The sequence below is a fragment of the Aulostomus chinensis genome, chromosome 3, assembly GCF_037954235.1.
Source record: "Aulostomus chinensis isolate RoL2024-O1b breed Wild chromosome 3, RoL_Achi_v1.0, whole genome shotgun sequence".
Taxonomy (NCBI): domain Eukaryota; kingdom Metazoa; phylum Chordata; class Actinopteri; order Syngnathiformes; family Aulostomidae; genus Aulostomus; species Aulostomus chinensis.
This window is the reverse complement of record NC_141322.1, coordinates 9764591-9885047: the sequence shown is the minus strand read 5'-3', so window position 1 is coordinate 9885047 and position 120457 is coordinate 9764591. Positions and strand designations below refer to the sequence as shown.

Genomic DNA, 120457 nt, shown 5'->3' with positions numbered 1-120457 from the left:
ATTTCTTCCACTGCTGCTACAACCACACCTTAGAATGGAAACTTGCACCACCAAAATTGTTAATATGTGCTGGTGGAAGTTTAGAAATAGTGGGAGTGACTGGTGATTCTGACCGATGAAAACATGTCTCAGCAAATGTCAGCAGTTGTAGTGGTTTACATGAACTGGTTCTAGCAAAGTCAGCCATGCAATGAGACAGAGAGAGCAAAAGAGTAGAAAGGATAGAAGGCAGAGGAAGCATGATATGACTGAAAGTGAGAGGTCTCCCTCACCTCAAACTAAATTGTAATAGGGGTTTTTAATAGGGATCACCCACTAAATCAGTAGCTGGGACCTAATCAATACTTGTCCATGACGCAACGGCTAAGACCTCTTTCTCATATTTTAAAAGGAAATGAAAGGTAGCGGGCTGAGGAAAGTAAAGAATCTAAAGAACAGACAGGAAACGTGTGGAAGAGGAGACATTTTCTAGTCTGCTCAATCATGAAAAAAAATTCTTTTTCTGCACAGGACTCATTTTAGTGCTGAATGCTGACCTTTGACCCATTTTTCAAAAGTAATCCCTGCCTATTTGAAAGCATTCACTTTGTCTGATGTCTGGCTCATTCAGGAAGAAACACCTTAAGTCCTCTTCTGTCCCCTGAGATGAGAAAGAGAGGCAGGAAGTCTGTTTGACCTGCCAATATATCTGCATTTCTGTTTTCTGCCAGAGCCATCAGGCAGTCATACGCCTACAATCAGCTGGGTAGTTACACAGAAGTCTCATTTGTAATTATACTTCAAACAACGGCACAGGAGAAGATGGAAGAGAATGTATGTGGAATATGCAGAGAAGTAGGGGAGGGTGAGTACAAGTGAAAGAGAAGCAGACAGGAACTACTTCAAATGTGAGAGACCGGGAGGGAGAGAGAAAGAGACAGAGAGAGAGTGAAAGAGAGCAAGAGAAAAAGGTCAGTGTGACTGACAGAGGGGAAGTGTAGAGTGTAGACACAAGTAGGAGGAGAAGAGAAAAGATGTCTAGTAGAGGACTGTCTTCCTCAATGTTGTGAACATGGACGCTGCTGCTGGATGAAGACGACAAGTGGATGCAGCATGTAAGTAGTCCCGGCATTCATAAATGTCTGTGATTAAATTCTTTCTCTGCAGTGGCAGTGTAACTCTGACTGCTTGTTTGAGGAAGCGTGATCCAGCCTCTTCATTGATAAAGCCTTGACTCCGGATAAGCAAATAATCAAGTCCTTGGAACAGGTTGTCTTTATTATAATGGAACACACTAAACCTACTTCTATAGCAAAGATTATTGACCTGTAATGTCTTCATCACCTGAATAAGACCTATTAGTATAGGCCTGTGTGAGTAGTTGAACCCTCCCTGTGCATTTGAGTAATTCCCATTTCTACTACTGTAGAGTCATTTAGAAGGAGAAATATTTGTCTATTTTATGATATGATCTTAGAGTGCTGTCTGACACACACACACACACACACACACACACACACACACACACACAACACACGCATGCATACACACACAATCAATATGATTGTTAACAGTGATATTTTTCAATAATAAATATATCAAATATTTCGGGACATTACACTATTCTAACCTTTTCTGCTTCAAATGTAACTTTTTCTTTTTAGATATCTGTGTGAGTTTTCCGCATCCTATATTCATGACTATTTGGAATTCTAATTCCAGATAATTTTCCATCCCATCAGTCCAAGATATCTACATTGGGTTTCATTCATGAAACTTTCTCACACACAAATGTGATTTTTCTCCAGTGGGTTAGAAAGCCTAGAATTGCTGTTAATGGAGTTATTATTGATACATCAAGGGGAAACATCATTAGGTGACATTAAGGTGAAAGGGAAAATGTTCACTCACCTAAAAATGAATTTTATTGTCTGTCTATTATTCTACCACTGTCATTTTAGGTATCGTTCATTCTCTGATCTCAAGTAAATGCAGATGACAAGTTTTTTATTCCTTGTATTCTTCTTTTCAGTCAACACCTGTTAAACTGTCTAGACTCGATTCACTCCACTGTACGGTTGTGGTTGCCTCATGGTGGAATATGTGGCCTTAGTCTTCAGACATCTGGTGACCTCCATTGTTGTGCCTCTCAGCAATTTATTTAACTTCTGTGCTGCCAAAAAAGGCTTTACACAACTTTCCATGTATAAAATTCATATTCCTTGACTATTAAAAGTGTGTCGGTTGTGTCTGCTTTTCAGATCACGACAACTTCCTTCAATGCCTCGGGTTTCATAGATTCTGTGCCCCATGATCATCACACCTCCTCACCTTCTATAGAAAGTTTGAGTGACAGGGAGCATCAACCAATGAGCTTCAAACTGAACCCAAGTCTTGTCCCAAACAGGGATGAAAGCTGCTGGAGCAGCAATGTGATGCAGCAACATTCAAGGTACCCTACCCTCACAAAAGCAGCTGTGAGTACAGGGTAGCGAACACCAGCTCAGTGCAGCCTGTACCAAGACAAACTCCTGCACTATGTCAGATGCACACAAGCAAGTCCAAGCCTCACATCCTCCCTACATTCACGAAGCATCGAGGTTGGACAGAGTGGAGGCCTCTCAGTCCCCTGTATCCTGGATGGGACTTCTCGCTTCACCATCAGCACCACAGCCTCCCCCTGGACCATCCACACCACCCCACCAGATTCATAAGGGACAAGAGTTTGGATGCACAGAAGCAGACAAGTGGTGGGAATAAAGGCTCTTACATGAGAAGAAGAGACAGAAGTGTTGAAAAGACATGTCCTTCATCATTGAACAGATGTCGACCTCACTCTCCACAAGAGGATGTAGCACTTCAACATGATGAGCTGTATGCATCAGCAAAAGTTCTCAAGCATAATGTTTCCGAACGATCTTCACATTCCTTCGACAAGTTCACAACCTCAGCAGAGAATACATCAATACATCTTGTTCTCCCCTCTTCCCAATGACATACCTCTTCCTCCTGTAACCATTTCCCCTGGCTGCTCCCTCACTTCGAGGCTGGCTATCTGATCAAACTCCAAGATGGGCAGCTGAGGATGGTGGAACATTTGCAGACAGAGGACTTCCTCCTCGACTCTCTGGCTCGTCCAGACCTGCGACTGAGCTACTGCATGGTGCAGAGCATCTCTCCTTCGGCCTCCGCCACTGCACACCTCCTCATTCTCCTTAATGACCGTCAGTCCCAGGTGAACTGAGAGAGGGAGAGGGGGAAAGAGAGAGGGAAAGTCCCTTTTTCATCCCTTATCATTAATTGGCATTGTTCTCATCCAATCTACCAAATGCTTCAGTTGTTAAATATTGAACAAGTTTGTCATTTAAGTCATATCAAATTATTAATTACAAATCCAATTCAAAAAGTAAAGATAAGAGACCCATGACATGATAAAAATATTTTGAAAAGACAGCTGAAAAATCCAATTTATTTCCAATATATATATATATATATATATATATATATATATATATATATATATATATATAAGGAGGCAGAGGCACCCTGGAGGAGACATATTTCAGCGTCTAAACATTTGTAGTGAGGACTGTTTTAATGACAGACATTCAGGCAAGTTGCTGTCTTTCTGCCTCATGGAACCTTTTTTTTCCATGCTTCACTGTTTTTTAGATTTGCATAATTTAACATAAGAAAAAAGACAACCTTCACTCACTCGCAACAAAATCAATTGATGCCCATTTAAGTGTCACCCATGATGACGGATGTGACAAGCAACTCTTGTCAAATCAGAAAATCAGACTCCCTCGGGTCTGTCATTGCTGATGTGTCCCTTATCTACACAAAAATAAATGTTTGCGCCCATCAAACATCCCTCTGTTCCAGTAAATCTCTCACATTGACATAATTTATGATTTTACCACCCCCCCCCGACCCTTAAAGGATCATTTTAAAGAGTAACATTTGTTTGCTGTTTCGTCACTATTTTTGATCAGCAAAGAAGATGAGACAAGCAAAACTCACCTGAGATTTACACATATCTGACATGCTGATATCATAATACATTTCTAAATTAAACCAAGATTAACGCTGTCAAGTAATAATGCTCAATGAACCTAGCCTTGTATAAATGGACAGTTTTAACGGGGTCATCTCTCTCACATTCATACCCAGAATTACATGTACGTAATGACCACGGCTCCAGAGCAGCTGAACTCTGGGGCTTTCGTCCAGGTTTGCAATCTAAGTAAATTCTGCGAATGTGGGTGACACCATTCACCTTCTTCATCCTGTGATGTCAGGGACAATGTGTGAGGATGCAGGCCCCCTCACTGTTAAATTCAGGAATCACCAGTTACATTTGTGTCACTATGATGCTATTGGGCATGCCTCATAGAGACACATGTGGGACAGTATTAGAGGGAAGTACGGCATTCTAGCTAGTAAGTACTTTTTTTGCCTCACAAAGTACTCTGGGCTTTCTCCAGGTCAAATTTCCCCTTTGACTGAACGAAAAGATTGGATACCAAAGATCAAGGACACTGTTGTCCCACATATGTGGAATACCGCAGGTGCACCTTATGGAAAATTCTCAAAATTTGCCACTGGGACTCAAGCATGATTTGGTAAAATGTTGGTAGTCAAAGATCCACTTAAGATGACCTTATACCTGTCGTGGCTCCAGTTTTTTGCCGTAACAAAGCAAAGGCTTAAATTGGGGTAGATATTAAAAACACACTAATGTAAGGCAATGAGTCAGTGTTTAAAAGTAACACTCTTTAGTTTTGCTTTACTTCCTCTCTTCTTCCTCCACACAGCCCATTGTACTTTTAACAGTTTTTTCTGTCTGAATGGGGAGCCAAAGATCCCTGACTACCCTTACACTAATCTCACCACCACCTGACATCACATTTGTCTCTGAATTGACATTTACTGTCGGAAGGTGTTCGGAAAGCCACTGTGAGGAAATTTATTGTGGTCAGAACATCACACCTGTTTTTTTTTTTTTTATATCAATTTATTTATCTCCTTAAATATTACAAAATATAAACCAGCCTTGTGGCTCAGTTGCAGCCCGGGTCTGATATCAGCCAGTGATGGTGCAAAACCGGATTTCTGTCATACAGAGAGGAAACCTGACATCTTGTAGACAGTAAATTGCTTGAAGGCCTGCTGACATGATTGCACCATGAAAGAGGGCCCAGCAACTGGGTTTTTTCAATCCCCACACATACACTCTTATTGAGAGAGGCAGCAGCAGCAGCAGCACACGTGCAAGCTGCCCGATGTCCACCTGGTTCCACTGGTCTGCTCAGCAGCAGTGAAGCTATTGCGGTGAACATACTGCTTTTCCTTTTCAGGACATTAGTTGTACCAGTTCATCCTAAAGACAGTGTAGAGTGGTTCAAAAGGAAAATGCATATCTTAAGTTTCATGAGCAATGAAATCCATTCACAAAAAACACATTTTCACCGGGGCAGTATTTCATATCATCATGCATGGCATTCACAACAGAAAAGCAGATACAGTAGGAATAACTTAATACCACTAGCAATGAGGGAATGTGATCAGCAATGATGGCTTTTCACTCAAAAAGTTGGGGACTGAAATCAACTAAATTTGACAGGATGATAGAACTTCATCTGAGGACTAATTGCTTAAACTTTGGAATTTATCTGAAACCAGTCATGACATCATACAGCCTTGGGGGAGGTCCATGCTTTCTGAAGGCTTCTTTCTTCCATACTGTTTGAGCAGCTGAAATAACTTCACCCTCCTCATCTCCCTTTTAGTCTACCTTTTCTGCTCACATTTCTAAAACACACAAGAGAGGATCCTTGTAACATAACCAGTTGTTCCAACTGGTTTGTGGCTGTGGCTAATACTGCATGGTCATGAATTCATTCCGTCAGTTTAGCTTTTTTTGTGACAGGTAGAAAGTTATTTCTTGTCTCTGGGTCCTCTGTGTCCTGCTTTTATAATCATCCATCTGCAGTTGCAGAATTTGTGTGAGGGAGGACAAGTGGTCAGTGACAGCCACAGGCTCTGACCACCATGTTGCGGTACTTCTTGAGGATGACATTGGAGCTGTCATCAAAATAGAGCACTGAGATGCCATGGAGCTGCGTGGGGGCACAGCAGGGCTTGGGCACTGTCTCTGGGTTGATAAAGTGCACCTGCAATGAGAGGAGACGTAAATGAGTCCACATTATTTTGAGAAAAATTTGCAGTAAGAGTATCTGTCATCGGGGAATGATGAGATGTACCAGAGTCTGAACAATGGCATGATTAGTGGCATTCATGTAGGAGTTGAGAGGGAAGGCACATTCTCCCTCACAGTAGTATGCTGCATAGCCCTCTGGTGCAATGATCCAGTCCTGATCAAGATCAAGAGCAGAGTCAGTGTCATCTCACAATTAATGAGGTTAATTGAAATATAATTTATAATTATTAAACAATTAATAACAAAGGTTCTGTATGATACCTGCCATCCCAAGTCTCTGAAACTCACATACAGCTCATGTTTCTTACATCCCTCTGTAGAGACGGCCAAATTATCTGAAATTAAAAAAACACAATCATCATTCAGTAGTCTCAATGGTTCAGCCATAACCATTATGTCTGGTTATGAGATGTGATGGGATGACATACCTGCGGCTACCTCTGCTGCCTTCACTGCATCATGAACACTCTTCTGGGGTTTGGAGCGGTTAGACTGGCGCCCCTTATGGCCATGAGCAGAGCGAATATTACGAAAGCGCACTTCACTGGCTTTGAAGAAGGCTACCATGAAGGGTTGCCTCTCCTGTGTTCCACCATCTGTCAAAAGCCCTGCCAGCTGGGGGTTCCTCCTCTGGCCTATAGCAGAGGGACAGCGATCAACAGCAGGAAAAGGAATCTTCAACCAACCACCAACAATAACAAGGGTGTGTTCATTTTAATATGATTACATCAGCCACATTGATAACATAAGCTCTGTAATCTTCGACTGCATAGATGTCCAATATTATTTTGCAACATTAGACCACTCAGATCCATGTTAACTCAAGTAAGGTTTTGGTTTTGTTAGACTTCTAGCCTCTTTCTACCCTACCGATAAGTCTAATTTACATCCCATACATTTTGTTGTAAGATTTGAGTTGTTTTGGCAGCTTTGCCATATAAAAGTATTTTTGCCAATCTTTAGTAAATTATGATTAATGAATTATAAAAGAAAAAAATCATTGGTAAAGGTACGGAAAAGTTGCACACCAAATGCTTCTTTAAATATGACCAAATTAAATTATATGTGTTATGGTCAGGTCAGCGATTTAGCGTTGAGTTTCATGGGTTTAAATTTTTCATGAACATTCAAATATAAGTAAAAGGAATTCAATTTTGCAGAGCACCCCATGAAAAACCCCAAAGACACCCCGGACCCCACACTGAGAACCACAGGGTTAATATACTGCAGCAACTGACCGTGGCTGTCCTCCAGAACCAGGTGCAGGCCAAAGTTCTGCTCCGTGTTGACTAGCCACAGGTTACTGGTGGCAGTGAGTTCAAAGACCAACCAGCCGTCCTCTGCAGCCCAGATGTCTCTCTGGTCCAGCAGTAACAATTCCACCTCACTGAACGAGGATGACAGGAAGTTACATCAATATTACATCCAAGAGATACAACTTCAAGCCTAAATGCCTACTTCCTCAGCACGAAAGTCTTCAGTACAGTAAATGAAAAATTAAATTGTGTAGAAGACACTTAAATACAATATGCATTTCCAGTACTGATGGAATGTCTTCTGTGCTAGGTTATCTAAGTGCATTTGGAAAAGAATTAGATGACAAAGAAAAATATTTACACCAAGGCCCTTTTGTTTTAAGGTGTTTAAGAATTCCCCCCAATTTTAGAAAAATGGAAAAGGAAAATTACACATCCAGGTCAACAAGAAATGTTATGGCTTAACCATGTAATATTGTAGATGAGCCAAGTCAGATACTGGACCTCAGTCCAACAAAGAAAGTGTTTAATTTGTTGTAAACAGACAGAGAGCAATTTGTGGCTGCAGAATAGGCCCGTAAAGCATCAGCTGGGATAATACAGAGCAATGTTAATACTTCAGACAATAGACACTTTGGATATGACTCCTTTACTGTCCTTCTGACAAGTTCCAATTTCCAATTATTTCCTTTTTCAATACAACAGAAAACCATCCTCCCATCCATCCATTTTCTTTACTGCTTTTCCGTTAAGGGTTGCAGGGGGGCTGGAGCTCATCCCAGCTGACTTTCGGCAAGAGGCGATGTTCACCCTGGATGGGTCGTCAGCCTGTTGCACATATAGAAAAACAAACATTCACACTCACAGCCACACCTACGGTCAATTTAGAGTCACTGATTAACCTAGCTTGCACATCTTTCGACTATAGGAGGAAGCCAGAGAACCCACGCAGGCACAGGGAGAACATTCAAACTCCACTCAGGCAGATCCCATGTTCGAGCTGGAGCTTGAACCTGGAACCTTCTTGCTGTGAGGCGACAGTGCAAACCACTGCACCACCGTGCCGCCTGCAACAGAAACGTGCCTGTCCAATCAAACACAGGGATACATTTTAGTCATTTCTGTATGGGACTGGCGACCTGTCCAGGGTGTACCCTGCCTCTTGCCCGTTGCCGCTGGGATAGGCTCCAGCCCCCCCCCCCCCCCCCCCCGCGACCCTTAGCAGGAGTAAGCAGAAGACAATGGATGGATGGATGGATGGATGGGGGTAAAAAAAATGAAGGAACACAAACATGAAGGTTAACTCTCTAGAGCTAAACAATTGTCACAGACCAAAGCTTTGTTTATAGATTGAGTGTAAGACTCCGAGGCAGACTTCTGTCCTTTGTCCTGACGCCTGCTTGTCTGCACTGAGAGGCGTTTACGTGAATTTGTGAATGACAATGGTGTTGCCCTAAAAGACATTGTCAGCCCTGCCGTCACCGAAGAAGCACTTTCAGTCTGCATGTGACCCCTTCCAATTTACCCATACTCTCCCCAGCAGGCTGAGACAAGTCAGCAACACAGACAACAGCCATCTATCATGTGGCTGGTCCTTTAATTTAAGTTGAAATGTGAAACAAAAAAATAGTATCAAAGCAATAAGACAGAGCCTGTCAGACAGAAACATGGAGGCCAGCCAGAAAAAAAATGTTTAAGAAGGTCAAGGATACAAGAGGATAATAACATTTTGTAGGATTCATGCTTTAAATTAACTTTCAAACAAACTTTGAAACTGTTGCAAATAAGAAAACACATTTCTATCAACTGGTTTGGAGTAAGTGGGCTACACAATGCATATGACAGAGGATGGCATTACGGGTCATTTGACAAATAAGACATATGAGAATGCTATATTACTGATGTTTAGATTATACCCCTCTCCCACTGCACGCAATCATGTACACACAGGTTTTTCAAACCTGCTTCAAACCTGCCATTCTGAGTATATACCTTTCTGTTACTTTTCTGTTGCATCACTGTGACAGTGTTTCTGTGGTTACTATTTAATTTGTTTTAATCAAGTGTTCTTTTTTTATTTTTTTTTAATTTTTTAAACTCAACACTGACTGAATTAAAACATTCCTGCTTCAACATAAAGAGACTGAATTTGTGACTGAGATGACTTCAAGTCACGTCTTCTGGCAAGTGCTGTAGCTCATTGAATCACAAATGAAATCACCTTTATTATATTGGGAAGACTTTTCAAATTTTGATATCCCTAGATTTAATTGAATGAAATATTTCCACAAGTTAAGAAGATAAAAATAAGTGATTTAATGATTTAATGAACAAGCCAGGAAATAAAACAGCAAAAAAAAACAGTCAAACCTGTTTGGCAGCTCCTGCAGCACCTGGTACACACTGACCCTGAAGGTCTCATTCTCGTAGCGCTCCTGAATGAAATCCTTGTAAATCCTGAATTCCGCTGCCGTGATAGCCTCTCCTTCTGGAATACGGGAGAGGTCAAATCTGAAAACCCCTTTGTGTTGCTGGAGATGATCTGGATCCTGATCAACTGCCAGGGAAAAAGAAAGTAATCAGAGGAAGTTTTAGTAAATCAATTAGACATTGTCAGATACTATTACCCCTCCCTAATTCCAATTCTGATAAATGTACTTGCATTTGGAGTACAGGGGACTGATGTGATCAGGCAGTCATTGTATATAATATAAACATTATTTGTTAACAACTGTATATGTTAGTAACCCTGAATGGCTGTGATACGATGTCATCGTTGTTGTAGTACCTGCTCAGGTTTAACGTAAAATGAACAAACACAAAGCCAAACAACCTTTGTTTTATCATCTTCTTTGATGGTCATCCTCCACACTAGAGCTGGGATACTGGACACCAATGTTTTATATAAATGGGCTCTTCTTCACCTGTCAAAAACGTTGTGCTGCCAAGTGTTACACATTCTTATGTGTAAATATTATGCCATAGCAGTAAAGAAGAATTGATTAATTGTCATGTAAGAAAGACATTCATAAGCAAACTGGGAAAGAGCAGGATCCTTTTTCCAGGACTGATAAATGATGTGCCTACTCACACTCATATCAATTCGATACTCCATTTCTACCATGAATGGGAGGCATTTCGAGCAACTTTAGAATCTGGGAGGCTGGGGCTTGAGTTATATTCCACATAATCATGATACCATCAGGATTAAGACATTGATCTAAAAATCACTTACGTAGTCTGCCAGACATGCCAATATGGGGGATAAAAAGCAAACTCAGTTTGTCTCTCTGTTTGAACTGCACACATGCGCTGACCACAAGAAAAGGCCAGTAAAGGCACTGCCTGGAAAACCACAGCAGCGAGTGAGCTTTTGCAAACACACTCACAAGAAGTTTAGAAATCCACACAAACTCATGTGTGACCAAACCACCAGAATGTGTACCACCCACATCTCCCTGATCATTTTGCCATGTATCACTGGGATTTCATTCTGATGGCAGCGCATAGAGAGAGGCAGCAGTAGCTGGTGGCACTGTGGGTTCTCCGCAAAGATCAAGCCCTCCAATTCTCAGACTTTCCAGAACAATGGGAGCCAGAAAGACTCTAAAGCATCCTGAAGCTTTCCAGAGTCATATTTTCACAGCACAATTTCAGGTGTTCATCCTTGGAAAGACCAGTGGAGATCTCTGGTGAAGTTGTGCAGAGCGGTGCAGCGATTAGCCACTTTAAATACATCCTGCCCACTGGCGTACACCATGACAACATACTCACATTACCCTGCCTTCCAACTGAGGGGCCACTTCAGACCCCAACACTAAAAACATTTTTTTCTTGGTATGAAAGAGCTCACATACACTGAGTCAGTCTTCTAAAAACAATTCTAACAACACACACACAATCCACTCGCCCTTAAGAGCAGTGCATTCTGAACCCTGCTAGTCATTTATGCGACCGCAATTAAATGCTGGAAAGGAACAGGGGGTATTTTTATGAACACAATAATTGCTTGTAAGGACTTGGAGTGTTTATGTTAGGGACCATTAGCTGCAGAGATCAGACCTCAGATATGCAACTTCCCTCTGGGAGGCATTTCAACACTTCAGATTGCTCCTGACACTGCAGGGCCACACGGCCATGCAGCTACCATTACCTTACTGCATTTTACAGTTTTTTTTTTATGTACCAGAGTGGGTGGTTTTAAGGTGTGTCACAGTGTTGCACTAGACAAACATTGCAAAAACAGATAAGCAGTGTTGAAAATGTCAGTCAAAATGGGAACTGATTTAAGTAAACTTAGCTAGTTAGCACTTAACTAATGGTTCGTCACATATTCATGGTACTGCCAGACTGAAAGGTTTATAATTCGTTTCTAAGTCAAATTAAATTGTTTTTGAATAAAGAAGACATTAATTATATCAGATGATTCATTGGAAAATTTGTTAACAGAATTCTTGGACAGTTTTGCTGTTGTTTTGTTGCTGTAGCTTTTATTAGCCTTTAGTTGCTATTATCTTAAAGCAAAAAATACATGGCTGGCTCACTCTGCATTCGACAGTCACAAAGTCATGTAGGAAGGAAAAACATCCTTATGAGCACAAGATTGCTGTTTATGAGAAGTTAAAAAATGTACTTTAGGGTCGCTGTAAGTTAAGTAAATTCATTTTACTCCAGTATGACTCCCATCAGCTTGTTTGCTAGCTATCTAAAATTTATGTAGTCTTACATAAATCAGGTCTAAGTGTCCAATTACTCTGAGGGAGCTTGAAAAAACATGCAAATAGTTAAAACGTGGATTTAAAATGAGAAGGTTAATGAGATTTTCTGGTTTGTCAAAAGAAATCCTTGATCTTATGCTACCTACGGATCAGCTTAGCAGCTCAAAACACAATACTCCTTCTGTTCCCAAACAAATCTCTCCGTCTTAAAAGAGCATTTTTCTTCATGAAGCCCAGTTACATTGTTTTTGGTCGTGAAGCCTTTGCTCGTATTGAATGCATGTGTAAAAATCTAAAGCAGCAGTAAACAAGAGACATTTGGCTGGCGCGGCTCTTGCTGCGACGCCTCACTCTCACTTGCCTCCATTGAGTCAACGGACTGCTCAAGTTTAGCGTACATACACAACAAATGTATATGTGCTGTTGTTTAAGTTTCTGAAGTGTACCATTATTACTTTCAATCTGTAATAATTGTGACGGCTTGTAATAGTTGTATCAGGCTTTGAGTTGTGATCTTAATTGCCCCTCGGGGATAAATAAAGTTATCTGAAATCTGAAATCTGAAATCCAGCTACAAGTGCTTCATAAAAAAAGTAGGAGCTGCATTTATTCAACAAATCTACAATAACTGCTGCTCATGTAGTTGTGCACGTTTCCTACGAATGATTCTGATTTATAGGGAGTGGAATGGTTCAACATATCCACAGTTTAATTTCTTTTAATACATTAAAGGAGAAAATAACAGCAAAAATGCAGTAATACTCACACTTAACTGAAATGAATAACATGACAATGTTGCGAGTGCCTTTACTCTTCTTTCTGTTTTCATAGAGAGTGACTCGGTGGTGACGTGGTGACCCGTCCATTTGAGTGTACTGCACGTTTCACATACATACAACCTAACATAAATTTTATTTTACGGTTTAACATATCTATATATCATGTGTGTATGTGTGTGTGTGTGTGCGCGCGCCCACGCGTGAATGAGAGAGTGTGGATTTGCTACAATATTGTCGAGCAAATGAAAAAGAGGGGTTGAATACCTCTCCTGAACTCCCTTTCATTAAGTCCACCATGACAGGCCCCAAGCCCAAGGGGTCATGCACATAGCTGTACATGCATATGTTTTAAAACATATGAAAAATAGCCGATCCTCTTCCCATTCTGAGCAGAGGAAGAGTTGCCTTTTGGTTTTTTTAGGGCCTGAGCCTGAAGGTACTTCAGGCAAAGACCCTATTATGTTTGCTCGGCAGAGCAACACAGTAGCAGCACTAAAAACACTACAAACACACACTAAACAGCGTACCAGCCCCTCAAAAAAAACATGGGGCAGCTCTTTTGTTTTGTTTTTTGCATCACATTCAACATCATGAAAGCGTTACCAAAAAAGCAATGGCATCACCTCTACAGCTTTTATACGCTTGTATTTTTGTTTTTTTTACATCTCTTGCTCCAGTCTGCTCTTCTGCTTTTCAACACCAACTTAATGATGTTAGAGTCACTGATGAAATGCAGACGAGCTAAATTTTTGGTTGTGTACAGATTTTAAATTCATCAAGGCAAATCTTGATTTTTGATTTTGAACTTAATACGTTTGATTAATTGATTGACACAAAATGCTCAATTTCTGACCCAGTCCATATAAAACATCTGTCCTCTCCTCATATGTGGAAACAGAAATCTGCTCTGATTTTCAAAAACAATGTTTCCAGTTCTCATTAATGAAAGACAGTAGCTGACAGTATAAAAAGTTATTATCTGCATTTTCAGTTTTACATGCAAATGTAAATGTTTTGAATTAACTCCAAATTCTATGAGCAGGTTTTCAGAACCCTAATTGGCTCTTTATTTGTTTCGATCTCAGTGGCATACAAACAGAGAGGAAAGTTTCTTGATGAGCAAACTTCATGTTGTCAAAATTAACCTGTGACCCTCCTGTGGACCCTGAGGCGGGAGCAGATGAGTAAGGAGACATGGGTTGCTTTGGGATTCAACCCCACATCAGCATAACAGCCACAGGCACCAGGCCATCTACTCTTTCACCAGAATGATATCAGAGCTGTTGCAGGGTCTCCAAGGGAAAGAAAGGCAGGATTTCACTTTTATAAATTCAATAATGTCTGAGTAAACCTGGACTCCCACCTTTGGCCCCACTGATTTACATACAAGCACACCTGCATTTCAGTGAGAACACATGTTGCTACACAGCTTGCATCTTCCCCTCACTGAGGTTTGCAATTGCCAGTTTGATTTTGCAATCTCTAGCTATGTGAAAAAAGCCAAATCCCCCTCCCAGCCCCCAACACACACAGCTTAGAGGGGATTCTGGGGTAATTGGATACAGGCATTTTGTCATAATATTTACACATAAGAATGTATACCACTTGGTTTCAGTAAAGTGACCAAAAAGCCACAAAATCACACACATTCACACACTTGACTCATGCTGCAGGAATAGTGACCTTGTAAAGGCACTGCTAACATGATGGAGAGCACAGAAAACTGTGCCTAAATCATTAGCACTGCACAATAAATAAAAATCACAATATGACCCGCCATTTTTAAATCATGGGAAGGTGCAATGTTTTTAAAGGCTTATAGTGTGACAGATTGCCATTTTGTTTATATTTGGTGATGCTGCAGAGATGTCTGGCCATATTCTACAGATTTATATCAACACATTTTTACGAACAGAATCCCACAAAATCACACCAGAATCGTTTTAAATATTTTTTTAATGTAAATGGGAATAAGAATATAAAAATGTATATTCCCTTTAATATCATTTTCTTATTTATCTTTTAATTAAATTCAAGTTTTAGTTAGCATTTGCAAAGAAATCTACAGGCAGCCAGGTACCACACAAACACAGTCAGCTATGTGCACTTTATATGAATAATATACTCACATACCGAGATTGACAAAGCTCATCACCGTATCCGCGTCATTTAGGAAGTGGCTGTCCTGCAGGGTCAACATGGAGGTGGTCTGAGTGGGCAAAGGGGGATTGTATCCAGAATACCCAAGTGGCTCCATGTCCGCGGAGATGGCATTGTAGAGGTCCAGCATGAACATCGGGGCAGCGTTGTGTTTAGTGTGGAGGGGCGGGCGCGGGCGGTGCGGCAGCCCCAGGATGGAGAGGATCTCTCGCTGCATCTCCCTACGCTCCTGGCTCCGCAGTCGCCGCTGAATGAAGTTGGAGTGCACCTCGTTGTCTATGGAGATGTTGGCGAAGGCAAAGTCCTGCGTAGCCAGTACGCAATAACTCCACACAAGAAAAGTCGTTATGGACATCAGTAAGGCGCCAGACATAATGTTTACGCAAGTTTTACGCGCGTCTCTGGGGAGCTGGAGGTTAAAACTGTTGATCCGGTTGCTTCATAAAGCGTCCTCCTACATCTGAGGGCGGTAAAACGCTGCTCTCTATCAACTCATCTGCATGCGCGCTCTTCTTAATGCAAACTTTTTGGGGGGTTGTCAGGGGAGGGGTTCAGGACGGGATCTTTCAAGACTGAGGGAGAGGATGCGTCATGACAGAGGAGAGAACGTCAGTGTACCTCACTATCTTGATAATAAGATGGGTGGGGTGTGCTCTTTGATTGACCATGATTGTATGGCAACTTATTTCCCCCTCTACTCTAGTAGTGTCACCCTTTTTTTCCTCTGCTTCTTGTCGGATCACCCGCCTTTCTCTCTGACCCTCCAGTATCAAAGGTCCAAAACTCATCCTCCATCTCTTCTGTTGAACTCATCATATAGGACCCAAGGCAGTGCTCCAAACCTCTAAATGACCAGTCAAGAGATGAAGAGTGGAAATCCCCTTAACCCTCCTTTAACACACACATCTTTGATCTCAGACATTCAACTCAGGTCCACTCTAATTATTGAGGGATTTGAAGGTGATCACCAGCAACAGTTCAGGCACATGAATGGACATGCCAGTATGAAGTACTGAGAAATGTGCGAAGCACTCACCGGGGCAACTGCAATGGAGGGTTAATGGGTGTGGTTGATGAATGACAAAGCAGGAATCCAATATGCAGGTACAGATTAGGCTGGAGAATCAGATCATACAACTCAAAGGAGCCCATTCAGGGTCACAACCTCCTTGCTCGTCCCCTGACCATGTGTTACATTTTCATATATTTGCGTATAAGGACATGGAACAAAGCTCACATCAGCCAAAAATATTCTTCAGAGACTCAGCAGCAGACATTTTAGAAGGCCTTTCCCACCAGAGGTCACTTTACATGACTCATTCCTGCAACCCAAATTAAATACAAGAGTCCTCTCTGTAGCCACCACAGACATCTGTAAACCTAATGACCACTTAATACTCATTCATGCCAGAATGTCTTCATCACATAGTCAAGGCACTTTTATGTTGTTAGGACAGACTATTCAGACAGTGGTGCCTCAAAGGTGGAAAAATCTCAGTAACAGTAGAAGTACTTTGAAAACTGATATTTCAAACTAATCACACGCCTTTCAAATTTCTTTTGAAAGGCTATTCAAATACTGACTTTTTTTTTTTTTTTTCACCAGTACACAAAATTGTATTCGGTTAGTTCAAAGCATGACATCCATCCAATCCATCTTAAGCAATCAGGAAAATCTATTTTAATTAGTAAAGTTCATAGTGTATTACATGAACTGAATATGAAGTCAATATACAGTGAATAACAATTCTCATTCACTTTTTAGGTTTTTGAGCAGTTTTCAGTATTGTAAGACATACATGAATCATTCATACAAGTAGACTACAACACACTATAACTCAAATATGATACAAGTGTATTAACAGGTTAAAATGAGGATTAGCTTGAATGTTTTTTGCAAGTAGCAAGTGTTTAGTGAGCCCTAATAAACTTACTGAAGTTGAAGTTAGGTTTGTTCAATCAATTAACAACTGCTTATTTGCTTAAGAAAAAACTATTAAATCAGGGACTCTAAAAATAATGAAAATTTTGAGAATGTCCAATGGAAAATCCTAGTGTTGTTGTTGTACTTACATCACACCAAAAGGATCATATAAGATCAATGATATGGCTACGATATTAAATTTGTTATTTGATGTTTGTTTAATTTTGAATTCAATATTGATGTTTATAAACTTTGAATACAATAGATGCAAATTTATTCAATCTATCATGTGTTTAAGATATATTGTTGTGGCAGTAATCATGTGATAGGACAGCATGTGCTTGCAGGTAACTGAAATACTAAAAAAGGGTGTCTATTTGTTTAGTCAAGACTTTAAGGGACATTGTATTTTAGATTATATATTTCATGTATCTAATGCTAACATTAGTAGCAGGCAAAATTTGCATGAGGTTTTTGTATTTGGGCTGCACGGTGGTGCAGTGGTCAGCACTATCGCCTTCCAGCAAGAAGGTTCCAGGCTCGAGTCCCGGCTCAGTCATGGGATCTTTCTGTGTGGAGTCTCCATGTTCTCCCCATGCCTGCGTGGGTTCTCTCTGGGTACTCCGGCTTCTTCCCCCCGTCCAAAGACATGCAATTTGGGGACTAGGTTATTTGGATTCTCTAAATTGACCGTAGGTATGACTGTGAGTGTGACTGGTTGTTCGTCTCTGTATGTTGGCCCTGCGATGGACTGGCAACCTGTCCAGGGTGTACCCCGCCTCTCGCCCATTGATGCTGGGATAGGCTCCAGCCCCCCCACGACCCTTACTAGTAAGGAATAAGTCTGCATGTTCTCCCTGTGCCTGCGTGGGTTCTCTCCGGGTACTCTGGCTTCCTCCCACAGTCCAAAGACATCAAGAGGGGACGAGGCTGATTGATACTCTAAACTGACCGTAGGTGTGAGTGTGAATGGTTGTCTGTCTCTATATGTGTTGGCCCTGCAATGGACTGGCAATCTGTCCAGGATGAACCCTGCCTCTTGCCCAAAAGCTGCTGGGATAGGCTCCAGCCCCCCCGCGACCCTTAACAGGAATAAGTGGTAGAAAATGGATGGATGGTTTTTGTGTTTTACAGCACCTTCTCAATTATCTGTTTTTCTTATCATATGAAAATAGTTTTCCCCCTTCCTCAGTTCATGACTGGAATTGGTTGTCGCTATAAGTGAAGACCCTGCAGCCTATGTGTCTTCATAGCTATGAAGATTTCCCACACCTTCCAATTTGACAGTGAGGTTAGTGGGAGCGTAGAGGAGCGTTCTTTCCTACACTGCCTTCTAGAGTTCAGTCTTCGAAGCACATGCCCTTTTGGGCTGAAGATACGTCATCAGACTGCGACATTACTGAAAGTAAGCGCCACATTTCTTACTGCGCTAAACTATTTTGACATTTTCAACGTTTCCAGTTTATAGCTGTGGTAAATTCAGGGTAGGTATACTTGTGCATTAATAAGGTTAATTTCAGCATTGTAACTTTATCGTTTGATTGCTGGGCAGGAAATTAGAACGCTACTGGTCACAGTGATAAACCTACCTAGCTAGGGTTAGCTTGTGGCTCACATGATAACGCTTGTATACTGACTAAACTATACATAATAAATATCAAAAAGGCTGTCCATAAAAATCCCTATGTGAACAAGCTTGCTAGCATCGTTAACGTTAATTGTATTTGGCATGATCGTTCGCAGTGTCGTCTAATAAGTCTTTCAGTTAACAGTAGCGTCGTATCGGTCATCATATGAGCTTACTTGTATTGATGAACGTCAAATATTTTCCATGCAACTATATACACTGATAACCTGCTGGCCTCACTGGAGTCAGGATATTGCTCCTTACCTGTTAACAACATCTGGAAGAAAAACTAAAGATAAGAATGAAATAAAGCTGCTTCTCTGTCTGCAGGCGGAGATCAGGAATATCGGGAATGCACTATGAGTTTGTTTGGTGCAAACTCCGGGTTTGGAGCTGGAGGAACTGGTGTCTTTGGAAGCTCCACGACAGACAGTCACAATCCCATGAAGGTCAACTTCATGACTCATTACAAAGGCCTTGCACTGACTCTCTTAGTAAAGCCCACTGGATTATTACTATATTTTTTATCACCACCTTTATTGTGACATATCAGATCATACATATAAACCTTATTGAAACAACTGTGACAAAAACACAGGACAAAACCCACAAACAAAAACAAAAAAATTCCCGTATGAATGCAATACTTTCCGCACTTACTTCAAGATAAATAATTTTTTACACTCAGTCCCACTGTCATGCAGAAACATTTATTGTAATCTCTTTCCTTCAACTGGACAAGCCAGTCTGAGCTTTGTCAAAATGTTCTACATCTAAACAAAATATCTTAACATAGAAGGACTCATAAAGTAAAAGACATTTTAATGTTCATCATGACAAAAATCACAGTTTTCATCCACACCCTTTTCAGTTTCCTGGTTGACTGGATAGAATAAATGTGTGATTTCAGTAGCAGCTTCTTTAATTTGTTGATGAAGCAATATGTACATTCAAATTCCAGTCCGTTCATTGTTTTCAAATGAGAAATCCTATAATGGTTGGGCAGAGGAGTTGTGGATAGTTGTACAATGAATTATTCTCAGGTGCCCCTGCCGAGTGAAGGTCTTGACTGTCCGTTGTGGTTCTATTAGGATGTTGAAGTGAATTCACCACCTGATGACAGCATCAGCTGTCTGGCTTTCAGCCCCCCAACCATGCCAGGCAACTTCATCATCGGAGGGTCCTGGGCCAATGATGTGAGTTTATGATACACTCATATAAATGATGGCGCTGTGCACTGTTGAGGGCCTGATGGATGACTTTGTCCTGCTTGTCATTCATGAGGGATTATCATGATCATTATCACAATTGCTTTGGTCAACATTAAGATCATATTTAAGATTATTTACTCTGGTAAGATCATGCTTACTTGTTATCAGATTCCTTGAAACTGAAGTATTTCCAAACAAATTGGTTTTATTCTGTTCTTGTTGACTCAGTGCTAATTTTCTGTCATTCTTGTTCAAAACAAGGATCATTACGAAGTGGAATGCAGCAGTCTTTATTTTATCTTAGTTAGCTTTTCTTTGTGATCAATGAAACTTTTTTCCCAGTAATAATTCAAAGTCAAAGTGAACTTTATTGTCAATCTTACCATGGAACAGTCATTACACAGAGGATCGAAACTGAAAGCATTTCCCCAGAAACTCCAATGTGCAGTATTAATGTGACACATAACATGTAACATACACAATTAACGCACAACATTCAAATAGTAGTGCAAACACAACATGCACAGACACACAGAATATTCACAGTGTTTGAGGTATGTTACTGGATGCAATAATAAAAGGTGCAGTATGGTGTCGTGCAAAATGCAGAATAGCAGCATGGAGAGTCTTAAGTATAGAACTTGTATGTTCTTGTACATATACATTTTATAGCCATAGTCTCTGAATTTATTTGAACAGTGTGTTGATCTTTGTGGGTGTAGGGGTTATCATGTTTTACAGAATTTTCTTGACTGATTTGAGTAGTCTGGTGGCCTGTTAATGCAGTTAAACAGTGTTGCATCATGTGACCCTCCTCAGGTGCGATGCTGGGAGGTGCAGGACAATGGACAGACTGTCCCTAAAGCTCAACAGACACACACAGGTCCTGTGTTAGATGTATGCTGGAGCGATGTAAGTCTCACCACCGTAGCAAATCTCTGTGGTAGATGCTGTCTCCTGGTCTATAGAATAACAGCTTATATGCTCTCATTTCAGCAGGATGTGAGTAAAGTGTTCACCGCCTCCTGTGACAAGACAGCTAAGATTTGGGATCTCAACAGTAATCAAGCAATGCAGATTGCACAGGTAGGATGATACCCCTCCTTTCCGGTGTTGTATGTGGTCATAAGAATGTTGCTGTCGTCACACAGCTCTTGTTATTTCTCTCTTCAGCATGATGGCCCGATCAAATCAATCCACTGGATAAAAGCCCCTAACTACAGCTGTGTCATGACAGGAAGCTGGGACAAAACACTGAAGGTACATCAACTTCACCACCATCATGACTCCACATCTGCTCACATTTGAAATACCTATGTCACAATAACTAGAGATTCTGCGGAGCCTTCTTTTTTTTTTTTCTTTTTTTTTTTTTACACAGACTGTAAAAGATGCAGTCATAAAGAAAGAAAAGTTTAACTTTTAAAGGACGAGTAACCCTCAGTTCATGCTAGCTTTAGGAGAACCTGCAATGATTTGTAGATTCATTTGGTCTGATTCCATAAGTGACTACATTCAACTTCAAGTAAGCCTGCAGCTTCTTTTTGTCTACACTCTAATGTGTGTTTGGACCAATTGTAAGATGTTAATGGTGATCGTCTTCTCATGTTTTAATTTTTATTACCTCTTTCATACTCCACACTCAAACTTCCCTCTTTCCGATGGTGTTGAAAATTAGATATCCTCGTCCTATCCAGCGTACTGTCAGTTTAAGTCCACAGTTCAGACTTTCATCTTACGTATTGGTTAGAAACAGAAAAACACCCAGCTTTTCATCATCAGTAGGGTTTAATGTTGCACTGAGGATCTCAATGTCTTTCCCGGTTTTTGCTCCAGTTTTGGGATACTCGCTCCCCCAATCCCATGATGTCTCTGCAGATGCCAGAGAGATGCTACTGTGCAGATGTTGTAAGTTGGCTTTGGATGTCATGTATTTTTCTTATTCTTGACAGGGTGGTTCATTAAGTGAGTTTATTTACCATGTGTGTCTATCTTTGTGACCTGTTGTTCAGGTGTACCCCATGGCAGTGGTTGCCACCGCTGAGAGGGGCCTGATCGTGTACCAGCTGGAGAACCAGCCTTCTGAATTCCGCAGGATAGATTCTCCTCTGAAACATCAGGTCAGTGCAAGCAACTCTCTCCCTCTATTTCATATTTTTCTCTGAATACACTGGGCTACCCTAATTTTATTTTTTTTATCTACAGACATGTCAACTTTCTCTTACAGTATATTTTTGTAGAGTTACTCATGTATTTGTCCCTCATCCTTCAGCACCGCTGTGTCGCCATTTTCAAGGACAAGCAGAACAAGCCAACAGGCTTTGCATTAGGAAGCATCGAGGGACGAGTTGCGATCCACTACATCAACCCCCCAAACCCGTGAGTATCAACACAAGTAATTATTTAAAAGTGAATGAATGTTTTGAGTCTTGCACATCAGTAACTACACTATTACTATTGTGTTTTGCAAAATTATGGAAAACTCCATTTTTAAACACCGGAAGCAAACCATGACATGAATGTGCTTCCTTGACGTCTCTCAGAGCCAAAGACAACTTCACCTTCAAGTGCCACCGGTCTAATGGAACCAACACGACCACACCACAGGACATCTATGCTGTAAGGCTCCTGCATCGCTAAGACTGAGCGGACATCTCACGACTAGAGGCAGTTTGATTGACAGTTGGAGAACAGTTTTACATTTCTGTTGTCCTTATTGCTGCGAATAAAGTTGATCAAATTCACATGTAGAGAACAGATTAATACGAGCAGCAAGGCTCCAGGGCTTGGCTCCAGCTTATGATGGCTTTCAGACTAGTGTTAATTTTGACAGCTTTTTTGTTTATTTAATCTTTGTCCTATTTTAAATGTCCTTGTTAGATTTTTGTCTTCTTTAGTCATCCTCATCAAGTTTTAGTTGACTCAAAATGTGCACATTTTACTCTTAGTAGAATCAAACCTTGGCCTGGTTTATGTTGATGAAAACTGATTGAATTTCATTTGACTTTTTTGATTTAATGTTAGTCTCAATGTAAAATGCCTCTAGATTGTGGTCAAGTGGTCATTTAGATTTTTTTTTTGAAAATATCTCTGGAATTTTTCATTACATTTAATTCAGTTGACAGTTGTATGTTCTGGTGTAGTTTGAGCCAACGAAATCTGAAAAAGAGTAAGCAACTTAAATTTTAGTTTAGATTTTGCTACCAAAACTGCCAGTACTTCTGAAGAAATCACAGAGCAACTTGCACGACTTTAGACTCTGTCTTGTCTTAATATTTCTTGAAAGAGCGTAGTGTTGTTTTGACTTTAAATAATTCACTTGTTTAAATTCAATCATCTCAGGTCAGTAAGCAGTACTGTCCTAATGTCACCAACTCCACTTTCCTCCATCAGGTGAACGCCATATCCTTTCATCCCGTCCACGGCACTTTGGCCACTGTGGGCTCAGATGGGCGCTTCAGCTTCTGGGACAAAGACGCCCGCACCAAGTTGAAGACCTCGGAACAGCTGGACCAGCCTATCACAGCCTGCTGCTTCAACCACAATGGCAACATCTTTGCATATGCTTCCAGTTATGATTGGTCAAAGGTAGTTGTTGTGAAGCCTGCACAGACGTGTATGGGGGTATTTCAAGACTAACTTGGACTCTGAATTTTCCTAGGGCCATGAGTATTACAACCCCCAGAAAAAGAACTACATCTTCCTGAGGAACGCTGCAGAGGAGCTTAAGCCCCGGAACAAGAAATGGTGAGAGAAGGGAAGCCACTGTCCATAAGCCTGGGGAGCGTAGTCACTGGATGGGGCCTCGCTGCCTCAGTGCACTTTTGACTTATACTGGGCCCTGGGGTCTGCAGCATGCATAGATGTGAGCAGGGTAGTAGTCCTCCTCAGTTGGTATGATGCTGTGCTGAGGTCACCTTGAAGGCTTGTGCGGTTCCTGCTGTAGTCGTGTGTACACACTGCCTGTGTACAGTCAGGATAATTTTTAGCCAAGCCTGGTGTTTTTTTTGTAGCATTATCCCTGAAAAAATCCAAACTACTGAACCTTAGCTCCCATTAATTCAGGCCTATTATCAAGTAAATTATGGGGATAAAATGAAAAGTTTTATCTGCTGTTTTCAGTGTTAGAAAAAAATCAAAGCCTCTTTCTTTTGTGACTGACTGCTTCCCCTCCTGTCTTTAGATCCGTCGTGCCAAGTTCCATCTCTTTTGGGGAAATGCTGAAGACCTGCTGCATTAGTGTGGGGGTGTATATGCTCAAGACAAGACCCCTTCCATTTTGGGAAACCCCTGGACCAATGCCCGGTACTGCTTTCTGTGCATGGACCAATCAGAGGGCACTTACTCATCCTGGTGACAGTTGGTCATCATAGAAGGGGCTTTATTTGTCGTTTTTCAAGATCTGAGGGTGTTTAGTTTTGTTTTTTATCTCGTGTCCATTGTCTTGTTTTGTATGGCTTTCCAAAGACTTCATCCTATTTTGATTTGCTGTTTCTCTGTGGTTTAGCTCAATTCATGGATCTTCGATGTAAAATAAATAATGAGGCGCATACTCTTAGATTTGAACATGTTTATTCCGACTTGAGCGAACAGTTAAAACAATCCTATAGTGTTAGTTGGTTGGATGTTTTGGGCATTCTCATAATAATGAACCAATCTCATATTTCAGCTGTAAAACCCGTGGGACCCTGTTATTGAAGTTTTTGAAAGATGTCCAAATGATAATTAGAACATCTGGATCACGAAGGACCCCTATTTCTGTGTACCTTTTTATTTACTCACCAGCAGGGGGAGCATTCAGCCCTCCATGAGTTGAGGTCAGAGAGCTTTGTAAGACAAATGAGATCAAAGTGATTGTCTGAGGTTCTTCATGCAGGTTTCGTCCTTTCAACAGGGACACAGCTGGAAAAGGGGGGGTTATCAAGAGGATATGAACGAGAAAGCACTGTAAGCAACAAAGGCAATGTGTGAAAAGTGAACCAGTTGATAGAACAGAAGGTGTGAATTAAATGCCATTTTATTGAGGTCATTAGAGTATCACCTTACTGTTAGCCTGACCCTTGGTACTTAGCAGTGGAACTCCAAGGCACCCTGGCCGGGAAGATTTTCTGCTGCTTCAATTCTTTGGCTCCCCTCATACTGTTTCTCAACACCACCACCACCACCCCCTCGGTGGTGATTTAAAATTTACTGCCATCCCCCTCTCCAGTGTACTACATTAAACAGCTCCAGTTGAACTCTTCTTCTTCTACATTTTTGTTAACTAAAAATTAATCCAGATTGAATTCCCTCCCTTTTTCCGAATTAGGGGAAATACTTTGACATCCCAAACACTGGGAGAGCGACATTTATTTTGATCGTATAGGTTTCCAAAACTTCAGTAGTGGTATGAAGCTTGAAAAGCACCCAAGATGTTGCCAGGGTTGAAAGTACCTAAGTACGTTAGAATGAAGGCTCTGAACACATTTCACGCTTGGCTCTATTGCAAACCAGGCCAATCATTTGCTTTTTTATGGGGTAGTAAATAGTGGCGGCGTAGGCAAGTCCAGTGAAATTTATCATATTGTACATCAGTCAGCTTATGTCACTGAAGGGGGCGGAGCCATGCAGGCTTGCCTTAGATGCCTGGTGTTACATCTCCAAGTAGACATCACTTCATCTTTCTAATGTCTGGGTCTGTTTAATGTTTATGGGTCTGATTGCTGTGAATATTGCTGTTCTATATGACTTTAAAGTACATCACATCCATGGAAATGGTCTTTACTGACCAAAAACAAAATTAAAACAGTAAAACAAGAGTGGCAATATTTGAGTAAGAAGTAAACAGGTATTCCTCACTCCTCATTAGTTAACTTGTATGTATATATTATCAAGCCCCCCTAAATATATATTTTTTTTAAAAATCCATACCCACTCTGTAAATACCCAAAATTAAACAATTACAGCCAATCCATTCTCATAACCTAGTAAGAATGCTATACATTTGCAGCCCTTAGACAGGCAATAGAATTTAAACCACAAAAAACAAGCAGCAAAAACAGAACCACACAATATACAAATTATACTGATAGATAATGACAAAATACTTTATACACAAATCTGGATATCAGTGGCCACACTTCAGGATTAAATGTAAGTAGTGTTGGGATTAGGGCTCCACATTTTTGAACAAATATCTAATTGTGATTTTTTTCCCTGATATTTTTATTGTGATAGAGGTGCATTATTTTTAACATCATTATTCTTATTTTCATTGAAAAACCTCACTAATTTGATCATGGTGTGATTTTCTTTGTTAATTTAATTTGAAATGGTATTTCACACAATTACTGCACCTTCCTGCTGTTTGTATTTTTGTTGTAGGCTATAATGGGATTTCAATTAATTCTGCCACCCTAATAAAGACTGCTATGAAATCACACCACACAGTCAATTTAACCTGAACTCTCAAACATTTCCCTTGACCGCAACTTGTTTAATTTGATCTATACAGGAATATAAAATAATACAGTACAGCACACATTTCTATCAAAAAGAAACAGCCAACAATTGAACATATCATGAGTATTCCGTTGCTTCTGTATTTTGTATTTCTACTGGGACTAATAACCCGATTAGGGTTACACAGTGACAGTAAACCTGTCGATGGATGACTTCCTCCTGACAGTAAAGCACCATGAGGCTGCTGCCTGGGCTCTTTGTGTCGCCGAGGACAATAGCAGGTGTAGAGATGGGCGGGCAAATAGGAGGAGCCGCTGCCGAAGTGGGCACTCAGGTTCGACGCTGATTGGTCAATAGTTGGTTGTGGGCGGGGCTACATTGACGGTATTAACCCTCCCGGCACATTTCTCACACCGGCACAGAAGCAGGCAGGCAACGAGCAAGTTCCTTCTACACTGCCTAAGGTTGTTTTGACTGTGAAGGGAGGAAGACGGACAAATTTGGTAGTGTGATACCAAGAGTGCTTCACTGATGCCTGGACATTATTAGGCTCTCAGTCCCTTCCTCCTCGCCAGCGTGCCTCTGGTGGTTCCCTTGCCGGCTCTTCAATGCTTCTGCATCAGTTTATGAACGGTGCCCTGGACGTCATGCACTCCACGCCGCTTCAGAAAGACACCACCTTCACCAAGATCTTCGTGGGTGGGCTGCCTTACCACACGAACGATGCCTCCCTGAGGAAGTATTTCGAGGCCTTTGGAGACATTGACGAGGCAGTGGTGATCACCGACAGACAGACGGGAAAGTCCCGGGGATACGGCTTTGTAAGTAGCACAAGTCATGATGATACACTGCACAACTTAAGCAAACCATATTACACTGAGGTAGCGTTCCTTAGTCTTGTAAATGACTCCACTCTGATATGACATCTGGCGAAATCTATACTGGATCCTGTGGAGTTAATCATTGGGATCCATGTCATCCGTGCACGCCCCCCCCCCCCCTCTCTCTCTCTTTTCCACTTGACTGGCTGTTTTTAGGGGTTAATGAGGATAAGGGAATCACACAAGTTGATGGGTAACTAAGAAGATTATATTTCCACATATGGTCCCTTCACCAACACTCAGGCATACACTCACTGAAGTCCCCCCTCATTCACCCCTGACCAGACTGGCTTAGTGTGTGTTTGAGAGAGCTGCTTGGCTGCTGCTTTATATGGTATTCTAGAACAGTGTGGAGGTTGACCTCGCACACCCTGTCCTCCATTGTCATGAGTTACAAGTTACACCAAATGTTCGCTGCTGAGGAACAAAGCAGTCTGTGTTGAACTTCCCTTTTCTTCAATATATTGACAGAAAATACTTCATAAGTAAGAGTCTCCACTCTTAAGTGTACATATAACCAGTCCAAATAGATGAATGAAAACATCCCAGACATCTCCTGGAGTCTCTCAAAGTCCCCACTAATAGGTGACTTATCCCATTCCAGGCAGATAAAGCCTGCAGATCTCCCTTTGACACAAAGAACAGAAGCCACATAAGAAATGCAAATATTTACCAGAACCTTGGAAAGACACATCGCTACTAGTGCACCATCAGGCCAAAGAAGGACTGGAAAACTCTTATTTGTGCTGACTTCTACAGGCACTCTTGTAGGACAATAGCTCAGTGTTTACACATAAGCTCCGCTGCCATGGCTCTGCAAGTCCTGTTGGTTCTAACGGTCGAGTATCGAGTGTTTCAAGTTAAACAGGCTTACAGCAATGTGGGTGCTGCCATGCATACCCGCAGTGAGGTGAAGTGATCAGCACTTTATAGTCGGCCAACTTCCTCTTTTGCATGAGTCAACATAGGCTCCAGCTGGAGGGGGTCACTGGCAGGAGGGTGGGGAGTTGCCCTAAAGCTGAGCTCACCTTTTTATCTAAACATACTTCAGAGCTGGATTAGTAGACCCCTCCACCTTCCCTGTGCACACACGCACACACACACACACACAGAGCAAGTCTCTTCACTGTGTAAACAAAACCTTGGTCCCTCCTGTGTGTTCACAGCACGAGCCCTGCAGTGGGCTTTGTTGCAGATCCTTCCACTATGAAAAGGCAAACTGATTTTTTTTCTATAAAACATCGCCTTAAACAGTGCAAGTTGTGTGGCCTACATTTGCAGCCTGCTCCACACGCCGAGGTGACTGAACCCACTGAGTTGGCAGAATATGGCAACCAAAACAGAATGGCTTGTCTAATGCCAGGAGGGAGAGAGGAGGGGTGGACTAGACAATCTCCTTAATATTTTGTCCCTAATTGGATAAGCCACTTGTTACTTTTCATGATCCATATTTCAGCAGGTCTGCCTCTGCCAATGTGAGTGCCTCTTATAGCCTTATCATTTATAGCCTATGAGGGCACTTTTAGGACAAGGCCTAAAGGCCAAGAAGGTTCTTGTATTTGTTGTATCAGTAGTGAGGGACGCTGTGCTACAGTTAACACACTAGTGTTTTTCCCTCTTGTTAGACCATGGTAGCAAGTGTGACTCTTTCCCTAGGTAACAATGACGGACCGGGGAGCAGCAGAGAGAGCCTGCAAGGATCCCAACCCAATCATAGATGGCAGGAAGGCCAATGTCAACTTGGCCTACTTGGGGGCCAAACCCCGCAGCATTCAGACAGGTGGGGTTATACAAAGTTAAAGATCCCTTGCAAACACATGCTAAGGTGTATATATAAATACTCTTAACACAAATCTATAGAGCCTAAACTTTTTTCCTTGGAGGCCCAAAATGTGTACCCTGGGCAAAATGCAAACCCAATTTTCATTTAAAAGCCTTTTCTGTGTCACACTGTCTCTGCCTCTTAATTTCCTCAGACCAAGTGGACACATTTGATGAAAGTGTCTCGATCAAATGATGAAAATGATCATGGATCAGACCTATCATAGGAGGAATTTTTTATATGGCATAAACCATGTTTTACATAATTTTAAAAGTTTAAGGATTTCAGTATTGGACCTGCAATAATAACAATTACTATTATTACCATTATTTTCTTTTCATATAGCCCAGGAGCCAAATTTGGCCAGTCCTGCAAGTATGTGTGTTTTCCATTGGGGGACAAAAAAAATTGCCACATTAAATTACATAAAACCTCACCCATTCTTATCCCTTCATGAAAAGATGCCTCCTAATTCAAAGTCTGTTCTCAGTGTAGGCTTTGTGAAAAACAGGCTTCCTGTGTGAAACTCTGCAATAATGAAGCTCAAAAATTCAACTCTTTGAATAAGATAAACATAATTTTTAAGCACCAGACATAAAATAAGCAACAGATCTTCTTACAGAAGAGCTTAATCATTCTACCTCACTATCCACTCTCCAATCGACTCAGTCTTGCAGTTGGTCTATCTGGTGATGTAACTGTAACGTGCAGATATGAACAGTAAATGTTTCCCTTTCCCAGTGGCATTTTTTCTCTCTCTATTAGTTGAGGAAACACACTGCAGCGTATTAGGTGTAGACCTCCAGCTTCTATTCATTCCCAATTTATCTTGCAACTTTATTGTTCGGGTTTCTGATCCTTGAGTAGTTAGTTGAGTAGTTTGAGGAGGTTTAGAAAACCCATACCTCAGTAGCCCAGAGGTCACTTGCCCAAGTGCTCCGTTGCTTGTTCCACTTGGGCTTTCACACAGGTGAAGGTTCTAAGTCATCCAGTTCATGGTATCTCTTAAGTGCAGGTTTGTAGTCAACTGAACTGCTTCAGTTGGCTTGAAGACATTTCGCCTGTCATCTAAAAGGCTTCATCAGTTCTCAGAAGCCTTTCAGATGAAAGGCGAAATGTCTTCTGGCAAACTGAAAGCAGTCCAGTTGACTGCGATACAGCACACAAGAGGTGTTTGGTGTTATGTACATCGTTGCATTAAAAGCTGCAAAGGAATTGAGATGTTTGTGGAAGTGTAATAAGTGTAATTTGGCAAAGGCTCACAATTTGGTGGCTAATGGTTAATGAACAAACCAATAAATAAGTTTTCTAGGCCTCTAATTGAAGCTCAGTTTATGTAGATATTTAACAGACATTATGTCTAAACCATGTAAAGTCTCTGAAAATATGAAATTCTGATTAAATAATTAACCTTTTAAATGCAATTCATTTGAGATGCTTGGTTTGGCAAGCTAACATTAGCTTTAGTGGAGTGAAAAATGGTGAAGTCCCTTAAGTGGGGAAAAAACACCTCTACACTACACAACACTATTCCTCTGGAAAAAAAAATGCATGTACAGATGTGGGATCCTCTCTTTTTTTAACAGGCCTGGTACTGTCCTAAGTATAAGTAGGTGGACATTTGGGCAGGAAAGTTTGAAAACCCCTGTCATTAATGACTGTTATCCCATCCTTTTTTAGCAGTTACGAATAGAAGATGTACATCCACATATGAACACTTACTAGCCTTCTGCCAGTAGGTATACGAGTGGTCAACCTCACTCGCTGGTTGGATTTAAACTAGAGATTAATAAACCATTTAGCTATACACTTGGGCAGACATCTTCTAGACTCAATTCTTGCTGAACTGGGGTAACCCTGGAGGGTTAAAAGAGAGAGAATACAAATTAGTTGTGTGTTTACATTCTAAAAGACAGTATCTCCGATGACCATCGTGTTTCTGTTGCACATTGTCAAATGTTTCTCCATTTGCTGGTGGTGAGTTGGAAACAGGCCCTGCTTCTGTCTCTTATTGCCCTCTGTGCATTGTTCTCTGGTCCTCCTCTGTAAATGCAAATGCGTGTTTGACCGCCAGCCTCCTATCTTCCAGGCATATCCATCGGAGTGCAGCCCATTCACCCAGCCTTCATCCAGAGGCAGTATGGGTAAGTGGACAGGAGTGGGCGCTTGTTGTGTTCTCTTGTGTTCTGCTCTGTACGATGCCACTGGGCTACAATTTCTTTGACAAACAGGGCCCCTAGAAAGTACATGTCAGTTTCTGGGTCTGCATGCAACTCCAGCAGGAGTCTATTAGCATATTAGAGTGTTCTAGGCTGGGGAGATTGTTCACATACCCGTGATAATAGAGGAGCATTCCAGAGGTGAATGTGTGACTGACTTGTTAACTCCTGTTAGGAGTCTAGTGACTTGTACACCTGCCCAGAGTGGGCTCTGACTCTGAGAAATGTTCCTTGAGATGTTTTAATCTTGTAAAATCTAGAGGCTAAGGTTTGCTGAGCAGCTAATGAGCATCTCTCTGCAGCCCCCCCCCCCCCCACACACACACACACACACACACACACACTCAAATAGCCTCCCTCAAGCTAAAGATGACATCCACTCATAGATAACAGATGAGACTCCCAGTCTGTCTGGAAGACTGAAATACCTCAAATCCAGTTTGACCAAAGGGACTTTAAGATCATTAGAATGTCCTTTTTATTGTAAAAGATTTAATTTAATGACACTAAAATGCCTAAATGAGCTGTCCTATGTTTATTTTTTATATTTGTGGGTGGGTGTTTGTGGTAATATATATGTTTCCATCAAGTCTGAAAGACTTGGCTAATTTAATTCAAGGCATATTTCCTTTGGTCACCTGTCAGTTGAGTCATATCCTCCAACCTTGTCTCTAAAGCAGATCAATCTACCTGCCTCTATCATGTCAGTCATCGCAGTTCTTGATTTATCCAACAGATAAATAACAAGGTTTTGTCAGGGCAGCAGTCTGCATCACTCAGGGAAGACCTAAAAATCATTTTCCAAAGCATGAATGACCCATTACAAATCATCACTACCTGCCCCTCTACGTACAGTACTTGGGGCCATGGGGGGGGGGGCTTCCCTTACTAATCATACCTCCAAGAAGAGCCTTTGTTCCTTACTCATTTTTTTTCGATTTTAATAACCGGAAAGAAAATGCCAGGGAAGTAAAGTTTAGGCTTGAAACAAAGGTTCTACTTCTAGCCCAGCCATTGGATCGTGAAATTGATGATTTCATTAAACCTTGCAATCTGCTGAAAGCTGTCTAGTCATCTGGTCAGAACCTCTGGAAAAAAAAATGATAGTGATAATCTGTTTCTACAATGTAAAAATATTTTCCCTTTGCCATTTTGTATATACATGGGGCCAGTATCTGTGGCTGAAGATGAACTGAAGTGAATTAACATCTGAATCATAAATATGTTTAAGGCTGTTCCACCGGGACAAAATAAGAAACATGGTTATGGAAGTTGCTTAACACCATACTGACCCACTTTTGAATTCCCTATGATCATGGTGTCCCCTTTAATGTGAGCTTGCTTGGTCAGAATTATAAATCATGCAGTCCATTTTCCTCTGCAGTCTTAGTCCCTCCTATGTCCTGCTACCACAGAGATCACAACTGTATGGAAACCCCCAGGGTCTGAATGCTGGAGCGCAGCGGTGCTTTGAGGCATGCGTCTGACAGGTGCTGGCTCATATTACAAGTCTTTTACACCCCCCTAATCTCCTATGACTATCAGCCCTGGAGAACCAGAGGGGCACACACAGCACCTGTCCACCTTCCTCTCAGTTCTTGGTGTGGTGGCTGACAGACGCAGGCCTCCCGAAGATGTAGAGCATACAAGTGGCTTTTCTTTCAGACCGCCCCCACCCTGCCCCCAACCCCTTGAAAGCATATGGCATTGTGGTGACATGGTCTGAAGTAGGATTTTAAACCAGAGTTGTGTGTGTGTGTGTGTGTGTGTGTGTGTGTGTGTGTGTGTGTGTGTGTGTGGTCAGCAGATGCTTTGGACTGTGAGGGCCGGGGGGGGGGGGGGGGTCACTGTGGCCAGGGACATTGTTTTGATTGGTAGTGGGGGAGCTGTCCATGTGCCTTCTCTTTTCATGGATCAATCCAGTTGCCTCTGTCATGTGTCTTTGTTTATGTGTCCTTTACCTGACTGCCACCAGCAGACAGAGACACAAAAATTGACACCTCATTCAGACTTGGAGGGGTTTCAAAAATGAGTAAGGAAGGGGGGTATTCAGACTATGTGTAATGAGGCGGAGTGCTACCAAGGAAACACACCTCTACAGGTGTCAAATAAACAACCTCTCCCCCTCCTGTCAGCAAAGATTATTCACACAAAATTACAAAGGAGGATGATCAAGTCCGATTTCAACTGTTGTTTAAAATTCAGTCCAAGCTGTTTTCAAACTTGCTGTTGCAGTGACTCATGTTCTTGGGTCATTTGTGTTATAGCGTAAAAATTTATGTTTGTTCTGATATCGCCTGGGCTTCTCACATTACCTCCATTAATTGTATGGGCTTTCTCCTAAGTATTTGTATTGATGATTGTTGTACCTGTCTCAGGGGTCTGAGCCTGCCACTTATAGACCTGGCATTGGGCCTTGTTCATTGCTGGTATTGTTAACATGCTTCCTGAGTGATCCATTGGTGTGAAGCAAATTTATTAGGGCCTGAGCCAGAAGGTACTTCTGGTTTTATTTATTATTTATTTTATTTATTATAAATTTATTCTTTGTTTTTTGTTTTATTTATTATTTGTTCTTTCTCGAGGGTTTATACTCTTGTGTAAAAATACTTCTCACTAGACCCACCTAATATTCTCATTGCCGCTACAGACCTGGTTGGGAGATGGGTTACACAGCTCTGCAGGCATGGGAGTTCTGTTGCGCATTGGGCATTGCCCTTGATCTATGATGCAATAGATCCATTCAAAATGGAGAGAATTCAGCCTTTGACGGAACAAAGGTTCAGAAAATGTTAAAGACTACTGGTCAATCAAGTGACTTTATGGGAAAGAGAAATTTAGATCTGATCAGTGTGAGATCAAAGTCTATGTGTACTGGACCACACTGAAGAGGCCTCATCAAATGATGTCCTCTAACCAAGTGGAAATACTTCTTGATTTGCATGTTTTTGTTTTTGTTTTCGCCTGAATGTCAGTCACCTATAGAGGTATATCACTACATCTCACTGAGGGCAAGCTCTTTCCCATAAGCCACTCTCACACCTGTCCGACCACTTATGATCAGCTCTCTCAGGACATGTTTGTACCAGTTGTGAACAAATCCTTAGTAAGATGTGGGCCACCACAAGCTGTCAGAACAGTTCTTACAAGTCTCTGGTACTCAACTCTTCCAAATATATCCCGTCATTTGATGTATTAATGGTGGTGGTGTAGAGTGTAGTCTAACATGTTTCCCATATGTTTTCAACTGGGTCGGGATCTGCATATGATTCCCATCAAACCATTCCCATAACACCATTAATGGATGAGGGCATTGTCCTGTTTCTGGTCCGATACCGCCTATAGGTTTAAATGGGACAACTTAAACTTTGTACACACTGTTTTTAGACCTGGGTAAGCCCATTAATACAAGCTGATTGATCCTGTTCCCATTGGGAGGAGACAAGGAGTTGCTTTTCTTTTTTTTCCCCCTTGTGCGTCACATTCAGCATCACAAATGCAGTCATTGCACTAGAAAGAAGTGATTGGTGCTGTCAAAATGAGACAGTGTGACTGTAAGCTTATATACAATATCTGGTAGATGTAATAAAAACTGCATGAGGACAGTGACAGAGTTTCTGATGTATGTTTGGATGTGCGCTGTTTCAACATCTGCTGAACGATGTTGGAGCGCTGCTACTCGTACACAAATGGGTTGAATTTGTTGCAAAGATGACAAAGTTACAAGAGGATACTGGCAGAGAAGACAATTTTTAATTCCTTCATCCATCCATCCATCCATCCATTTTCTTCTGCTTATCCTGTTAAGGGTTGTGGGGGGGCTGGAGCCTATCCCAGCAGCCTTGAGGCGAGAGGCGGGGTTAATCTTGGACGGGTCGCCAGTCCATCGCAAGGCCAACACATATAAGCCCCTTTCACACTGCACCAAAAACGCAGGTCAACACAGGGTTTTGGGCACTCTGAAAGGGTCAACTCGGCATTTTGACCCGCGTTGACCAACTCGCCAAGCGACCTGGGTGTTTAGCGGTTCGGCTTGGCTCGCCTGCAGTGTGAAAAAGGCAACCCGAGTCATCTCAGGTTTCATGCGACCTTCCTGACACATCCTGATTTTGTCACCGTGCCGCTTGTTAGGCTTCGCCTGTAGCTTCTTAAGCTCCCTTCCAGACGAGCCAAAAACTCCATCCTCCTTCGCTGCATTAGCACTTGGACATTTTCCAATCTGCGCCGAGGTTTTATGCTTTGCAAAAGAGAGAACATTGCAATGCACGCAATGACAACGCTAACGTTCGACTCAACGACATCCATGTTGTCGTTTGTTTACCTCCCAGTGTTCCGGCGTACGTTTATGTGTAATGATGACGTTGTCAGCGCGACGTACAGAGAGAAAAACACAGGCACGCAGCCCTCACAGCGGGAGTTCAGACCCGGGTCTTCTGGAAGCTTGAATGCGCCCTAATGCAGAACAAACACGGGTCCAAAAACCTGCGTTGACATGCGTTTTTCAGTGTGAAAAGGTTAATAGACAACCATTCGCACTCACAGTCATACCTATGATCAATTTAGAGTATCCAATTAGCCTAGTCCCCATTTGCATGTCTTTGGACTATGGGAGGAAGCCAGAGTACCTGGAGAGAACTCACACAGGCACAGGGAGAACATGCAAACTCCACACAGAAAGATGCTGTGCCCAAGCTGGGGCTCTTTCTTGTTGTGTGGTGACAGTGCTAACCACTGCACCACCTTTCCGCTTCATTCCTGCACATATATTGTTAATGGTGGAGCACCAACTGCTCATCATGTGTGTCTGAGATTGGAAGAGTCTGGCTGGAAATTACTGCATTTACCTGGGAGTTGTATTCCCATCAATGCTGATCAGAGGATATAATTGTTCCCATTGCAAAAAATGAGAGTGATAGCAGTTTTATGTATTTATTTTTTTTGGTCAGGGGGAATGGGGCCGTACATACATTCACCCTCACACTATCAGTGGATTTGAAGTGTAGATTACAGCAATTGCCAGTGGCAAAACTCTGCCAAGAAGACACGCTCATTGTACACGTATGATAGCACGTATGCCCCACAGCAGTAACGAATGGTCATGGTGAATGCCTCTTTGTCTGTAGCTCAATAGCAGTGCAAGGGCAGTGTGTAGGTTGTGGTCCAGGGTGGGGGGTCGCCTTCATTTGCTTACTTATTACTTGCCACCATTGTCTAGTTATGTGTGTAGAGGGCTCTGACAGTGGCCTGTTATCCCCCTTCATTCTTGTAATCATGTCTGTAACTTGTTTCTGCCATTTACTACTGTTTTTTATTTTTTAAATATATATCCCTGTCATGCTGGGGAAAAAAGATCATTTTTGATGCCTTGTATAAGAGGTGAAATTTTCATTGTGTTTTCCCTGAACTAAAAATCTCAGTCATGCTTAATTTTGTCCTATTACATGTATCTGCAAATTGAGGATGGATTTGCTGAAGATATTGATTGGGAATGATATTGGCAATTACTGCTGAATAGGCTCCCTGCTTACACACCAGAGTAACCCCAGCTGAACGGGCTGCTGGGTAGCCCTACGCCAACTTGAATGTCCAAAAATAAATAGTGAGACTTTCCAAATGTTATCCCAATGGACCAAATGAATGAGCTGTTATCAACTGACTCTTTCACAATGTAAGACTATGGGTATAAGTAATCAGACTGTAGCGCATCATTTAAATTATGGGGGAGGGATATAGAAATCAGAGAATGGAGTTTCATTGGGAGCAAATTAGTACACAGTAGCCTATTACAATAATTACTTTATCAGCTTATCAAACAAAAATAGACATGAACTGAGGATGTTTTCTTACCTCAGTACATTCCCCAAAGCATTACAAGCATGTTTGCTTGTATAAGAACATTTGTGGTAAATTTTTATTTAGGTTTTATTCATTTATGGAATTTGGATATTTCACATTTATATTCTTAATGTCTGACTGGAAAATCTATTATTATCATGTTCTCACTGCCATTAATTCTCAATATCTTTTAATAAACAATTTTGGGACTGTCTGTTACTATGACATGCCTAGTACACTCCAAGTGCAGTCATCAAATACTTGAATTTCCCCTTTTGTAAGAAGAGAAAAGACAGGGATTTTGATGTAAAAAATAATACTTGGAATCAGACTTTTCTTTTTTTGGCTAATATCAATAGATAAATGAATTGACACCGGATTAAAAGTGGTAACATGTCATTGACCTTGATGGAAAAAAATGACTCCTCAGTTCAGTTTATGTGCTGATACAATAGGACAAGTTTATGTTCTTCCTGTTAATAACCATAACCATCCTCCTATCCAATGTCCTGCAATGGTTGCTGTCTGCTGCCAGCTAACCAGTGTACCAGCAGAGGATCAGAAGATGCCAACAGTAGAGGCAGAACATATCGTCCCAACCTGCCACTCTCCTCCCGCAGCCAGCCTCTCTGCAAGGTGCCAGTGATGGCTTGAGAGTGCCGTGCGGTGTGCTGTGATGGATTGGAGTGTCTTTTTATCTTTTTTTGTGTGCAAGTGATATGAAGTGAAGAGGTTATGCTGATTGCAGTGTGACTCTTTCCCTATTATGGCATGGTTTGGGGTTTGCAGTGGTAGCTGGTGTGTTGGGTATTTGGGAGCGTGTTGACATCCCCATCCATGCATGCTTCCATCATTTGCTGTGTAAGCTTCATGGCAGCATCTCACTACTGATCCTATTCTTGTTCTTGGACTCAATCTGGAGGAAAAGACAAACTGAAATATATGAAGGGAGTATTTCAGTTCTGAGATGCAGCTGCAAGTCAAATGTTATGATTTATTATCTGTCTGTGGTTGTTTTCTTCCAAACTGTAATGTCTTATTGTTGCATCGCCCTTTATTGTGAGGGATGGAGGGGGATGTTCTCCTTGCTGTTACCACCACCCCTGCCTCTAAAGCACATTCTTAGGAAAGATATTCTGAGTGGAAATAGACCCCCCCACTCACGCCATCGATGGAGTGGCAAGATAGAGAAGGGGAGATAGTACAATCCCCCAACCCCTTAACCCTTTTTAGTTATACCTGAGAGCCCCCTTGTGAGGCCCAGCACAGCGTAGCACCAGGCCTGATGAGCTCCCTTGCCACCACCTCCTCCCTCAGCTAGCATCATCACCTGTGATCGTGTGTTCGTTTACACACCGAGAAAAGTGCAACTTCTGCACTGCCTTCACATACTTCCCATTTCTTTTTGAGTGTGTTCTGTAAGTGAAGAGCAGCAGCTGTTAAAACACTTGCTGATGCCTGAGCTTGAAAACCTGCCAGTAACGGCTGACTGCATCATTCACCCCCCCCGCCCTTCCCCAGCCATCCTCCTCAGGAGACCCTGCCTAACAGGTTTGGTAGGTTTTACTAACTGACACAGACAGAAGGTTGAGTCACTGTGGCGTCCTAACCTCCTCCACCTCTTGTCTGTAACAACAGTATCAATGTGAGAACTTTGTAAGTTATGAATACCTACAAAGAGTTTATGTTTTAAACACTCATTGTCAAGGAGTAATGTAAACAATAGAAGCCAGGCCTCACTGTCGCAGCCCCTCTAACACCCCTTGTTTGGTCTTTGTGCGCAGGTTGGCCCAGCCGTACATCTACCCACAAGCCTTTGTGCAGCCCAGCCTGGTGCTGCCCACTCAGGTGTCTTCCTCTGTCAGCAGTGGCCCTTACCTGGACTACAGTACCGCCTACAGCCAATACGCCCAAGCCGCCTTCGAGCAGCAGTATCCGTACGCAGCCTCCCCAGCTGGCTTCCTTGGTTACAGCTATGCTACCAGCCCCACAGCCACTGCAGGTCCAGCCACTGCAACTACAGCCCCAGCCACTGTCCACCCTACCCTCCCCTCAGCCACAGGTCCCACCCCAGCATTCCTGCACTATGCTCCACAGCAGCACATCCAGCCAGACCGCATGCAGTGAGCTGGGAGGGGAGTAGAGAAGAGGGAGAAGGAATCAGGGACCTTTGGACAGAGGATAGCAAGTTGCCCTACGGGGGTGACCCTGTTTTAACGATCAGGGGATTTCAGGAAAAGGGGTAGGACTATTGCACTATACGATCAGGATGAGCTCTTTGCTCGTTGGTTGAAGGTGTGGCAGGGAGATCATGGACAGTGGAGGTTGGAAGCTAAATCGCATAAAGTATGTGGTCATACCACCATAGGGCTTCCAGAAGCTGACACTTCATTTTATTATTATAATAATTGTTATTGTTGTTGTTATTGTTGTTATTATTATTATTTGTATTGTCCTTTATTATTGTATTAATGTCATTATTATTCATTTGTATGCTATTATTATCAATTATTGTGCTTGTTGGCTCCATCAGTGGAAATTAGTGTGTCCATGGTGCATATTGATATTTTGATAGCTTTCCAGGGACTTATAATGCCCACCTGAGTATTTGGGGTGGGTATGAAGGTGGCTGCAGCTTGAAAACACTGGGAGACACCCAGATTGTGGGGAGTCCCATCATATTTTGCTGCCCTGTGATGAACAAACCTTCAGCAGTCAGCTCCACTCTGGAGGATGACAAGATTTCAACAGAAGTTTCAACGTACTAGACTGTGGGATCTGTTGAAACTGGACTATGATGTCAGGACAATGCCATTTTTATATTGTTTTAATTAAAGAGGCCTTAATAAAAACTCCTTTTTAAATCTCCTGATTTTGCAAGTGCTCCACCATCATAGATGTAAATGCAGAGAGGCTTTTTTAACGAGCCTGACTGTCAATCACCTGACCTCACTGGGTTGTGATAATTTCAAATGGATGTTGATAATCACATGCAGTATGTTGGCATCTGGGACCAAGCGTGCTGTGTGTCTATATTGCAAGGTAGCTTACACTGAGCTCAAATGCCACTTCTTTTGTGACACAAGGATATTCAAGATACTTTTAGTCATCAATTACAATATTTATATGTAGGTATTTATAAGAGGTACTAAGTTAGCTTTTGTACTATAGTTGTAGCACTGATGCTGTTCAACCTGCAGAGATGTACATACAGATGATGTCACCATGTGGGGGGGGTGTGTGAGTGTGAGTGCACAGCAACTTCAGAAGATGCCCATTTGTAGATCTCTTGCTGGGCGCATCAGATTTTTTTTTCCTCCAACAAATGTCTTTTACAGTCCCTGCAAAAAAGCCATACCAAAAAAAAAAATAAAGAATTTGTACTGAGCAATGCCGTCATATTAATTTGTGAGTGTTATTTCTGCGTCACTGCTTTGATCCTGATCCTACTGTAGAAATATTGGAGAAAGCTCCAGAGGGGTGACAGTGTTCAATTACGTGTGTGTGTGTGTGTGTGTGTGTGTGTTATCAAAGTTGTGTGTGTGCTGCTAGATTGGGGGTGGCGTCAGGGGGCCCAGACTTTTATCAAGCCACAACACCACCACCTGCCAGGGGTGCGGGGTGTTCCCTCAGCCTGCACACTTCTGTCACTTACAGTCTTGGTAAGAAGTCAGAATATAAAACCAATTAGCCTGAATGTCAGGGTTTGTTTGTTTTTTTAACTCTACTAAACAAGCTCAGCGAGCTCTTGCTCCCCAGCTGTGTCTGAATGTTCTTGCTTACATCAGCTTCTCTAGAAGATGTGTCACTTCTAAATCTCTCTCAATCCTAGAGAACAGAACACTGGTGAACTGCTGGAGACAAACATCTTTTGTCTTTTATTTTCTGTTTATCTTCCCGGTACTGATTTACAACACAGCCTTGAGTTCAATTATTTTGCTCTGATTGAAACAATTGAAACATTATGAGGCTAAATATTATTGAACTTGGTGTAGCATGGGCAAGGAAGAACCCATAACATTTTGAGGAAGATCCATTTACCATGGTGAAAAATGGCATTTTCTTTTACATTGGATTTGGTTGTTTGCAAAAAAAACAAGCCTGCCCTCTCCACATTAATGCAAACATTGTTTTCATAAAAAATATGCTCAAATGTAGTTAACCATATAACAAGGATGCACATTATTAATATCAGTATTGATGGGAATGTCAATCATTTAGCTGGTATTTGGTCTACAGACTAATGTCCATTTTCTGAACCCAAGCTCCAATAACCCAGATGACATCATCCAGCTATTATTTTCTTTGATTTTGGAAACCACATAGCTGAATGCTGAGGTTGATTGTATTCTTCATGAGGAGTACATTAGCTTTTATGTATACATTAATTGCTCTCCCTTTATCACAGATTTAACGGAGGTGTGGTTTTCAGTGTCTGTGTCCAAGAGCTGTATTTGTGAAGTCTTGGCTTCACAGCAAATTAAAAGTGTGTGTGTGTGTGTGTGTGTGTGTGTGTGTGGTGTGTGTGTGTGTGTGTGTGTGTGTGTGTGTGTGTGGTGGGGGGGGGCTTTGGGTCTGTTTAAAAACTGTCAACAGAAGAATGTTTGCTGGACTCAGTTTATTTCAAGCTCTCTGCATTGGCTCTCATGTATTTACTCAACCTTCCTGTCACCTCTATTTTTCTCTTCTTAACATCTTGCCCACGCTTTTATATTATGTGGTCCCATCTCTACTCTCTTCTCCCACTGGCCTTCCCATTGTCAATCTTTCCCCCATGTTCCTTAGGGGCTAACTCAGAGAGGAGCAGTATCAAAGCTGGGTGTGAGCTGGGGCCCACATCGGCCCAGCAGACCTCATTATGCTAAGTCACCATGAGGCCTCTCTCTTTCACAGGCACGTGCCAAATATGTCCAGTCAAATCTCACTCTCTCCACGCTTCTCACTCCGTCGTGTAACTCTGACGTCAAGGGATTCCTCAGAACTGTCACAAAAACAGACCCACCTTATCAGGTCTCTGCCAAATGTTAATCACAACCATGCAAAGACACCCCATGAGTCGCTTGTTCAATATAATCTCTAGTTGTCTGATAACATCTAGATTATCACTGAGTTGGCCTGAACTAGTATTACATAAATTATGTATTCTGACCTAATTTTGGATCAAATATACATTCCTAATTATCAACCTCACATGATGAATAATTATTAAAGGTCGCCAGTCCATCACAGGGCCAACACATATAGACAGACAACCATTCACACTCACATTCATACCTACGGTCAATTTAGAGAATCCAATCAGCCTAGTCCCCAATTGCATGTCTTTGGACTGTGGGAGGAAGCCAGAGTACCAGAGAGAACCCACGCAGGCACAGGGAGAACATGCAAACTCCACACAGAAAGATGCTGTGCCTGAGCTGTGACTCGAACCTGGAACCTTCTTGCTGTGAGGCGACAGCGCTAACGACTGCACCACCGTGCTGCCCCATTGTAATAATTTCTCTATAAAATATATTTCATGCATTTGAAAAAAACAGATTTACACCACAAACATAATTACATATATTATAAATTTGGTAAGCAAAATTATTTATACCACTTGGAAAACACATGTATGCTTGAGATTTCCTTGCATCTCTGTAAATTTGAGCTCATTATTTTGTATAGCCTTTTGAATGATAGATAGTTTAGCCAGACAGTCCATTCATTTGAATGACCCCTTGTTACATTGGCAAATAAACTCAAGCCAGACATCTTATGCCTGACTGCCCTGTCTCTAAATCCCACTTTGAGTTCAGTCCCCATCTACATCTGTCTGGGCCTGTGGAGTGTCACTTGCCTCTATAGACTGCTATATTTACCCAGGCATGCAGAATAAACCACAGACCCCCAAAACCCATCACATACTCTCTGCAGTGCATCAGTGTGACTGTTTCCAACAGAAATAGCAGGTCAGTATCCTATCAGCAACATGCCACTCTCACCTCTAGGATCTTCTGGCACTTTGACTGGAGTTGGTGATGACGTGGTGAGCTTCATACAGGACAGGGTGGGTGTTTGATAACATAAATGGGTGTGAAGAGGGAGTAGACAAAGCATTGGCTAAAGCAGAGATTTACAAGTGAAGCAATATAATACAGTAGCTGCAATGTGCATCGGTGTAAATGTGGGTCAAAGACTTTGGCTACTTCAGGTTCTACTGTACAAAATTGAAGAAAAAAGATTTTGCCATTGAATTCATAACTACTGACATGTGACTTAATTTTGAATTTGACCAAAATGTCAACAAAAAATTCCTTTTGTGAACTTCAACAATCAGCACTTCCATGACTGAGTTGCTATAGGAGTTACTTCAGACTGATGGATTCTTCTCTGAAGCAGTTAACTTGGAACATCCATCCATCCATTTTCTACCACTTATCCTGTTGAGGGTTGCAGGGAGGGACGGGACTGGAGCCTATCCCAGCTGCCTTCAGGCGAGAGGCGGGGTTCACCCTGGAGGGGTCACCAGTCCATCGCAGGGCCAGCACACATAGACTGACAACCATTTGCTCTCACAGCCACACGTACAGACAATTTAGACAACCTGATCAACCTAGACCCTTCTTGCATGTCTTTGGACTGTGGGAGGAAACCGGAGTACCTGGAGAGAACCCACACAGGCACAGGGAGAACATGCAAACTCCACATAAATCCTATGCTCAAGCCGGGACTCGAAACCCAGAACCTTCTTGCTGTGAGGCTAAAGTGCTAACCACTGCACCACCATGTTGCCTAACTTGGAACACACTTCCAAAAATTATAACTATAGAAATAACAGACTTGAAATATGCAAATCACAACTTTTAACTTAGTGACTAATATAATTGTGAGTATTGCTCATCCCTATTTGAAAGACTTGTAAATCTTACATAAAAGGCATTCAAAAGAAGTAGTAGAAGTATGAGCTGCTTCTCAGTGTTAAGAATTTTTTAACAAACATTGCTCTGATTAACTATTCTGGATTTTTATAAATGTATGATAGGTATTACTAAGTATTACTCTGTAGGGTTTAAAATACAAATTACTCTCGTAAATAAAGCAGTAAAACTTGTGACTTGCTTGAGACTTACCTGTCTTGACTGTGGGCCTGACTCATGCCTTGCTGGCCTAAACAAGGAGCATGATTTGGAACTTGACTTGAGACTGGCCTGTCTTAACCCTAGAACACTCACATTGGGTGATTTTCACCCACACTATTCTTGCCATGTCATTTTAATCGAGTCCCCCATGTTACCTTTTTTCATTTTATGTGACATTGCATATTGAGAAATTAAAGGAGAACTTCAATTTGGCATACAGTGATGTTCTTTAATATATTTTGATAAAGCACATTTTAGCAAGAATATAATATCGGGCAAAATATACCCAACGTTTGTGACGATGTTACTGATTTTAACATTAGTGTTCTAGGGTTAACAAGGGACTCCTGAGTGAAAAAACTTCCTAGGGACTTGCAACCAATGACTTTACAACCTCTGGTGTGAGTTCTAGTCATGTCACAGGTGATCATCTAGGTCTTCAGCTGTGTAGGGTTACCTAAAATGGCCTTGCATAGGTAGGGGAAGAGGTGCACTGTAATCACATGCAAACACCCCCTTCCTCCTCTCCAGGGGAAGACAGAGCTGAAGGGTCACAGACGGTTCCAGCCTCACATTGTCTCCTCTTGTCCCTTTCACATCAGGCTACACCAGTCTGGCAGTGTCAGCATTCACACATACATGTTCTCAAGCCTCCAAACGTCACTGAGAACAGTTACTGTGGTGTGGGTAACACCGCACAAGGGTTGAGACAGAATGTGGGCACCAGAGGACAGATAAGAGGTGAGAAGGTAAGTGGTGATACATCAAACATCAAAAGGTGAAGAAAGGTCAGCGTCCTTTTATATCATAAACATCACAATAATGGCCTTGACCTCCTGCAGTAATGGTTCTAACACTTGTTTGCTGTGTGTGTTCATTGTGTGTGCAGCCTAAGGGAGGTGGGGGGTTGGGGGGTGTTGGCTCACTGCCACATTTCCTTATCTCTGGGCAACATGCTCACACAAACAAGCAGCGCCTCCACGTCAACCTCCAATATGGCCAACCTCTTGTGTGTGTGTGTGTGTGTGTGTGTGTGTGTGTGTGTGTGTGTGTGTGTGTGTGGTGGGGGGGGGCAGAAAGCAGTAGGAAGCGAGTAAAGGAAGGGGGGGACTACAACAGGATTAGCACAGGGACAGGGGTGGTGGTGGGGGAGGAGGAGGGTAGCGCCTGACAACGACTGACAGCTGAGCTTCCTTTCTCATTGGAGTTTTCATGACCACAAACTGACACACACACACACACACACACACACACACACACACACACACACACACACACACACACATTGAATCACTTTAGTAGCTGTACACATAGTGGTCATACATAAATTATGCCCATTTTTGCTCTCATGTAGAGTTTGACATTGACTCTATCAAACCACACTGTGAAGCTGTGGAAGAGAAGCTCTTATGTAACACTGATGCTCACGGAGCACGCCCTTGCTACACGCTCTCTCGCCTCAGAGAGCCACAATTAAACCACTTTGAAGTGTATTGGTGTTCCAACACACACCGCGGGGGACAGCAGGCAACAGGTGTAAAAGAGGATACACACACACACACACACACACACACACACAGGCCGGTTGTTCCCCATTTGACTTCTGAACCTTGCTGTCACTGCTGGCAAAGGACGACAGCTGTGAAAATGACCTTGTGTGTGTGTGTGTGTGTGTGTGTGTGTGTGTGTGTGTGTGTGTGTGTGTGTGTGTGAATATCTGTCCTGTAAATCACATGTTTCTGTGTCTCCTGTTGAGACTCATCTATCTGTGGTCTGTGGTAACCATTACACTGTTTAATGAAAGGTTGGGGGATGGGGGAGCAGCTGCTGATCTCACACACACAATGGTCACACAACATAACAACTGATTGGTGCACATGCAACTGACAGCAACAGTGAGTAGTTCTTGGGCATTAGTCACTCACGTGAATGAAACAGCTGCTAAATGTGTTCATTTGCTGCAATTGACCTGCGTGAAGCCTGATCATTTATAAATCAGGTGTCCTCACTTTTGAGCAGACATGCTTCAACTCTTTGTCAGATACAAATCATGTTTGCAAATGCAGTCACTTTGTTTACATTCACTCTTATACCCCACTACTATTACATGATATTATTCAAAATTTGATAAAAGTCATAGACACAGAATATTCTGGTTGGATCATGGCCTTTAACTAATTTTTTAATTTGCCGATTAAGAGCATTAAGGCATATGTACTGTAACTGTCAGAAGGGTTTTAGGAGCATTCTTTGGTCATGCATACATATACCATATTCAGGATATATATTTTACAATAACTGTTAATAGCCAGATGTGTAAATGTGCTTGCTTAATGCTACCATGACAAGCACTATAACTGTTATTTAAATCCCTGACATGTATTCAATGTCTTCTTCATCATGAAATGTGTCATTACAAACTAACAGCAGGGTAGTGCTTAAAATCACTTTCTTTTCTTTCAGAACGCACATTTGGAGAAATTTTGATGGTAAGTCTCATAGTGTCGAACACTTTTAAAACAGACAGCAAGGAAATAACAGTAGCGAACTTCAGTTTTGCCCTTACTCTTTCAAACAAGCCTGACGAGTCAGAATTTGTGTGGCTGCATGTTAACAAGATTAGTTGTGGAGTAATCATTTTCCTTTCCATGTAAACAGCTTAGCTGGAATATTTTCATTTTTGGAATAAAGTAAAAATGACAAATGATAGTGACATTTGAGCATTTGCATGTGCTGTGACGATCAAAATCGTGTCAATCAAAATCGTCATTGCGCCACCTTGTAACAGTACAAAATTCTTTGTAGGGGTCAACAAAGTCCATCTCAAATTTGATAGCAAACATTTTGAGAATTTGGTGATGGTTTACTTTTAAGATTGTTAGTTTTAATTAAATGGCATCACCATGGTGAGGCTTCCATGTTTAATACTTACAACAAGAACAAGAAACTGTTGTAATTGGCCTCCACATGGTACAGTACATCAACAAGCTGAATGGAAGGGCATTTCCACACCTGTCTTGTTTCTTCCATTTGAATTCAACTGTGGTCCATTTATTCTCTTGTGCAGTTTATTTTTGGGGGGGGGGGGTACAAGAATCAAATGCAGATGCAGATCAAAATAGCTGGACCGCATCTTCTCTAAGGAGGTGGTCTCATTCTGGTTACAAACAGACTCTGGTGTGGTTTGTCTGTGGTATGAACATGATCCAACCTTGATCTGACCCACGTGCAGGACACATCATGTATTCTTGGATCAAACCAGCCACTGTTGCCTGCTGTCTGAGCCGATGATGTGTTAGCTAAACTATTTTAGCTGCTGTCAGCCAGCTGTTGGCTGTGAAACACTCACCCAAGAGTTACCTGGAGCTGCTGGTTAATTTTGAATAATTCGCAATATCCTGGAAGAATAATAGCAGTCCTTTATCCTCCCTCAAAACCAACAGGATTTCTGACGAATGAACCGATGACAACTCTCACATGGCTTCTGTTTTGACTTTGCAATTTAAAGTGACACAGCAATATTAGCAATGTTTTGTTAACACCCCTGTGGGTTTTGCACCCTACTAATGTGTATGGATTTGGAAAAAAAATATTCATTCATCATTGGACAAAGCCAAAGGAGAACCTTCCTTTTCTAGTCCATACAGTGCAAAGCTAACCTCCATGTTGCATTTACAAGCGTGTAGATATGAGAATGACATTGATGTTCTTGACTAACTCAGCAAGAAAGTGTCTCTCAGAAGGGGGCCAGGATAGTGCTTATTTCTGAGTAACATAAAGACCTAAAGTGAGATGAGATTAAACTAGTGAGACAGTATGAGAGCCAAAAAACAGCATCGCTTGACAAAGGATGGTGATTGGGTTGACATAAATTCAAAGTGGCTATATAATCCCTCCTCTGACATATTCTTGGCCAGATATTCATCTGTATCTTAATCTCTTGGATTCTTTGGCCAGGAACCTCCCCCATCATTTACAGCTCCTATCATTTCTTTTGGAAGTTTCCTGTAGTTTCTCCTATTTTAGAAAGTTCCACTGAACACAATTTACTCTCTGTAAAAAACAAAAAAAACAAATTTACCAAGCCCCCCCTGCCTCTCTCTCTCTCTCTCTCTCTCTCTCTCTCTCTCTCTCTCTCTCTCTCTCTCTCTCTCTCTCTCTCATATAAAACAACACTGTGTTTGTGTGTTTCCATGCACCAACAATTACGTTCCCAGTTCTGGCAGGAGTGATCAGCTCTTGAGGAGGATCATCCACCCGGATTCACCAGCAGCTCTTTATAAGGAGAAGGGGAGAAAGGCCCTGCTGTCTATATTTAGATGGGACTTTATTGGGCCTCTTGTCTTCACCCCCACTCCCTCCTCCTTTTTTCTGTGCTGCTGCTGTTAGAAATCTCTCACCAAACCTTGTGGGCGGCCAGCACTCCTCTCCATCGCAGCAAGGGGAGAGTGAGCCTAATAATGATCTGGGTGATAATAACAGAGCAGAGGAAAAAGGAAAGAGAGATGGAAAGAGGACGAGACAGGAGAGGGGGGGATGACAGAGAAGTGGTGGGTGGTGAGAGAAGTGTTTTTCACTGTCTCCTTCACCACTCAATGACTGTTATCCACTGTGATGTCCCCCCTGGCCTGCCACCCTCCAGCTCAGCGGAAGTACCAGGAAAGGGGCATTCAATTCCATGGGGAGGGTGGCCCATCTCTACCCATCCTTCCTGCTGCGATTATTCATTTGAAAAAAATAAAAATATATATGTAAGATAAGGCCATACATATATATGGCCTTATCTCATTGGCAAAGCATTTTACTGCCAATGACATCTAACGCCATGCGTTCTTATCCGCCTACCACTTTCTTATCGCTCTTATTGCTTGGTGATTCTGGCAAACCGAAGTCTAACAGGAGACTCACTTCAGAGGTGAAAAATCTTACCCTTCAGCTGGGAGACAGTCACTGACTTTGCAGGACTTGAGCTGTTACAAACAAGGACTCATAAAATCCTTGAGTAAAAATGGGCAGAAAACTGAGCTTCTGAGTATTAATGACACATTTTAGCTGGTGTTGTCAAACTGGCATATAACCAAACCCTCAGTTGCCTTCAGTTCTTTTTTCGTGATCTCGTCAAATATTAACAGCTTACAATAACCATGATCATGACCACATGTCTCTCCTCATATGAGTCAACAACTTTCCCAACAGCTTTGCGCTAACAGAATGGTGCATTGGGCTAAATGAGGTGACATGTTGGTGATACTTGATGAAAGTCACTGGATCACCAAGGTCAATGGGTTGATACTTGTCTATGACCTGGTTGCTAAGCCAAGGTCTTCGATGTATTAAGAGAAATGAAAACATTTACCCAAAATCTGTTTTTGTTGTACTGATACAATGAAAATAAAGACTTTCTATTTCTATTACAGGTCCCACCTCAAAGCTAGACCTCAGAACATATTAGTGCATCACTTCAGTTTGCTTTTTACCTAATCTTTTGTCTCTTTTTTTATATATATATTTTTTATAGCAGTGAGAATTGTTATGAATAACTCTAATCACATGGTTATGTCATTAGTCCGGTTACCATCTATTTATTTGATGCATATTTTGAACTTTGTATCGTTAAACCTGCTGTAACAACTTTATACTTACCATTTTTATTTCCATTCAGATTTTTTTATGATTGCCACATCTTTGATTGCTAGTCTTGCATGTGTCTGTGTGTTAGCCATCCTAACACCACAAGACTTAATAGAAAACCCACATCCCTAATGCAGATGATTTGTAGTTTTTCTGAGCAGAAGCAATAGGATGCATTCTGACTGAGGCTGGAACTATCAAGTTGAAATGATCCACACACATTTATGGTGGCGATGAGCTCATTTAGCATGGGCTTGAATATAGGGGATGTTCATTTCTATGTAAAAGTGCTGCATTATAACTTTCACTAATATCGCCCCAATAGACAAGTCTTGCCTGAATTTACTGTAGCTTTGTGTGCTTGTGTTTTACAAAACATCCTGAAGGCAGGACATGTGGAAACAGGGACCCAAGAGTCTTTTCCTTCACCTCAACAGTGAGAAGAGCCCAGACAGGTGGTGCTGAGTGACACAAAGTCGAATTTGCATAAGAGCTGCCAAATTCAGTAGTCACACAAGAAAAGCATCAACTGCCATGCAAATGAAATGCAAATAGAATTCAAAGAGAGGTGAGCAAAAAGGTGAGCATGATTTTTTGTTAGTATTGTCTCTCCTTGCCCCTTAAATGTTTTTGTGTGTCAGGCTAAAAGGTTACTCATATTTTACCACTACAACAGCAACAGTAGTGCTCCAGAGAAGCTCAAACTATGACATCAGAATAGTGGAAGAAGCACTGAAGAAGACAACAGTTCTCTGTGAAGGAGAGGAGCCAAGGCGTGGCCTTGCTGGACAGAGGCTCTTCTCACGGACTCGCTGGCCTCAACAGCTGTCTCAACCTCTGTCTGTATCTCTATCTCACTTACACACACACGCACACGTACACACACACACACACAAACACACACACACACACACACACACACACACACACACACACTTTCTATAAATGTTATTAGCTTGAAAGCTGACAAAGCACTAGGACAAATCATCAACAGTGATGTATCAAATCCCTTTCCTCCATGTGTCTCCCATTTGTGTGTGCGTGTGTGTGTGTGTGTGTGTGTGTGTGTGTGTGTGTGTGTGTGTGTGTGTGTGTGTGTGTGTGCCTCTCTCTGTTCATGTTCAGCTCAAGCTCAGGAACGCAGAGATGGAGGTGGAGTGGGAGGAAAGCCCCAGAGAAAGTTACACACAAAACGGCAAAACAAAGCACCAATGGACAGAAAGCCCCCCCCCCCCGCCTATCAGGATCAGGGTATTATAGGGACGTGGTATGAGATGAGTATGTTTGGACACATGTGGACACACATACACAGACACACACACATACACACAAACACACGTTTCCACTATATTTGTCCTCTCAAAAGGAGATTTACAAAAAGATGGACATCTTGAATTAGAATACCTCAAGTTTAGTTATTTACCAAGAGCCCTCTTCTTCAAATACCCATAAAGGTTTACAGGCCGTGACAGAGTCGAGTGAAGATGCTCACCTCTTAGATGAATTTCACATGGAGAGCAGAGAGAGCTGAAGCTGAACCTCAGATCCCACACAGCCTCAGGGAAACACCACCTGTGCTGTGTGTCAAAGGGAGTCTGACGAGCCCTCAATACAGGATGTGCAAACAGCAGACGAGCATCATTGAGCATGTATGTGCAGTGTATCGACACAAAACCCACCTGCCCTTCAGTTGAGGTCTAATGACAACAAACACAACAAAAGCCTTGGGCGCTACACCCAGCCTCGAGGGGCAGCCCCTCATTCAACTGCGAGGACAACTCAATAGGACTGCATGTTATTAAAAGCTTTCATAGACATGGGTTCATGGCATTATGAATTTACGTGAAGGACTAAACTGTGGGGGTGGTTGAATGATGATTGGGCTATTGTTGGATCCTGCAATTTGGCTGTGAGCACAGAGCAGCGTTCAAGGACACTGAACATGAGTTCTGTTTTTATGTTTTCTACCATTGTGTAAGGAAGGTGTGACTGTATTCATGTGGATTTTGTTCATTTACACTTGCTAGTTCTATACAACATAGACAACTGAATGACAAAAACGCTTGATTTTTGTTTGTTTGACGACCTTTAAGTAAAGCCTCTATGTAAACATCTGACTCAAATCTATAGCACCATTACTTTTGATCAGTAAGAAGAGGAACCTTAGATTTTAACCGATGTTTCACTGAGGAAAAAGCTGTGCTGTCTGAGCATGGATTACATGGATTGGGAGAGGGAAAACATTGAGATTTAAAAGGCCAAGAAATAAAGAATGTATGTTTTGAAAGGAAACACAGTACAGGAAGTGTACATTAACAACAGTTAACATCTTTTTGTTAAGGGTTAATTTATGTATCTCATAATTATTTACCAATGGTGTACAGGTTACAGCAAAGTTGGATAGAAAGCCTGGGGGAGGTTGGAGTGGAGTTAGGGGGGGTCAGGGTTTTACTTCAGGGTTCAGGGGTTTCCACTTTACAACAAGGGTAAAACAAAAAACCCATTAATAATTGGCTGTTTAGAAACGTTGCTCAGATGACAAGTGAGGTAGATATTGCAGTCCTGCTCTTAAATAGAAAATGACTGCCACCTAGTGTTGCTTCAGGGAAGTCTTCCCCCTTAGGCAGGAAAACAAAACAGACCATGTTTGAGCTTGTGTCTGGACTGTATGTGTATGTATGTAAGATTGTATTATTTCATTTATAGACAACTTCTCAAGGAGCTGAAACACGCTTTGCATGAAATTGACTGAAATTACTATTAAGAATGATATTACGATAACATTTAATCTATCATTATCATTTAAACATTTAAATGACTAATAAACATACACACACACACATATATATATGAAATAGTAGCTCATATGCCTGATTTCTTTTGAATGCCTTTTATGTAACATTTACAAGTCTTTCAAATAGGGATGAGCAATGCTCATAATTACATTAGTCATTAAGTTAAAAAAAATGAATGTTGTGATTTGCATATTTCAGGTCTGTTATTTTATGTGGAAGTTTTATCTTTTTAGAAATCGTGTTCCAAGTAAGGTGGCACGTGGTGCAGTGGTTAGCACTGTCACCTCACAGCAAGAAGGTTCAGGGTTTGAGCCCCGCCTTGGTCACGGGATCTTTATGTGTGGAGTTTGTATGTTCTCCCTGTGCCTGTGCGGGTTCTCTGTGGCACTCCAGCTTTGAAGGCAGCTGGGATAGGCTCCAGTCCCCCACAACCCTTAACAAGATAAGCCGTAGAAAATCCATACAGCCATCTATTCTCTTCCACTTATCCTGTTAAGGGTCATGAGGGGGGGCAGGGCTGGAGCCTATCCCAGCGGCTTTCGGGCGAGAGGCGGGGTTCACCCTGGATGGGTCACGAGTCCATCACAGGGCCAACACATACAGTGTAGACAGACTCACACTTCACACTCACAGCCACCCCTCCCGTCAATTTAAAGTATCCAGTTAGCCTAGTCCTCATTTGCATGTCTTTGGACTGTGGGAAGAAGCTGGAGTATCCAGAGGGAACCCTCGCATGTACAGGGAGAACATGCAAACTCCTCACAGAAAGATCCCATGCCTGAGCTGGGACTCAAATCCGGAACCTTCTTGCTGTGAGGAGACAATGCTAACCACTGCACCACTGTGCCCCCGCAGTAGAAAATGTTATAATTTTTTTTTCAATAGAATAATTCATATAGAAATGTAAATAAAATTTGAATTTAAAGTAAAATGCTAAAAATATAATTTCAAGGAGCCTCATGGTGGTGGGAAGGAAACTAAAGTAGGTGTTCTCTGGAGACCACATATGTCAAATAGTTGTTGACAGTCTAAACTCACTAGAACAGCTATGAAGCCATTTATCAAGCAAATATTGTAATTTTATTCTTCTACATTACTTGACTGTTTCTGTCACTCTTTAGTTTTAGATTTTACACATTAACCAATTTTGAAATGCATCACTTCATTAAAACCAGTGGTTTCCAACCTATCTAGCAACATTTTAGATTTCTCTGAGTTAAAAGCTTCACCAAATACTGATTTCCATTCCAAAGTCATGATATGGTTTAATTTGACAAATGTTCAAACTATTAAACATTTCACCAAAAATATAAAATCAGGAATGATTCGTAAATCTGAAACCACTGAAAATTTTCATTTTAAGGACCATAAATCATCCCATGGTCACTCAAGACCAATCAGGTGTCCCTGTGCATGAAACTGTAACATTGTCCAAGCTGGATCCACCTTCAGCAGAACTGATAATACATCTTGTACCACTCAAAGGGAGCTAAGCCGATTCTTATATTTTTATAATGTTAATACTCAAGTGTTTAATCATGCAAAATATTTCATGTGAGAAACTTGCCTGTAGATAAATATTTCTACTTATTCAAGGACAAGATGATAATGAAAATGAAATAACAAAATAAATCAATTTGATCTCAAAAGCTTTTGCAGATAAAGCAGATATGTGCTGGACAAGCTTTCCCCTGTGGTCACATGACCAGTTGCTTACTGAGAGAGGTGGGTTTATTGTTTATGTCAAGACACAGCAGACAAGGAGCCGCAGGTTTGTGTATGCTCTCCCATGTGCCTCCCTGATGCTGCCCCCTCATCTCTTGACTTGTACATGGTGGTAGACTTGAATCAATAGCAACTGGGGATGCATGATTTAAATAAATGAAAAATGATTATTATTTTGACAAATATTGTGATTGCAATATAATCTTCAGTATTAGCGGGGATCTTAATTTTTACATTATTCTCACAAGCGGTTATGTTGTATTTTTATGGGACTCTCTAATAATTTGAACTCTTGTCTATAGATGACATGTAGACAGGATGTATAGCATTTCCCTGAAAATTATATTTTGACACGCAATTAACCCTTAAGAAATATTGCACTGTCCTGTGATTTGAAAATTGCAGAGGGTCATATTGTGATTGGTGGATTCATTTTGCAGCCTCAATAGCAAGTTCAGATCCCGTGAACCAGAGAGAAGAATAGACTTCATATCAGTATCATACATCCCATACAACATTGGTACTGATTTATTCAAACATTGATGTGCATTGTTTTCAAAACATTACAACCATAAACAATTTTACATAAAAATAAAAATTCAACTGACAAAATGAGAGAATTTCAGATATAATTACCATGAAAAACATTTTCCATTGTGCATAACATAAAAACAACTTCACAACTGTCACTCTATCTATCCATCCAGAAGCTTGAGGATGCTTTCTCGCTCCTTCAGAGCTTTCCAGGCCTGGTCCTTCTCCTTCTTGGTTGGAGTGCGTTTCTTCTGCCTGGCGGCCATGATTCGCCGGAATCCCTCCATCACCTCATTATCAGACACCCTGACTCTTTGCCTCAGCTCCTGTTTGCGCATCTCTTCCTTTGCCAACCTGAAAGGCAGAAACAAACGAAAAGGTTAACATCAACAAAGCTTATCATGGACGATGAAACCAGTTTACTTCCTGGCACACAACATCTCACCTGAGAAGCTCCTGCTTGCGGGCTCTGTTATGAGCAGTTAGGGCTTTGAGCTCAGCCTGTCTCTTCTGAAGCTCTGCTAGGACTTCATCCTCAGAGTCTCCTCCTGGTCCAGGTCTCTCCTCAGAGTCCAGCAGCCCCTGGGCCACTAACTCCTCTTTGATGCGTGCCTCCAGGGAGCGTGTGTGAGGAACACTGAGGGGGCAGAGAGATCTTCATCCCTTATATGAACATTATTGTGTTGATGTTGCCAACAGAGAAGTGTGGCACTCTGACAAGCTCATCAGATCAGGCTAGTGCTGATGCATTTCAAAGAACTGGCACCTTCAGAGCACCAAAAAGCAAAAATGAACCTAACTCACAAAATGATACTGTGGCCAAGAACAGGGTCAGCATTTGAGTCCAGATCCCCCCTCCACTTCTCTCTTATTATGCGGCATTTTCTAAGAATTTCCTCATACAGCTAAGACCAGATCTTGGCAAAGATACAGGATATTCATAAATTGTTATTGGCCTTTAGAGCCCGTCAGGTGAAGAACTATTAAGCTCAGGGTTTATACTCTCATATGAAACGCTGAAAGTCATGGAATTTGAAACAGCAATGTCAAGGCATAACAATCCTATATTTAAGGCCTGAGCCCGGAGGTACTCCGGGGCGAAGACCCTATTATGTTTAACGTTTTCTACACGTTAACCTGGGGATGAACTGTGCAATTTCCTAAATGTTGCTGTTTCATTAGCTATGAATATTCATCTGTGTCTAAAGAAGACACATTGAACTGGGATGCGTGACATTTTCAAAGCCCGATAAAACTGGCCTCCTTAATTTCAGTCCATGTGTCACTACAGCACATTCCAATAATGTCTGCAACTTGACGCAATGAGACAAAGGCATGGATGTTTATGGAATGGCTCATTGCTCTGCTTCCACTGTGCAAGGTCATGGCGACAGCCGATCAAAATTTCGGAGAAGTCCGAAATTCATTTCAACATCAGATGACCAGTTAGGAGGAGCTTACTGGGACAGGATCAGACCTCCTGCATCCTGTATACTCCTTGGTAAATGCAGCCTGGTGAAACCAAAGATAAGGCAGACTTCAAAGTGAGACGCACGGCTCACAAATCATGTCAGGAATGGGCCAATCGTACAGTGTGTGCCCGACCTTAGGGAGTTTAGTTGTGATGGTAGGGAATGCGTGAATCCTGACAAAAATACAAAAATAAACTTAAGGGAATCTCCTAAATAATTCCTATACTATTATTTTATAGGAGTAAGAGCCAAGGTGAGGGTTCTGCTATGCCTATGCAGCAAGCCCTTGTTCCTGCACACAACAATCCAGGCAGAGAGCAGAGAAGAGCCATGTCTGTGAAGCGGACCCAAAATGTGCACACACACATTTTAACCCCATGACACTTGTACATGTAAAAAATGCATTATTCATACTGGATATTCACACAGGTGCAACCCACCCCTATCATCCTATTTCCGGATGCACTCTACAAATACCTAAAAGCTTTTCCTTGGCTTCGAGGAGACGTCCCAGCGCCATCATTAGTGTCCTTTCCTGAAATATCTGGGATTGGAGAATCCTCCATAGGGGATATAATGTTCTCCTGCACGCAGCACAAAGAAAAGACATCACTTTTCGGCTTTTGAAGTTTTCACAATATTTTAGCATTAACAATTCAGCTGGATTTCATCATTTGAGCTTTATCTCACCTCTACAAGAGCCTGTAGCAGACGCTGAGTGAGAGGACCGAAGGGACAGCCGTCCTCTGGAGACTCATGCTGGGACTCTGATTTTTTCAGCAATGAGTCCACATCTAGAGCAAATGGATACATCATGGTGGTAATGGTGTCCAACAGGGCTAGGCTAGCCCATGATTGATTTCATTATATGATGCTAGCTTTCGTACCTCACAGAGGTGGGAGTAAGTCACAAGTCTCAACCCTCAAGTCTCAAGCAAGTCTCAAGTCATTTTTGTGAGTGTCGAGTCAAGTTGAGTCAAGACATAAGCTTTGGTCAAGTAAGTCACAAGTCAATTCACAAAATTATAATGAGCTGGAAGACAACCGTCTTAAAGTGCAGAACTTTTATTTGTAACAAATATTTCAATATGTTGCAAAAAAACATTGCATTAAACAGTGAACTTGAACAAGAATGACTTCTGTGTCCATTACTCCTTCAAAGCCTCAGAGAGAGAAATAGAAACAGTGGAATTAGGCCTTGTATTTGTGAATGTGTGTGTGAGAGTGTGAGAGAGAGAGTGCTGTGTGTGTGTGAGAGAGATGGGACATTAGATAACATCAGGTTAAAAGAATGAACTAGTGAGATCTCGCATGACTTACTTCTCCTTGTGAAGCCTGAAATGATGAATAAAATTTGGCGTTGTGGTGCAGGTGTCCAAAATTTTGCCCCTGCAGACCCTGCAAACAGCTACTCTTTTTTTGTTTTCAGACGAATATTCTTTGAAGCCAAATTTTATGATTCTGGGAACCACAGAACCAGCTGTACCTTCCATCTTCCAAAACTCCAGTCCGACCACTCTACAACCACTGGGGGGATGCGTGTGTCACTTGGTTAGATTACCGGTTGTCAGGTTAGCCCACATGCAACAGGAAACATCCATTTGAAAAAAATAATATTTTCAATAATTCACATATTGGAGGTACGGTGGTGCAGTGGTTCGAGGTCCGGGTTTGAGCCCTGGCTCCATCACACGATCTTTCTGTGTGGAGTCTCCATGTTCTCCCTGTGCCTGCGTGGGTTCTCTCTGGTACTCCAGCTTCCTCCAACAGTCCAAAGACATGCAATTGGGGACGAGGCTGATTGATACTCTAAATTGACCGTCGGTGTGACTGTGAGTGTGAATGGTTTTCTGTCTATAAGTGTTGGCCCTGCAATGGACTGGTGACCTGTCCAGGGTGAACCCTGCCTCTCACCTGAAGGCAGCTGGGATAGGCTCCAGCCCCCCTGCGACTCTTAACAGAATAAATGGTAGAAAATGGATGGATGGATAATTCACATATTAACCAAAAAAGCGATGGCTTGTCAAGTCATTGCATGCAAGTCTAAAGTCATGAATAGGAAGTCAGAGTCAAGTCGAGTCTTTTATCACTGTTAGTCAAGCAAGTCACAAGTCCTCAATCTGGCAACTTAAGTCTGACTCAAGTCCCTCGACGAGTCCCCCATATTTGGTAGCTAAGTTAGCAAGTCAAGTAACATTAACAACTATTTCATTGACTGAAACCCTAGCACATTAATTAAACAAGCACCTTACCCCATTAGATTCATTTACAACAATGGCTGCCAAACAATGAGGACAAAAACCACCATGATTTAACAAAAAGTATGTTTGTTTTTTTTTAATGCAAACGCTAGTGTCAGAAATAGCACAGCTTGCACAGCCCCATTACCTTTCGCATCCAGTTCAGACAGTGGCCCTCCCATGATACTCTTCTTCTTGTCGTTTGCTCGTGCTCCTTCTCTCTGCTCCTCCAGGAGATCCTCTTGAGCCCACCGCTGAGAGTAGTGTTTCCCCAATGCTGGGATCTACAAGGAGAACAACCACAACCACAAACTCTTCTATCAAAATGAACACATTCTATATCTTACACCTGACTTAAAACAATAAAAGCAGTAGGGTTCTGGACAGAGGGTAGAAAGTCCTACTTTGAAGTACTCTGTTTCATCCTCTGGTGGTTTCAGAAGTTCCTCCAGCAATCGAATCTCTTCATTTGTTATATCTGCACAGTATGGCTCAACTGAAGCCCAGAATCTGAAAAGACACACAAACACAAATATGTTTGGCTGAATAAAAGCATTTTTATTTGACCTGGTTATTTGTTAGTGCAATGAGCCAAATTAAAGAGGTATAAGGAAGTGATTTTGCTGCTGACCTGTTGGGAGCATCATTTTTAGGGGTGCGGGGAATGTCTTGTGGATCGTCCGTAAATTCATACTCTTGGACTTTAGGTTGCAGGTTTTTGGATTTTGGTCTGCCAGGACCAGTGCCTGGCCCATGGCCACCCTTGCCATCTATTTTTTGCTTCTTTGGTTTGTGACGAGATGACGCAGCAGGGTCTGGGTCCTTGCCCAACTTCAGAAAACGCTTGTCTCCCTTCTTGTCTTGCCAGTCTGTGAGAATCTGGGTATAGTAGAGACAACAAGACACCAACAAGAGAGGAGAGCATGTCAGCCATGGCATTATTGAAACATCATGGTCTCAAAGTGGCGAGAGAGCATTCCTACACCTTCAACTTGGAAGCAATACAACAGCTAAGGCAAAGATAGGGCTGAGAAATAAAACCAATACTGAAATTTATAGCAATTTATTTCACTGCATCAATGATAGTGTATCATCATTCCAACCCAAGCATTGACATCATATTGCAGTATATCATTATAAAATGTATCCCATACACATACAATATATGGCAGATAAATTTCAAGGATTGTGTGCACTTCATTTTTCAATACAATATCATTGCAGCTACATTTGGTGTGTTCAATGTGTCAAGATTTGCAAATATCTTTCTCATAAATTAGAACAATTTTTATATGACATATTTTTGACTGAGTTATGAATGTCATTTGGTGTGTATATTATGGGACAACAGCTGTATCCCCGCCTGTATTTTGAAATTTTCAGTAAACTATGTAGAGCATCATAATATCAGTATCATAAAAAATAAAGGTCATATTGTGATCCATGTATCATGAACCCAACCCTACACAAAAACAGAATCGGATAAAACCTTTTGACAATTCACTCGGGTTCGACAAACATGGACAAGCAGACTGAGGGAGGTTCCACCGACCTGTCTCTGCTCCTCCAGGGCTCGGAGGCGGCGGCTGGCTGAGGATAAAAGCGTCTCCAGCTCCAGTTGAAGGGTGTCCAGCTCTTCAATGCCGATCCCATCATCCTCTGAGCGGCCCAGCACAGCAGTGTAGCGGGGGCACACCTTGACATGCTCTACAGGCTTAAAGTCGTAGTACTTTAGAGGGGGGCAATCCTTTAGCTCGCTCATGATGCCGGGTAGCAGGGACCTGACTGTACCTGAGGCAACTGATAAAGAAAAACAAAACAAAACACAGTGTCACATTTTATTTAAAACAAAACACTTTCCCGGAGTGTGTAACCTTCCTTATGTCGTATTGTACATCACATATAACACACACACACACACACACACACACACACACACACACAGAGGCAGGCAGGGCTGTTTCATACATCGGTAGCTCGCGGGGCCCTACCAGTGAAAATTGAGAGAGAAAAAAATCGCTGATTGACGGTTTAATTTCAGGCTTGCACTAACAAACATCTCACTAGCCTAGTGGGATAATAATATTGACAAAAGGCTAAGAATTACAACGTTAAGGTTTCGGAGGAGCGATATTTACCGTCAGCGAAGAGAGTCCATGATGGGACAAACCATTACCATTAGATGGGGCACAAGTTTGAGTCCCATTAACTTGTACCCACCTTTAATATTATTATTAGTTTCGAAAATCATGGCTGTATAGTACTACAATTGAACAGTTGATGATGGTATAATAAAGAACATGGTTTATGGTAACGAGCAAGAAAGGCTTTAAATAAGTGACTATAATTACTGTGGTATGGTCGGAACAAACCACCTTGGTATCATGCTTCGGAAAAATATATATGTACTACTGCTTAACTTGCAGTTCTAGAGCTGAAAAGGACCATAAAAATATGTGAATATCACTGCACACGAGCAATAAGAAATTGATTGCAAATGATACAATGAATGATGTGAGATTGGGTAATGTATGACACATGTCCCGCTCACACATGGAATGGACGCGTCGTAGGGTATGCTCGATTCATTAAAAATATACTCACACTGGGCGGAGTGCTCATTGCAAATAGATGCTTATACGTTTCGTGGGACAGTTTTTTACAAAAACGAGCACACTTTAGCTCCACTAGAGTATGTTGGATTTACGGAAGCAGAGTCTCAGGCGTGGCTGAGGAACTTCCGTCTTTTACGCCAGGAAAATGGTAAGTCTGCTGCTAAAAATGTACATTTAACTAATTGATGTAGTCTTCTACCTCATCTAGCTTTGACTACACATTAAATCATGCTAGCTGGCTTATTGCGTATTTCTACGAAACGGGGCTTCCGATCGGTTACAGTGAAATGAGTACGGGGGCATCCTCGATAAGTCACAGGCATTGACGTGACCGAGCTACCCTGCTCTTATTTCTTTTCAGCGTTACTGTGACCGGTATTTCTCCAACACCCTTATTTGACAGTGATAAAGTTATTAATACAAATAGTGTAGACAGAGTGATTTAAGTAGATGCTAAAATACCTGCGATCACCTGTAGGCTTCACACCCAGTAACGCCAATGCATGCAAATCATTGAACGTGCAGCAGAATGGTGTTTACTCATGTTTTGTTTATAATGATATTAATATTTATATGACTTTAAACTGAAATAACTTGAATATTAGTTGTATTAGTTGCCACAATATTCCGTGTAGTTTCCTGTTCAAAATGGACCCCTCAGGCTGACACTGACACATCTAAAAATCTTAGCCTCCATATTTGTCTTGAGAGCAGTATATCTTCCGTGTTCCTTGATTCCACCATCACACCCAAGCATATTTTATTGAGTTTGAAGGCTTATTGTTCGTCTGTTCTCCAGACAGCGACTCTTCGCCCCTATCTAAACGCTGTGAGGGCCACCCTGCAGGCGGCTCTCTGTCTGGAGAACTTCTCCTCTCAGGTGGTGGAGCGTCACAACAAGCCGGAGGTGGAGGTCAGGTATGTCCCACCACCATGCCTCCCTCTCTTCTTGCCGTGCTGTTTTTTGTAGAACAGTTTGAACATGTGACAACTTGCATAAGCAAGTCTATGAAAGGGGGGGGGGGGGGGTAGCACAAGCATGGGCAAGGCAATTATGTTGGCCAGCCGGGATGTGCTGCAGCCTGTTTGTCAGTGAGTGGAGCAGAGATTTTCCATAAGTTATGATAACTTCAGGGAGTTGCATCCTAAACACCTTTGTGTGTTGGTACAGCAATGATGGATTTTTTTGTGGTTACAGGAGCAGTAAAGAGCTGCTACTTCAGCCTGTGGTGATTAGCCGTAATGACAAGGAGAAGGTTCTGATTGAAGGATCCATCAACTCAGTCAGAGTCAGCATTGCTGTCAAACAGGTTATTAAAAAGTTTTAATCACATTTATGATATTCTCTCATCTGTGTGTAAGTAACATGTGTGCCCTGATTAACGGCAGGCTGATGAGATTGAAAAGATCCTCTGCCACAAGTTCATGCGCTTCATGATGATGAGAGCAGAGAACTTCTTCATTCTGAGGAGGAAACCTGTAGAGGTAAGCATCAGAGTAGAGAAAGGGTGACTGGGGTTAACTTAAAAAAGTGACATTAATTCAACACTGTTCAGTTTGATGGGACGACCAAAAATTGAAAAAAATGAGGAACTCCGACCTTTGTCATGGCCTGTTTTTTTTGTCTGGTTAATTCCTTTCTCACTAGGGGTGGGGTCAAATATTAATAGTTCAGTGTATCATGGTCAAACCTGGAACAAATATCAGTTTATATTTTTTGTCAAAACAGCTGGTATTATCAACAGATTTTCCCATTGCCAGTTTTATGTGAAATTTTGTCAAGTAATTATTGTGTTTGTGTGTGTGTGTATTAAAGAGACTATAAGCTGAGACTGTGTACTTTTTTGTATATTGCTTAATCCTGATACTATCACATTCATGGGCTAAATTTCATGATGCTATTGTTTATATGGACCAAATATTGCGATAATGCGGCTATCGTGGGCTAAATGTTTTGATACTGTCATTATTGTAGGCTGAATTATGATTAACTGTCATTATGGTTGGCTAAATATTAAGATGGTGTCCTTGTGGGATAAATATCAAGGCTGGGGTGTATCATGATTTACTCTGTGATTCTTCTTCCTCTTTCTCACTTTGTGATGCAGGGATATGATATTAGCTTCTTGATCACCAACTTCCACACGGAGCAGATGTACAAACACAAGCTGGTGGACTTTGTCATCCATTTCATGGAGGAGATCGACAAGGAGATCAGTGAGATGAAACTGTCTGTTAATGCAAGGGCCCGTATTGTTGCAGAGGAATTCCTAAAAAATGTGAGGAGACTTATGGATGGGTCATATCAGTTTTGATGTTCAAAGCTGATTCATTTGTGTAATTTTTGGTTTTGTTTTAATGAGTGTGGTAAAAGGCAGAAATTCTAACAGACCACATTTTGATGCTCTCTCCTCAGTTCTGATGTCATCCCATGCTCCATCCCAACCATGGTGGGTGAAGCTTCAAAGCTGTACGAGTAAACAGCCAATCAGAGAGATGACAACAGCAACATGACCAACCTGGAGGTGTCACCCTGTCTCTAGTATCTCCCTGTGCTCATGAGTATCAATGCCTGTATATAATGAAATATTTACCAGTTTCATCTTTCTGCCACTGAGAACAAATGCCCAAACAAAGGCGGGTCCTTGAAGTATTAATCCAGTTGATATCCATGAATACAGGGGCACAGAGACAAACTTGCAAATAAAATAGCTAGGCATTTGTATTCAGTGTATGTGAGTCTGTGATTTCATATTTGTTCCTGTTCTGGAGGCAAATTTGAGGAAATAAGTGTGCATTAAGAACTGTCTGCAATGTAGCCACCAAAACCATGTATAAATAAAAGTCCTTTGTTTATATATTTGCTTGTTATTATTACCTCAATCTGTGAATGATGTCTTCTCTTGTCAAGTCAGTTTTATCTGTATGGTGCCAAATCACAACAAAAGTTATCTCATGACACTTTACAAGTAGAGCAGGTCGAGTACCACACTCCTTCAATGAATCTACACCCAACAATTCTCCATGAGCAATCACATCCTGCAACAGCGTTGATGAAAACCTTCCTTTTAACAGGCAGGAACGTCGAGCAGACCCAGGCTCAATGGGGACGGCCTTCTGCTTTGACCGGTTGGGGGGAAAGAGAGCAGGAGAGTGGGGCTGAGACAGGTATAGATAATAGAGGAAGACAGATATGCAGAAGGGAAGAGACTGATGGACAGACGGGGACGTGAGCAGGTGGAGCTACGGGTGGCAGCTTGAGCCTCTTCAGGTCTGCAGCCTCCTTTAGCAGCACCTGGGATCTGGGATGAGGGGAGCCCGAAGGCTCCGGAGAAGAAGAGTTAGTAATATGTATGAGTATGATTTATGTATGACATATAGGAGGACAGAGAGGAGTAGAGAGAAGCCCAGTGCACCATGGGAGATCCCCCGGCAGTCTAACCCTATAGCAGCATATCTAAGGGCCAGCCTAAGCAGCTTTAACTATGAGCCTGATCAAAAAGGAAGGTCTTTAGTCTGCTCTTAAAGGTCGAGACCGTGTCTGCATCCTGGACCGAAACTGAGAGACAGTTCCACAGGAGGGGAGCCTGATAGCTGAAGGCTCTGGCTCCCATTCTACTTATAGATCTCTAGGAACCACAAGTAACCCTGCATCCTGGGAGCGAAGGGTTCTAGCTGGATAATAGGGGACTATGAGCTCTGTCAAATATGAAGGGGCCTGACTGTTGAGGACTTTGTGTGTTAGAAGGAGAATTTTGAATTCTGTTCTAAATTTGACAGGGAGCCAATGCAGAGAAGCACCTCAGCTGCTTTATGTTTATGTTTAAGGAGGCAGTGTGGCACTCACGTGGTCATCAGAAGGTTATTGGTTTCATGTCCTTGAGTAAGTCATACCTTGCACAACAGCTAACACTTGCACCACTGCTGTGTTACTTCCTGTTACCGTAATTTACAGACAATTTGGCCTGCTTATGAAATATAGCATTGCTTCATATTTACTGCTTAATGCGGATTTACTATCTACAGGCTTAAAACAGCACTTTGAGGAATGGTTTGATGCTGTTTAATCTTACTTACTTGCTCTGGATTGATACATGTAATTCCTCACTTGAATTACTGCAAGAGAAAATAAAAAGTAAACAATAATTTATTTAACTCAAGCATCAGGACTAATGAGCTGGAAGGGGGATTAATAAATAATAATGCATATGAATAAATAAATGTGTAAATGTCTGACAGAGGCAGAAAGGATTCTGAAAATCTGATCCCTAGATGTGGAGGAAGGAAGTCGCAGGCCTCTCCATCTCTTAAGGGTTTTCCAAGTCATGAAATATTGTTGAACTACAATATATCCAAGCGTTTTTAATGAAGGTAAAATACATCACATTAATCGGTCCTGCCAGCTAATTCATCACTCAAGTTTAATTTCCAAGGCATGATCATGGAAAGCTACTTTCATATGCAAAAAACAGTTAGGTCAGTGTTTAATCTCAGCAGCAGATGATGAACTGTGAAATTAAGAGTTGTGCTATATAATTAGGTATGTTATACATATTTTTAAACCATAAATTGGAGAAAGTCTAGCATTTCTCATGTTTTTCTCTGAATATCTGTTTGGGACAGTTGGTCAGACAGCAGAAATGTGACTGAACAAGGGCATCATTCAGTTATCTCATTATTTAGATTCGAGGGCAATCAGAGAGTGCTGACCTCTTCTAGGGCAACCTCAGCCAAACCCCCTTTAAAAATAAAAAGCTATATTTATTGGTAAGCCCCAAAATTTAAAAAAATAAAATCTTCCTTGGTACTCCTCTTCACCAAATTTAGTGAAAATCAGCTTCAAAATCATACATAATCCACTAAAAGACAAACACTATTGATTAATCAAGGAGTCCTGATGAAAAAGTTATCAAATGCAGCATCTCAACCATGATATATACAGAGAAAATGTAAGGTTTAAATGATGACAGGTTGGGGTATAAAAATAACACATTTTTATTATGTTTCAGTTAATTGGTGACATAAATTTTGAAATCAACTGCTTCAAGTTGAAATTGCAAATTCCTTAATTTCAACTGCCACATCTATGCAGATATGTTCTTCACAAAAGTAATACTTCAATTTCATCAAAGTGTAGAATCAGCGTTTGAATTCAATGGTGTTTGTTTAAAGTAAGATAATGTATATCTCACATAATGCATAATACAGAAGCATTACAGGTTTGAATAACCAAATATTGATCCAGTTAATCACCAGTGAGTCAAGACAAATAGGTTCATAGTAGTTTTCCGTTTAGGTTATAACCTTCACATTGCACAAATTACTGAAAACACGTTCCCTTAACAATGATTGCACCAAACAGCGACGTACCAAACATGTAGCAGAAAGTCACAGGATTATTGGTTTAAAACCACATGGATGATAATTAAAAATATATTAAAGTATCTTTTAGTGTCACTTTTACTGCTGGACAACATAAACACATTGGAAGTATACAAGAGGAATCTACTGTGTGTTACACCCAAATGTGTAAAATCTGTGCAAGATTGAAAGTGATCTGAACCAGCTATGTGAGAACCACAATGTGCAACTTTCACGTGAGAACACTGAAGACTGACCACAGATCAGGTGTTGAGGTTGATCTCCTTCAAATCAGACCCAAGACTTACAGAGCAAGGTGTGTGTGAGTGTGTGTGTGTGTGCATGGCAGAGGAGGAGGCACTTGACCCTGACAGTCACCAGCATGGACAGGTTTTGCAGATTGCAAAAGGGGAAACAAGGAGAGAGTCCATCATGAGAGAGAAGGAAGTCAGACTCCAGCCAGGCTGGGGGACAGTGGTCTGTCAGAGGTGGGGGGGGACGGTCTGCAGGGCATCTTGAGTTGTACGGTGGATGGTCACATTCTGGAAAGAGGAATCAAACATGTTTGGATGCACATTATCATATTGTGATGTCATAACAGAGAAATGGTTGGTATGCCACATTACTCAGCCCCTGCACACGGAATGTGTCATTTTAAGTTTGAATAATGAAGTTACGTTTTGTTTTGACGTACTTCAGATTATGGTTCTTTGAAACCACAGAGCATAATTATAAAATAATCTACCTGTTCAACAGTGTTACTTTGACATATCCCCCAGTGTAATAATAGTGAGGTTTATCTGCTGATGTTAATAAATAAAAGCAGAGGACTTCCATAAATATAGCAAATAGCAAAGCAAATTTAATTCCAAGTTTTTAAAACAAAGTACCAGTTTTAATGGCTGAAACATCGCAGCTTTGCATCACTCTGATTCTTGGCAGAAAGTAACATGTGACACACTGAGCGTCTTGTTCAGACTGATGAATAGAGACGCCCTGATGGAGCCTCTGCATATGAATGAATGAAAGAATGTGTAAATGTCTGAGTAAAGCAGGCTCTGAACGTCTGATCTGTAGACGAGGAGGAAGGAAGTAGCAGGCCTCTCTTGTATCTCCTACTGGATGCACAAGTCATTGAAATATCATTCACATCCCAATATAGCCAAAAAGTGTTATCAATTGCAGGACTGCAGTTTTTTTGAAGGTAAACTACATCACATTAGGAAGTCATGCCTGCTTGTCATATTCTCTATACTGGTATGTAAGGAATAGGGAAAGAGCAGGGTTGGAACAAGAGTTTTATATTTAATTTTATATTTAATTATATATATATATTTTTTTTATTATTTTTTATTTTATTTATTTACTAGTTGAGGGGAGTTCTGGGCTTGTCCTAGGCATCAGCTCAAATTGATTTTCTGAAAGAACCACATTCAAAAAACCCCAAAGATGCGTATTACTTGAAACCCAATTACTGAAAATAAGTCCAATTACTGAATACATTTTAATATATCATGAACCTCCACAATATTATTTTTTCAGCTTGTGATAAAAATGAGTCAAAATGGAATAAAATAAAATCCCTATCTGGCAGTGCTATATTGGGGGTTAGGGTTGAAATACTCCATGTAAAAGAAAACAAAAAGTCAATAGCAAAATCAAACTTTGTGGGGCACCTGGAGTGGCCAAATGGATATCTATTCTACTTAATTTTCAGTAAAATTCTTCTTTAAATAATAAGTTACAGTGCAAGTAAAGTGGTACATCACTGCCATCTATTGGTCTGTAAAAGCAACTGATTTTATAATTCTAGTAGCATACATTAACATGGTTCATTGTAAATATATAATTATGTAACCCCCCCCACCCCCCCCCACACACACACGTCCTTTCCCTTTTCTCTGTGGATTGTATTCCTAGGGGAACCGTCAATGTCCAACCAAGGACCAGAGATCCTTAAAGTGACAGTAGGGTGAGAATACACGAGAAGCAGCAGCACTTGATGAGTGGAGTTTATTTATAAGCAGTGAAAACACAAATATCTTTATTTTAATCTGTGATATAAATATAACCTTCACACTGAAAAAAGTGTTCTTTCTTGACTTCTATGTGATTTGTTCTTAGTGTAATAAAATGTGTGGCAGACATCCTACAACCAGAAACAAGCTGTGCTTTGATAGGTCTTGTATTATTTTTGTGTGTCAGTTTAAGTGTTTAAATGTATGTATTCAGTGTACTAAATGCACAACTTGTGCAATACAGCAAAACTTAGACTTTCATCATCCCTGCAAACAAACACTGGAACAGTTCCGATACTATGGGTTGGAAAACAAACTTCACATAAAAACTTGAACAAACAAGGTGCTGAAGTTTCCTTCATTCACATTTGGGAGTACAGCATCAGTTCAGAAAACCTTAAAGGCTTTTCCTTCTCCAAAAATGGGAAGTTCATAATGAAAAATCAACTGGATTCCAGTTAACTACCAAAATCATCTGATCTTAAATGTGAGCGGAAGAAGAGGAGAAGACAGTGAGAAGTTATTCAGTCAGAAAGGTCAGGCGGTGCCGAGTTTGGTGGGGGGAGGGGGGCAGTATAGGGTGATGGTGTGAGGGGTACTGCCTCATTGGTGAGCTGGCACTGTGAGCAAAGCCTCCTCTGACATCCGCGACACCTCTACGTTCTGTTCAATTAAAAAAAACAAAAAAACACACACACAAAGGGGAAGGAATCAAAACAGGTGGGAAATCTAGTGATGCTACCAGAACCTGATATAAAAAGGGGAGAAATTCAGAAGTCTAGAGTAATGACGCTCATCTGTTTTCTGAGTTCTTGACCCAAAAGACAAGGCATGTCAATGCCCCCCTTTGTTTTCACATTGTTAAGTCAATAAAACTTCAACATGTTTGAAAAATGCTCCTTGAAATTGCTTGAAACTACGACTGCCTTGTTTGAATTGCTTCTTTTGTCAATCCAACAGTCAAAAATGCTGAGAGACTTAATTTTTGGTTATAAAAAACAAAAAGCAGCAATTCTGTTCTGAAAGCAGTGAATCTTTCACGTTTATGTTTGGGGAAAAAAGAACAAAAAGCTCTGAAATGATTAATCAGCTATCAAAATAGTTGGAAACTTATTTTCTTTTGATGGGTTTATTTTATAGCTCTACACAGCAGTTCAGTCACATATACACAAACACTTGGAGACTGCAGCACGAAGAAGTAGGTGTTATTCGTCACTAGATTTACTACTGTGAGAGTGTGCGTGTAAAACACACATAATCCTTCTAAACCTCAGATGAAAGTGCATCAAATACAGGCCAGTTCATTCCAACATTCCCTTGCCCTCTTATTAACTTCTCACCCTCATGCTGATAGAAGGTCTGGTGATGCCGTATTTTTTTAGCCTCATCGTTCACTGGAGCTCTCAATCATGTCAGTGATGTTTTTCAAAACTTGGCAAACTGAGGTTCTCATGACAGCTGGATTACTTTGCATGAGCAGTAGGGAGCCATTTATCGCTTTTAAATATTTTTCATTGTTTAAAAATTGGTCACCATCCGGACAGTTGTTCGGGAGATCACTACAACTCCTTTTCCTGTGAAACTCCAGCAGTGTTTTGTGGAGTGAAAATCTCTACTTGACCACTCAGCATGAGGGTACATTTTCATTTTCACTTTTGGATGAACTATCCCTTTAAGGTAATGGCCAATGATGAGCATGTGATGAGGAAGGATTAAAGATCATCACTGCACAGCAAGTAATGTTTATTCGGTTCTTAATTTGCATTGTTTCCTCTTAAAAATAATGGAGAGAAAAGGGTGGACAAGCGGTAATGATGATTTAATGATCCTCATTCCAAACTATATCTACTGTAGACACACTTAACTCATCAAACTGAGATGATGAAGTTTTTGTTTCATTGACTCAATGCAGTTTACTTGGATTTGTTAGTGCTGTAAAAGCCATGAATCAACTGAAAGTACATTATATCTCTATCTATCTATCTATCTATCTATCTATAGGAGATTAGGAGACATGGCCATCACAAACAGAGACAGTGAAGTGCTTAAATGCTGCAGTGATACAGCATCTAAGCCTGCTGGACCAACCTGTCTGTACTCATACTCACTTCTGGTCTTTCTCTGTGTGTGTTGACTGCTTCCACATTGAGGCAGATGGACTCCACCTTACAGCCTGATGATACACACACATGATTAGCTTAAATCAAGCTGCAGAGGACTGCTATCAAATTGATTTGGAGCGTGTATTATAAGCTAACAGGAGTTCAAACCTACCATAGGCTACTGGTGTTAGCTTCAGCACAGTGTGCAGCGGACACTTCAGGTAGGGCAGCTCCTCTGTGTGGACACAAAACACACACAAACCAACTATTCACAAAACTACAAAAAACAAAACACAAATGCCCTCTACACATGTAACCGTTTATCCCCCGGAGCAAATCATTTTGTTGTGGGGGCTTTTTTTTTTTTTTTTTTTAAATCCAGAAACTGACATCTTAGACACCATCTTGGAATGCAGTTAATGCTATTGTTTTTTGAAAAATAATTAAAGATGATGCTGTTTGACTCTAAGTAATCCAAAAGGGTTTCCCAGTGACATGGTGCTCAAAACAGGAATCATTTCAGTTCGCCAGGAGGGAACCACGTGTCTCAATCAGGGTATGATGAAAGTATGTCACAGCTTTGCATCCTATCACAATTAATTCAGGATCTCGCTAGGAACAGAGCACACATTCTTTATTCAAGCAAAATTCACCTGTATGACTTGGGAGGAAACAATCTCCAGCTCCTGCAATTCACTCAATTTTTTTTCAGCTTCGACTGTGTGGCAGGTAAACCGGGAGAAATACAATTCTCTACATAGTTGCAGCAGCTGCAGAAGATGATGACTGGACAGACTTTGTACTCAGGCCCACCTGCTGTCTTGTCAAGAAAGTAGGCCAACAAGCAGCGCATGACGGCCTGGTGACAGATGACCAACACATTCTCTTGCCTCTCCAGTTCCATGATGACTGGCTCCAACCGCTGGACCAGGTCCTCATAGGACTGAGTCAGAGGAGACAAGACCAGACATCAATCACATCACTGGAATGTACTACAGTACCTCTTTAATCAGTGTAGAGGGGCGGCATGGCTCAGAGGTTGAGTGGCTGTCCAGCAACCAAAGGGTCGCTGGTTCGATCCTCACTTCCCCTGGTGGCCATGTCAAAGTGTCCTTGAGCAAGATACTGAACCCCTAATCGCTCCTGATGGCCCTGCAATGGACTGGCAACCCATCCATAATGTACCCAGCCTCTCGCCCAATGTCAGCTGGAATAGGCTCTAGCCCCCACAGCTAGCTGTGGTTCTTTTTCACTGATTATCATCAGGAAAGAGCAAAAAGTACTAAGAGGGATGTAAACATAGCCCAGACTACAATAACCAATTGCAAGCAAACAGACAAAAACTCTATTTTGCTGCCTGAGCCGCTCATTAACGTCCACATCTATCCTCATGTGGGACACTAATAGAGGGGTAATGGGATGGATCAAAGGTGAGGACAGACAGCAGGCAAGTGGGGACACAGTGAGCGCGCGCACACACACACACACACACACAAATATCTTTCTTCACTGAAGTCTGGTGTTAAGCCAAATCCATCTGAGAGGCAGCTCGGGTATATGTGGACTGTGGCCATCTGGATACGGATTAATGTGTGTGTGTGTGGGGGGGGGGGATTATTTTCACAGCGGACTAACTGCATTGGGAAATTCCACATTTCCAACAAAGACACACTGTTCACAAGCACAAGATTACATAATAAGACATTGAAGCCACTGACCTCTCCTTTTGGGTAACGGTAGCGATATTTGTCCTGGTCCCTCAGGGCAAACTCTAGAGGATAGTGAGCCTGAATCTCCTCATACATCATTTCCTCACACACGCCCTAAAATGTCATCACACACTGGTTAACCTCACTTTTCAACAAATACAAGTAATTTGTCCTCAACAGTGAGACACTTACAGCGTCAATCTCGTTCAGGACCTTCCACTGTTCATAGGGCACGCTGAGAGCTTCAGCTGTCTGGATGGTTCTCTTCATTTGACTGGTCCACACCTTCAGGTCACTGATGCCCTGCGCCTGGATGAACTGGCTCAGTTTCTTGGCAAACTGCACACACGGGGGCGGAGAAGAAACGCACACACGGGTGGATGAAGCAGCCATGAAACTCCATATTCATGCCAGAAACCAAAGTTGATACCTCTTTGCCTCGAGGCGTGAGGCCGGAGTCTCCTCCGATTCGCCCCTTGACATTGAGCTCACTCTCTCCGTGACGGCACAGGTAGATAGAACGCGGTGTGATATGGATGTTCATGAGGTAATAGACAATCCGGCTCTGGATGTGGTCCAACACCCTGTTCACCATATAGCGTTGACCCACATCCATGATTTTAATGTAGGAGAGTTCCCTAAAATGACACCATGGAGACGTCAATCTTGCTCAATAGTCTTCACAGTTCCTTCTTACAAAAATATACATCAACACTTGTAAAAACTGATGGCACAATTTATACATTTGCCAAATGTGAAAAGACTGTTACAATGTGTCTAGTTTATCAGCATTGTTCTGACAAACTATAAAATGCAAATGTTTAACCCTCACTTTATTTAAAAGTAAATGAACACACAGGGACTATCCCACAGTATTTAGGTCAAAATACTCTGAAGAAATTTGTCCAATTTAGAAAACATAATCAGGCATAACCAAATTCCAAAACAGCCAATCTACTGTTTATCATGCTGGTAACATGATAATCCATCCATCCATTGTCTATACTGTTCATCCATTAAGGGTCGCAGGGGGCTGGGGCTTATTCCAGCGGGCATTGGGTGAGAGACGGGTACACCGCGGACCCTGTTGCCAGTCCGTCGCAGGGCCATCAGGAGCAATTAATGGTTGTGTCTTGCTCAATAATACTTAAACATGGTCACCGGGGGATCAAACCAGCAACCCTTCGGTTGCTAGACGGCCACTCTACCTCTGAGCCATGGCACTCCGTATTATTATAATATTCAGATAAATTAAACTATGATTCAGCATTTCCTGTTATAGATAAACAGAATTATTAATTCAGTGAAAACACAGATTTTCAGGTTAACAGCCTATTAAATATTAACAGTTATTATTTCTCAGTGCGGGGCTGCACGGTGGTGCAGTGGTTAGCACTGTGGCCTCACAGCAAGAAGGTTCCAGGTCCGAGTCCCAGCTTGGGCATGGGATCTTTCGGTGTGGAGTTTGCATGTTCTCCCTGTGCCTGCGTGGGTTCTCTCCGGGTACTAAGGGGCTAGGCTAGGCTAATTGGGTTCTCTAAATTGACAGTAGGTATGAATGTGAGTGTTAGTCTCTGTATGTTGGCCCTGCGATGGACTGGCGACCTGTCCAGGGTGTACCCCGCCTCTTGCCCGTAGCCGCTGGGATAGGCTCCAGCCCCCCGTGACCCTGAATAGAAAGGAATAAGCGGAAGACGATGAATGAATGAATTTCTCAGTGCCACCTCACCTGTCCAGAACTTCATCAAGCGTCTCATAGGAGTTCTCATAACACTTTATCCTCTTCATGAAATCCTCCACAGCCTCCTCGGTGTTACAGTTGGTATAGTCTGGGCTGCCCAGCTTCACTTGCTGCATAGACACAACAACACACTGAGGACAAGCTGGACAAAACTGACTGTGTCCTGATGTTCAAAAAAAAAAAAAAGCTTCCACTCACCACAATGTTCTCCTGTATGACGTCTGGGTCTTCACACACAGACTCTACAAAGAACACCTGAGGAAAGACCAGTCATGTTTACTCCGGCCACCGACTACAGCAGCATCCCCTCCCTGAATGATGACCTCACCTCATAAGTGAGTTACCTTAAAGCCATTCTGTTCTGCAAACTGGATGATGGTTTCCCTCCTTTCCCTGGTGGTGTTTGTCGCATCAAAAACCTGCAGACCACAAGTAAGAACATAAATGCTTTTGCAACAATATAAACAGATCCAAATATGGAGATATTTGACCTACTGCCACTTGGCCTCCTTCTTCTGTGAGGTACAGTCGCACATCGTTCAAAGCTGCTGAAGCACACTGCCTGTAATGATAATACATGATTTTGGTCAGAAATTTCACATAAGTGGTGGTTAATTAAATTTGATGTACCGGTACATCAGAATTTGGGGAAATACACTTATTTACCATCCTCTACAGAGCCAGAAAAGAAGATAGATACTAATCCAAAGTAAATGCCTATTTCAAAGCTCTGGCACCCTTGATTCTTGGTGCAGATGATGGCAAGAAGTCTTTGATGAAATCAAAAAATGCACAATGTTTGTTGATAACTAAAAGGAGGTGCAACTAATTATGGTCAACTTTGAAGAAGAGGATGTGGATGATTTCTTCTTGATAAACCAAGAGTGTGAACTGTAACTCATTTTATGATTTGTGATGGAGGTTTGCCATGACTTCCCATCCACTACCACTCATAGTGCTAAGTTAACTAGCAGTCAGCAGGTGTCTGTGGGTCTCAGCTCCCTAATGCATCACACAGGAGAGGAGGGTATCTTCTTAATGGCTCTTAATGGCTAGTAGGTGAATTTCCCAAAAAGCTGGTTCCTTTGTGGGGGTAGGATGGTGGCAGCCACACTTACCGTCTAATTTTTAACCCCTCTTCATTATCAGGACGGAAGAACTCAAAGGATTTGTAGATCTTCACAAACTCTCTTCTATACTGCCCAACATTGAACTCTATAGAACAAACAGAAGAAGGAACACTTCAAAACTTTTCAGCTTGAAACTTGCAGTATACGTCCAAAATAAATTAAAGTCACTATGATTGCATTGTCCTGGTCAGACATACCTCTTGTGGGCACTCCAATCCAGTTGAGATAGCGAGTCAGTTTCTTGGAGATGTAGGTCTTCCCTCTGGCAGGAAGGCCCACCGTCACAATCAGGGTGGGACAATTGGTCATACATACTGCAATGACAGAGGGAGAGGTGGGGTCAGTCACAGGCTGATCATACTGCAAGATCTAACAAGCAAGTAGACCTCAAATTAACGATTCTAAATACAGGTTTATGTTGCAAGCCTTCAAAATCTACTTCCAACACTATCTATCTTCTAACACTATCTTGCATTTTACATAATTCCTACCAGCCTGGGAATGTTGCCAGCAGGAGCAAGGGACATGATGACAAGGATCTGGTCCAAGTATTAGTGAAACAATTCACAATAAAAGCCTTGTGAAGAGAGCTGGCAGACAATTTCCAAACTCTGCCTCAGTGTTTGTACAGATGACTGGGAGAGAGGGCATGCTGAGTCTCATTTGTGCACTTTCCTAATGATCATGTCCCGGTTCTAACGACTCCAGACAACCTCCTAACATTTTCAAGTCTATTGACTGATTCGACAGTGCTCATACATTCACAGTAGAGACCATGAGAACGCACATACAATGCTGCAGCGTAAATCACACACATGACTGCAGAGACACAATCGCTGTTTACCAACGATTGGTGCCTCACTTGGCACGCCATAAAAATGACTCGGGCACCCCCGGCACCAGCACTCTCTCCTGGGTGCGGTGACCATCATGAATGAAAAGGAGGTTGACTGCAACTGCAGCAGCAGCAGCAGCAGCAGCAGCAGCAGACGTCTGAACTCATTGAACTGGAGCCCGGCGATCAATTCCACACCAAGACAGATAACAGCACAGTTACAGCACAAACTCTGGTTGCGTGCTCGTAAACAACAAACCTCTGAAAGGGGGGGGGGGGGGGGGTGACGGATATTATCACCAGAGATACCAACCGTATGTCAACGGCCGCCATACATACCCTTTCTTTGAGAAATGTGTTTCTCGGGAAGGCCATTTTTATACGGCATCCAGATTTTCTTCAGAGGGTTTTGGGTTAGTTCCCGCGGATTCGACGGTGTCTTGTCCATCCCGTCTCGGGGTGAGGTGGACGCAGCCTCGGCGGCGGGAACACGGGGCTTTTTCCCGTGATGCTGTTCTGAAGGTGACCGGTGTTTCATCAGCTTTGCTGTTCTGACGGCGATGTAAGAGAGACAGACCGGTGTGCTCCCCTCTCTGTGTGACGCCGTCACGTGCTCGGGTCTCGCCACATTAGGAACCAATGGTCGGCCGTAAAGATCCGCGTACGCACGCAACAGTATTTCTGCTGCTAAACCGTAAATGACCTGTGCTGTTCTCAGGCACAAATGTAAGCTAATTACGTACGTAAAACAGAGACTGTTGAATTTTTACTTCAAACAGAACATATTTATGAATAAATGCTGGGGTAATGCATTGTGAATTTTTTAAAATGACATTTTGTAATACCATGGTAGGCAACACTACCTGGACTAACCAGGACACAATAAGCATATATTTGTCACCTGTAAAAAATTTGGTTCAGTATTATTCCTTTGCCCTCTTTGCCATCCTTGTCTTCACCTGCTAGATATAAATAGCTTCTAAATACTTAGTAGTGTAAGTGTGATGCAAAATTTCACTTTTGGTCCTTGATGGTCCTAGCTGGAAATGTACTGGTAGACCAAATATGTGAAAGCAAATTTAAGGATAAAATAAACTAAAATCTCTGTACAGCTGGAGAAAACGGCTCATGACTTGAGCGACACCTCAAACAGAACACATCATTCGATCAATTGATACCTCTTTAATTGGAGGCACATCCGTTTCTTTAATCATAGCCGGAGTTCATGATGCATTTAACAAATAGGGGGAAAAGTTAATAAAACAAATGCATTTTCTTGATACAGAGACCTTACAGCTGGTTTCACCACAGTAAAGCATCTGGTTGTCTTCCAGCACTTGCAGCAGAGAAAAGCAATTGAGGAGTATCCCTGGGTACCATGGAGGGGTCACAAAGGTCAAATAGATCGTAAATTAAAAACACCACCACCTTTAACTGCATTTGGGAGGTGTGTCTGTCGTTTAAGGTCACTGCAGAGCCACAACATTAGTTTTCCAGTAGGAAATGTGCTCTTGAAATATTAAAACACTGGAAAGGGGCATGCTCTGTCATTCACTGCTGTTTCATCGTCGTCCCCCAAGGAAAGAAACCCCTCCACCTCTTCCTTCTGTACTTTCTGCCACCTCGATGGTGTATTTCAACCCACAGAGAAGTTTTATGTGAATTGGAGATACATTTATATTTACACCTCAGTTGAATGTGGTCATAGTCCATCTTTGACCATCCCTGAATAGGATTTGGTTGAACAAATCACAGTTGGTCTTCATTGTGTCTCATGTGCATTTACACCAGTATTTTTCATGTGTTCGAGCACCATCCAACTCCAATTTGATCATAAAATAGACACATTTAATGTAAGGTGTAAAGGGGGTCAAAAACTCAAAGTTGAGGTGAAATGAAAAATGCATTTCTTTCACATCTCTGCCCATATTGTCTACCAAGTTAACAATATATCTCCACATATTTATTTTATATCAAAATCTGATCATGTTTTCAACATGTTAGGACTTTGGGTCTTAGGTGTAAGACCCAAAGATTTGGAAATGGAACATCTATATCTTTTCTGGGCCCTGAGAATAATGGCTTTAAACAAATAACAAGAAACTGGAAAAAAATAAGACCACCAAGTACAAGCAAGTGGCTAGAAAGCTTAGAGGACATGTGCAACATGGAAAAGGGGACTTAAAGATCATCAACAGGGAAAATGTACTCATACTAATAGGCATGAAGAGTGGGGGGAATGGTAGGTAAAGGATCTTGTTTAAAAACTGAAGCAAGTGCATGCATGTCGTGCATACACACATGCATGCACATATGTGTGTGTGTGTGTGTGTGTGTGTCTATGTGTATATGTGTAAGTATGTTGGTGTATGACTAGATTATATATATAGTCTGAACAGATATATATATAGTTGGAACAGAGATTCTAAAAGCCATTCTATCTATTTGAATGTCTTTTTCTGTTTCTTTAGCTATTTTTTTTTTATTTTTAGGGTTTAGGGTTATAAAAAGAATTGAGTTTCTTCAGAAATGGAAATAATCTATGATTGTTATAAGTTATGGAAAATGAAATTGATGAATGCAAAGTTTAAAAAAAAAAAAGGTTTTGAACATGTAAAAGAAAATATGAGGTGCTATCCACCTATCAGTCAACACTCAGTTTTTAGCAGCACACAGGTAGGATGTAATTACTGGCTTAGTTGCTAATACTATGTTAGTTTGTTTTACATTTTTCCCATAACGTAAAATTTGGGGTGCATTTTTCTGACCGAACTTGACCTAGTGTGAGACACAATAAAAACTGAACAAAGTAACAGACATTCTGTTTTCAATGTCTAATAAAGAGCTTGTTCAACCAAACGCCAGCTGTTTTCTAGCCACACATTAGTATTCAAGGTAGGTATTCTGACCAAGAGTGTTTTGCTTTTTCCTCCCCATATATACTACATAATGTATTCATTAGCAGTAGTTGTTCCGAGAACAGCTGTAGAAACACAAAAATTGAGGCGGCCAGTAACTTTGAACCCCCCCCCTTGCTGCATCTGTTAAAGTGGGACAACCTTCTGTGCCTTTGTCATTTCTACTGGTGTGGTTTAGAAAAGTTGACCTCCCATCTGTTTGAGCAGAAATCTAATCCAACAGAATTCTTCAGAACATGTGCAGGTGTGCTGAGCCTTTCAGAAACCACATTTTCAAGATTTCTGAAAAACTGCATTGTATTTGACTTTATCTAGCTAGCTGTAGTGGCTCAAGACTTGACTCTGGGTTTTGTTCACTGATTTGACAGTACTGTGTTAACCTTCATATTAGAGGTGACCATCCATCCATCAATTTTCTATACTATTTTTCCATTAACGGTCGCCATGACCCTATTCCGGTTGACATTAGGTGAGAGGCGGGTACACTCTGGACGGGTCACCAGTCCATCGCAGGGCCATCAGGAGCAATTAAGGAATCAGTATCTTGCTCAAGGACACTTCAACATGGTCACCGGAGGAAGAGAGGATCGATCCAGTGACCCTTTGGTTGCTAGACGGCCACTCAACCGCTGAGCCATGCCACCCGTAGAGGTGGTCAGTCCGTATTATTATCACCTTTACAGAGGTAGCAGGTAAGCCAAGAGCAGCAGTGGGTTGAAATCATGAGTAGAAGAGTAAGACAAGAATGAGAAGGCCAAGGTTATCATGAGTGCTGATCTCATCAGCATTCACATAAATAACATAAATCATTAATCTAAATCATGATCCATGAGATTCTTTTTTTTTTTTGGTATGAAAAAGATTTTTTCAGTGTTTGTGCTCTCAAGATTCAGGGTTACTGTAACATTTTGTAAACAAGATGACATAAAACTAAGCAAGCGATCCTGCTGTGTGTTATGTTGGGACAGACTACGAGTGTACAGTAACTGTAGAAGCACAAGTGTCAATAAAACATAAAAAAGGCTAAATACTTTTCAGCTGCTTTGATTTCACTGTCTGCCACAGTGCTGTGCGGCACAGGGACACGAGGTTATAACAGCCACTGCTAGGTAAGAGCAGAGGCACTGGGCTTCATCTTAGAAACATTCTTCACAAATGACTTTCTCACACAAACTTTAGTTTTGTCTTTACACCCAGCATGCAAATACTGATGGCCATTTGAACCCCTTGCTCCTGTCATGTTCTCTTGCCTCTTGTATAGAGGCTTGGGTGATTGGCACATACAAAAGGTGTGCACTTCATGAACATTTCATGAATGCTGCCCATTGTTATTGGTTCTACTTGTCACAAGTGTAAATATGTGCAGTCAAAAGACTGCTTGCGCGGTCTCTTGATATGGAAGTTTTACTGATAAAATCAGCACAAACCCACACATATTTTGGAGAGCCTGGTTACTGGCATGCTTTGGATAATCGCTCAAAGAAAATTTCTGAATTGGGTATTGACATTATTTATTTATATTTATCTATTTATGTAGGTCCACACATTTTCTTTGTCTCTCAAAAAGAAGGAGATGCTGCCATCTGCTGATAAGGCTAAGGATAAGGATTTTTCGTTACAACAAATGTAGGGTTTTGGGTTGTTTTTTTTTGGTAACCTTTCAAAATTACTATAGCCTAGATGATTTTCAAATATGAAAAATAAGGGCACAGAAGCAAACCAGTAATATGGACGAGTATTAAGGCCACATGAGAGGGAAAAAAGAGGAGGTATATTTTTTCATCACGCACTTGGAGAAAAAAGTCGAACTGTCAAGAAAAAAGTCAACATGTGTTCCTTCCTTCCTTCGGAACAGCCTAAGTTTTCGGCAGTGTCTTCAGAGTCTTAATACTGATAATTACAGTGTGTTTGTGAGCTAAAGAAGAAAGTATTTCTTTGTTTCCACGCTTACTGGCATGGTGTGCCTTGTGCTTATAGTATCCACGAGATGGCAGCATTACTCTTTCTCCTCCTGTGTGTGCGCCTGAGCCTCAATCCAACTCAAACCAATCATTCACCCCTTTAGTTGTATGAAGCTAAAATGTCGTTGTTACCGGAAAAAAAAAAAAGTTTTTCATTTTTCAGCTGAGAATGTTTCAGTACAGAACCTACAGTTGTTTTCTGACCAAGGCTGTGCGTAGCAATCGTCGTGCGACTCACGTGTGATTTATCCAACAGCTTGTAACTTGCTGATCACGGCGTAAGGATGACTTAAAACAATCGTCCTTTAAATAACCACGCCCCAATTTATCCTAATTTTGAAGCCTCGTACCTCGATTTTACAACATGAAGAAGCATATTAAGGGAGGTACTAATCTGACCTGGAGACTGAATCCTTCACATCACCTATTACTTGAACCAACGATTTTTAAGTGACAGACGGAAAAGTGAAATAAAAGGAAGTCTGAACATGCGGTTTTGATTGAAATCACTGATATTCGGACCACTTGGCGGCACAGTAGTGCGGCGACCAGGACTGTCACCTCACAGAAAGAAGGTTGGGGGTCCAAGCCCCGGTTCGAGCCCAGGGGTTTTCTGTGTTGAGGTTGTATGTTCTTCCTGTGCCTGCGTGGGTTGTCCCTGGGTATTTCTCCCGAGATAGATTGGAGGTCTGTCAAGGGTGTACTCCGCCTCTCGCCCGAGGGCAGCCCCCCCCCCCCCCCCCACACACACACACACACACTTAATGGATAAACGGTAGAAAATGGATGGATGGATGGATATGTGGTCCACAGGTTTGGAGTCGTCTGTAAAGCACCAGCGGACGTTTTAATACTTAGATGATTCATTAATTTACATTACATTAATAGATGATTATTAGATAGTTCGAGGCGCGCTCGTCTGGGCTTGTATGCAACAGTAGGTGGCGGACACAGAACACAGAAGCCCCACTGTGCACATCAAAATATCCATTAACACCCTGCCAGGTGCAATATTGTGTGGGACCCCATGGGCAAGTCAAACTTTCTCTAGCTGTCTTGCAGCAGACTGGTGCAGCGCTCCAGCGTCACCCGTGTGCGTATCGGCGCTCTGTCGAACTCGCGCTCCTGCTCTTTTGCAGTTTATCGTGTATTGAACATACACTATTAATGTAAAGCAGTGTAGTTACTCGGAGAGGAGACGACTCCGCCCTCATGACCTTGCGATCGCCACAAGCTATGTTGATATTTATTACCTGTTTTTTACAGCTACAAGTGGCTGCGCGTTCTCTGGTGGTCTCATGACAATCCTATCGGTCTACTGTGCTGCAACGCTACGTCAAGATATTGTAAAAGTTTAAACAAGTTGAAGAAGTTCGTACACGATTTGAGACCGGATGTGATGGTAGCCTACACTCACGTCCATACTGATAAATGCCGAGATTTGCGTAGAAATTATCATACGCACTCGTATTTCCTGCGATACATTCGTTAGATAAATGACGACCCATGTCCTTAACGATGAACATACAGATTAGTTGACACTAAACATAAAAAATAATGTACATACTTTGCAAAGACAGGATTTACAAGTGCACATTGCATTGTGAACCTCATCAAGTCCATCTTCACGTGTTAATACTCTGATGTGCTGGTGACATTAAGAGCTACAGGGCCTCTGACCTAAATTTGATCTAATTAAATGGCTCTCACAAATTCCCTAACTGCATGTCGACGGTAATATGTGTCAGCTTCATCACTTCCACAAATAAATGGCACACTAACTCCTGTACCTACATGATACATTTTTAGCTTGTCTCAGACAATCTGTGGCACAGTGATTGAGTGATGTCTATTCAAGTAGATGCCCTCATCTGAACAAGGTACAGAACATATCTGGTAGAGTGAACAGGAAATCGGTGACTCCTCTTCCTGACTGCAGCTAGCAGCCTTTAGCCTGCTGCACTGAACGAGTCCTCCGTGATGTGTTATCACCACACACGGCTGGAGAGCGTCCCACAGACCAGTTTGGCTCCGGAAACACCACTTAGTGTTTTTAACACACACATGTTATGCCTTTCAGAGCCTCACGGTAAGCATAAACACATGATATAGTCACCGCACACCGCAGCAGCACCCCTTATGATAAATAAACATGCAACTGAGAGCTATTTGTTGAATTTCGCATTTAGATCATACAACAATCGTGGTTTTTCTTCCCCCGTGTTACAATACAAGTGGTTCCGCTCCAAGTCCAAGCGTGCACTATAAAACGCAGCGGCGGTGGTAATGTAGGGGAAAGGTCTCCGTGACAGCGCCAGCGCACAGACGGCACGTCCACTCTTGTTTACGTCTCAGGCGGCAGCTCGATCTGCCTCTTTCTCACCGAAACACTTCGTCAAAATAACACACACTATGCAACATAGAGTCTGCGTCTTACCCGCGCGATCCTGGTTCTGAGTGAGCTTGGCTCGGCCGGAGCAGCCTCTCATCATGGGCGTCAGGGTGTCCGATGGAGCGCGGAGTCGGATGGTGTTTCCGAGCGCCCTGCACTGATGTTTGCAGCGCACACACCCTCCAAGTGTGTGTGTTTGTGTGACCTCGGGCTGAGGAAGGCTTTCTCCAAAACTGGGTGGAATGAGGTAGCAAGCTACCTGCCCCCTCCTACACCCCACCCACGCGCTGACAGCTGGGAAATGTCCACATAGTCCTGACAGGGCTGCACAGTTCCCATGACAGTGATGGTTAAATTTAGCTTATTATATAGGCTACATCACAAGAAGCATTATACAGCTTCTCAGCTAAACGACACATCTCTCCAAGGCTATTCTGTTGTCTAGTAGTGGTAGGAGACTTTAAGATCAAAACAAAATTGCAAAACAATGTTCAAATGCGAGGCATGGATATCATACCAGGAAGAAGTTTTCCAGGAGCAGTCTTGCAAGACCAGTTTTACAGCAGCACCTGAATAATTCACCCCAGTTTGACCTTGAATTGATCTTATACAGGTGGTTATGAATGGCATAGCAAAAGTATGACTGCTGGTTGTTTTGAGCAATTGTTATTCTCAGATACAGATGTTACAACGACTGTGAACTATGATTAAAAAAAAACACTTTGGTTTACAATGAAGTAAATACCTCTCTGAAGAATGACGTAGTAAAGTGTAACCAAATGAAAGAAGAGTTGGTATCCTGCAAAATGTATTTATATTCTGAATCAGTCCATTAATTACAATTCTTATTATTCTCCAGTTTGATTCTCAAATAGTAAAAAAAAAAAAAAGGTATAGACAAGTGTAATATTTAGATGATAATAACTTCATTCTTTTCAATATTGTTAACTGAGCAGTTCACAAAACTAACCAGTACATGTAATAGTGACACAGGACAATATTACCCGTCATTGCTTTCGGCAGATATGAATCTGAATCTGCATCTAAATCTGATGCTTCTAAAGCCAGGATTTTGAATGTTAACAGGCCAAAAGATGCAGCTGGAGGACACAGATTGCTCTTACACAATAATTATCCTCTTTGGTAAATTTTTGATGAGGCAGACCATCAAATAATGAAAATAAAGTGTCAAAAATGAGACTAAAATATGAGGGTCCAGATAAACAGCCGAAATGGATGGCAGTCCATCACCGATAAATTTGTCCAATAGTCCAACCCTTGTGTGCAGTTTTGAGTTGAATGAGAAAGTCCAATTCATATTGGCACACCCCAGTGTATTCCGGTTTGCAGGAGTATACTGTCATGATGAATGAACTGCCTTTCTGGTATGAAAAATGCTATGCAAATAAAGTATATTATTGTTCTTGCTGCACTTTTAACTATGAATTTTGTTTCACTTTTAATTATTTTTCTTCATTACTATGATTCTTAAGACACTGTTCTGACTGATCATATATTATCTTTTTATTTCTTTTTACTTTTACTGTTATTTACCTGATTTTGTTACCGTGATTCTTAATGTTTTTATTATGCTCAAAGTATTTTAATCTCTCTCTTCAAAGCACTTTGAACCACAATTCTTGTATGAAAGGAGCTATACAAATAAAGTTTGTGATTAGTATGATATCTGGGAAGTGTTTATTATTTTGATTATTATTGATTGATTATTATTTTTGAGTGAAACCAAAGTTTCTCATGTGAGATCTCATAAGAGGGACTCATGTGAGAATTGATGCAATCTTTGCACAGATTTAAGTGGGTACTCTGGAATCCTGGAGCTTCTGAAGCGGGTATATTGTGTAGTCACAGGTATAAAATAAAAACTACCCTGGTACACCTGACAGGCCCATCTCAGAACCCTCTGGCTTTGTTTGAGGACTCAGTCGTTTGGAACAAGGACCAGTATTTTGGGGTCCAAGACTTTCTTGTTCTGTCCGCCACTAAGTGTTTACAATCCATATGGCAACTTTAAATATTTGTATAGAGCTGAAATACTACAAATAAGAGCAGAGTGTTTCAAAAGCAGTCAGTATATATTCAGTTTAATTTTAAAACCACAACAGCAGCTTTGCTGAATTGTCAGACTACAGCCATTTTTCTGACCTTGCATTACACCGCAAATTAACACTTTATAAGAATTAACGCAAGATAAATTATTGCACACTGGGGTGCCGATTCAATGCGAATTTTACCCAGACAGCAGCATTTTAAACTTGGCCCACTGAAGGACCCGTACTTGGCAGTGGCGCATCACTTCACACATGCATCGCTAGTCAAAGTGCCTGTTTGAGACTCAGCCTTAACATGCCCTGACTTAGGTTTTATTCAAACACCAATAAAAATGTGGAATTAAAATCTTCTCTTCTTACTGTATTCATTTGATTGGGCATGCACTACAATTTTGTAATGTCCTAGAATTCAAATTCTTTATTTGGGGACCTTAAGCAGATATGAGATTAAAATATGATAAATTAGATTAATTAATTACAAATCCTGTAATTAATTAGATTAATGTTTTGAATTGCCTGACGGCACTAATTTCGGTTTCTTGCATACCAACCCAGTCTCATGTCAAAACGTGAAAAGGCTACGTTTGTCCACAGTGCAAAAGTATCAGTTCTTCGATAAAGGCCTAAAAATAGTGTAATGTGTACGTTTTTTTTTTCCCTATTCATTTCTATTGGAGCGCTGGTAGGTCATGTGACTCTTTCATGCGGGCCTCTCCAAACAAAAACATGGCGGCCGCTCCTGTCATTTTCGGAGGAAAGTGCCTTATTCCAAGAGAGTTTTGATTTTAAAAAGCATTCTGATGACATTTCAAGCGAGAAATATACATTTTATTTTCATAATCTTCGCTCAGTTCTTGTTCTTATTACGATGAATCTTTCACCTCTCGGAGGAGAGTCGTTACAGTGTCACGTTTCTGCTGTTGCTATGGTGATTTCTAAGGACGCCATCACGGACCAGCGTCTTTCCAAGATAGGTTTGATTTAAAAAAAAAAAAAAAAAGCATTTTAAGGACATTTCTGGCCAGAAATGTACATTTTATTTCCATAATATTCGCTCAGTTCTTGTGTATAATCTTTGATTTGTTCGTTATTACGATGAATCTTTCACCTCTCGGAGGAGAGTCCTTACGGTGTCACGTTTTCTGCAGTTGTTATGGTTCAAACCACGGAAACCTAAATGGCGTTTATGTTATTGTATTTTGTCGTTACATTGCGTCGTTATCTGAGTTGATAATATATTTGTGTGATTGTTGACTAATAAAAATAATATAAAACATATTGCCCCAGGAATTACCATCAAAATGTAAAATAGCTAGGCTTGTTTGTTGTTGTTTGTGTGATTGTTGACTACAGCTGTTCAACAAAAATAATATGAAAGTGCGCCAAGAATTCCATATATCCGCTTCCGTGGAAGTCGCCCCCCCCCCCCCCCGTTCTTCTGTGAGAAAATCCGGTGGATTCTGAGGATCAAATGTGGGTTCTGGTGTTTCTACTTGGGCAACATACACCAAACTTTACACTCATAGTATAATGCCCCTAAACACAAGCCCCAAAGACTGCAGCAGTTGCACTGTCATTACTACTATATCTCTGGCAACAAACATGGCAGAGATAGATGGCTGAAAATGTCAGAATCAGTCCTCTCACTGACATCAATCATTGGTGTGACTTTTGGTGGCTTCAGCTCAAATGAAACCAGGGAAGCAGGGCCTTAGCACCAAGATGGCTGAAATTCACAGCACATGCTACTCTGGGGCATTATATTATGTCATTCAGTTATTGATTGCCTGAATGATTGATTTACCCCAGAAGAGGAACAGCTTTGTTGGAGCAATAAAAATACACATATCAGAACGAAAAAATTACATTTAAAAAGAAATTACATGACATTACCAGCACAATATATGAAGAACAGTTAGGATAAATTTAACTTGCCAAATAGTTTGGATTTCTTTAATTATATCCTTGATTAGCCCAGACATCAGTATGGTTTGTTTCACTCAATAATAAATCTGTGAATATAGCGTGAAATGATGGAACTAAAAGGCCACATCTGAGTGCATGAGTTAGCCTCTGTGACGGATGTGACGTCAGCAGACCGCGCCCATTAGTTTGAATCATTGTTTATATTCTTAATGCTGATTGTTAGATCTATAATGGTTACGAATGTACTTTGTAGGTATAATAAACATCCAGAAATTAAATGAATTTGTAGATTGTCTTATTAATCAAACGATGAAGTATTAAAAATGTTTGTTTGTTTTTCCTCGGAGTGAGCGATAACTTCCGGATTTTCTCACAGAAGAAAGGGGGGCCGACTTTCACGAAGCAGATATGTGGAATTCTTTTTATTGAACAGCTGTAGTCAACAATCACACAAACAACAACAAACAAGCCTAGCTATTTTATATTTTGATGGCAATTCCTGGGCCAATATGTTTTATATTATTTTTATTAGTCAACAATCCCACAAATATCAACTCAGATAACGACCCAATGTAACGACAAAATACAACAACATAAACGCCATTTAGGTTTCAGTGGTTTGAACCATAACAACTGCAGAAAACGTGACACTGTAACGACTCTCTTCCGAGAGGTGAAAGTTTCATCGTAATAACGAACAAATCAAAGATTATACACAAGAACTGAGCGAATATTATGAAAATAAAATGTATATTTCTCGCCAGAAATGTCCTTAAAATGCTTTTTTTTTAAAAAATCAAACCTATCTTGGAATGACACTCGTCCGTGATGGCGTCCTTAGAAATCACCATAGCAACAGCAGAAACGTGACACTGTAACGACTCTCCTCCGAGAGGTGAAAGATTCATCGTAATAACGAACAAACCAAAAATTATACACAAGAACTGAGCGAAGATTATGAAAATAAAATGCATATTTCTTGCTAGAAATGTCATCAGAATGCTTTATTAAATCAAAACTCTCGTGGAATAAGGCACTCTCCTCCGAAAATGACAGGAGCGGCCGCCATGTCTTTTGTTTTGACAGGCCAGCATGAAAGAGTCACATGACCTACCAGCGCTCCAATAGAAAAGAATAGGGGAAAAAAAACGGTACACATTTCACAATTTTTAGGCCTTTATCGAAGAATTGATACGTTTTGCACTGTGGACAAACGTAGCCTTTTCACGTTTTGACGTGAGACTGGGTTGCGCATACAGTCTCTTTTACATTCCACACACACTGTTTTTCGTGGCGTGGTCATGACCGAGGCCATCTCAAATATGATTGGTCAAAGCTACTCAAATGGAAAATGGAAACCAAAGCTTCCCTTTCCTGATATTTTCCCCCTTGCTTACAGACTGTTTTTATATGCAGAATGTTCTTACAGAGATTACTGACAGGCTGAGCTGTTAATGTATTGGGCATAAAACAGACGGAACAAAATTATTTGCCCATTAATTTTCACCTAACACTATTGGACATGTAATCATTAGTGATGAAGATCCCAAGAGTCTGATGGACACTGTAAGGGTCTGTGGCTTTATCTTTGTATTTCACTGATCACTTTATGGAGAATTATTTCCATATTCACAGCCAAGACTTTAATCATTCAGTGATAAGTCAGTGTCATCACTGGTCTAGTCTTGACCCCGACACAAACATAAACCTTGTTTTCTCCTGCAGATAACTGAAGAGTCATGCAACCTCTCTGTGACGCCTTAAGGGCTATTTTAGTGGTGGTATTAATACCCGTATCAGCAGCCTATGACAATGATGACACTGATGGTTGAGCATGCAGCCTGTGCAACTGTGGCTTCAATCCCTCACACACAAACATGTACACACACACACACACACACATACACACAAAGATCAAAGGAAAAACCTATACAGGAGAGAAGAGGGTTAAATAAAGGGCATGACAGGTCTCGGTGTGCTTTAGACAACATGAACGTGACAGAAAAGTAAGACACAGTTGAAGGTCAGATGGCTCCGGACTGAACTTCGAAACATTCCCCCTTAAAGGCCAGAGTAACCTCAGCCCAGCCCCTCCATCCTTCAGCTGTGTGTGCACCCTGTCAGTCCTGTATCATTGTGCTTCCTCACAGAACTAAAAATACAACTTCTTTCCCTCTTCCATGTTTAAAGACACCTCCTAAATATACAATATTTATATCAGTAATGAGCCAATGTGGCTATGTCATAATTAATATTTCACATAAATACCAAACAGTTTTATGATTAGTGTAACTTCCATATGAAACAGGAAAAAAATAACCCCTCAGTCTAAACTGTATTTATAAAATTCCAGTGCAGTTGCCAAGTAAAAAGTTTGGTGTTTCTAAATCTTTAGTGGAATAATGCAAGTAGAGAGCTGTTATGGCAACATCCTATTAGTGTTACAGATGTTTGCTGTCATCATGATTGGGCATGTAAAACAGGGTGACTACCACATGAGAAATAATTACTACTGCCTCCACATGAGGAAACATGTCACTTGCAACGTTTCATAAAATTCCTCAGTTTTAATTTCTGTTTTATTCTTTTTTTTCCAGGGGCAGCGTAACTCAGAGATAGAGTTGCCGTCGAGCAACTGAAGGGTTGCTGGTTCGATCCTCTGATCCCCAGGTGACCCCGTCAAGGTTTCCTTGAGCAAGATACTGAACCCCTAATTGCTCCTGATGGCCCTGCGATGGACTGGCAACCCATCCAGGGTGAAGCCTGCCTCCTGTCTAATGTCAACTGGGATAAGGTCCAGCCCCAACCCTTCAGTACAGCAAAAGGATGGATGGATTCTTTTAGTTGTGGCAAAGACATTGAACGGCACCCACATTGTTCTCATGATAAGCTTCTCCCTTGCATTTCACGAAATACAGTACAGGGACCATGTGATGGAAGTGGGGGAAAGGTGCTGCTTACCATATTATCTAAACATAATAATGTTGACCTTTTCCAGTTCCAGTCAGATGGCTGCATCCCGAATAACTACTCCACTGCTGCTTGTTGTTATATATAGAGAACTGCATTTTGTCACCGTGACAAAATGATAGCGCCAAATCAACACACGTGAACACCCTGGGTACACTTAAGAAAGTTTTATTTACAACCATATAAACAGTCTCTAGTTGAAGGCTGCACTGTCTTATTTGTCTCTTTAAGTAAAGTAAAACTAGTTCCCCCTATTTACTGGAAGCCTTTTATGCAATCTCTATGACACACACCTTCCTGGAGAAAAAGAGTCACAACTAACATGTTGCCTCCTCCACTCTTGTTGTGATAGAGCTCCAACGCAGCACTGTTCGTCATATATCTACAATGAGCTCTCATGACACTGTGTTAAATACACCACTTGAGAGTGACTCTGAAGCCATTTTATTGTTGCTTCAATGAAAAATTCTCTCACTGGGTCAAATGTAGGTCACTATGGAGGTTAACTGTCCCACAGCTAACACAGTGTCAGATTTTTTTAAAACCCTGAAAGGAAGGTGGCAAAAGACAACATGGCTTCACAGATTATTCACAGTTGTTTTTTTCCAGTTGGTGTGTGATTGACACATTGGTGCAGCAGTATGAAGAGACCTCAGTATTCAAATATATTATGACCACAACTCTGCACTCACAGCCACTCTCTTACACACAGGTAGCACCTAAAATTTACAACAATACATAAAAATAATGTCAGACAGGAAGATCCACAGTGAGCCACAGGTGATGTCATGCCTGACTCGTCATGTTAACATCCAGTTGTAATTAATGTCCTTATGATGGTGTGGGACAAAATACCGATACTGCAATATATCGCAATACTAGCACCAAATAACGCTATATTTAAGAAAACAGCTGGTGTTATGAATTCCATCATATTTGTTTGTGTGTGTGTTTAAGACACACGAGGCTAAGACTGTACTTTGTTGTCAATACTTTCATCTCCGTTCTGTGAAAGTAACATGATCATGAAATTCACTAATTAATAAATAGTTTATTGCCTTTTGCTCCTTCAGATGAGTTTTTGGCAATTGATAGATTATCACAGCATCATAATATCTTGAGGCTATCCTAAGCACTAGGTCAGTATAGTATCATGAATTACTCTGTGACTCCCTTCCAATGTTCATCCAGAACATATCCCCACATGCATTTTAAACAATCCTGCGTAGGTTTCTAAGGTCCTCTCCTAAACGAGTTTTTTTTTCATCTGAGTCTTCCTTCCTTTTTATACAGTTCTGATTGGATTTCCTCGCCAAGCGACTTTGTCTCACTGGCTCTGGCAGACCATGGACCCGCTCTTGGCCCCTGCAGCAGCTTTCTTGCGTCTCTTGTTGAGGAGGGGGTTGCTTGAGGTGTCAAGATCCTTAATTTTCACCTGGTCGTAGTCGACACGCATAGTTGCTAAGGCACTGTTCATCTCTTCCTATGGGAAAAAAAGGACAGGGTGCAGTACTGCATTAAAAAATATACTAAACCAATAAGTTCTCAGAGCAGAATCTTATTCTTCACCCTGTCTTTTCAGATGTCACATAACTTAGACTAGTGCTGTGAGATTTTGCTAATCAGTGCATACCTGAGTTAAAGGTACTATAATTAGCTCCCTCACTCTGTCTCACTCGATTTCTCTATTTATTATGTTTGGTCCGTCTGACCTTCATCAGGTATAAAGGCAGAAAACTTTCCAAATGGTGTGGTTAAATGGTTTTGCTGTGACTACTTCTTTCTAATACGCTCTAGCTAAAAACTTAGCACACTAAACCACATAAGACTGCATCCCATCTTGTTTTACACAGTTTGTGTGGACGTTGTATATTCTTAACCTGTGGGAGTTAAACTGGGCAGAACTGAACAAAGGATCTGACAAAAGGAAGATAATCATTGGAACCAAAGAACAATAGAACTGAGCAGACAATATGGAGCATGCAGTTAGATGAGAGGACAAGCATGCAGTTAATGCAGATTAATATAACTGATACAGGCAAACACATGGGTCAGGAAGTAACTCAATCAACACGAATGGAACATAATTTAAAAAAAATAAAATAAAACAAAGTTTTAGCAACAGACGATGGCCAAATATGGCTTTTAAAAATAATCTGATGCCATTCCTGATTTTACTGTTTAAGTAGACTTATGTAGTTTTGCTGAGCAGCAGCTTCGGCTGCTGAAACCAAGGGGTAACAGATCATGCTTAGACACTCTTCACGATTGTAACCTAGACTACTGTATCTGCAGCACTGGATGACTGTCTGTATGTTTCAGAAAACATGTCATTAATATTACTGATAAGCATTGTGAAGTATCAATTTAGAAACAGCTCAGTTTTGCAAAAAAAAAAAAAAGTTTCAACAACAGGAGATGGAAACCCCTTTAGCAAATAACTTTTGATGAAAGATATCTTATGTATTATAATATTAGCTAGCAGGGAGGTGCAAAAATAACTTGCAAGTATTTCCTCCAGCCCTCTCCATTTTTACTGGTAGATGACTAAGACGACCTCTTCTTCCTCTACTGTTAGTTGCAGCCATACATTACATTTCCTATACCACCTTTTGAAAGGCATTGTGGAGCGTATTTTATTAACTGCAAGCCAGTTAGTTGACATACAACACATGTAATATGCATCTCCATTTTTGCAACATTTCATTTTGCAACATTACAGTTCACATAAAATTCACTTGACAATTAAATTGAATCATGAAAGCTCCACAAATGCTGCCGTAAGAAATGAATGTGATGGGAAGACTATAGAAACTGAGGTTTCTATTTGTGTGAAAAGTTGTAACAGGACACTGGCCATAAAATAGTGACTGCAATCATAAACAAAATATAAATTGTGAATAATTACAGATGACAAATTAAATTTTACATTGATCTTTAGATTCTTTTTTGTGGGTCACAGTAAATCATTGCACACTGAATAGCACTTGGGAGGTTTGTTTGGTGGGGGCATCTATTTTTAGAACAAGATTGTCTCACTCATGGTTTTTGACAGTTACTGTCAATTTCTTGTTGTTGTGGAGAGCAGACAGACTAATCTCCTGTGGAATGATCTTGTGATATGTGATCTTGTCACTGCAATGTAGGACGAAAAAGATTCACATTCAAGTCAATAAATTGCGCAATGTCGACACAACAGTGATCTGATGCCTTTGGAAATTGTGTAGTGTCAACCCAGCTTTACTAATAAGCTATCTAAGTATTTCAAAATTTAAAAAGTGTCAGTGTCAACTTGACTCACCAGAAAAAGAAAAAAGGGTCATTTCTCTTTTAGCCATATTTTCAGTTCAAAACCAAAATCCTGGCATCATACCAGCATAACCTTAACTAACCTTTAACCTAAAGCTAACTAACCTTTACAGTCCACTACCCATAAAGCTACTGAGCTAACAATGTGGGATGAATTCAGTTGTATGGTAGCACAGAACTGTTATCCATGGTGAAAAAAAGTTTGCTTGGGTGTTGAACATTGTTGTCGTGACTATAACATTAGCATTAAAAGGCAACCACGGACCGTTATCTAGAATGACAGAATTAATTTTCTGTGTTTTAATTTTTTTACGAAATGCAAGTAATAGTTTAAGTACACTACTTACCAAAATATATAACTTTTATAACAACTAGATATTTTAATGAAAAATTGATACATATAACTTACTACTACTATTTGTAGTGCAGGAGGAAAAACAAAGGTGACCAGGTTAGAGAAACACCTGGGTTTGAGAAAGAGTTATAATTGCTTGAGGCCAAAAGACGCTGGCACCAAAACAGGTCACAGTTTTGCCCCAAAATATCAGAAGACTGGTCTGGATATTACTGCTGAAGCTGCATATTTAATCCTTCATTGTTTATGATCAGAGGTCAGTCATGATCCATCTTGCCTATGAAGAAAGAATGCAACCTCTGCTTTATGAGAAGTGGTTGTTCAGGAGTGCAACAGGGGAAGAGTTTATACAATACTCCACATTGCAAAACTGAGCTGCATTGTGTGTGTATCAATTGAGAGACAGGTCTTTTCATACCTTATCATCTCAAACCTGCAAATTCAACTTTTGAAAAGAAATGATCTTTTATTTTACTGGTTTTTGCTTACATTCACAGTCTGCTGTGATATTCAGTTGCCCAATTCATACATTTTGATCAGCACAAGAGAAATGAACCTTCAGTGGTTTTGTGGGAGGAAACGACAATCCTGTTCCACACATGAATTTTTTTGTCCAAACATTGAGTAAGAGATAAGAAAAACGGCATGATTTTTGACTCCAGATTTGTTTGTTTTAGCTAAAGTAACTCACAGTAAAGATCTGACTGTGACCACTGCTTCCCCCTGGGGACCAGACAGGAGTGATCCAGACGAAGATTTCAATCAGTCAGCAGCATCTTAAATGCTCTTCATTGGCGCAAATCGTGAGTAGCAGCACTACAGACAAGTTTGTCTTGAGAGCAACTCAAGAAAAACTCTTCTTTATTCTTGATAGAGGTTGGAGTTAAACTCTATAAAAAAAAAACTCTTTTAAAAAGCTGCCATAATTAGTAGCAGCAGTCTCTTTTTTAGTCATCAACAAGCCTTTTATTTTGAGATAGTGTGTCCACTCATTGCATCCAATCAGGAAAGAGGTTTCTGACCATGTATCTGATGATAAAATCGGGATCTAAATCGAAATTTTCATTTCATAACAGATGTTATAACCAACCCTGGTGGCCAACACATACAGACACAAACATTTATATTCCACATGTGACAGCACGTAATGTCACCCAGTGACCAGAGGAGGTCAATATAGATTTGTTTCTAACCTTCACATCCTCCCACATCTCTCTGTCCTCAGTCAGCACACGGGTAGTGTGCAGCGGAGTAGAGGGAACCACCATAGACTGCTGCATAGAACACACATACACATAGATCAGTTATGGGTGCACACATGCTGCACAAGAAGGAAGCAGTACCGGATATACACAATGTTATGTGTCTATATGTGTTTCACTACAAGCTTACACTGATCCAGGGGTGATTCATAAATTGAGTGATCGTCATTCTCTCATTTGGGTCAGTCTTCAGCAGCAGGTGGATCAAATCTTTCCCTGGGAGAGCAAAGAGAGACAACTGAAGCACTTTTGCGCTTCCTATGGACTTTTCCTTAATTAGGTCTAAATTCTTGCTTGTGTTGTACGTCGCTTTGGACAAAAGCGTCTGCTAAATGAAATTGTAGAATTGTAGAGATTTACAGTGATTTTCCCCTCAATTTTATCTGTTTAGTGTTATCATCACTGTTTTGGTTCACACTCATGGTGTTTAAGTCACAGCAGGCAGCTGTTTTAGGAGGGGTGCTAAAAAAATATCATGATCCATGTATACAAGCCACCAAACTGCAGTGACAGTTAGTGAATATAATTGTTCTTTGTATGATATTCTGCACTTCACTGCATTCCTTTTTGCATTTCAAGAAGAATTTGACTGGTAGCACTATTACTATTTCTCTGATCCCATTTTCCAGAGATGATATTTTGACATCACATTCTCATCCTGTGCTTCCTGTTTGATTTTCTGCGGAAATATTTGAAGTGTCCCGATGCTATTTCCTGCATTTCTGTGTATTTTAGAATCAAAAGTAGGGAGATTTAATGGCTAGTTTGAACCACTTATGCACTCCTTAACAATAGTATTGCACATAGTAAAATGCCTGAATTAATACACCTCTACTAGTGCTGCCTTGCTTGTCCTTACATTAATCATCTACAACAGAACAGACACAGGCCTCTCATAGAGAGAAAATTCAACACCACCACCAGCATTGGATGGACCCTCCTGTTCTTGAGCTTCAGCTTGTTTATACTTCTTTGAAAAGAAATCACCTAAAGTGAGTTTCTTTTCGGCATGTCACCAACAATGGCGTACAGGGGACAGTCTTTTAACTCATGAATTTGTGAGTGGGTAACGCAACTGGGTGCCTGCAAACAGCGCCCCATGCTCCAAGTGGCTCTAGCACGTAATAATGTCATGACCATAACTCATCATGATGAGCCAAGCTTAGCTAAGTTATTGCATTGGTGAGCAATCTTTTCATGAATAATAAACTCCAAATATAATTTTATTTCACTTATTTTACACCTTTGGTAAAAACCATGCCCAAATTGCAATTATTTGGCTATCATATAAATATTTTGGAGCTCCCCCAAAATTTCACTAACAATGTTTCCAGAGGAGCTCATGCCACCACTAGGGGGCCATGGCTCCCTCTGCTTCCATTACAACTCACCTGGTCAGGAGTTCAATGAGACCAAAACCTGAGAATGTTTAGGGAGAATATTAAACTTGAATTTAGGGCCGGGTGATAAGGGCTAAATCAAATACTAGTTATTTTTGCCCAAATGCCTCCATGTGAGTATTGTAGCTCTGGTGAAGTTGTAACTATTTGTTCTTTCACAAAATTTTTACACAATGAGATTTTTAATGAATAGTCATCAGTCATGTGGATGTAACGGCTGAGCAAGTAAAGGCAAATATTCGAGCAGTTAAGGAAAATAAAGTTCCGTGGTGGTAAAGCGATATCGCAGCCTGAAAATCCAATCACAGAGAAACATCTTAGTTTAGTACAGATTCCAACTAAAATCCCAGCATCATTTCGATATGGCTTTTAGTTGAAATGTGAATAATGACACAAGGATGATGTTTCAGTCTAATATTGTGAAAACCACCATTTAAAACTCACCAACACTAAGAGTTAATTTTGGTAAATATCCTCCTTTTAATAGCTCAGTATATTTACAGTACAAAATTCAGAACCATTAAGAAATTAAGCAAAAAAGGTATATAAAATATGTGTTCATTACTCATACTCATGCTAAAACTTTGAAATAACCATGATATGACACAATTGTCAGCTGACATGATTGAAAGCATTTAGTCCAATTAAAAGGTAAATGTGTTGTGTTTATTGAAGACCGCAGTAATAATTACTCCATCCATCCATTTTCCATACTGCTTATTTATCCATTAAGGGTCAAGGGGGGGGGGGGGGGGGTTGGAGCCTATCCCAGTTCACATTAGGTGGAGGGATTCACCCTGGATGGGTCACCAGTCTGTCATAGGGCCATCAGGAGCAATTGCTCAAGGACACTTTGACATGGTCAAGTGATGATTGAACCAGCCACCCTTTGATTGCTAGATGGCCTCTGAGCCATGCCGCCCCCTGTAATAATCACTCAAAATCTAAAAAGAGTGCATATCAATCAGTGGCGTTACGCACTTGGGTTTAAAAAGAATCAGCTGTGACAATTTTGAGCAGCTGCAGGTTAACATGTGACAGTGCTTCTTTCACTGGCTCATCAGTCAGAATAGTGGCACTTTCAGTTCTATGGTTTCCTGTTCCTGTCAATCAACCAGGGTCCGCCAATGACTTTCACACTGATATAGATGACAATCACATGCAGGACAGGCCTCTTTGACACCTGCATTTTCATTTTCATTTCACTTTTCTGTCCACAATTAAATGCCAGTACTAAAAAAGTTGAGTATCTTTTCTGGCTACTAAAAGAGCAAAACCACTCCTGAGCACCATCTTGAGAATCCAATTGTCACTGCAGACAGAAGGTTTAAATGTCGTACACAGTAGATTTGAAAATGTATATGGACATGATCTGAAGTTGTTACCTTCCTGTGACACCTCTGCCCACTCTGGGTTGGGGAATTCATATTGACCCATCCTGATCCTCCTCTTCATCCCAGGAGAGATGGCTTGGCCCGTGTTAGAGTAAAACGGAGGGAAGCCACACAACCTTCAGAGGTAAATACAGCAGAGACCATGACTTTATTTGAAGGTGTTGAGATACTGAAAAACATTTAATTAGCAGTAAAGACTCACAGGATGTACATGATGACGCCCAGTGACCACATGTCACATGACTTGTCATATTTTTCCGGACCCAAAACCTCAGGAGCTTATCAGTGACATACCACACACACACACACACACACACACACACACACACACACACACACACACACACACACACACACACACACACACACACAAAAGAGCCTTAAATGATGTAAAGATATCATATTTTAAACTTTTGCCCTTTCAACTTTGGCCACACCAACACCACATTACCCTATCTGGTCAAATGGCCAGAAACAGCAACATACCCACATAGTAGGGAGTGTAGCAGGGGGTCTGTAGAGGGTTGTGGAGGGTGGTCTCCTTAGCAAAGCCAAAGTCTGTCAGCTTGAGTATGCCGTTTTTGTCCTTTGATGTGTACAGCAGATTCTCTGGCTGTTGAAGACAACATGTTACTGAACAACTGAGAAGTCAATACACTTGGATAACCGACTGTTGCGCTGATCCGCACACCTTGATGTCCCGGTGCGCGATGTTAATGCTGTGCAGATACTCAATAGCCGTGCCAATGTCCCTCATAATCTCAGAAGCCTCTGGGATGAAAGACGGAGATACAGACTCTCAAACCAGAAGTAATCCCATGACCACAAAAAATAGCTATATACATACATATAATAGACACAAATCAGCTGTCTCATGTCATTCAAGATTGCTACATTCCATCTTTGTGGTAACGGTACTTATTTTTTCCATGTGCTTATAATAAGATAATCCCCTCATCAGTTCTCACCTTTCTCAGTGAAGGCTTGGTCTCCTCTGGCCTGGATTCTGCTGAACAGCTCTCCTCCCTCCATGCTGCACATGCAAATGTGCGCGCACACACACACACACACACACACACACACACACACACACACACACACACACACACACACACACACACACAATGTTCAAAACTGCACAAATCACAATTCCAACCATAATGTTAAATTTAATAATAATGATAATGATGCAAAAACAAAGTTCACACAACTATTTCTTTATAACAAAGAAACGTCCGCATTAACAAATGATTGAAAATAAGCAAAATAAATGTTACATTTAAAGCAGTTTTCCAGTAGAGCACTGACACTGGGACTGATTTGTTTAGTAGTAATACAATTACATGGTGGGTTTTTTTTTTTACATCTACATCGATAAAAGATTTCCCAGTGCTGTGCAAAATGTAACTGGGTGCCTCATACACCAATAGAATCAGTTAAAATAGAAATAACTAAAGTAATAAAAGTGCAATTTTTTTCAAAGCTGCCATTTCAAAATTGCTGGAAAGACTAATGTCTTCTAATGCACACAGATTATTCATAATTCATGGATACTATCAGTTGCTATAATGAGTTTATTTTTCAAATATTTTGAAATATCTCTCTATCTATCTCTCTATCTATCTATCTAGTAATGTATAAATTTAAGCCATTTTCAGGCAACACCCGTAACATCCATCCATCCATCGTCATCTTCCGCTTATTCCTTCACATTAAGGGTCGCGGGGGGGCTGGAGCCTATCCCAGCGTCAACGGGCGAAAGGCGGGGTACACCCTGGACAGGTCGCCAGTCCATCGCAGGGCCAACATAGAGAGACGAACAACCATTCACACTCACATTCATACCTACGGTCAATTTAGAGAATCCAATCAGCCTAGTCCCCAAATTGCATGTTTTTGGACTGTGGGAGGAAGCCGGAGTACCCGGAGAGAACCCACGCAGACATGGGGAGAACATGCAAACTCCACACAGAAAGATCCCATGCCCGAGCCAGGACTCGAACCCGGAACCTTCTTGCTGTGAGGTCACAGTGCTAACCACTGCACCACCGTGCAGCCCACACCCGTAACAATTAGGGAAAAAAGTGTCTTCTTATTGAAAAGAAATTGTAGGATTTATATGTAATTAATATTTCATCATTTTAAAAAACACAAACTCTTTGTTCAAAGAACCCCCATAAGCCTCAACCAGGTATTAATACTAAACTATTTGTTTGCTAAAACTACTAGAACAATTCATGGATCAAATTTAAAGGAACATTCCATTTCAGACATTTCAGTCCTTTAATCTAATTTCCTACCTGAGCCCTTTGACCTACTGTGTGACACACATAAAACATAAAAAGCAGATTGTGGTGTTTCCTCCTCCTCATTTCACAGCCACATAAGAAAATACTTCTCCTTTTGCCTGAAATGCTCCTTTTGTTCCTAAGAAGATGAATTTGGTTTCATCGTAAAAAAAAAAAAGTGCTTGCTAAGAGCATACATTTTGTGGTTTATGTTATGACGCCACCAATGAAGAGATAGCTGATGAGCAAATGTGTGCTAAACTGCCATCCTCCTCCTACAAGCCCCCATCAGGAAGCAATTCACAAAAGAGAGATTAGTGAGATTACACATGCACAGACACTCACAAGGTCACTACATGCTGTCCACCACTAACACATAAAAAAAGTGATGTCTTTCGTTTCTTCCTTTTTAATAACAATGGACTTCTTTCTGTTACAAAAGTGGAGAGGAATAGTTCAGAGAAGAGTTTAACAATATGTATTCAACTCAAAACACTCACACACACACACACACACAGTGTTTCAGAGCACTATAAATGGACTCTCTCAGAGTAGTTCGTCATGACATGTGAAGCCCACATGGAAATTCTGTCCCTCTATCTCACCATCATTGCAAACATCCTCACTTTTTCTCATAACCATCAGCTCTTTTGATAAACCTTTACTGGTATGAATGTGTGTGTGTGTGTGTGTGTGTGTGTGTGTGTGTGTGTGTGTGTGTGCGTGCGTGTGTGTGTGTGTGTGTGTGTGGTTCATCACTGAGTTGAATACACATTGTTAAACTCTTCTCTGACACACACACACACACACACACACACACACACACACACACACACACACACACACATATATATTCATCTTTGCCAAGATGAACTCTAATCACATTTTTAAAAATGACATTTAGGATGAATTTTAACAGGGTTTCTTCCTGTTCCCATTAGGTGGCACTATGGATGTCTTCTAGCTGTGACTCTCATCATAGATGGGGTTTGGAAAAGATCTGACCACGCGGAGAACAGTTACTAAAGTTTCCTGTTCTACGGCCAAGTTCTGACCAAATTTGAGATGGATCTGATCCCCAAACTCTGAGAAGTCACCAGGTGGTAGGATGACTAATCTGTCCCAAAAATATAATTGGCCTACGCTCCACCCTCCACCAAGTTTGCTGAGATTCAACCATATCATTTCTGTATAAACCTTGCTGGAGCTGATAAATAATCAATTTAAACCTCCTACAACAATGGCCATAAAATATTTTAAGGACTATGTCAGACGTAACCTTGATCTTTAAAATATTGCATGGAAAAAGGAGGAGAGACTTGCACCTCTATTTTCCATTAGATGCCGCTCATATTTGCAGATTGTTTTAATGACTCACAATTTCTGGGTAGGGCTGAGGATAGGCAAAAAAGATGGTGACCAATAAAAATGTAAGACATTGTCTCAATATGTGGAACTTGGGACAAGGATGAAAATGCAGTGTGGTCCCACATAAAGTGGGACACCTGGTAACCCTAATCTTACCGAGACAGAAATGAGACAGTTAAGGCCCATTTATGCTCAACGCACATACAAAAATGTATGCGTCCATTTCAAACGATGTTACCGTCACTGCTCACATACTTCCATGCGTCCTTTACATTGACATGAATGTTAGCCAATAGATCACCAGGGGGCAGCCTACAGTCAAAGTTTATGACAACAAACAAACTAAAAAAAAACATGGTGATTGTTGCATAAAAAACATAAACAGAGACAATAATAAAACATAAAATCGCAAAATCTCTCGTCAAAATGTTCCGCCATTGCTTTTTCTTCTTTGTGTCTCACTAGACCTACAGATCGGGTAGTGAAAGCAACATCACCCCCATGATTTCCAGTGGTACTGCTCCGTTTGGTCCGTATCTGTAAGCTTCATGGAAACGTGCAGAAATAAAGATAAAATGAATGCAGAGTATGAACAGAAAGCCCCGTCCGTATCTGCATGCATGTTGAACGTTGAGCATAAATGGGCCTTTATGTTGCCAGGTTGGTCAGGGTGGGTTATAGTCAGAAGTTCTTACCACTCCATGATGATGAGCAGACACTTCTTCCCATGGTGCATGTTCTCATACAGGCTGAGGATGCGAACGATGTATGGCCCCCCGGATACTCGCCAGTGAAGCTCCACCTCCCTCCTTGCTTTGGGGCTGTCATGGAGAATCTGAGAGACAAGACGGGACAACAATCAATAACTTAGAATAATATGAAATTAATATGTATTCTTATCCTATATTTCATATATATTTATACAAATATATATATACTGTATATCTATATCTATATATTTATATATATATATATATTTGTGTGTGTGTGTGTGTGTGTGTGTGTGTGTGAGAGAAATGTACTTCCTGAAAAGTGACCAGATGATTTACTATGGTTGAAAAAAAATTTTGTTGTCAAAGTCATTTCTCACTTGTCATATACAAGAAAATGTCACTGATTATACATTGTACATTATATATGTCATTACACACACACACACACACGCACACACACAAAAATGTATATATATGTGTGTATGTGTGTGTGTGTGTGTATATTTATATATATATTATACTCTATAACCTCTTTAAATGAAACCTTAAGAAAGCACAGTAACACAGTATATACAGATATTCTATGACATGTTCTTGTATATGACAAGTGAGCAGGCAGCATGGTGGTGCAGTGGTCAGCACTGTCACATCACAGCAAGAAAGTTCTGGGTTCGAGTCCTGGCTCGGGCACGGGATCATTCTGTGTGGAGTCTGCATGTTCTCCCTGTGCCTGCGCGGGTTCTCTCCGGGTACTTCGGCTTCCTCCCACAGTCCAAAGACATGCAATTGGGGACGAGGCTAATTGAATCCTCTAAACTGACTGTAGGTATGAATGTAAGTGTGAATGGTTGTCTGTCTATATGTGTTGGCCCTGCGTTGGACTGGTGACCTGTCCAGGGTGAACTCTCCTCTCGCCTGAAAAGCCACTGGGATAGGCTCCAGCCCCCCAGCGACTCTTAACAGGATACGCAGAAGAAAATGGATAGATGGGTGGATGACCAGTGAGCCTGCTATTGCAGAAATGACTTTGACAACAAACAAAATTTCCACCATAGTAAAGCCTCTGGTCACGTGTCAGAAGTACATTTCACACACACACACACAAATGTGCGTGCATGCACGCACACGCACAGCAGGTGGCAGACTTCGACATAGCACACATATTCAGTCAGAGTGTATTTTTGGATATGACAGTGACGAGTGAGCTGCTGCTCACGAGGCCTGAGACGGGAGCACATAACACAAAGAGGACGTATGAGACACACATGTATGTGCATGCACACGCACACACACACACACACACACACACACACACACACACACACATACACACACACAGGTTTATGCAGCTATCCTTACTCGGACATTCCATTGACTTCCATTCATATGGGCAGCCTAACCCACACCCTAGTCCTCATCCTAAACCGAACTGATTGATACCTTCCCCTAATCTTTATTAACCACAATCCAGACCTTGACTCCAACTTTAACTAGCAACTTAGGAGTTACCTTATGTAGCATTAGGACCGGTCTTTGGTCCCAAGAGGACAAGAGGTCCTGATAAAGTTAATGTTTATACCAGAAAAGGTCTCAGATGTGTGACAAAAAGGTTTGTGCCTCAAAGTTTCAATCACACTTTTAAATATCCACCTTGTATTTTTACTTACTTCTACAGTACTTTGTAGTGTTTGGAAACTCAGGAGATGAGAGACATGACAGTTAATGACTGTAACTGACTCTAACTATGTGTTGTTGGTAAGGTTGAGGAAGTGAGTGTTTCACCGCACAGTGGGGTGTTGAAAGTAGACATCGGGGATTTCCAGTGACTTATTTATCAAATCTGCAATTTAATGTGCTCTATTGTGGACTTCCATCATCTACTGAACTTCACTCAGCAAAGCAGAAGGCTAATTTGATCTGTCAGGCCATTTATAGCTTTATAACCTGTTACCATATGAGCTTGTGCCTCATTTCCTGCAGACACAATCAGCTACAATAAAAGAGGATCTTAAAAACTACAGCAAAGCAAAGAAGGTGGAGTCAAAGCCAAACATCAAATGACTTATCTCATACTTGAGGCTACATTAAAGGGACCGATATGCTTGATTCTGCTTCTGACAAATTAACTGTATCCCAAATCCCTCAGATCTCTGCGGTTCACGTGTTCCCTCCACATTAAACACATACGCATCATTTTTTGACTGAATGAAATATTCGGGGCTATCACAGCCTTGGTCTGTGTATCCTCATAAAAGGTGGTTTATCTTTACAACACCTAACAATAAAGTGCTGTTCACAAAGTCTGAAGCAAATAAAAATTAGGTTGTGTTACAATAGTATACCTACTGTATGCAGCAGACACTCTTTTTAAGAATTAATTAGAATTAAAGTTTAGTTTTGACAAATATTTTATGCAAAATCATGTGAGCAAATAGCCTGACTCAAGCCCCTGAATGTATATTTTTCAAAGGTAATTCAGGATTTTGAAAGGCTCTTATACAATGTTAGCTCAGGTTACAATACCCTCAGTGCCCTTTGAATGTGATGACACAATAAAACCCAACGTGAGACAGTCCAGTCAACAATGGATGGTGCAGCAGTGGTTAAGTTAGCAGATAGAATGGTTGAATCAATGTTCCTAGTGAGGCAGCAGTTTCAAAACGAATTCCAGAAATAACAAAATTGAGTCCTGAGGGTGATGTCTGTGGTATCTCCCTGGGAAAAGTTTACATTTTAGCGTGATGTGTGTGTAATGGCAATGCAACTTGGGCTGCACAGTGATTTCATTTTTGACTCTCTGTGGTAACTCAGCTTTTTCGGCCTCAGAATATGGATAATGACTAATTAGTAGAAGGAGATGTTGAGGTCCAAAACCTAAAAAGACAGACTGTTTAGTGTCATTGTGGATCAAGTTCACATGGAATATAAATTGTATGTAATGTTAGCCCTACCAAGGTCAAAATATCATTTTAAATACCAACATGAAGGACAAATTCAGTGAAGGGACCTCTAGTATGTGCGAAAAACAACACCATCACTTTCCTGAAAGTGTATAATTAATCTGCTGTTTATTTTTCTGTCGTTGGACTTTCTTCCTGCTTGGTTCATGCTATCTGATGTCTGTTGCAAGACAGTGACACTGAATGCTTCGATTGGTTTGGGATAAACCTAACCACTTTAACAATGGAAGCCTATTCAAACTGAATAATGACATGAGACAAAATGCCAGTCTGCCGAGGTATAATCCAGTGACTCTTACTATGCGATGAAAATACACACTTCCTCTGTTTCATGAATAAGCAGAAGAAAGAGCATCTACACAAACAGGTTTCAGCGCTTTGGAGTGTGATGAAACTTCTCAACTGCTATGGGTAATCAGTGTTTCCTCCATGCTATGATCAAGTCAGAATGTGAGCTTTAAGTGCTCAAAAAGCAGCTGAAGTCTGAGGGTCAATGGAGACTTATTAACTTATTTTAACAGCTCTGACTTCCTTGTGCAAACTTGCATGAGCTCTGTGTGCAGTAAAAACATAAATGTGTCTCATCTGTGCAGCATCTCAACAAATCTGCAAAGAATTCTATCAACAATTGTGAGGATGTGAGATGTGTTGAAAATATTTTAAAAGGGAAGATGTGGATCATGACTGTTGTATAGCTGGAAGGCACCTCCAATATTAAAATGGAACACTCACCAGACAAATACAAGCTTCTGACAGTATTCAAGCTTAATGGAGGTGCTCCCTCTCCTCCCAGGAGTTAGACAAATACAAGTTAAAAGAATCCTGTAGTGAAATTAAATTAAAAGGATGGCTCTCATCCAGCTCAGTTGCAAAGTGGATTAAAGCTATAGCCATCCATTAACTTTAGCACTCTAAGGACTGCTTAATTAAAAAGCTGGTCAACTCTACAGCTTACCCCTGCTGCATCAAAAACTCTTTAGCCTCTCCTCTTTGATTTCTATTTGCTGTAAGATTAAAAAAATGGTGCTAAAGTCATAAATTAGCTTGAGTAGAAATCCATCTGCTGAGGGTTTTAATTACATTCAATTTATAGTATCAATTCATAAGTTATTGCAGAGCACTGTTCATACAGAGCATGTCCTTTATTCCCTCATGAGACAGCATGACGAAAATCTCTGAGCAGCCAGACTCAGGGTGGCAAACTAAGAACAAGCCTCAATAGATTGGACAGTTTTCATGTATTCAACATTTTTAAAAGCGAGTTCCTCAGAGAGTGGAGGGTATTTGAAAACAAACAACAATGTCCAAATGTACTGTTGTAATTCTGCCTGTAGTATGTTTTCCTCTCTCTGAGCATCCTACCCCTCAAATTTTTAATGTTTACTTCTATTTTCATCTCCAGTTCATCTTTATAACTCATCTGCTGCCTCTTTCTTTCCCACCGTCTGGTTCTGCAGCTTCCAGCACCACCACGGCTGCCTGTGTTTGCAGCTCAGATCTCAATGGATTAAGGTAAGCCGGTAAATCTCTGAGACTGTGGTCCAGTGGTGGCAGGTGATAGCTCGATGGCCCTTCTGTGTGTGTGTGTGTGTGTGTGGGGGGGGGGGGGTCTCTGTACCAATAATTATTTGAAGTCACAGACTAAGGAGACATTTTGCATGTGTGTAACATGTTATAACACATGGACAGATTACATGCACATGAAAGCATGTAGTCTGACACACACACACACACACACACACACACACACACACACACACACACACAAAACCAGAGCTGAGACATGCATGTGCACCATTCACACAACTCCTCCTGTGTCAGAGGTCAGTTAACTGTGTCACAGAAATCAGTAAAGGTCAAAGTTCTGGAAATATGTCTACACTCTTCCAGTCTTAGCTGACGGAAATACTCTCCTGTTTGATATCATAGGGTGTCACCAAGGTACTCTAGTCACATACACAACCAACATTCAGTCTCTTTTCACAGGGATTTCTAATCTATGCATATGCAAATATTGTCTGTTTAATTTGATTTCAGATTTCTTTAACCTCTCATATTTAATATTGCTCAGTGTCAGACTGCTACACATGAATTCAGTTTATTCTAGTAGTGAAGATTCTGTTATGCAGAGCCCTCACTTTAATTAACCTTTGCCCATCAGGTAATGTACAAGATTCGTCTTGTTGCCTCAAAATGTAAAAAATGAACAAATACTTTATATCTAGTAGCCACAAAATATATTGTATCAATTTGTATTTGGAGGCGCCTTCTTTCCTGTTCAATTATGGTAATTTCCCTGACACAAACTTATTGGAGTTCTAGAGATCTTGAATACATGACCTTTTTGTGCAACTGCTGGTTAAAAACAGACGTGTGTCAGGTGCATCCCTACCTTCAGAGCGCACTTCTCTCCAGTCTTCTTGTTGTAGCACTCTAGAACTTTGCCGTTGATTCCGAGACCCAGAACCTGCCTGGAGATCGTATAATCGTCCGTAACTGCGTTCCGTTTGATCTCCAGTTTGGGGTACACTGGCAGGAGGAATTGCGTTGGCTCGGAGTCCGCGTCCTGCCTGTCGGTAGCTGGGGGAGTAGGGGGGGGCAGTGGGGAGTCCGGCTCTGCCTCAGCCCGCGGTGCTTGCATCAGCTTGTCCTTTCCGTTTCCATTTTGTAACATATTCACGCCGGGTATTGTCACTACCAGAGCCTACCAGAAAGAAGCGTGACTAATTCAGTCGAGTAAATCCAATGACTCCCGCTGGCCTCCGATAAATGCGTCAGGCTGACGGGAATCCTAGAGAACCAGTCGCGCGTCTGGCTGCGCTCAAGCCCCTGAGAGGATTCACAGGGGTCTCCACTGGCTCGCTCTCTATCTGTTGTCTGGCTGCAATTCACACAAGAAGCATTATTCCGTTTCAAACAAAGTTGACTTTACAAATAAATAAAACTTTCCCGGCCAAGACTGTTTCTTCAGGGACATCCGGATATTTCAACTACAGCAACAAAAACAATACAGTTGGACAGACTCCTGATACCGGTGATGGACTCAGTTTCCCGTTAGTCTGTTGTCCTCACATTCTCATAGCCAGTCACTGTTGGTTTAAGCGCCACCCTCCAGGGGTTTGCAAACTAAGGCTCGTGGGCTCCCTAAGGTCCAAGAGGATCTTCCACGGCGCCCTCAGGAAAATGGAACCAGTTGCATTTACTTTTACTGCATAAGCATTTCAACAAATAAAATCTGATATTCCATCAATGACCTGGCCTTTTAATAGTTATCTATAATAATGACAAACATTGTGTTCTTGTCATTAAAAAAGATATAAATTGTTCCAAATTATTCTTGTTAATTTCCAGCACATTTCTAGATGTTTCGAAAAGAAATTTGTGAATGTGCTGGGATAAAGGTTGATAAGAAATTTGCAACAACATAAACAAAAACAAACTAAAACAAAATCACAAAATAAATGGCAAAATCAAACATCTTTTACTCATTAGCAGAACAAACATAATTTGCGGGGAAAAATCCATCCATCCATTGTCTTCTGCTTATTCCTATTATTAAGGGTTACAGGGGGCTGGAGCCTATCCCAGCGTCAATGGGCGAGAGGCGGGGTTCACCCTGGACAGGTCACCAGTCCATCGCAGGGCCAACACATAGAGACAAACAACCATTCACACTCACATTCATACCTACGGTCAAGTTAGAGTATCAATCAGCCTCGTCTCCTCTTGATGTCTTTGGACTGTGGGAGGAAGCTGGAGTACCAGAGAGAACCCACGCAGGCACGGGGAGAACATGCAAACTTCAAACAGAAAGATCCCGCGCCCAAGCCGGGACTCGAACCCGGAACCTTCTTGCTGTGAGGTGACAGTGGTTAGCACTCCACCGCTCCACCACCGTGCAGCTGTGGGGAAAAATAATTTTGAAAATCATAACATCCATCCATCCATCCATCCATCCATCCATCCATCATCCATCTTCTACTTATCCTGTTAAGAGTTGGGGGGGTGGGCTGGAGCCTACCCCAGCAACATTCAGCCGAGAGGCGGGGTTCACCCTGGACAGGTCACCAGTCCATCACAGGGCCAACACATATAGACAGACAACAGACACACTCACACTCACATTCATACCTACGGTCAATTTAGAGTATCAATCAGCCTAGTTCCCAATTGCATGTCTTTGGACTGTGTGAGGAAGCCGGAGTACCAGAGAGAACCCACGCAGGTACAGGGAGAACATGGAGACTCCACACAGAAAGATCCTGTGCTGGAACCTTCTTGCTGTGAGGCAACAGTGCTAACCACTGCACCACCGTGCTGCCAAAAATCATAACAAACTATCTAAAATTACTAAAATATTTGTATTGACATGTCTATCCCTAACCCCTTTTAAGGGCATCTGAACACACAATATGTAAAATTTTAAAAACCTGAGTTTTGTCTCAACTGGACCTGTGGCTGCCTTGAAGGAGCAAGACTGTTCAGAGAGACACATTTCCTGGCTGTACAGTTACTCAAATACTACCCCTCTGATTTCATCAGAGGAAATAATTTTACATGACAACATTTTATTAATATGATGTTGTGAAAAAAACAATATAGTATTATGTTGTGGCGGAAAAAGGTGGATGAGAGGAATTAGAGGACTGAGTCTCTGTCTGAGTCTGGGGAATCTCTTTTTTCATAGCGATGAGCCCTACTAGCAATGCAGTCAGAGATATCTTCCAAAGTTACAGAATCACGACATACCTTTTTTAATGTAGTCAGGCTGTGTGTGTGTGTGTATGTGTGTGTGTGTTTGTGTGATGTGATGGCTTCATCCTGTTTACCAGACTTCTAGGCAGTTTCAGTTATGATTAGACTACGACCAAATGTGAGTGAGGTGTGCTTGGCTCCATTCCCAATGTTTCCATTTGTCTTCTGTTTGGTTGAGTGGGTAACATGTTTAATATCAGTGCAGGTCAAGAGAGAAGAAGGAAAATACTCTCATGGCCCCTCCCCCACTGATGACCAACTTCTCAAGTCACACCTTGAACTGTGAACCATCAACACACTTTCCCACAATACTTGAACAGACATTATAAAAATTACGTGAATATAACAGGACAATTTGCACTGTAATGATATAACGTTTCTTCCAACCATCCTTTACATGATGTGACTGTTTGAAGTTACATGGATGTATATATGCATGTAATATAATGATGTGTGTGTCAGTAACAACCGATTACACAATTAATTTAAAGATCTTGATGACTAAACTGTGACTCAAAATGCATAGTTCAGTGTGTTATGGTCCAATCCGGTCCACTGCATCCGTTGACAGGTTCCAGTTCCAAGCCCCCCCTGTCGGGCACCTGTCCTGGTATAGGGAACAAGTCTGTTTCCCCCAGTAGTCCTTGGACCACAGGGTGCAAATGAGTCATTGTCCACTTGCCAGTACCTTTACCATCCCAGCTCCCTGCAGGCCCCAGAAAGCATTTCATGTTCGTTGTTAGATTTGTACCTCTTTGCATTTGCATGTGATAGCTCATTAGCGCTATTGGCAAAGCGTCAACCCAGTTCAGTTTAGTAGAAGCACATATCTTATTCAGCTTTGCTTTCAAGGTTCCATTGATTCTTCCAACCATTCTAACTACAGCTTCAATTAATACTCCAGGGCTAAGATTCTTTGGGCAGCCTTAGTAGCCATAATTGGGCCCTACCCATGGGTTTACCGGGCCACCATCTCCACTCCCCTGGGACCAGCCACACTGAAAATCCCCACCAATTTGAGGGTGTTGTCACTGATCAGAAAAATGTCCAGGCTCCTCATAATTCCAGCACACCCTTGGGAGGCCACCACTGTGTCCACCGCTTCTGTTCATCCCTCGAGGCCGGTATGACCCCTGATAATGATTGTCAGGTGGTTGTTGGTAGACATTAACCACTGGTGGAGACTGAGCTTGAGGAGCTGTAAAAACAGGCAGTGGTGGTTGTCCCACAGGCTGGGGAGGCATAGCATTCTTTGCCTCCATCACCATAACAGGTGTTGTGAGTGCTCCGTGTTGCTCCTTGATGATTTGAATCTTCTTTGCTGCCACAACTGCGGCTTGTGGTTTTACTTTGCTTCGCCCCTGCAATTCTCCCAGCTGCATTTGTGCAATCTTCCTCTGCATACTTTTGTCTTGTTCTCATCCCTCCTGTATCACATGATCCCGAAACTGTTCATGCAGCATGGATGTTAGGACCACCACGTCATCCAACCTACTTTGGACTGGAGCTGGCAGCGCCTCCACAATAGCATTGCGAAACAGTGTGGTCAACACTGGGCTCCTGTCTATGTCTTCTTCTGTCTCTTGCTTCCACCTTCTCATTTGACGTGTTATGTAGGCAGCCGCGTTTTCAGTTTTCAATAGCGGTTCCCCTTTAAGCCCTTTGGGGTCCACTTTTGTTGGATATTCCTCCCGCAGAGCCCCCCAGAGTATGGGTCGGTATACATTGAACTCAGTTCCATCTGCTCTGGGGCTCAACATCCACTCATTGTTACTGATTCTCAGTATGTTTTCCATAGTGGGGACCCCACAACACTGCGCATACGGCCCAGTTTGCCCACAGTTTCTACTTCAAATGATCTGATCCATTTATTTGCTCCCTCATGGATATCAGGCAGCCGACTTACCAGCCCAGTGAGGTTATCATACACTTTGGCCTCCATATCATCCCTCTGTTGGTTTTCTGGCATTCTTGCCTACATTACTAGCAGCCATTGCATCCTCTAGGTTATTTTTCTTACCTCGTAGGCTTTCTATTTCTTCCTCAAGTTCTTGGATCGCTGTATGATTTATTTCTCTTTGTAGATCTATTCATGTATGGTCCAACTCCAACCAGTATGAGGACCCCCCCACACACACACTCACTCATTATGTTTGGCATAACAGTCAAGCACCCTCGATTGTTTTCTTTCAGAGCTGCAGTATCTTGGAGGCATGTCTCTTATTGGTGTTTGTCCATGAACTTAACTCACTGTTATGCTTAATCCCCCAGACTGATTTTTACTCATCTGAGAGCTGTTTGAGTTTTTTCATCAAGATCAGGGACTGCATTAGCATATTCACCCCCCGTTTGTGTGTTTTTTGGTTTCTTGAATTATTGCTGGGGCTATCTTGTCCCACGGCGGTCTGTGGTATTAACTCAATATCACTTGAGAAGTTGACCACTCCTGCCAGGGATGGATACAGCCCTGTTGGTCACTGTCTGGGGTTTGTTACTTCTGCCAATGCATCCTGCTTTTTGTAAAGTCCATGTTGCTTTTCTTTCAGCTCTGCTAGACCTTCCCTCAGAATTTTTCAATAATTTCCCCTTCTTCTTTAAACATCTTCAGAATTTTTACCTCAAGATCTCTCTTCTCGCCTTGTCCTACTTTTGTCTTTTCCTTTATGGTCTTTGATTCGCCTTTCCATATCCTCACACACTGCCACATCAAACGTGCCATTCTTGGGCCATGCTGGGGTCATTCCTTTTGTTCGCTTTTCCCACTTTTCAGAAATTGTTAAAATTTGTCTTAAAAGCTCCGGGTACTTGGCCCCGATTAAGTTGGTAGGCATGATACTCATTTTACAAATTGCACCTTTAAACTATTCTTCTTCTATGGGCACTTGGATTATCAACAACAACAACAAAAAGAGGTGAGCGCAAGGGAGGGGGGACTATTTTTAACTTTCTGTGACTGGGTATTTTCTGGGCCCATTGCCAGCCAATGAGTCAACTGAACTACAAAACCCATGCACGCCTTTATCACTCCCACTGACCATTCGCACCAATCACACTTGAAGGAGCCCAGAGGCATTTCCCCTTCAATCATACACACTTCTCCTTTAACTCTGACTTCTTAATCATAACTGCGCGACAACAGCTTTTCTATCTGCGCTAAAATCTGGCCTATTATCTACTTCAACCATTCACTCTTCAACCATACAACACTTCTCCCATTCCCAAACACTTACTTCCAACTTTTCAGCCCAAACAAACAGATCTTCGACATAACATGATCTTCGAAATGAGTGCGCATTATAAATTTGCTAGACAAGGTCTACGTGGATAAGGTATTCATGTTTGTGGAGTAGAGTAAATTAATTCTTTTATTCAAAACAAATGCACTACCAGTCTTGTGTGAAGGAAAGTATCAACTTCACAGTTACAATTTGCATTCGGTGTTTAAATTGCAACGTTGTTAAACACAGGTAATATTGCGAGAGAATCAACAGAACCCATCAAGCTCTATATAAATCGCAACTTAGTAACTCGCACTCAGCATTTCACTCTGTCTCTGCTCCTTCTCAGCCACAATCTGACATTAAGCTCACTCACCCCATAGACTTTTCACACACGTTAACACACATAAACACAAACTCAACCACACAGAACATTTAACAAACACAAATATAGTCAGTCAAAGTCAGGTCTGGTTAGTTGTCCTCGTCAGGGAATGATTCTATACAAGCATTGATTTTGTTTTTATTTTGTGTCCTAATTCTGGGGGATTTTTTTCCCCTCTATGTGTTCAGGATATTGATGGAGTTTGCTATTATTTTCAACTGAATAGTTTACTGGGAGTTGGAATGACTGGCTGATCAGACCAGTCACCCCAGCATGTGACCTCAATTTTCTCCTTTACCAACTTTTATATGTGTTGGAAATTGGAGAGGTCTATGATTCACTCTTAGCTAGGAGTTTTACACAGATATTATAATTTGATTACAATATTGATTATGGTTGCCCCATCTAGGACTGAGAATCTGGCTGATTTGGGGAACTTGAACGCTCAGGTTACAGCTTAGGTGTTCTTGCACCACCACTATAATTCAGCTGACGAGTTCAGTTCACTCCTTGACTAGTGGGTGAGATGTGACTCTCCTCCACATATGATTATTACTAAGTGAGTACAGTTGGGTTAGGGTTTCCCAGATAAGAGTATTACTGCCCAACAGACTCAACATAGCTACACCATTTTACAGACTACCTGCGGTGCGGTCGGCCTGTCACACATGGCGTCGTCAAACGGTGCGCTTTCCCTCTTAAAAATCTTAGTTCCTCAGCCTGCAGTTATCACTGCTCACTTCCAGGGGGCCCTGGTACCAGTCTTCTCACAATATCACAGCGCCTCACAAAATTCTCATTTCCTCAGCATGAATCACTTCGGTGTCGGACAACTCGTCTATTGTAACAAACTCTTGGGACCCAACCTGTCCCTCGTTTTACTCAACCAGCTCATCTTCAACCACAGTGACTCACCAGCCTCACCGCCAGATATGCCCAATCAGCCGAAATGGGAATACACACACACCTGCATTGTTCAAGCCGTCTTAGCACCTTCCGTGCTTTTCCCTATAAACCTGAGCCCCTTCTGCGCCCGTGCTTTTCCCCAAAACCCGAGCACCTTCTGCGCTCATGCTTTTTTCCCTATGAACACAATAAACACGATGAACTCCACTTTTGTCGAAATTTGCTGGCAGCACCTTCACATGTGTAAGTTCACATGTTAGTTAAAGATGACAACCTCATAAACATCTCCTAAGACTTACACTGTGAAAGAACTGGCTTCAACAACATTCAAATTAGCAAATGGCTTAGTAGCTCCTTCCTAAACTAACTAACTAATTGCATCATACATGTACTGTACTTTTAAATTATAGTAAAATGCACAAAATATTGATCTGTGTGTGTGTGTGTGTGTGTGTGTGTGTGTGTCTGACTGTCTGTCTGTCTGCCTGCCTGCCTGCCTGCCTGCCTGTCTGTCTGTCTGCCTGGTAGCCTGGTGACGGCAATCTTGTAGATGGTGGAGTCCCTTTACAAGCACACACAGCAGGTCAGCGGCATTTAGGAGACATTTCCATCTGTGTTCTAGGTTTTAAGAGTGTCTATGCAGCCTGACGTGCTAATACAAGGTGCTGGCTGTTTGCTGTGGGTGGAAAATACAGAGCTTTCAAAAGCTTGGTGAAACAGGACACTGGCTGGGGTCTATTTTAGGTGAGTAATAAAGCCACCACAAGGAGAGAAAAACATTTGCAAGGTTGGTCACACTGGTAACCAGAGTTGAAAACCTCTTTCACAAACTTGGATTGCTCCATTTCTTTCACAAGATGAATTTTGTTCAATTAAGTTGCAATATCCGTGAAGTCAGTCATGCTCATGCATGAGCTGCCCAGCACATGTTAAAAGTCTTGTAGATATGGAAGTCGTAGACCTCACGGGCTGGAGGTTTGAGACTGGGTAAGGGGAACAGCCAAAGGATGCCCATTTTTGCGTGGAGCTCCTCAGGCCTTGACTCTGTGAGTTGACATGTTTCATAATTACACAAATAGACCGTGGATGTAGGAGCTGATTATTGGCTTTTCTTAGATGTCTGACACGGAATTCATTATTATGTGAGGCTCAAAGTTGGTTTATATACAAAATGAACAACTAAGTGTCACAGGGTCCATGTGACTGTGTGTCAAAGCCACTCCTTATACCTGGATATGTTTGGGTCTGCTTGTCCCCTCAGGCGTTCAGTAAGGGGATTAAAGAGAGCACTGGAGGAGTTTAGCAAGGGGGGTGGGTGAGAAGGATTGGAAGACTGCTCGGGAGAGAAAGAGGCGATCTCCAGCAAAGGCAGCTTCGTGGTGGATCAATGTGGTGGACCTGTCTAGAAATGGAGTGATCGACTAAAGAGGAGGCTCTATGGGATCCACGGAGGCTTGAGGTGTGCTTCGCCCCTCCTGCCAGCTAAATACTTTCTTGATAACCACGGGAAACCAGAATCTGCACCTCAGATAGCCTGGCCAAAAAAGTAACTACTGACTCAGTTGACTTTTTTGCTTGGGTCAATTAGTTTACTCTTTTGTTGTGACATATTTTGGCTCTGTCTTGGTTTATTCCCTGAAAGTGATTGCTTGATTTCTTTGTTATATGTATGTTTATCGATTCACTGCACTGAAAGAGAGTACCTATTAGTCAGAACCCACACAAGAAGATTGATCTGCTAAGAACGACATAAAGATCTTGCATATACAGTAGCTTCTCCCTGCACCTAAGCTTCATATCTGTCTCAACTGCAGGACCTGGCTGGATTAACGCACCCAAATTTAGGAATGGCTTGCCCTTTTTTTAGATCTGTATTCGAGAAGATTTTAATAATGTTATAGTGGGACAAAATAAACTCTTGGCAAAATGCTGAAAAATATATTTTAGATTTGGAAAATACTTTGAATCTGAGTGCTGTATTGAACAGGAAGCTCCCCACAAAACAAGGTTTGAAGTAAAGACAGGGGTTCCACCACCCCTTCTGTTACTTAAGCCTGCCTGTGATGTTCATGCCTGCTCTGTTTAAACAATTATACCTGAGAAATCAGAGATACCTATCAACAAATAGGTAATCCTTAATTTTCTTTCAATTGATTAATCCATTAACCAATTTGTTGTCGCAACTCTCTTCTTTATCTCTAAGGTGAAACAATATTAGGTGGTTAAAATGATATTGGGTAGAATACTGTTCAATTCTGACCATTAGACACAACTGTGTGATGAGTAAGGTTCAGTAGCACAGATTGGAATACTTGTCCTGACATGACCAGAATTTTCTTTTGTCAGGATTCAGGTTTGTCAGACTGAGTAAAAATTGGTTTCCCCCCTTTGTTCTGGTGTCATTCAAATAGTTCAGTTGTTCTGATTGCTGTTCTGAGCACCTCAAACTAAATTCCATTCACGTAATTCATACCGACAGACAGGTCTAATGAGCTGCTCTTATCTTTTGCTTGTGCAGTATTTAACCTTGATGTCCAGATTCGTGTTGGTCTGCTGGTAGACTCACGACTCCAGATGAAGAGCGGACCTTAGTAAGCACAACGGGACAGTACAAATCCTCTAGCACACTGAGAAGACAGCATCTGTCCCAGTCATCTGTCACATGGCACCTCAACTGGTGTGGGACAAAGGAGGTAGATGAATGTATGCAAATCCTTCCAATCAAAGGCATAGTTTTCTCTGTGACTTTGACTTCTTTATCCAAATTGATAAAAGGCACACACTGAAATAGCTGTAAATAATAGATATTGTCACCTTCTTAAAATAATAGCCTAATGCACTTTTTCAAGTTTTTCAGAAAACACAAAAAACTGGAGACAAAACATTATACGGAGTTGATTTAAGCAAAAACAATTTGTCAAAAAATGACGGGCAATTATTTGAAGTAGGTGATGAATTAGATGACAAGTTCAGGGGACTCGAAAGAGGAAGAAAAGGGATTCAATTCCACAGATAGAATAGAATGAAAGACAGATTGATAAAGACATTAGGTTGAATATGTTGCTACTCAAGGAATATTTTCAATTCAGAAGGTAAATCAGCTGCAGATTCAGTTGCTCAGGCCTCGTTAGGTATGCTGAAGCGTAATGGATCAAACTTCCTTTCCTCCAGAGCAATTCTGTCAAACATAAACAGGAGCAAAGACTTGGTGTGCAATATAGAGAAAAATGAAAATGATGCATAGATCAATTTTTTTTTTAATTAAAAGTGGTCAGGATGTAACTAGAATGAGCAGGAGCAGACTCAGGGGCAGATGTGCATAAAGTCACAGAAACACACCCGGCCCATCTGCAACCAGGACTGTGTCAGGATGGTTGATGCAGATAGTAATCATTATAATTAATTCAAGCAGCTATACTACACATGCTTATCATTGTGACACATTACACACAATAAAAAGCATGTGTGTATGTTCCAGGCCTGAATTGGAGAGTAAAGAGCAACCAGCAGATGAACCAGTCCACAGAGAATGCATGCTATATCTGTTCATTGTAGGTGAGATGTACTTAACCTGAACTTGAAGCTGGTCATATAATCTGTGCATGTTACCACCATCAAAACATAATTTGTGAACCACATCTAGATGGAATCATTCATTCCAAGGTGCAAGTTCATGGATTCATGGAAGTGCCATACATCTGTTCCTTAGTGTGAGCATGACCATGGGAGAAAGTATCTTGGTGGAGGAGTTGATAAAATCATTTGTGAGGCTCATGTAGGTTTTCTGTATGTCGGCCTTGATCCCACTCTGTGGCTCAGTGATCATCATGGACCAACTTTGGAGAATGGGCGCTTGGAACTTACAGTATTAGCCACAAACAAAAGTCTTTGTGCATCTGTTGGATATGATGGAAGACATTACAACTGTCAAGATCATTGGAGGGCTGTGTTTGTTTGAATGCTCCAAATTAAAGTAACAGATATCTCCTGCATCTGTTCAATGACTTTTACCTTTGCTGGGTCAGTGTTCTGGATGGGTACCAAGGGTCAGTTCGAGAAGAAGACCCACTGGCCTCCTCCATGGCTGTGAACATCAACTGTTCAATCCAATTAACACACAAACAAGAGAAAGTCTGCATGGTTGTTGATCAGGCTCATTTATAGTATATGTCTCTGTTCTAAGTGGTATGATACTTTGTCCTGGCCTCGGGTCAGAAACAGAGAAACCAATTAGCACTGACGTGCCACAAATGTGGAGATTTACAGTTCTTTCTTGTTGGGTGTGTGCGTGTGTGCGTGCGTGCGTGCGTGCATGTGTGTGCCTCAATGGGATCAACACCTTAGCAAGTCTCCATGACCCCTAGAGCTATGTCGATGGAAGTCTTGTACTCCTGGCAGGGTTGCCCAAGCCAAACAGGTCAGAAGGTAGAGTCCAGACCAAGAGTGATCCAGAAGACCTCAACGGTGGAGCAGGCAGATGATGGTAGCTGTGAGAGGCACCACAATGGCTTTTAGGGTGGATGAAGGCTAAGGGAGTACACCCTGACAGCAAAACAAGCTGGTGGTGGTACGCTTTGAGGAGGTTTCCTAAAGATTGGGAATCCGGCAGCTTTTTGCAGTAGTAAGAAGATGCCGGTCGTCGAGGGTTTTCCTTGCCACTGGGACCATCTCCTTTACAACCAAGACAGTGGCATTGGGAAAAGTGCACCCCTCATGCCACTTTAAAAACCATCACCGTGCAGGTATCTTCTTTTACGTGAGTCTCCGACCTCAAAAGTCTGGCGACAATGAACACCCAGTAACAGGAGCAGGTCGGAGCAGCACAGGGAAAAGGTTGTTAGCAGCTGGGATTGAGCGGCAGCTTCTTCTGGCAGTCCCCTGTGCATCTGAGCAGCCATATTTAGGGACTGCACTGCTCACCCCAACTGGGGAAAGGCCTAGAAAAGTGGACTAAAAATTGCCCACTCAGCTCTGTACCTGGACAGGAAACTGCACCCGATGGGACATTCCACCACGTGATCGGAAAACAAAAAAAGATAGCATGTAGAATAAAAGCATGGCATATAAGGACACTCCTGGATGCCAGTTTGTACAGACCACAGCGCAGACAAGCACTTGTTGCCAGCGAGTTAAAGCGCTACAATGTGGATGTGGCAGCACTCAATGAGACCAGACTCCTCAAGGAAGGTTAGGAAGGTTATACATTCTTTTGGAAAGGATACCCCATGGGCGGGCAACACCTTCACGGGGTTGGTGTTGTAATCAAGAACAGCCTCCTCCCCAAGCTCACAGAATCACCAGTGGGCGTCAGTGAAAGGCTCATGACTGTTTGCATCCCTCCTGCAAAATGCAGGCATGTCACTTTGGTAAGTGTCTATGCACCAACTCTGCCAATGATGAATGATGAAGAGAAGAATTGCTCACCAGGCATCCTCAGTCACATCCTTAGGAGGGACAAAATCATACTCTTGGTGATTTTAATACAAGCGTCGCAAAGAACTTGCAAAACTGGAATGGTGTGATTGGTACACACTGCATTGGAAAGTCAACCCCAATGGTACGAGACTTCATAGTCTGTGTGTGGAACATGATTTTACCATCACAAAACACCATCTTCCAACAGATCCAAATTCTGGCACCTGATAGACTATGCGATTGTGAGGAGGGCTGACCTCAAGGATGTGCTCATTACAAGAACTATGGAAGGGGCAGACTGCTGGACCAACCTCTGCATGATTCAGACAAAGGTCAGAATGCATGTCCTGCCCCTAGCACATCATGGTGTCCCAAAGAGGAAAACAGTC

At 41.5% G+C, this 120457-nt stretch overlaps 7 protein-coding genes and 1 long non-coding RNA gene across 14 annotated transcripts; 4 read left to right on the top strand and 4 right to left on the bottom strand.

The window, feature by feature from the left end:
- Positions 1-5010: 5010 nt before the first annotated feature.
- On the bottom strand, positions 5011-15597 carry LOC147267615 (bone morphogenetic protein 7-like). Its single transcript, XM_086198545.1, has 7 exons — positions 15089-15597; positions 9829-10015; positions 7441-7589; positions 6631-6837; positions 6464-6537; positions 6246-6356; positions 5011-6155 (listed from the first exon to the last, which is right to left on the bottom strand). The coding sequence occupies exons 1-7, from the start codon at positions 15486-15488 to the stop codon at positions 6006-6008; spliced, it is 1278 nt and encodes a 425-aa protein (XP_086054671.1). The 5' UTR covers positions 15489-15597; the 3' UTR covers positions 5011-6005.
- Positions 15598-18325: 2728 nt separating this feature from the next.
- Positions 18326-26271, top strand: rae1 (ribonucleic acid export 1). Of its 3 annotated transcripts, none has more exons than XM_086198546.1 (13): positions 18326-18444; positions 18997-19115; positions 19758-19862; positions 20697-20789; positions 20874-20963; positions 21051-21137; positions 21714-21785; positions 21890-21997; positions 22150-22256; positions 22421-22496; positions 23271-23465; positions 23539-23624; positions 24061-26271. In XM_086198546.1, coding segments are annotated over exons 1-13 (1188 nt in total). In that variant the 5' UTR covers positions 18326-18395; the 3' UTR covers positions 24062-26271. The 3 variants fall into 3 exon arrangements, with proteins under 3 accessions (XP_086054672.1, XP_086054673.1, XP_086054674.1); XM_086198548.1 differs by having other exon boundaries at positions 18404-18523; XM_086198547.1 differs by lacking the exon at positions 24061-26271 and having other exon boundaries at positions 20877-20963; positions 23539-23628.
- Positions 26272-26725: 454 nt separating this feature from the next.
- Positions 26726-40483, top strand: LOC147267613 (RNA-binding protein 38-like). The gene is made up of 4 exons (XM_086198543.1): positions 26726-27139; positions 28856-28979; positions 31111-31165; positions 38860-40483. Exons 1-4 carry the CDS (start codon positions 26927-26929, stop codon positions 39200-39202), a joined length of 735 nt encoding a protein of 244 aa, XP_086054669.1. The 5' UTR covers positions 26726-26926; the 3' UTR covers positions 39203-40483.
- Positions 40484-44695: 4212 nt separating this feature from the next.
- Positions 44696-50234, top strand: LOC147267612 (uncharacterized). The gene is made up of 3 exons (XR_015112263.1): positions 44696-44945; positions 46660-46685; positions 50214-50234. It is a non-coding gene; the product is annotated as an uncharacterized LOC147267612 (long non-coding RNA).
- A 4605-nt stretch (positions 50235-54839) lies between these two features.
- On the bottom strand, positions 54840-60885 carry tada3l (transcriptional adaptor 3 (NGG1 homolog, yeast)-like). 2 transcript variants are annotated; one of them, XM_086200613.1, is made up of 9 exons: positions 60732-60885; positions 60146-60393; positions 59225-59472; positions 58998-59103; positions 58742-58877; positions 57044-57147; positions 56831-56937; positions 55327-55518; positions 54840-55235 (listed from the first exon to the last, which is right to left on the bottom strand). In XM_086200613.1, the coding sequence occupies exons 2-9, from the start codon at positions 60353-60355 to the stop codon at positions 55043-55045; spliced, it is 1296 nt and encodes a 431-aa protein (XP_086056739.1). In that variant the 5' UTR covers positions 60356-60393; positions 60732-60885; the 3' UTR covers positions 54840-55042. The 2 variants fall into 2 exon arrangements, with proteins under 2 accessions (XP_086056739.1, XP_086056740.1); XM_086200614.1 differs by lacking the exon at positions 60732-60885 and adding an exon at positions 60585-60710.
- Positions 60886-61200: 315 nt separating this feature from the next.
- On the top strand, positions 61201-64067 carry LOC147267610 (actin-related protein 2/3 complex subunit 4). Its single transcript, XM_086200612.1, has 6 exons — positions 61201-61356; positions 62008-62126; positions 62407-62518; positions 62598-62693; positions 63317-63487; positions 63625-64067. Exons 1-6 carry the CDS (start codon positions 61354-61356, stop codon positions 63628-63630), a joined length of 507 nt encoding a protein of 168 aa, XP_086056738.1. The 5' UTR covers positions 61201-61353; the 3' UTR covers positions 63631-64067.
- Positions 64068-65612: 1545 nt separating this feature from the next.
- Positions 65613-83650, bottom strand: LOC147267609 (6-phosphofructo-2-kinase/fructose-2,6-bisphosphatase 4). 4 transcript variants are annotated; one of them, XM_086198542.1, is made up of 14 exons: positions 83421-83650; positions 75467-75583; positions 75258-75354; positions 74635-74701; positions 74484-74558; positions 74338-74394; positions 74128-74249; positions 72829-73036; positions 72591-72737; positions 72408-72512; positions 71503-71632; positions 70862-70924; positions 70696-70760; positions 65613-67111 (listed from the first exon to the last, which is right to left on the bottom strand). In XM_086198542.1, the coding sequence occupies exons 1-14, from the start codon at positions 83473-83475 to the stop codon at positions 67052-67054; spliced, it is 1368 nt and encodes a 455-aa protein (XP_086054668.1). In that variant the 5' UTR covers positions 83476-83650; the 3' UTR covers positions 65613-67051. The 4 variants fall into 4 exon arrangements, with proteins under 4 accessions (XP_086054668.1, XP_086054666.1, XP_086054667.1 ...); XM_086198540.1 differs by lacking the exon at positions 83421-83650 and adding an exon at positions 76444-76732 and having other exon boundaries at positions 65618-67111; XM_086198541.1 differs by lacking the exon at positions 65613-67111 and adding an exon at positions 68932-69250 and having other exon boundaries at positions 83421-83649.
- A 6854-nt stretch (positions 83651-90504) lies between these two features.
- Positions 90505-108588, bottom strand: mapkapk3 (MAPK activated protein kinase 3). The gene is made up of 10 exons (XM_086198538.1): positions 107782-108588; positions 102412-102551; positions 99029-99093; positions 98752-98831; positions 98547-98673; positions 98263-98338; positions 98052-98176; positions 95397-95482; positions 95198-95278; positions 90505-91823 (listed from the first exon to the last, which is right to left on the bottom strand). The coding sequence occupies exons 1-10, from the start codon at positions 108061-108063 to the stop codon at positions 91668-91670; spliced, it is 1218 nt and encodes a 405-aa protein (XP_086054664.1). The 5' UTR covers positions 108064-108588; the 3' UTR covers positions 90505-91667.
- Between the last annotated feature and the right edge of the window lie 11869 nt (positions 108589-120457).

Bases quoted from the DNA above. Each gene is read 5' to 3' on its own strand.
- LOC147267615 (XM_086198545.1), bottom strand. From the start codon at position 15,488: ATGTCTGGCGCCTTACTGATGTCCATAACGACTTTTCTTGTGTGGAGT. The intron at 7,590-9,828 runs GTTTGACTGTTT...ATCCTCGTTCAG, and splicing joins CTGCAGGAGCTGCCAAACAG to TGAGGTGGAATTGTTACTGC. The intron at 6,357-6,463 runs GTATCATACAGA...GATCTTGATCAG, and splicing joins TCAGAGACTTGGGATGGCAG to GACTGGATCATTGCACCAGA.
- rae1 (XM_086198546.1), top strand. From the start codon at position 18,396: ATGCCCTTTTGGGCTGAAGATACGTCATCAGACTGCGACATTACTGAA. The intron at 19,116-19,757 runs GTCAACTTCATG...TGGTTCTATTAG, and splicing joins ACAGTCACAATCCCATGAAG to GATGTTGAAGTGAATTCACC. The intron at 21,138-21,713 runs GTACATCAACTT...TTTTTGCTCCAG, and splicing joins GCTGGGACAAAACACTGAAG to TTTTGGGATACTCGCTCCCC.
- LOC147267613 (XM_086198543.1), top strand. From the start codon at position 26,927: ATGCTTCTGCATCAGTTTATGAACGGTGCCCTGGACGTCATGCACTCC. The intron at 27,140-28,855 runs GTAAGTAGCACA...CTCTTTCCCTAG, and splicing joins AGTCCCGGGGATACGGCTTT to GTAACAATGACGGACCGGGG. The intron at 28,980-31,110 runs GTGGGGTTATAC...CCTATCTTCCAG, and splicing joins ACCCCGCAGCATTCAGACAG to GCATATCCATCGGAGTGCAG.
- tada3l (XM_086200613.1), bottom strand. From the start codon at position 60,355: ATGAGCGAGCTAAAGGATTGCCCCCCTCTAAAGTACTACGACTTTAAG. The intron at 59,473-60,145 runs GTCGGTGGAACC...TACTATACCCAG, and splicing joins CCCTGGAGGAGCAGAGACAG to ATTCTCACAGACTGGCAAGA. The intron at 58,878-58,997 runs GTAGGACTTTCT...TTCTCCTTGTAG, and splicing joins ATGAAACAGAGTACTTCAAA to ATCCCAGCATTGGGGAAACA.
- LOC147267610 (XM_086200612.1), top strand. The intron at 62,127-62,406 runs GTATGTCCCACC...TTGTGGTTACAG, and splicing joins AAGCCGGAGGTGGAGGTCAG to GAGCAGTAAAGAGCTGCTAC. The intron at 62,519-62,597 runs GTTATTAAAAAG...GATTAACGGCAG, and splicing joins TCAGCATTGCTGTCAAACAG to GCTGATGAGATTGAAAAGAT.
- LOC147267609 (XM_086198540.1), bottom strand. From the start codon at position 76,642: ATGAAACACCGGTCACCTTCAGAACAGCATCACGGGAAAAAGCCCCGT. The intron at 73,037-74,127 runs GTGAGGTGGCAC...GTGTCATTTTAG, and splicing joins CTTGATGAAGTTCTGGACAG to GGAACTCTCCTACATTAAAA. The intron at 67,112-70,695 runs GTGAGTATGAGT...TCCTCTTTCCAG, and splicing joins CACACAGAGAAAGACCAGAA to AATGTGACCATCCACCGTAC.
- mapkapk3 (XM_086198538.1), bottom strand. From the start codon at position 108,063: ATGTTACAAAATGGAAACGGAAAGGACAAGCTGATGCAAGCACCGCGG. The intron at 98,339-98,546 runs GTATGTTGCTGT...GTCACTGATAAG, and splicing joins CTACACTCCCTACTATGTGG to CTCCTGAGGTTTTGGGTCCG. The intron at 91,824-95,197 runs GTTAGAAACAAA...TTTTTCCCATAG, and splicing joins AGATGTGGGAGGATGTGAAG to GAAGAGATGAACAGTGCCTT.